Here is a 121,896-nt window from a genome sequence, read left to right as displayed (position 1 = left end):
ATTGCAAGTGTCACTTTTTTTAAATTTTCTAAAATTATGTTTCATTTCTTTAGCCATTTCAAGACACTCAATTAAAATTGCAGATACAAAAGTGAGAACATGAAGTGAATTTGAAACAAAAATACTTGCATCACATATAGCTATAAATGGAAAATGCCAGAGTGGTCACAAAAAAATCCTCAATATGACAAAAACTGTTATTCAGGCATTCACTTTTGTTCCCAGACGGGTAGCAACACTTGAAAACAACAAGCCAAATAAGTCAGGCACGGCTTGCCTAGAGGATGAGCAGCTTGTCTTATTAGCGGCCTCATCATCTAAGCCAGCTAATTCATTAGCACGAGGTCGGAACTTGCCAAGGAGTTCCTGATTGGTTAATTAGCTTTCTGTCAAGTCCCATCATAATTGTGATTAATTTAAAAATGGTCACGTGACTATTATTCAAATATTGATTCTTAGCATTAACACTGGCATACAAACCAATTAATAGAAATGTCAATTAGTTCTTATAGGCAAAAATGTGTACATTTCTAAAGTATGAATATCACTAAAAACATTATATTTGTTGTATTTAATTTTCATTCATTATCCAATCTGTTTATCCTTACAAGCCAATTGCAGGGTCATATAAATTTTAAATTATAAAATGATCCCCAATATCAAAAAGGGCAAAAAATTATATTAATTTAGAATTAAAATGAATATTATTTGAAAAAAGTAGAGTATATCCAACACCAATTAGTGTCTACATAACTAATCCCTGGAGAGAGAAAAAACTACAATTTGTAATATCAAGTATAAACTTTAATTAATCACATTCAAAATGCAATTATACATTCTTTAATGAGGAAAAGCATATCAGAAAGTGATATACTTTATTTTGAATATTGTCTAACACTATGTAGCTAAGCGATTTTAGAATTTTTAAAGTTAATTTATACTCTCCCATTGTTTGTAGTATTACTATTTTAACACATAATTGGGACTCTTGACTGAAGAATTGATTTTTTGGAACAACCAACCTTAAATGATCACAGTCAAAATATTTTTAATTTCGAGTTTAAATTACTATTTAGCACCAAATACATTACCTTTGTTTGTACAAGTTAAGAATAATAGATATGATTTGAACCTGCTTTTTTTGGGCCTCATTTTAAAAGAAGTTGTAATTGAAAACATTATTCACACAAGTAATTAATTACCTTGCTGCTTGCATGATATATTTTTAAATGTAAAAAGTATATCAACAGGTGATAGACAATATTCAAAATGAACATTTTATAAAATGAAGCAACAATTTGCACAAAAAATGCCCAAGCCCAGTAGCTTTAAGTGTGTCTCAAAAGACATTTAGTGATGCGGGCAGTGCCAGTGTTGAATATAAGGTGGGTAGGGCCAGTGTTGAGTATATGGCATGTACTTGTGTCTGGTGTGCCTTGTTCTAACCACGTGTGGGTGCATCATGGTATGACCTGCAACATGAAAATGCCAGGCTGTAGAATGGATAAACAGTGGCCTTCTAGAAGGCAGTAGCCGTATCAGGCAGAACTCACCATTTGAAAGAGGGTCATGATTGCAGACATGCGCGTGAAACACAGCATCTCTGTAGTGATTTGGTGGTGCTTTGGCAACCATGGTTCCATGCCAGGGAAGATTAGGGTTCATTTCTGTTCTTACTGTCCTAACCACGAGTGGGTGCATCATGGTATGACCTGCAATATGAAGATACCAAGCTGTAGAATGGATGCACAGTTGCCGCCCAGCAGACAGTAGCTGTATTAGGCAGAATTTACCATTTGAATGAGGGTCATGATTACAGACATGCGCGTGAAACGCAACATCTCTGTAGTGATTTCCATGCCAGGGAAGATTAGGGTTCATTTCTGGTCTTACTGTGGAATACAAGAGAATAAAAAAATGTGAGGTCGCAATATTTATAGGGCGAGACTTCATTACCGGCTAAGGAGAGGCACATTTCAGTAAGATTTGAAGGGGAGTTAATGACTTGAGTAACTTGCAATGGTACCAAGAAATTTAGACTCCCAAATTAGCACAATTTAGCTGTTATTAACTGCTGTTTGGAAACTGGCAACATAAGGATAAAGAGGGAAGATATGTCTGATAGCAATGGCAGTAATGTGGAGAACACAGAATTAGGGCACCTGTAAGCATTTATGATTCCATAATCACTTGATTGGTATCTTTAAGCTGATAGGACTTTTGTTAATTCTACTGCTAAATATGTAAACACACAGACTGTCATCTATTGGAGGAACTTATGCAAAATATACCATTCCAAAGTGGGTAAGGATTTATCCCAGGAGTCTGGAAAGCAGCATCCCTTTGCCAATGTTGTGGCTCTGCATCAGCTTCCATGTTTAATATGTTGTTAAAGGAAGGAGACAAGATGATTCTTTTAGGCATCACTGCTGAACACAAGAGGAATAAAATCAAGCATGTTATTATTTCAACCATATTTTTCCAATTTTTAAATCATTGTAGGCGGCCTGGCGGCTGAGTGGTTAGCGCGTCGGCCTCACAGTGGGGGACCTGGGTTCAAATCCAGGTCAGTCCACTTGTGTGGAGTTTGCGTGTTCTCCCCTGGCCTGTGTGGGTTTTCTCTGGGTACTCCACTTTCCTCCCATATTCCAAAGACAGGCATGGTAAAGTGATTGCATACTCTAGGTTGTCAATAGGTATGAGTGTGAGCATGAATGGTTGTTTGTCTCATTGTGCCCTGCGATTGGCTCGCCAACAATTCGGGGTGTGCCCTGCCTCTGTCCCAAAGTCAGCTGGGATAGCCTCTAGCACCCCCAGCGACCCTAGTGAGGATAAAGTTCAGAAAATAAGAGGAGATGAGATGAATTCATTGTCTATTCCAATTCAAGCTGAGTTTGGGTGAGTAGAGAAGTACATTAACAGTACAAATCCCCCAAAAATGATTATTTTTATGAGTCATCATAGAGTTTTCATTACTCATACTCAAATGAAATATTGATCACACTTCTAAACGTTCCTCTTACCAGCCTGATTGGGATCTCTCTCTGGGGTTGGTGGTGGATGTGCGACAGTTATATTTTCTAGAAGAACAAAGCAGAGTGAGTAAACATGAATAAAAGCAGCCATATAGGCGATGCGTCCTCATCACCGCAAGCAGCAAGTGGCAGCTCCACGCCCCAGGCGTCTGCCACATGCAGAGACAGCAGCGTGCTTATCCGGCGGTGAGCTAGAGCGTTCCAGTGGACGCCGTCTTTGGCGCGATGCTTCAGGGAGAAGCGAAAGTGGAAGTGGAGGTCCAGCACGTCCAAATTGTAAGCGGCTGCAAGGGTTCCGCTGTAGAAATTGGCTTCGATTACGTCGTGACGAAGATGGGGAGCCTTGTGAGAGATCTGTTGGAACAGAGTGACAACAACACTGAATAAAACTCAAGGAACGCACTGTTTAAAAAATATATACATGTATAAATAATTTAATACATTATGAGGACTATGCTATACCTCAGGAACCAGGAATCCCCCCTTGATTCTCTCTCCTAGGGGCATGGTGATGTTCCATATGACTAAGCTTTCTTCTGGAAGAATCCCTTTGAGTTCCTCAAAGAATGTAATGAGGTTTTCCCTGTATGTGTTCAGCCATTTGTAATTGTACCTACAAGGAAGTGAAGCTAATGCTTAAGATTCCTCAATAGTTGTAAAATAATTGTAAAGAGTGGCAAAAGGACCATTTACATGATTGACAAATCATTTAACTACAAGTGATTGGATCATTTTTTTTTTCATTTTTGTGAACATATGATACACAACTTACCTTGAAATGTCCCACACACATGAGTTGACTATGACTAAATCTGGTTTCAACCCTTGTCGGAATTCCTCCAGGATACTTTTCATATAATCAGAGTATATACGCGTCACAAAGTAGAAGCGGACCAGGTGATGGTCAGACTGGTATTGCCGGACCTCGCGGTAATTTGTTCCATTGTGCATTGGGCTTAGGCAACCTCCTTCCACTAGAGTGTCCATTTCAAAACTCATCTCACCCTACAGAAAGACTCATGTAAGTAATGAACTGTAACTAGTACACCACTTATAATTCATCGTCACTTACCCTTGTTCTAAGCTGTCCTATACGAAGGTATCTATCATACTGTAAGAGCAGGACAAGGTCTTTGTAGACGGACCTCTGGACTGGTGATATAGAGAGTATATATGTATTACATAGAACAATTAAATAGGACAATAAGGTACAATATATAATAGTAGTCATCAAGTAGGCCTCTCTGCTTTTTCAGGGTTTTTTTATGATCAGATATCAACTCATTTTCACAGAAGATGGAACATTTGTAAAAACATTTGTAGAATACTTACTAGAGTCTCCCAGAACCACGATGTATTTGTTGTGAAACAGTTGGCTGGCGTGCAGATGGCTCACACTATTAATTTTATCCTACTCATAAAATACAAATATATATACATATAATTAGAAAGGGGGAAAAAACACTGTCTCTCAATAACTTATTTCTAACATCAATGCGTAAGCGGATCATTAGCGGGGACAAAACTTGCAGAATGGACCGTCAATAGTGAATGGAAGATTGTACCGTTAACTTGCTATTAGACAATGCATACGTACCATTGTTTAAGAGAAAAGCGAACTTCAGCGTCATTCAAAGTTTTCTGTTAGTCTATTTGCCTTTAGCTGCAATTCATAAAATAAGGATTTGTTGAGTTATCACCGCAAAAGCGGGCTTGATTAATCTGAGAATGTCAATTCTGCAGCACTGAAACTCCAACGCAGCTCATCTTGATAATTCAAAAAATCAACACCACAGGTTACCTGATTGGCTGAGAGGCGTTCATGGGTCACTGGGAAAAAATATCATCCACGCTCACACTCATACCAAGGGACAATTTATAGTGTCCAATCAGCCTATCATGCATGTTTTTGGAATGTGGGAGGAAACCGCAGTACCCGGAGGAAACCCACCCAGGCCCGGGGAGAGCATGCAAACTCCACACAGTTGGACCAATCTGGATTTGAATCCAAGTCCCCCACTGTGAGGCAGACACGCTAACCACTTATCCACCGGGCCGCCCCATAAAATATTATTAAAATATTAGGTGAAAAATTATTAGACAGCTAACGCCGTCATTTGCAGCCCATGGGTTAAGTACTCGCCTATACTGAGCACAATAACTCAATGCCATTAAATCTATTTAATATATAAAAACCAGTTATAATTTAAACCAATATTGTTGAACATTTTATAACATTTCATATATATTCATTTATAATTCTTAACTATAGCACATTTAACAACAGGAGCAATTTGCTTTTAGTTCATTACCCTTATATAAAAGGTAACAATAAAATAACGTTAAAATGTGGGCTTTTCAATAACATATGTCCACTGGCCTGAAGGAGTCTTTGACCACATTTGTCTATAAATTATTATCCTCCATGAATTTCCCCCTTTATAATTAGAGTCAGGTGCTAAAACACTCATTTCATAAACAAATCTGGGCACCACCACAGCATTTCTAGCTACTACTTATTTCCAACGGCCATCTATAGAATGACTTCAAAGTGTTAAAATAAGATAAACTAATGCAAATACAACAAGAGGACAGATACACACAGCATCCCTATGCAGGACAAGGTCATAGGCCTGGTTGTTAGTCAACCATTTTTTTAGGTTTAATTTTAATCCCATTTATGTTTGTTCCTCCTCCTCCTCCTCCTCTTCTTCTCCTTCTTCTTCTTCTCCTTCTTCTTCTTCTCCTTCCTCATGTTCTTCTTCCTCCTTGTCGTCATTGTCATCTTCAGTATCGTCAGTGTGGTGAAACTCCTTATAAATACCGCTCAGAGTTTTTGCAGCCTCCAGTGACACTTTCAGGAATCCAATCACCTCCTGATCTTCGTCCACACGCACGACTAAACAAAACAAGCAAGGAAATGTTCACTTGAGCACTTTGACAGCTAGAACCGTTGAAGAAACACCTACTGTCAATTTGCTGTTCAAAGACATCATTTCCCGTCAGTAGCAGCTCCTGCAGATCCAGAGAAGCATATCCAACATCCGCGCATTCTTCCGAGTCATCCATTGGCTCGCTGACAATTGTAAACTTCAACCTGAATGAAGATATAGAATGATAGAATAAAGCTACAGGAAGGAAATAAACAATGCTTTTTAGATTATATAGGAGACTTTACCAGCGTCTGTTGGGGTCATTGCTCTCCAACATTGCGTACAGATACTGTCTGAGTGGAGCTGACAGCGAACCATCCACGTAGATGACTTGTACGACAAGGGAAAGGCATGACCATTCAGCAAAAAAAGCAAACTTTGAAACCACGCCCCCTCTTGATTCTTCTCTGCTCTCACCTCGAGTGAAGTTGTAGTGAATCTCTTCACCCTTGGTGGGCTTGCGGAGGGACATGGGCGTTTCGGTAGTTTCCATGGGGACACCGAGCAGACGATATTCCACGTATACACGTTGAACCGAGTCATCCATGGCCACACAAGAGGAGGGTTCGAACGTCAAGGATAGGATCTCCACTCGAAGTTTATTGCCCTGAGTATTGTTTACAAATGAAGGGGAGAAATGGAATTTACCATACGGTGATTTAGACATGTAGGTCCAAAATAGATGTACCATTTTTGTCCTTCGATTGGATGGGATGATGAGGAAGTCGCTTGTTGAAGTATCTGAAGACTCTGAGCCTTTTTCACAGTAAATGAAAAAATAAAATATGTCTTATTATCCCTAGTTGTTTCAATGAAAACAAAAGACCAATCGATAAAATAAGTTTTACCACTTTTGCGTCCATTCTCTTTGTTCTCTTGCTCCATCTCTTCTACATCATCCACCGACATCACATCCACAGAAGGAATGCTCTAAAAAAAATCACAAAATAATGTATATCATTTCTTACATTATCATTTGAGAGATTTTTCAAGGATTCTTACAAGAATACCAGCCTCAGTAGCGGAGCTTTTTCTCGGTGATGACTCTCTGCAGGAGGTTTCTGAAGATCTAAAGAAATCAATGTAAGGTAGGAGTTGTGTTTTGTTGAAATGTCTATCTCAGTGTTTCCCAACCGTTTTTGAGCTGCAGGACACTTTTTGCATTGAAAAAAATCACAAGGCAAACCACCATCTGAAAATCTTATCATTCTATGTCACATATTGTAACGATTTAAAGTCGTTCTCATCAATATTCTATCAACGGGAATCAAATGAACCCCCAAAATTATTCCAAGATCTAATTTTTCACACCAATCTAATGTCATCAAAAGTTGATGTCTGCGAAAAACTTCCAGTTCGAGTGATGTAAAAATAAGTAGTGTACTATTTTTAATCTCATAATTTTATGACATTTTCTCCAAATATTACTTAAATTTCCTAATATTATGCATAATATTATACCATATATGAAAATAAGTAACGAAATGACTGTTTTATGATTTGAATCTTTTCATAGTACATATAATCTACAATTTAATGATCATCTTTCTACTTCAACCTCGTAATTGTTCAATTTGAATCTTGTAATATTACAATTTCTCTCTCGGAATATTACAATGTCTGACAGCCTGCACATAGTGGTTGGGAAGCACTGTTCTATACTATGTATTTATCCCATGTTTATTCCAAATAGCTGTAACTCACTTTGTTGGTGACTCAGTAGACCTAATGCGGGGTCCCTTGTTATAAAAACCAGCTGACCTCTCGTTGGAACTTTTGGGCTTGACTGTTTTTGTGTAGTGGGATGTCGGCTATAAAAAAAAGGATTCAGATGTAAGCATTATTCCGATAGCATGGCATAATTTTGTGCTTCTAAAACCTCACGCCAGTGTTTGCTTTCTTCTGTCTCTGTTTGGGCTCTCCTGGCACAAGTTGTTGTGGCTAGTGGGCAGTAAAGCATGTGAATAGACATTGGTTAATGCCAATGTGGGAAGAATGAGCAAATACCTTGACTCTCGGCTTCGCTATGGGCCTCTGTGACACTTTTGCTTCATCTCGCCTCCTCTCTCTGCTTCCCATTGCATCTGCCAATGGTTGAAACGGGTATTTCCATTTAATCAGCACTCTTATCGTCCCCCGTGGCCCTCCGGCTGGATCGCGCAGTACATAGTCGCCTAGAGAGGTAGAAATTTATTGACCCCAAAAGCAGAGTAATTATAATAAAGAAAAACATCATTTGGTTTCTGCAAAATTGTAGTCCTTCCAGCACCTGTGATGTCCTTTCCCGTTGCCAATGCTCTCAGCGGAATGGGTGTTTTAGCCAAGTAGGCTGGTGGGATTTGATCGTCGCTATCGTCGAACACGTACACCCAAAGACTGCTTGACCTGAACAAGTGAATGTATATTTTTAGCCAATGCCAAAAGCCACCTTTTCTCAGAAATGTTGTTTTCCCTGCATACCGCAGATAACGCAACACATCTGAAGTGACTGCCAATGGATAATTGGCAGTGTCATGGAATACCGGGTCCGTTCCCCGGACAGTTTTGGACACGTGCGGCTGCAAATCGTAGAGCCTGTAGGTCAGGTATGCATCTGGAAGTAACCCGGGCCATCGCCCGCTGAGGCCTTCGCAGTGCTCCAGTAACAGAAGCACCTCATTGGGCACTCCACTGCCATAGTCGTACAATTCCCGCTGCGGGTAAAAAACTGACAAATCAGAGACGGGTGGGTGTCGTATTGTCAAAGTGAAAAGATCATATTTACCGTGTGGTTCCCTTCGTGCCAACCCAGAGAGAAGTGAGTCGGCATCATCTTTGTTGCTGTAATTGCTTGGCTATCTCTCGCCATGTGCTCTTTGGGCTCAGCAGGTGGGAACAAGCGCACACAGAAATCCACAACGCCAACAATTTGCCCTTCAGAGCCTTGAAAAGAGACAGAAGTGTACAAATGTAAACTTTTGGGTGTTCACAGGACGTCATGGGTCACTTTTTTTAAGCTCTGTGTCCTCAGATAATACCAATCCTGCACCTGTGATGTTGACAGAGTCTTTTGTGCGTGTTCCTATCCTGTCCATGGCACCTACGAGGGACAAGTGGCCTCTTCCGTGGGTCACAAAACGGACACCCCCCAACGCCTGGTGGAGCTCTACTCTTATCCTTGAACCTTGGACCCGAAGCCTGGCGAAATCGTGGACTGACAAAGCGTAATGGGAGTTGAAGTCATACTTGGGTTGGCTTCCCGCAACCAGAGGAGTGGAATGAACTTCAAAGTCTAAAAGGCTGTAAGTACAGAAGGTCACTATGTCCTCCTCCTTGGCTCCTTGAAAATTGCCCATAATCTCAAGGCCACCTGGGGTAAAGGTGGCAGCCTAAAGTGAAAAAAAAGCAAATTCTGAACTCAAGATCCATAACTTGCAGCTCCCACTTAAACATTAATCCATTGATTATTTTACTTTAATGTGAAGTTCCAAGAGGGATTCACCAAGCCTCAGTGGAGTGCATGAAATGTCATCTTCAATGGCCTGGACTACTTCCTGGTCTCCTGCTGGCCACGTGTACTGTACTGGCATGGTCCTTTTGTGGTTCTTGGTACGATAAGCAAACGCCTTCAATTGGGCTTTATGACAGAAAACAGGAGCGTTAAAATCAATTTTCCATGAATGTAAAGCTTAAGCATGACATTTAATGGTTCATACCTTGTAAAGAGTTGATCTGGAGCGCTCTTTTGGATATAATTCTGTCTTTCTCTTCCAGTGACATCCTGACCTCTTTCCGTTCTAGTTCCACTCTTTTTTTGACAGTGTCCAACTCCCCCTTTAAGTAGAAATACATTTGGTTTAAAGGGAGAAACCATAGTGACTTTGTGAGATAGAGGTCGTGAAGGCACCTGCAGGTCTTTACTGATGTGGTGCTCCAGCAAAAGAAGTCTCCTGGTCTTCTGCAACTCCAACAAGGTCTCAGCATGCGATGCCTGGATATTTGCCAGCGTGGGGTCCACATTCCCGCCGTCAGGCCCAATGAAACGTAAACCCTCCCTGTTTTCTTGCTGCATTCGGAACGCCTTAAAGTAGAAAAGTATCAGTAAAGATCCTACGTTGAAGGAATAGAGATTTTCTTACGCACCTTAATTTGTATGAGTGTTTCACTGAGTTCTTCATCGGTCAAGTCAAACTCCTTGACAGTGAGAGAAAGAGCCAATGTATTGTTTTCAAAGAGGCAACACAATGTGTCAGTGTTGTGTTGTGTATTAACCTTAGTGACAGAATCCAGTCTGGTCTGCAGGCCTGATATCTGTCCTTTGTACTGGAGAACCTCTTCTTCCAGGTGGTGTAGTTTGGCTTAACAAAGAAATAATAGCTTAAACCCTTATAGGGCACCTATTTAGCTCATTAAATCTGCCATCGACAGCCGAAGACATCGAATAATTTTTGGACATTTAGCACCGTCAGTGGCATTGAAAGATGGGATTTCACTGCCAGTCCTCAGATTCTATCATTTTAACGGCATCCATTCAGTTAAATGGGATGAAATTAAATCAATCAATCAATCAGTATTAGAGTGCCATAAGAGTCAATCATTATTTGGATGATTTTATATCAGGATTTGATTATTTTAATTTGATTAATTTAGTTTTTATTCACATTTATTCATTCATTTACATAGTATGGGTACTGAAGATATTCTGAAACCAGTCACATGGATTTATATTTATGTACACAAAAAATAACAACAACAAAAATACTGTTAATTTAAAAAAACCTTCATAATTTAGACCTGGCATTCACATACATTGTCCTCACATTTGATTCATGTAAGACACAATGTGTGGCATATAAAGTTAACGTGTGTGGGCGCCAGATCTTAATGGGGTTAATTTCATTTTTTAAAGGACCAAACACATGTCCCCTCCACTATAAAGAAATAGTACATTGGGTTTATTTATTTATTTGTTTTCTGAACCGCTTTAGCCTCACTAGGGTGGGAGGGGGTGCTGGAGCCCATCCCAACTGACTCTGGGCCAGAGGCAGGGGACACCCTGAATGTTTTTGGGGAATGTGGCAGGAAACCGAAGTTCCTGGGAAAAACCTACGCAGGCCCGGAGAACATGCAAACTCCACATAAGTGACACGTGACCTAGATTTGAACCCAGAACCCCAGACCTGTGAAACCGACATGCTAACCACTCGCTCCACCGGGCCATGTCAGGTTTATTAATAAGGAGAAAATCTGTAACAGCTCACTTTACCATTGTGATGATCCTCCAGCATCTTCTTCTCTATTATGAGCATCTCCATCTCTGCTTGCAGTCTGCTTTTCTCCTCTCTCTCAGTTTGCAGCATTCTGGCCAGATCGTGGCTCTCCTCCTCGCAGACATCCTTCTCCGGATCCTCTTCCACGTCCTTGTGTTCTTCGATGTGGTTGTCACAGTGTTGGAAATTGGACAAAGTACTAGGATAGAGGAAGAAATACACTAGTAATGCAGATGAAGCATTATCAAGTGTGTTGAATATATTTTAATGTCTTACCTTTCAAGCAGGGTGTCGTAGTTTTCTTTTATCCGATCCCTCTCTCCCTCCAGCTCTTTTATGTGCTCTTGTAACTATAAGGGTGTAAAAGCCTCGTTATTGAATAGCTTTTCTAGTGAAATACTGGGTAACTCCAGACCTCGTCCAGGTTTTGTAATGGCAGGTTGGCGGTCGTATTCTGAGTCTCCAGTTTAAGTGCTCTGTCCCTTTCCTGCTTCAACTGATCACTCAGTTCTTCCACTTTCTCCAGAAGAAGAGTCTGACTTTCCCTCAGGGGCCTCTGACTCTGGAAAACACACAAAAAAAAGACAGCAAATGTTTAAATTACAAATGTTAGGGTGATGCATTCATCAAGTGTATGCATTTACCTCCTCTAGCTGGTTCTCATAGGCCTGAAAAGAGAAAAAGTGCAAATTGTTTGTATCATTACATGTTCCTTAACCTCCTCGGCCATTTCATCGCACCTGTTGTAGATCAGCAAACTTCTCCTGTGTGACCCTCAGACTGGCGCTTTTTTCCGATAGCTGCTTTTGTAGACTAATGGCATCCACATTTTCTCTTATGTGTGTCCTAGTGAGATAAATAAATGCCATTTTTTGCTATCCAATTTGTTGGAGATCTTCAATAAGGCAGGTCAGGGAGGTCGGCTAAGGTTCAATACTAAATTATAAGTTTGCTTCCATAAACTTCACAGCTAAATGTGTAGACCTGACCTTTGTAAATTCTTAATATCATCATGGTACAGCAGTCATCACCTGTGCCTTTCCGCCTGTTGCCTTTTCATCTCTCTAACAGTTCCCTCCATCTCTCTCTCTTTATCTCGGAGTGTGTCCCGTAGGCTCTGAGCGGTCAACTCGAGCTCCATCACCCTCATCTGCTCGCCCACACTGCTAGGGGAAAGGCAGATTAGCCAAAGATGAATGGAAATGAATGGGTCTTATGATCCTTCTCACTCACAATTTGTCAGTGACTCCTTTGGTGTCCTCCATTGTTGGACAGTAGCGGGGTGGTGCTGTGTGGGTCGCTCTTCGGGCTCCCCCATCTACTTCTGTACTTTTACCTTAATAGGAGGAGATAAAAAGGCAGTAGAGTCAAAAAGTGAGATTGTCTTAACATATTTACATTGTATTAAACCATGTGACCCATTGGGTCAATCAAGGATAATGAAGAGTGTACCTTTGCTGAACTTATAAGGAGTGCGAGCCCCCAGGTCCAAAATTTGTTGCTTGGCCAAGCTGAGTTTGTTGTGTAAAGCTGCTTTCTGGCTCTCTAGTGTGGCCACACGGGTTTCCAGCTCCTGTAGTGTGTCCTCCATGTCCTTTTCCTTGGCACTGCTGGAACTGGGGTAAGTCTGACGCAGACGTATAAGTCTGGTGGACATCCTTTATGAAAAAATGCAGAGATGTTTTTTTTTTCCATATATCAATGGAAACAATATATTCTTTGGAGGTTTTCAACACATTAACTCTTTCCGGGACAGTTGTCACCGCAATAAACAGCTATTAAAAAGTTGTCACTGAGGAACTTTAACCCTATAAAGGCAAAGTGGCCACATTTGGACATTGAAAAAGAACTATTAGCAATGTTATGTATTTAGTAATATTTAATTCATTCATTTTCGGAGCCATCTATCCTCACGATGGTCGCGCGGGGGGGTCGGGGGGAGCCTTTCCATGCTAACTAGGGCATTAGGTGAGGTACACCCTGAATTGTTTGCTAGCCAATCACAGGGGACAATGAGACAGAAAAAAAACTCCATGCTGAGACGTAGGAGCAATTTAGAGTGTTAAACCAGGCTATTACAAATGTTTCTGGGAAATGGGAGGAAAACAGGCCCGGCTAGACCATGAAAACCTCAAACCAGGGATTGGACCATTGATCTAAAAACTATGAAATGGATGTGCTCACCGCTATTCCACCGTGCTGTCCTGATTATTCGAATTTCTCTATGTTATTGGTATATAACTTTAAATGCATGTAGAAATTGTTGCAATGTTAATAAAAGCTAAATTAAGGAATTGAAAATGAATAAAAACATAAATATAGCCCCTAACACTTCCTCCAATGTATTGTACTCAGTAAACGCTCATATTTCAGCACCATGGACAGTGTCAGACGTCCACTCTTTTAACTACAAAACTAAATTCGCCCCTATTAGTCTAAACGGATTGGATATCTAGAATTGCCAAAGGCAGCTAATGAGTTAAATGAAAGAGGAAGTAAAAACAATCATAATTCCTGCATGAAAGGTTAATGTAAAAAACTTTGAAGATAATTCATCAGCTACTTTTCCTGCTGTTGTTCACAATTTCCCAGTTAAATAATGCAAAGAACTCAGAAAAATGTATAAAAAAAACCAATTAGATTGAACAATTTAATTGAAGACTCATTATTTGGTGCTTTTTGATTACAAAAAGATGAGATTTTTGATCACCTGCGCATCTTCTGTTCCTGTGCTCGCGAATGCTTTCTCAGAACGACATTCTCTTCTTGCACGTGGAGGCAAAGATCTTCCAGGTGCTCCCTGGGGATGCGAAATACCCTCTGTGGATCTGACAAGAATGTGCGTTAAAATATTATTTTTTAAATCAACAACAACAAGAAGTGGTCTCACCTTTTGTAATCATAATGTGATGCTTTTTCCATGGCCTCACTTCACTTAGGGCAGCTGTTCAAACAAGACTAAGACCTGTTAATATCTGCTGCAGTAATGGCATTTTTTCTTACCTTGGTTAACCTAAAAACAAACCTGGAAGTGTGGGCATAAGTCCACATCTCATGAGACCCACATCTCGGACTGGGAGATCCCCTGCAGTTTCATCCACCATTGGCGACATCACATCAGTGATACCCAATCAGCCAGTTTAAAGAAGCTTAATGGGGTATTAAAAGACAAAAATACACAGTAAAGTCAAGTAGAATAAATACAATCCATAACTAAATGCTAATAGATGCAGTGTTTGTGTCATGGAATTCATTTAAATGTAAAACACTCTTCTTAATCTAAAAAAACAACAACAAAGTGGATATTTGGGAAACTCACCCAACTTGGTGAACAATTCCAAGATGATTTTCCTCTTCTGTTTTATTCTGACGACGTTAGCATATTACGTTTGGACCATGTGCGTTTTTAATCCATCTTCATCTTGCTCTCATTGGCTCAGAGGAAACCTGGAGACCACCTCATCGGTCCATCTGCTTCTGAGGGTAATCCTGCCTGCCTCTACGCTAATCTGATTACATTTCTGTGCTCTCGGATCAGTTTAGTGGCAGCCAGGGGATGCATTTTTTCAAGTTGTGCTGGTCTTGGGTCTGTGTTCAAGGTGAGTTTCTTGCAAGAGTTTCAATGAAGCAAACACAGGAAATGGCTACATAGAAAAGGAGGCTGAAATGTTTTAGACTAAAAATCTGAAAAATACACACCAAAATAACATTCAGTGATAATCATTGGAAACAACATTATATTGTATTTTCTGGACTATAAATTGCGTGGCGTGCGATTAATACTAAAAAAAGTGCAATGTATATTTCTCTCTCTGAACACTAAAAGGCAGTTTTTATTTTAAAGGCTAGTTATTTAAATAAAAAATGACCATTTACCTTTTTTTTAAAAATCATTTTACTTCTTACTTTAACATGTTAGTTCTTAGTTTCTCATCAAAGAAATATTGCCCTTTTCATTTTACAATGTCATTTTTTTGTATTTTTTTGTTGTTGAAAGTATTGGTTGCACAAATGGCCAACAAAAGACTGTTAGTATTTAAAATAGTGAATTAAAATCAATTACTAGCTTTTTTTTTTAATTGTTTTGAAGAGAAAAGGCTTCAGCACCCCCTGCAGCCCTTGTGAAGTTAAGCGGTTCAGAAAATAAATGAATAAATATACTTACCAGTCGGAAACTTGTGACAATTGTTAACATGGTGCACCACCAAAGTGACAAATGGACGTATTGGAGTGGAAATCTCAATTCTAAATAGTGAGATAGATCACTATCGCCCTCTGGTAGTACAAAAGTAGACATCAATCTTTTTTCCCCAATACATTTTGTCATTCCTTCGAGCAAGGATTAGCATTTAATAAAATTGTAATACATTGCCTCATATTTTCAATTGTTGTGATTGTACACCTGGCCCAGCAGGTGGTTTCATTGGCACTTATTGGCACAAAATTTAAAACTTGCTGTTAAATGTAAATACTTAGATGCTCACTGGAAGGGTTAATTTATGTGATTGATGAAAACAGCTATTAAAATATAAGACACAATTAGTGATTCAATACAGGCTTTAATTTTTCAGTGTTTAGTATAAAAAAAATTGTCAGCACGATGGCTGGTTTCCACTCCCGTTGGTTATAATGACTTTGTTGTGTTTAATTCCCAAAGCTAAAGTACCAAAAATATTTACACACGCACTCAGGGGTGGAGAAAACAGTCAATTGACCCGCCCAGCGCTCTACCCTGTCAAAACAAAAGCCAGCAAGCTACCGAGCGCCTAGTTTGAAATGTTTCTTACTATCCTCTATAAAGTCATTCTTAGACATTTCCATTTATATATGATCTTCTTTACAATAAATAAGCACAGCCACATTCTGCTGCCTCCTATAGTTCTAAAAGACACACACACACACACCAAGGCCCAAAAAAAAAATGACAGAGAAACAAAAGTAGTGGAGAAGAAATTATAAGGAGGCTGGAGAGCTTTTGAGGGATGAGAGGAAGCGTTAATTCATACAACAAACGCGTCCTTATAGATCTGATATAAATATGTACAAAGTATTCCTGTAAAAGCATATTTCAAAAAACAAAAAAAAATAATGCCAAAGATGTCATAGCTTGAGAAGTCAATAACTTAAAAAAGTAAAAAAAAAGATACAGTATGAATGAAATAGCACCACAAGATGGCGGCTGTCGTCGCCTTAGAGTGTCGGATTAGGACGAGAAGAAAAAACAAATAAATTAGTGTCGGGCACGACTGTATTTACACCAGTTGATACACACATGGGTTGAATGTATGAAGACCCTTTCACACAAGGATGCGTGCACGCACACACACACACAAGCACACGGTCGTGGCAGTAAACTAGTTGCAGCACATGTGAGGCGGTCTTATGGGCACAATCGTTCGTTCAGTCTTTCTCCCGTCAGGAAAAAAAGGGGTCACGGCGTTGCATAGCTCTTGGGACAAAACAACATGGCCACCGCAAGCTACAGTATATCAGACGTTTGTGCGTAAAAGGAGGCAGGCGCGGTTTTCCTGGCAGCGAAAACAAACCAAAACCGGGCGAGCGGTGACGTCAGGCGGCCTTGGTTAGTGTTCAGTTGCCGACACGCCCTCCCGCTGGCCGCTGGCGGCGCCGTCTTTGAGGTGCTTCATGGCCCGTTCGAAGGCTCGCCGCACTGACTTTTGCAGGTGAGAGCGACCAGACTCCAGCAGCTTGATACGGTCCAGATTGCGGTCTACACCGAATGGAGACATCTTGGATTTAGGAAGCCATTGCCTGAATGATGATGACAGGGGTCAGAATCAAATGTGTATAAAAACATACAGTCTATTAAGCTCATCTTAGGTACACTGTAAAGAAATGTTTCATTTTTTTTGGATATGATATGTTTTTACAGAATGGTCCTACAATGGTCTATGTTGTTATGATTTAACTTTAAAGAGGAACTGAGTGACCAATTTCATTTGAAAGTCACTCACTATTGTCAAAAGAATAGCGTTTCTCGACTTGATGGATGACTTTACCCACAAAAATAGACAAATGTTGTTGTTTTTTTTGTTCCAATTGGGGAAAAAATAAATATGGATGTCTATTTCATCTTCTTATGAATGGATAAAAATATTTCTAAAGCATTTCTCTGGTGACTTGAATATATGTTAGCGTGTAATTCTTTTAGAAAAAGAAAACATTTTAAAATGTTTGTGATATAATACTACATTAATAATCATTTCAATATTTTCTACTTTAGTAAACAGTACGTTAAACTTTTTGTTATGCTTGTTACAAGTAACTAATATTGGACTCTTTTCAACACTATTGGCTATTCACAAGACTATAGTTAATTTTCATCTACACAATATTTGGCTAAATATTTTGCGGCTGATGGTGTCTAAAATTGGCCAGTTCTATATATACAAACTATTTGCATTTTTTTTAGATATAGACCATGTATATCGCCTACAATTTAATCATTATTTGCCGACATACAAATTTACCACACAATGAGTATTCATTCCAACTTGAGGACAACAGGATTCAGTCGTGTTTAAATAAAAATCAAGATGAAATTAAAGTTAAAACAACTAATGAATGAAAGACAATGAGCAGAAGTGCCGGCCATTTTGTTTCTCACCAGCTGCGCTTGCTGTCGAAGAAGTGGACGAGGAAGAGTTTCTCGGCGGACCTGAACTGCATCCGCTCGCCGGTTCGTAGCACGTCCAGCGGCGGGAGGGGAAGTTCCACCGCCCCGTGGTGGTACCGCCTCCTCCTCCTCGGTGCTCGAGGGTCCATGATCTGCACAAAAGCAAAACAACACCCCAAAACATTAACACGGCGAAACATGCGAGGCAGAAAGTCGAAAGTCCAAGTCTGGAGTCACATGCACGCAAAGAAACGCCGGGTGAGCCAAGAGTCACCAGCACGACTCCCGCCCGGCTGAGGGTGACCAATCACAAGCACGCACGATGGCACGGTGGTTGGTATGGTTATGGCAAGGGGGATCTGATGGGTAATGAGACAGGGCGAGCGGGCAGGTGGCTTGGCAAGTCACTCACCAGGGCGGGATAGGAGGGATATCCACTACACTTAGCCCAAACTAGCTTAAGAGGCTCCACAACAAAGGGGAAGATGGCCGAGGGCTTCCACGCCTCTACAGGAACAACACATGTCAATTACGAACCAATACAAAACACGCTCACAGGCGCACACAGACACACAATGATGCACAACTTTTTTTTTTTTTATCCAACCCACTAAGCATTAATATTGTAAATAAATGATTATTCTAGAGGGGAAACAATTAATCAGTTAATCACCTAATCGATTATCAAATTAATCCACAACTGTTAGTAGATGAGCTCATTCAAGACCACATTTGACTTAAATTTGCAGGAATTTAAAAGCCTCTCAACAGTAACTCCCCTGACTGTTGTAAACACCTGCCTTAAATGAGCAAAACAATGCTTGATCAAAAAACAGTAACTGAAATTAACAATTGTGTAATGAGTTCATTTTCTGCATAGCCAATTTGAAGTTGTTACCATACAAAAATAGATTGCAAAATGAGCAAATAACCAAAATTTCAATGTTATTATAATGCCTTTCATAGGAATTTGCCACATCCAATTCGGATGACATACAGGCAAGTCAGTTAGCTGACCTGCTACATTCCACTCATTACAGTCCCGGGCTGCCTTACATCTCTTCCTGTAATAAGTAACATCATTCAACATCTCAACAGCTAGAGGTAGGCAAAGCAGAGGGATGAAAGAGCTACGTGTTGTTTCAGAGAAGATGAGATGCCAACCCCTGGTGCATTCTATATAAAACTGCTTTTTTTAATGAAAAATAATAACGGTCATATTTAAAAGAAAAAAAAATTCTACAACGTAATACGTACAACAATATTTTTACCATCTGTGAAATACTCTGAGTGCAGATTTTAATTATTAAAAGGAGGTTTCGTTTCTATTAATCGTGGCCCAACTTGCTTATTTTGCAGGCTTCCATGAAATTGTCTTATTTCATTTTGATTTTGAATTTTAAAATGTTCCCTTCAAAAGGAGACAAAAAAAAAACCTACTCCGGACTAAAGGTAAATCTGTCTTGGCAAGGAAGAAAAAAATTATACCAATGGATGGAGGAGTCAAAATGAGAGACCAACGTAGTTGATGTTTTAGTAAGGAAAAGGGATGAGGACAAACAATTTGACTGATTACCTGACGACATATTGACAGCATGGCTGAGATCGCCATTCTCAGCGCAGGACGTTAGAGCACTTTTGTCATCCACCGTGTTGCGTCGGGGTGCCGCCGGTCGCCCTTTGCCGCTTTTCGAGGCCCCCGCAGTACTAAAAGTGGGGAAAATGTTTGGCTGATTGTTGTGTTGGATTCACAATGTATTTTCCATATCCACTGTAAACCTGATACACTATCCACTTTTCATTCACAATTGAGTGATATCCTATTCCAAGAATTTTTTTTTTTAAATGACTGGTCCTCCGGTATAATGGATGCAAAGTACAAACGATAAAGTAGTTAAAGATGTTAACCTGGCGCCAGACAGGACACTGCCTCCCGAAGAGATACTGGACTCAGATGCGCAGCGGCGTCGAGGTTCTAGTAATCGAGGCAGCGAGGTTTCCTCCTCCTCTTCCTCAACCACAAAACCATTGGTAATCCCTGCCAGGATGAACAAGAGGAAGATGATTCAGAAAAGTACATTAAGGCAAAACAAATGTATAAAAAATCCCCAAATCAAATACATTGGCTGCAGCAATTGAAGCGAGCGAATAATTCAACATTTATTTACTGCAAAACCTGCCAGTTCAAATGGAATGGAAGTAAGGAAGTCGTTTGAAATTGTCAACAGAAAGAGACATTTAAATCTCTATCTTGATCAATTGCACTGAAGGAGTTAAGCACCTGCACTGAATGTAAATATGCTCTTAGTCATTTGTCCCTTTGTTGGCCATGGGTCGTATTTCATTCATGTATTTTCCCTTCTGGACGTGCCAACCACTCAACCACCATATCAGCACAGACTGTATTCCAATTTATGAATTTGAAATGTTAGGTATATTGCTGACAAATAACATATATTAAAATTAAATAAGTACAGGCATAGCTCTGCTTACGAATGCCTCTAGGTACACATTTTTTTATATGGAAATGAGATAAGAAAAGAATCCCCAATCTCTTGCCCCCATCTGGCTGACAAACATGGGTATTACGTCCCCCATAATAGTGTTCCTGGAAGGAACCCTTTTCGTAAACATATTGATATTTGTTCCACTTCTCTGCAATAATTCCATCCTATGAAAACACACCTGTTCCCAGACGCTTGATGGGCGACTCCTCATCGTCGTCACCGTCGACACTGCTACTCCTCGGCCGCTTCTTGGGCAGCAAGAGGGTCTCCAGTCGAGGGATGACCACTGAAAGGAAGGTTTTGGTGCCCAACGGCGAGGGCGGGGACTGCGAGGGGGCGGCGGAAACCTCCTTGGCTTTGGGTGGGTTCTGCGGGCTGACGCTCTTGGATGTGCACAATAGGACATTGTTCTGTTCCTCGGCTTCGTCGCCATTGGGGAGGTGCCCATTGAGCTTAGGGCAAGTTACTGAGGTAGCTGAGGTGCAAGTGATGTCGCCTGGCTTGGTGAGGGTGTGCTCCACCGGCTTCAAGGATGGTGGTCCCAAGTCAGGTGGTGGCGACGGCACATCTGATTGCATCAATTCCAGCGGCGCTTCTAACGTCGGAGGAGTGGAAGCGTTCACCTCCAGAGCTGGGACAGACTCCGAAGGTTCAGGAGGGGGTCTCTCTCCGGCCGGTTCTGTCGGCAGTAGAGATTTTTTGAGGCCCATCTCACTTCGGACCTCCATGATGGACTTCTTGAGGAGCTTGAGCCTCTTGCTACGAGACGGACTGTTCTTCATGGCCGTGCTGAGGTCCAGCTTTTCCAGGAGTTCCTTTAACTGATCCTCCAGTGGCGTCAGGCGACGGTAGGAGGGGGTCAGCAGATGGTCCACTGGGGGAGAGAAAAACAAAGCCATCAGTACAAATACTCTAGTCTTATACACTGCTACATTCAAGTATTTCAGTTATCCCCTAGGTTTATATCATGTTAGAGTCTCAATAAAAGGGGCGGAGCAAGCCAATAAAGTAGTTCCTGGAGAATGACTGACCTTCCTCCCAAGTGAAGGGGGAAGGCACCTCCACTTTGGGGGCGTCAGCAAGCAACAGGCCGCTAGGGAAGTCGAAGCCAATCCTTTCAATCTCCTTGCGGGCACGGCGCAAGATTACTCCTCCATGGTCCTGCATCCTCTGGGCCACCTTGTAGAAGAAAGTCTCCTTGGCGTTGTACTTCATGCAGTTGGCAATGACCAGATCAAAGTCAGCCTCAAAGTCATCCAGGTTGCGGTAGGCATGGTTGTCGATGCGTGACCTCATGGTGGAGAAGTCCATTGGATGCTCGATGTGGTCCATGTAGTCTGGGACCTTAGTGAGAAGAAAATGATTGGTTTCAAATGGCCGGGAAAACAGTCAGGCCTTGAAGAAATTGCCAAAAATATGACAATTACAATTGGTTGATAACAATCCCTTTATGTCAAATTAATCAGACTGATTTGTTTAAAGCCATCTCAACTAGCACCGGTCACTTTTGTGTTCTGACTGACCTCCTTGGGGCTGACAGGCTGGGCAAAGACATTGTAGTGGTCCTTCTGCTGCAGCTGGCTAAGCACAGCCCTCAGCAAGATGTTGAAGGGCGTTAACTGCACCTCTAGCGCCGATTGCTGCAGCTTCATCTGGTGAAACAGGCTGGCATGAATAACTATCTTTTAATCTTGAATTTGCTCTGAATACACCTGGATGCCAGCTATACAGAATGTAGAATGTATGGAGGTGGTTGTTATGTTGGAACTGGTAACAACTCCATAGATCTTTTCCAATATATGTATATATAATCAGCACCTTTGTCTTACCATAGAGTTTCTCAGCATTTTGCAATGATATTGAACAGGCTATATCCCCCATCTCTAGCATTGGCGCTACTACCTACCTCCTCCCTCTTGAGCTTCTCTCTCTTCCTGATGAGCTCCAGCAGCAATCGCGCTCGCTCCAGGTCATGTCTGAGTCGGTGCCACTCCTTTAGCTGCTCTTTAAGCTCTTTGTTGGTCTCCGCGCGTTCCTAAAGAAACAATTGTTGACCAAAAATATAAAACACAATCGACAATAATGTGCAGAGAGCTGATTGGTTGGTAGCCCCCTCACCGTTGACGAGGATTTAGGGGTTTGAGGTGGATTGGCCTGCAGGCGACGAATGAGTGGCACATTGTTCCTGGATTGCCGCTTTAGCACCCAGTAGCTGAGAACACGTTCCACAAATGGACGTTTCCTCTGGACTGCCACTTGGTTCAGGATCGTGTCCAAACTGAAATGGAAGTTTTAAAACATATTTTGGTGGTAATTCTGACTTAACACAATCTGTCAACCACTTTTTATATTTTATAATTGTACTTGCAATATATTATTGTAATCATAACGAAGTACCGGAATCCAAGGAATCAATATCATATCGTCATCAAATCGGTCACCCGAAACCTTTGTAAAAATGTCCCTACAAAGATTTTGGTCTACCTGGAGGCTGTGATACTGGGTCCAGAGCTGCCGGGGCCCCCTGGCTCAGGTTGGGGTTCGGGCGGGGGCTCCGCCCGCTTGCTGCGCTTCTTGTACCAAGCCTTGGCACGAGCCCTGCCGCGCCGTTCCGTGCGTTTGTGGCAGGCGCCGTTCTTGGGGTGGTGCTCCTTATAAACGTTGAGTGGGCGTCGGTCGCAGCCGTCTGGCGTGTGGCTGCAGCAGTATGCCGTTTTCTTGACAGAGAAGGTGCCCGGGGGTGTCTCTTCTTTGATGGGTTCCATTTTCATAAAGAGGCCTGCCTTCTGAGCACAGCTGACATGAAAGGCGGCATAGCAGTTCACGCGGTCACACTGGATGCAGGCGCCCACCCCTTTCTCCTTACAGAGGTAGCACGTTAACTTCCAGCGGGCAGGTGGGATGTTGCAGACGCCGTCAATGGGCTCAATAAACACAGTGTCTGAAAAGCCCACCTCAGGTACCCACAGGGCGCAGGCCACGTGGCCCCATCGACCGTCGTCCGTCTTCTTGAGGGCGCCTCCGCGGTTGGGGCAGAAAACACAGTCAGCAGGCCGCGCCGGGCGTTGTAGACAATGTCGGCATAGCCACTGGCCCTCGGGGATGTAGGGGACGCCATAGCACTCCTGGTGCACGGCGATGTTGCAGGAGTCACAGAAGAGGATGACGTTGCTGTCGGCGCCGTCGCCGTCCATGCACACGCAACACACGGCGTCCTCGTCCACCAGCGACTGCGCTTCGCTCTGACCCTGAGTGGTAGCATACGACTCCTTCTCGAAGCGGTCCATGAGGAACTCGAACAGGTTACTGGACACTTGGCTGATGCCCTCGCTCCGGCGCTTCTCGTTGAGCAGCTCCAGCCAGGCGTAGTCCTCCTCGTCCATGTCGTACTCCACTTCCTCATCCAGGTCCTCCTCTGCCCGCTCTGTATATGTATAGTATGCAGCTGGCCTCTTGGGTACCACAGGCAAATTGTACTCCACTGTCCTCACATTAGGTTCCAGCAGGGCGGCGGGGGTGTGCGCGGTGCCTTGCGGGGGCGCCAGTGCAGCGTTCTTCTTGCGCTGGCTGTTTTTGAGGCGCACCGAGCGCACCAAGACCTGCTGGGGCTTCTCGCTGTTCTCCTTATTGCTGTTACACTCCAGGATCTCCTGCGCTGTCGGGTCGTCGTCGGTGATGACGTCCAGCTTGTCGAAGATGCTCAGCCGGTGCACGCGGCCGTCCACTTCCAGCTCCACCATACGTTGGGCCTGCGCGTATGTCAACGTCTCCCGGTTGGGTGACGGCTTGATCGGTGACGATTCCCTTTTTAGCGCCGCCGGGCGCTGGTAGCGGGCTTTTTTCTTCATGCTGCCAGATGCTGAAAAACGGAAGTGGGAAAAAACTGGTGAATGTGTTGGCTCATTATGAGATTTCAATACGGAAAAAATGGTTATTACATCTAAGAGACACTTGCACCTGTTTAAATCTCTGATATAGACATTGTGGAAAAATATCTTTCACCTTCTACCCTAAAAATGTTCTCTAGCGATATGGCCTTACAATTTGGTCATTATATTTTAAGGAAATTTACAATGAAGATGTATGGAAACAAAAATAATGAACAATAACTGCCTATTCACTTCATGGTGATGTGGTGCTAAACTGAAGAGGAGAACGCCCCAATTCCCATGAATATTTTCCACATTACTTTTTAACATTAGCTTGAAAAAACAAGACGTGGCCCATCTAGTCTAGGCTGAAACCACAATATAGCGTGTGCATGTTGTTGGTAACAGGTTAACTTAATTGGGACATAATGTCCATTGTGGAACTGGAGACCTGAGATGTGTCAATGAGGAAGGCCAACAGGCAAAGAATAGGGGGAGGGGGTCGTCATAGGAACTGTTGTTCGGCTGCTTTCAACACAGAGTGCAGTGGCTCTGACTCCTGGAGGACAAGTATCATAAATTCCAACCCCTGGCCTTTCCTGGGTGGAACAGGAAACTCTGGCTAAAGCCACAACTTCAACTCCTTTCTTTGCAGTCTTTTTTTTTTAAAACCTACATATTACATTCACTTCTCTCGGTCCGATTTGTTTGTGTATTTGTACACTTCAGTGTGTTACATCGTTGGGTTTCGACACCTGAAAGCACCACACGACGTGTCGCAAAAAGATTTTGTGTCAAAACTCAGAAATACAAGCTAGCCAAAAGAGAGAGAAATACATGCCAAATTTTGGAATAGGGTTTGTTAAGATATGGGTAGAGCTGCTTAAATGATAGTTTCCACTGTGCTGGCATAATACCGACATTGGATCGGCAATACTTGCTCAGTAGCCCTAATTTGATTAAACAGGGGGAGAGAGAATGCAATTTATTAATTTATTGTGATCAACAAAATAAAATTGCACCAATTTATAGATTGAACGGCGACTCATAAACACTATCATTGATTGCAACATCTTATTTCCACATATCTATAAACAAGAAACAAGCCACCAGCCGGATGTGACTCAAGTTATCCATCAATATTTCTTTAATAAACGTATATTTTTGCAACATGGTGTAAGCTATTCTGTCAGAGCTGCGCCATTTTTTTCATAATATTTATATTTTCAACTACCAACTGTGAGGTCTACTACCACACACATAATACCTCTGTTTGCGTGTTAGGTAACAAAACTTGTCAGACTTGCAGTTCTCTCCCTAACTGTTCGGCCTGAAGGCGTTTTTACACTAGCGACAGAGCAGTGTGAAAAAGTCCAGAGGTGGTGGCGGGAAAAATGACGGCAACGCAAAGCAGTGAATTGGCTGTAAAGAGAGGACACTCCAATTCCAAGAACACAAGAATGTCTTGACTTTTTGTCATTTTAAGGAGGTAAGGGGAGATTATAGCAGCCATAAAAGGGGGCAAATTAGTTTTAGTGGGAACATGACGAGTTTGTCATTCAAAAATTAGATGACGGGGACCTTCTGCCACTCATAATTAATATTTTGGTTGATTTATTCCCACAGACTAGCATCTGAGTATTGTTCTGTGCTGGTTTATGTGTTGAAGAAATTAGCATTTCCTTAAAAGATGTACAACTTCTATAAGACATGTTTATTTCCTGTCTAATGTTAAAAAAATATAAACAATGTTTGATGTTTTATTTTTTTTCCTGTTTCCATCTTATGATTTGCATCATCTTAAAAGAGATACATAAACAGTACTATCTCACACTATAAAGTACATTGATTAAAGGATGTATTGATGACTGCCTTTTATGTAGTTGTGCGAACAACTTTTATGCTTTTTTAGTGTTGCCATACAATAACCTCCCATATTTTGACCACAATTGAGATGGAATTGATGGCCTAGGAGTTCTTTAAAAAGGTGTTAACATCTCTTTTAGTAAGCTTACATTTGTTGAATAGTTAAAGCAAAAAACAACAACATTTTTTTGGAATTCAAGTTTGTGGATTTCAGCCATGGAGCGGGACCGCCATAAACAAATTATCGGATACATCACTAAGATGATTACAAGTTTACTGGGTCATGAGTCTGCTTCCTCACTTGGCATCTTGAGTGTTGTGAAGGCAGTAACAACAAATTCTAATCTTAATACTTCAAATATGGCCATAATAACCCTCACAATTCCCATACCCATGTATTCACAACAAGCACTCACTTCCAACAAGTTGCAGGACTACATTTATTAACAAGCCTGCTGTCTCTCCAAATGCTATCAGCATTTTTTTTCCTTTTTATAACGCAATGTATAGTAGAAATATTAGATGATTGTGTTTCTTCAAAGAAATATCTTGCATGCAGTAAGCTACTAGAATATGTGAGTAAAGAGGGAGGCGTTAACGCATTGCCCGGATGAATGAAAGGAGGCGGGGAGCTCGGCACCTCCATGCCGACCCCAGCGAGTCGATTCGGGCAGCGGGTCGCCCCCACCCCCGATCGACTATGGACAAGCAACTGCTCCCAGAAGCAGCTAAGATACGGCGTTTTGTGACGAAATGCTCCATACGAACGGTGTTTCAATAAAGCCTAACCAGGAGGTGCTTGTTTTTTGCTTTTGTTATGCAAAAGGGAAGGTGCAACGATTTGGATAAACGTCTAAAAACACAGTTCACATCACGAGCATTTTTAAAGGAACAGAGGGGGAGGAAATATGGCGACTAACACAACAAGAAAACCCACGGGGGCTTTAAAAAAGTTGTCCTTTCCTAGCAGCCTTGGGTTCTTTTGTTGTGGTAACCACAAATGTTAAGAGTCAGGGTGCTGTTTTGAAGGGAGGTACGCGGGGGGAAAAGGGCCAAACCTACCTTGGATTTCTCAAGAATTCAGCTTTTGGAGAAGCGGAGGAATATGCAATAGCAATGGCGGCGGCGGTGAGGCCTGCGGAGACCAAGCGGTGGATAGGTTAAGTTAACATCCAACCGTTGCTTGGTGGTGATCCAAACGAGGCACGATTGAGGGCGCCGAGGATCCAGGGCGACCGAAGGCCCTGATCGGGGGGCTACAAATTCGATAGCGGTGCTGCCGATCGCTCTCGGTCGCTGCAGTACTCGGGCTGAGCCGACTAGCTGAGCTGCTTCTCTTCCCCCAACAACAATGCGGCTGTGAGTCCCGTGCGTCATGACGTCACGCGTACGAATCCAAACCAGGAAGCGCACTGACTGAGTCAGTTCGACAATGTAAACCTGTATAGGCCCGACTTTTAATTAAATCACTTTTTTTTCATCCAGATGATAAATAGATCATCAGAATTTATAATACAACTCCCAGCCTTTAAACAATTTCCATTGCAGGTTGGGTTTGTCAATTTTGTATTTTTTTCATAAATGATTTTAAAAACAAAATCACATTACACAGTAACAACATATTATTGTGTGAATGTTTGCACTTTATAAACACAATTTAATCACCCATTATATTTATGACATCAGTGCCCTTTTTAGGAAACCCAACATAATGTCTCTGTTCCTGTCAGGGAACAAAATTGTGAGCAATTGAGAGAGTCTTCAATGAACGGAATTTAAATCTGCAAAAGACCAGAGATGCTTGCAAACTCTGCAAAGGAATGACAGGATTTGATCTAAGACTTTTAAAACTGTCAATGGAATCCACGTCTACTATGCAGGCGATATTAAAAAAATATTAAAACAATGTCATTTTACAGATAATAATAAAACTTGCGGCATTAATCAGTCTTGGTCTGGTCTCCGCTCTGCTGTGATCCCGAGATGGACGATTCTTCTTTGGAAAGCAGGTTATTTTTGCGGAGGTGACAGGCCTCCTGGTAAGGGGGGCTGATGGGCGGCTGGGTAGGCGGCGTGTACTGGTACTCCTTTCCTGCTTCCAGCTGAAGAAATGAAACAAAATTCAATTTGAATAGGAACTAACAGATTATTTTAATGAAGTTTAATTTTACCTGCAGAGGGTAGGTTCTATCTGAGTCAAAAGCACTCAGGTCTCCGCATGCCAGGAAAGGCACGATGATCCGGTTCGGGCCTTCTAACTGGTTGAAATCGACATCTGTTTAAAAAACAACAACAATGGAGCGTTTTTAATTTAAAGGCATTTTTTAAAAGTCAGTTCTAGATCTATTCCAAACTTAATATTTAGGGCTTTTATTCAGTTCTTTCAATCCGATTTTATTTTAAATATCTAAATATTACATCTATTTTTTTTCTTTTCCCCCTTTTATCTTCCCTGTAAATAAACAGATTTTTAAAAATGCAATATTTACTCTTTTGTCTTTTTAAATAAAAAACAAAAGGTTAAAACATGATCGATTTAATATATGCCTTTTTTTCCTAATCACATTTTTTAAATATATTTTGAAAATCCCTTATAAAAGAATAATTATTATTAAGATGCTCAAAGAGGAAATTTGTACTCATTTTAATGTCCAAAAACGATCCGAAAAGCTGGCATTCATAAATTGATTAATTTTGGCAACCTATAATTGGAAGACAAAATGGCAAAAGGCGTACAAAAAATGAGTTGGACACCGCTTCAATAGAGCCACACATATCAGTATATCTATTTTTGTATATATCAAAATGACCTACCATAGGAGTGATCCAGGAGAGGGTTGGACATGTTGGGCACGTAACCTTCTGGAGGATGGTAGTTCTGACACACCACAAAGGCTTCTGCAAGCAGAGAGAACATGTATTCAATTATAGATTAAAACAGATGCATATATATCTTGGAAAAAGTTGACAAAGGTGGCAACTAACCAATGCTGGAGTTGCGGCTGCTACGAGGCTTGGCGCATGTCACACCGCTGAAAAAGATCTTAAGCTGCGAGTACAGCAGCGTCACATCTTTGCCCCGGAAAATCTGACAAAAAGAAGGAAGAAAATCATGTTACTTAAATATGTACATTAATATATTTTATAGAGTAAAGTGATCTTAATTTGGCGTTGTCTTTTTGCTATAGTGCAAAGCTTGGCTTGATCTATCAACATGGCTGCAAATAGATAAGAACAAGCTGAATTCATGCACACTTGAGCTTCTAGGAGAATGTACTATAGATAGAGAAAAAAAAAGTACAAAACATTACAACTTAAAAGATCCGAAGGTTGTGTGCTTTTGTTTTCACAGAAAGACAGAGAGACTGGGACTTGATTGATTACTCAAAATGCCCTCAAAGAGCTGACAAAATGGAAAACTCATCTGTGAAAACAGCTGAAAGTCAATGAGTCAACAGTAGATGGATATTAGCTTACTAACCTTGGCCACAAATGTTCCACCTGGTTTAAGTACATGAGTAGTGATATTCAGCGCCTGAGGTAAAACAAACAAAACTAGTTCAAATCACCAAACTCAGTCCTCTTTCTTGCTTCAAACAAACCCTAGTTAGTGACTTACAGCTAGTAGAAGCTGAGCCTGGATGTATTCGTCCACATCATGGAGGCCCGTAACTATGACAGCAAAAAAAATAAAAATAAATAACACGTGAACAATGCATAATTTGTGGCAATGGCGGTGGACGTAGCTGAGGGTCTCACCATCAGGCGCGCCGTCACACACCACCAAGTCGGCCGGGTGACCCTCAAAGTGGCGCACAATCTCCTCGGCTGTCGACACCTAAAACACCAGGGGAAGATGATGTCATTTCAGTCATGTGACCCTTGTGAGTTTATCACGTGATCAAAAATAACACTAAATGCATAGAAACACATTCACTATTTGAATTGTTATTATATTTGTTAAGATCTTGACAAACCATATACAGTACATATAGTTTAAATGGCACCTTGGTGATATCTCCTTGAATCTGAGTGACTCCTGGAAGAGGAGCCATTGCCTGCAGGTCCACTGCCACAATCTTCACCTCTTCGCCACTCTCAGACTTATCGCCACGGCATCTTAACAACAAACCGCATTCAATGACAACCTAAGCCAATGTTCAAGGGTGACCAACATTCTCTATCAATTCACAATGAGAGTCAAACTCTGCCTACCTGAGTTTCCGACTGAGAACTTGACTCCAACTGCCAGGAGCAGCACAGAGATCCACAGCTCTGTTCACTCCTAACATCGGGAAAAACATTGCAACAGAAATAAGAAAATTATGACATTTTAGATAGGACATAATCTAGCCTGGACCAAAAAACTTAACAAAATGCTATTTTCTTCATATATGTATTTATATTTTGCATCTATAAAAAAAATGTAAAAAAAATATGGACTTCCAAATGGCAGGTTTCCTAATATCTTATTTTAAATTAGGAAGAAGCACTTTAATCTATATTCCGGAACACTGATCCTCACTGGTGACCTGGTGGGGCGAGTGTTCTCCAGGCACTCCGGTTTCCTCCCACATTGCAAAAATATGCACGATAGGCTGATTGGACACTCTAAATTGCCCCTACATATGGGTGTGAGTGTGCATGGGTGTCTCCTTGTGCCTTGTGATTGGCTGGCCACCAATTCGGGGTGTGCCCACCTCTGGCCAGGAGACAGCTGGGATCATCTCAAGCACCCCCACAAACCAAATTATATTAAAGCAGTTCAGAAAAGGAGAGAGCGACTGATCCTCCCAAGAGTCGCGGGGGTGCCTGAGCCAATCCTAGCAAACTGTGAACAGCAGGTGGAGGACACCCTGAATTGGTTGCCAGCCAATCACAGTGCACAATGAGACAACCACCTCTACTCATACAATTAAGTGTTGAACCGGCCTTTCCAGGCATGTTTTGGAGATGTGGGAGGTAAATTGAAGACTGAATATCAACCAAATGTGTGAAAGTGTGCAGAACACTACATAATGAAGGCCAACTAAAGCCCATTTAGTTAGGAAAATACCATATACATATACATCCATACAACCATATACATAACATATTACCAGCAAACAAGTTGAATTCCTCGTCCAGCTGTAGTAGCTTGAAAGCGCTTCTCGCTCTCCATCCTTCTTCTTTGGCCAGGCGGTAGTAAATATCACGTTTGTCTTTGGATGAGCGACCCATTATGACCAGATCTGATGAACAACAATTAAGACGCTTAACGGTGTTATGATTTCATTCGGTATATAACATTCTACTTCCAAAGTGGACATAAAGCAGTACAATTCGACTCGATACGATACAACAGCCAATACAACGATTTAGTATTTTGTTTTTGAATGTAGTTTTGTCTTTCAAAAATTTTCTGTTATCAATAAACACATTAAAACCTACCCAGACGTATATAATACAGCAATGCTAGTTTGCATATTACACTTCTATTCCTCTAAACACATTTCGAAAAATGTTACTTACAAAAACCACAATGGCATTAGTTCTCCTGTATAGGTGTCCCACACGAGCCTGTTCAAAAAGGACAAAGTAGCAACGATATCGCCTAGCTAAAATTCATCATTTTTATATTTATAAACCCAGAAACAAAATACAAGCAGATTAGACTATCTGTCCGAAATTGAAAGTATGTGACCTAAATTGAAATGTAAAAAAATTACAAGACATACTATAACATTCTCCTCCTGTAGTAACTCACTATGACCACGTGGTGACACTGCATTGTGGAGTTGCTGCACAATCAATCGATTTGTGGCTGTCAAGCGGCAAATTTCCACTTTTAAGGTTTAATTTATTGTGTAAAAATTGTTTCATAAAAAAATATGCATATTATTTTAAAGTGTACCACTCCTTATATTGAACGTGGGAAGAACAATAAACTGATTGGTCTGTGAACTGTCCAGGTTGATGTGTCAAAATATCAAAGAGAAAACGAAAATGTGATTACTTTTTATACAAAAGATTTAATTGTAAAAAAATGAATGTTTAAAACAACAACATTGCACATAAAACAGAAAGTAATTTCAAAAATCCAAAAGACAGCCAGGTCAGCAAGAGTAAAAAAAAAATTAAAAAAAATCAGTGTAACTTGAAACTCTTTTAGAAAAGTAAAAAGAGTATAAATAAAGAATGTGGAATATTCTCTCTTTAAATACAACAAATGTACAAAATAGAAATGCATAAAAAAAGCAAATACATACAGTAAATACACAAGTTTATCTTTGCATTGACTGTGCATGAACATCTGAGAATTGCTACAAAATTAAAAAATTTAAAAAGCCCTGAGAACTCCAGCCTCCACTTCCTGGCTATAATGCTATCAGAGACTTTCCTGGGATGAACCTTCTTGTGTGACACTTCCATCCTCTTCTTCCTCATTGGTGCTACTATTATACGTCACCCATGGGTGCAGGAAGATTTGCTCAAGGGTTGGACGGTCGCATGGCTCCAGGCTAAGGCACCAGTCAATTAGCTGCTGGCAATCTGTTACAAGACAAGAGCAAAGTCTATGAATGGCATAACTAGAAAATAAAAACTAACAATCTTTTGCCTTCAAAAAAAAAAAAAACATCAAATATTTGCAAATATAGTCTTTGATGCTTAAACCCACATTTTTTTTATTTTTTACATTTACGTCCCTAATAGCTCAGTACAACTTCTCAATGTGACACTTTGTGTAGTGGTGGTAAATACCTCCAGAAACATTTGGGCTGAAGCATAGTCGCCTACTGACGATGTCATGATCATGCTCAAAGGGGATGTCACCGCAGACCATGTCGTACAGAAGTATCCCCAAAGACCACACGGTGGCAGAGCGGCCATGGTAGCGACGCAGACGTATCCACTCCGGAGGACTGTACACACGAGTACCTAGACACAAAATAAGCATTTATTTGTATGAACAATTTCTAAACATAACTATAGCAAGCTCACCATCAAAGTCAGTGTAAATCCCATCTCGCAGCAGGGCACCCGATCCAAAGTCGATGAGTTTGATCTGGCCGGTGCGCAAATCCACCACTATGTTCTCGTCCTTGATGTCACGGTGGACGACACCGCATGCGTAGCAATGGCGCACTGCCTCTAGCACTTGGCGAAAGAAGCCACGCGCCACTGCCTCATCAAGCGCCCCACGCTCCGTGATGTAGTCAAACAAATCCTGGCCTGACTCAGGACGCTCCAGCACCATCAACCAGCCATCGACAAGTTCCTGCCAGTCCAGAAGTCGCGCTACACCACTGAACGCTTCTCCCACTTTCTTCAGAAGGACGATCTCCAGCGGAACCACATTGCCACACTGGCAGATTTATAGGGGTCACAAATAAAATAATTAAAATTAAAAGATAAAAAGCATTCTACAAATCAGTCACAGCTGCTTGGGTTCATGCTTATATTTCTGGCAAAAAGAAATGTGCAATATGCTAGAAGATTTATGGTCATTTGAAAGCACCAAAACCAATGAAATTACATATATTAAACTTCAATAAACGTGTGCTTATATTTCTGTAAAAAAACAAATGTTGCTAAATACGACTAGATGATTTACGGTAATTTGCAAGCATTGAAACTAATGAACAGGCATTCTTTAAACTTCATTACACTTACCAAAGTGCCCCACTCAACCACTCTGTCTCTGGCAACGTGTTTCACTGCCACCTGCAATAATGCAACAAAATAAAAACAAAAGTTAAAAATGACGGCATCCGAAATGTGTGTTAACCATTGTCAATGTTTGTATAATTTGCTCCTTTATGATCTTGGCAGCAGGCCCCACCGGAAACAACCGAGCCTTCAAGATAAAAGCAAAACGTCGTATAGTGACGACACCACTACCCTTTTCCAGCCACGACTTGTAATTCTTTTTTAAAACTTGTAGAAAACATGACATGACCATAAGCAGGCCACCATTAATAGTGAGTTTTGGAGACGCGGCGATGTTGTTATTGTAATCCGGAAATGTTGTCGCTAGCCGCCTCGTGTATCATCGAATCCCACGTGCTCCGCATCAAAACAAAAGCAGCACCTACCGGCACGCCGTCTGCCACGCGGACGGCCGAGTAGACTGTCCCGAATCCGCCGCTTCCAAGCACCGTGTCCAGTCGGTACACTTTCTCGAACGGTGGCACGTCCTCTTTAACTGAGGAATACATAAAATTACAAAAAACAACTTTTAATACATAATTAGTGGCTAACAAATTTGAGAAAATACGGACACACAACAATGTATGCGTCCAGAAAAAGCATTTCAAAGCAAATTGTATATTAGTATTAACACGGCGAAGGAGAAATGTTATGTTACCTTGTTTTACCGGCGTCAGGTCCACGCTACACGCCGCCGAGCTCAGTGTGGAGAGCATCATAATTCCTCGTCCTCTCTCCAAACCATGTGCAACAAATCAAACTCTCCTTTTATAAGAGGCAAAAGACTCGCGTAGTAGTTAAATAAAAGCAAGTTATTATTTATAATTCGTGTAAAGCGCGCCACCAGTGTAACCACGGCGACCCGCAAGGGTGGAGGACTTTCAAAATTATCAATGCATTGTTTACAACCAAAATATCCCTCCGCTACAACACGCGCGCGGGACATCAATACTCATGACTATTTCTTACATGAAAATGTGATGTAAAAAGATAAAACAACGAGGAAAAATATGATTATTGTCTTGGTTGTTTTTAATCCAAACTGACTCTTAGTCGACAGTGAGTAATTTAAACGGAGCAACCGAACTACTTTTCTGGACTAGGATAAACGGAGGGATGGCGGAGGCAAGTGATGGGTTTCGTCCGGACATTTAAAAAATGTACTGTCCATATCGAAACTGAAACCAATCAATAAAATGAACATAAAACAAGCAATTGGATTAACCATAAAGAAAAAGTGTGGTTTATTTAAAAAAACTACAACAATACGACTTTTAATACGGTAATTGTAAATAAAGCAGACGATAATTTGGCAGACCACAGGGCCAATTGCGTTTGGTGATGTAGCATGGATTGACCAATGACGTTGCTTTTCTTACAGCAGTGTGACGTTTGACCAATCACAGGCATCTACTTGGACTCGCGCACTCTGAATACGAAAATAATGGAACATGGGTAGCGGGTTTAATCCTGCTAAACAAATCTCACGTTGTAGGAAGTATCTGATTGAACATTTAATCTCCTAACAGACTGTCCTAATGGATACAAATGATCTGTAATTTAATCAAATCACGTTATAAATATGTTATTAGAGAGATGACGACACTCCTCTCTTAGTATTTCGCTCGTTCGTTGCTTTAAAACAGCGGCTGAGACTTACTTGATTTAATGCACTTGTGCCCAAACTTTAAAAGGAAAAATATAGGTGCATTGGTCCTCAAAGCAAATTAAATGTCCAAATGATCCCTTAAATCTTGATAAAATTATTATCATATATTACTGGATTTGTAGGTGACAGACTAGCCTTTGAAAGCTGGATAATCGTTGATTGACTTTCAGCACCCCACAAAATGACCGAATGAAAAAAGGCATTGAATATGTCATAAAGCTTGCTTTGAAAGCGAATCGTCATAAATAGCAACATTAAAAATCGAACGTCCCTGGGTGGGCTCGAACCACCAACCTTTCGGTTAACAGCCGAACGCGCTAACCGATTGCGCCACAGAGACATACAGATATTAGCCAGATATTTGTTTCATGTATTTTAATTAACGTTCATTTCATGATCATTTGATGCTTGGCCTGTCAATTGCTATGGATTTGAAAATTAACAGAATTTGAATTTACGTACTACTTTGTTAGCTGTTCCTATACTGATGTTTGAATATCTCATCACCTTTGTTACGTATTTAATGTATACTTTTACTCATCTATAAGTCGTTTGACTTTACTCAATGAATGTATCTTTTTTGTATTATAACTCAAATCATTTATGTGTTCACACTTTTATTCTAATGCCTAATCTTTGTAGCTGCTTTTTAACACAGTGTTCCTTTGCTCGACAAATTCAACCTTGTACTTTAGGACTCATAATTATTCGTTTGGCGGCCCAGTGCAGTGAATGGTTAGTAGCACGTCGGCCTCAAAACTTTGGGGTCCTGTGCTCAAATCCAGGACAGTCAACCTGTGTGGAGTTTGCATGTTCTCCCCAGAGCTGTGTGGGTTTTCTTTAGGTGCTCTGGTTTCCTCCCACATTTCAAAAACATGCATGTAGGCTGATTGGACACTCTAAATTGCCCCTTGGTTGTCCATCTCCATCGGTTCAGGGTCACCCCCATGTCTAGCCCGAAGTGAACTGGGATGGGCTCCAACACCCTCCGTGACCCTGGTGAAGATAAAGCGCTTCAGTAAATGAATGAATAAACGGATGAATTAATTGTTTGGAGTTCTGGTTATCTCAAGCTTGAGATAAGGATGGAGCATGGCACATAATGATTAAAAGAGGTTTTCCCATACTAAGAAAAAAAGCTAAAATAAACACATTTTTAGATCTATATAAAATGGAATGTTCTGGGCTTTTGATTTAGTTCTTTGAATCCGATTTTAAAAACAATATCTAAATATTATATCTAAAATGGTCCGGCCCACATGAAATTGAGTTGACGTTAATGCGGCCCGCGAACTAACCCGAGTCTGATGCCCTTGCCCTAAGTGAAAGGACATGTTGTCAGAGCGGCGACAATGTGACCTGATTGTGTTGTAAATGTGACTCTGCTCAGTTGTTGACTTCTATGTTTAGCCACTCTATTTTCAAATGGAGTCTCCTGTCAGAGTAAAGCCACTCTTCTCTGGCCCCTCAACAGCATATCGACGAGCCATCCACGTAGCTCGATCCTTTTGCGGATATCTCAATGGCGTTAAACGAGAGTGAATTCGATGGCAACAACCGGTGCATCAATTCTGGCGGCGATCACCTAACAGTGGTGGTGGAGGACATTCGTTTTTTTGAGAAGAAGGCACTGCTTGTCAAGAGCTGTGACTACTTTGGTGCCCTCTATCGCTCCGGGATGAGGGAGTGTCACCAGGAAGAGATCCGACTCCAGTGCTTGCGTGCTCGCGGTTTCTGTATCGCCTTGGCTGTTATGCGGGGTGAAGTGCCTGGTTTAGATGCTGACAACATAGTAGAGGCCATCGAGTGCGCTGCTTTCCTCCAAGCGATGCCACTCACCAGGCACTTGGTGGAGCTCGTAGACTCAGACAACTGCTTCCTGATGTTCCACACCGCAGCAACTTTTGGCCTCCAGGAGCTATACTACGCTGCAGCGCTGTACATTCGGAATATGTACGCAGACATGGAGGCGGAAGTTAAACAGATTTTACCGTCCGAGCTTGTTTCCTTTGTGGAATCGCTGAACCCAAGTGTTTTCATGGCCGTTGGCGCCCACGTCACCTGTGTAACGACTGAAAGCGTGCATGCTGCTTCCAGGACTGTCTGCTACTTGGATGAAACCGTGAACATATGGAAAACTTTGACTGACCTCCCCCTTCAGGCAAGTACATCCATGGCGGGTGTGACCGTCCTGGACAACAAACTTTACATTGTTGGTGGTGTCCGTGGTATCCACCAAGGTGTAGTTGATGCCAGCTTCTGCTACGATGTTAACAAGAACATCTGGACAGAATTGGCTGGTCCAGCCCAGCTACGGTTCAACCTCAGTCTAATAGGACACGATGCCCACCTCTACGCAATTGGAGGTGAGTTTGAGGGTACAGTGATGTCGTCTGTGGAAATACTGAATGTTCAGACTGGGAGGTGGAAGTTTGCCGCGCAACTGCCACGGCCAGCGGCGGGCATTGCATGCGCCAAAGCTACTGGAAGGATTTTTGTGTGCTTGTGGAAACCGTTGGAAACCACCGAGATCTTCGAGTATATCCCAAGTAAGGACAAATGGCGTCTGGTCACCAGTCTTATACGACGCCAGAGCTACGGCCACAGTATGGTGGGCCACAGGGACGATCTGTACGTGATGCGCAATGGGCCATCTGATGACTTCCTGCGGTGTATGATGGACTGTTATAACCTGAGCACAGGCCAGTGGACCGCTCTCCCCGGACACTTTGACAACAGCAAGGGCTCTCTCTTCACAGCGGTAGTTCGAAGCGACTCAGTCTTCACACTCAACAGGAGTGCCACACTGGAGTACGTCATCCATGCAAAGAACTGGAAACCCCGACGCCAGATGAAAGGTTTCCCCCGCAGTGGATCAGTGTGGACTTTCTTACTCAGGTTGCCTGTACAGAATCCAGAATAAACGTTCAGCTATCCAAAGTAACTAATACCCCTTTTCCACTCGATGGGAAAAGCTGGATGTGACACATAACTGGCCAGCAGATGACATCTGGAGTTCTGGAATCCTCGGGCCTGGACAGCTTTGTCTTCTAACTTGTTGTAAAAGGTAGAGAACGCCATGGCCTGGTCACTTGTCTCATCCACGGAGCACTACTCTTCTTCAAGGGAAGAACTAAATATTGTTGATAATAATGCATAGTGGCAGCCTGGCGGCTTGAGTGGTTAGCGCGTTGGTTGGCCTCACTGCTCTGTTCATTGTTTTCTCTGTGTTCTTCTTGTTTGTCCCAGCTGACTTGCCGTTCTGTGGGTGCAGATGCACGTCATTGAGAACTTGTTCCTGTTTTGTCTATTTAAAGCCCACATGTTTTGGCAATGTCGGATCATTTGATTTGTTTGTACCTTGCCATGACATCCCATGCTCCCTGTTCAATGTTCTATCTTCCTCATTTCCCCCATGTCTTCCTGTCAGGTTTGATTTTGTGATTTCATTCCTAAGTTGTGGTTATTTTCAAAAGATCCAGCCTAAGTTATCAAAGTTTTTGTTGAAGTACTACTTCCCTCTCTTGGCCTGCTTCCCTGCAATTGGGTCCTACTCTGTGTTTCCTTGCCTCCACATCGACAAAAAGAAGTAACGCATGGTAGGCCTATTGGACATAGATAATCAATATATAGTAATGATACATAAATAATTACTAAATAGTAATAGATAAACAAGTGGTTCACATAATAAATAAGTAGTATAAGTAGTAGTAATACGTCTTTATAAAGTCCTAGGTGCAGAACTCGTGTTGAGCATGCAGTACACATGGAGCAAATTTACTTCCAATTTCAAATTTAATCTGTGTAATTGCATAATTTTGAGTACAAGAGTAATAAGAGATATCCACAATGTAGTGAAGCTGCAATATTCGAGGGATTACTGTATATATATGCATATATGTATATATGTATATATATATTTATATACTACAAAAAGTTCAATAAAAATTCAAATAAGCCTTGTGGCCCATCCCTCCACACTCACCTTTTACAGGAAAAGTGGACTTCAGTCTGTCTGTTAAACATAAACTTGCCTGTTTGCCTGCATTGAACTTGGTACAACAAGCAAGATGAGTCTTACTTTTTCAAACTTTATCCATCAAATAATATTTTACCTGGTGTCAATCTAAATCCTACGAATCAGTGACATCTGGTCATTGCAACTTTAGCCAAGGACAAGCAGTAGCCGTAAGTTTTTAGTCTTTCATCGCAAACTCAAAGCTTTACCAAATACTTTTTTCCCCTAACAAGATCTTTTAGTCTTGAAAATATTTACACCACCCATTCACGAGACTATTTTCCTTCTATCAAAAAGAAAAGTTATTTTTGTAAGACACTTCTTAATTCTAGTATTGTTTTCAAAATTTGCCTTGGTCCTGTGGCAGGTCATTATGTCATTTGGGCATTGCAACGTCAAGCTGTCGGTTACTCCATGCAGAGGGCTAGTGGACGAGAAGTTGGTCATTTTGGTCCAGAGTACGCTTCCTGGAGCCAGGCTTACTCTCCGTGCCTTCCACCGCTGTGACGACGGACATGAATGGGAGGCGTTCGCTCACTACCTGACCAATGCTACAGGCTGCCTTGACAGTATGTCGGACCATTTGACGTTTTTTTTCAATTTATAGGAAGATACAAGTCATTTGAAAGAAATTAAGGGACCATTAGAATATTGCTAGTTCATTCATTCATTTTGCATACAGCTTATCCTCACAAGGGTCGCAGGGTTGCTGGAGGCTATTCCAGCCTACTGGGGGCAGTAAGTGGAGAAGATCCTTAAATGGTTGCCAGCCAATCCCAAGGCACAAGACGAACAACCATTCACACACAAACACATAATAACAGCTATGGATAATTTTGAGTGCTAAACCGGTCCACCATGGATGTTTTTGGGTTGCGGGAGGAAACCGGAGTACCTGGAAAAACCCCAAGCAGGCACATTTATGCGCTAATGGTTCCAGGTACGTTTTACAGAAAACTTACTGTCTTTCAGTATCTGAAGAACCCAGCCTGGGAGGCACATACTATGGGGTGGAGCCGATGGGTCTTCTTTGGAGCATTAGACCAGTTCTTGGCAGCAAACCTGGACTCAGGTACTCTACCACCTGCAAGACCAAAATTTAAACACACGTTCACATAAACATACTTAAAACTTCCAATGTCAGAGTAGATATAGAGCTCTGGTTCTCTGGAAATTTGTGTTTCCTTCCACCATTACTTTTGCACAAAACCATTATATAGCAAAATAATGGAACAAATTGTGATTTGACAAGCAAAGTGAAAAGGCCTAACCATGAGTGTCATCACTAGGATGAGGAAGATGAATGTGGAGACCCCTATGGAGTTTACAATCTCCGTCTATCAGGACCACCTAACGGAATTCAAGGAGAAGGCTGTTTTGGCATCCCAACTAGTGGAGCGCTGGTACATGGCACCTGGCGTCCTAAGGACCCCCATCATGGAACACGGACTCACGGCGACCCTCTTCCTGCCCTCAGGTATTCACCCCACGCTCAAATCTCTTAAACTCTGAATGCTGCTTTCGAGGTGTTACTTAATGGTCGAAAAATGGATGACCACCATTTCCTGAATAAAACAAATATGACGTCCTTTCCATGTAAAAGAGGTGCTATTAACCTTGAGGAAATGACTAAGAAAAATCCCCTTTTTAGAAGCCTCTCAATCCTGAAACCCAACATAATGTCCCAGTTGATTGATCGTTAAACTTGTTTCATAATTGAATTGTCATTGCATACGTAGCTCAGTACACTATGTTGATGTTAGTATGAACAAAATCAAATGGGGGTAAAAATAGGTCCTGGACCATTCCCTGCTATCTTGGACCTGTGGGGTGGCGGAGGCCAGCTGGTGGAGTACCGAGCATCTCTGTTGGCCTCACATGGCTTTGCCTCGCTTGCTCTTGACTACATAACTCCAAAGATCAGTGTGGAGACTGGAAAGCCAGTGGACAACACTTATTTTGAGGTGAGGTCTTGTCCATGTCCTGATTGTTTTCTTGGTGGTGGTTCGAAAACATTTCTTAAATCTAAAATTCTTGTTGTAGCATGGTGGTAGTATTATTATAGTAAATCCGTGAAAGAATACATGTTTTGGTCCTGGTCCATACCATACAGACATACACCTAGTCCTTATTATTATTATATCACATTCTATGCACACAGAATGCCTTCACATTCCTGCAGCAGCACCCTAGGGTGATGGGCGAGCGCGTGGCCATGTTGGGTCTCTCTTTTGGAGTCAGTTTCACCCTCAAGATGGCCGCTTACTCCCACGTCCTAAAGGTCAGGTGACCTTTAGTCTCATGGATGAGCATTGGATGAGCATATATGTGTGTGTACGTTTTACAGCCTAAGTGTGCAGTGTGCATCAGTGGAAGCCACGTGCAGCCCACGGAAGGAACTATGGCGGACATTTTATCTTACTTTGATCGGTATTACAGTCACCATTGGAATTTATGTCATTTTGTTAAGAAAATATTTTGTGATTATTAATATTATTTGTTTTTTTGGCCAATAAGAAATGGACACAAGGCTCAACTGAATGACAAGAACGAAGTCATCATGAGAAATTTGCTACTGCCTATCCCTGCTGACCCTGCCTACAAAGTCGATGTAAGTTCTTGGTAAATTTAATGGTCTTATTTATAGCATTGTTTCTAATCCAATGCCACCTGTTTTCTTATTCCTTATTTTCGCTGTGGTTCTGGTTCCTGCCCAAAACCTGAATCTATTGTGTTCTGATGCTATTTTTATTTCTTTCCTGAGCTGTTCTTTTCTTCTTTTGGTATATACCTTGGTTTTAGTTTCAATGTTTGTCACAGTTTATGGGCTTGTTCTGTTCCATTCCTGGTAATTATCCTGGTTTTCGTCCATGTCCTGATTCTTGACTTGACCCTCATCTTGTAGTGGTCGTCAACCAGGTGCCTTTCTTGGTCAGGGTCAATTTATATTTTTGAATGTGGTCTTAATCAATGCTTTGATACTGATATTGATCATGATTAAAGTTGGTGTCTTTGTCCTGATTCAGGTCTAGGCCATGTCCTCAATATAGTTCAACAGTTCCATGTTCTTGTCCATATCTTGATTCTGATGAAATTGTATTTTTGTAGCAATTTGGTGATTTTGTGTACATTTTTTTTGTTTAATAAGATGGGACGTGTGAAATGTCCTCTGTTGTTGGTTATGGGTGAGGATGACCAGAACTGGCCCGCGTGTGAGTCTGCAGCAGACGTAAGGAGAACAAGTTCAAGGATGGCATTCAAAATTGATAGTGTTGTTGTTAATATGGACAAACAACAACTCCATTTGTGTTACAGATGAAGGAGATGATGGAGCGTGCTGGAAACCTCCACCTGCTGACCATTCTGTCTTATCCTAATGCAGGACACTTGCTTGAGCCTCCCTACTCACCACACACCAGGGTCAGCTCATTCAGATCTGTAGGAACACGGGAAAAGGGTAAGTTCTCAGGAAAACTCAGCAATTGTACTCCATAGCCAGTTGTTGTCTTGTTACTGAAATCATATACTTTGGTTCATGCCCTTAAATGTTGTATAACATCAGAGTGATTTGTCCTGATTCAGGTCTTTATGTATTTTGTTTATGTATCTGTTTTGATCAATGCCTTTGACCATGTTCTTGTACATATACGTATATATTTCCTGGTAGTTGTTCTCATGTCCATTTCTTAGTTTATGTTCTAATTTATTTCTTAGTCCATTTCTCCGGCCCTGTTATTTTCTTTCTAAAACACTATCTTGGGCCATGTCTTATGCCTGCTCAAGATCCCCAATCTTGTCCTGGTCTGTCTTGACTCGAATCTCTATTGCAAGTTTCCAACCTTAAGTAGCCTGACACCTACGAAAGAAGACAGCAACATAACAGTCTCCCAATCTAGTTTGTGTTATGTATTTTATAAATTGGAAGTTATAATGGAGTTATGCTGTGTTTGCAGTCACAGCTCTGTGGGGAGGTGAGTGTGCAGCACATGCAGTGGCTCAGGAGGATGCCTGGAAAAAGACCTTGGAATTTCTACGCCACAATTTGTATGCCTGAAGACCGAACACAAACAATGTGTGTACTTGAGGCATTTAACTAAATTAAGTGGACTGTCCATGATAACCCCAAAAACCTACACATTGACCAATATGTACTTTTTAACTCACTGGAACAAAAACTGATCATTATGAGGTAATGTGCATTAGAACATTTTGTTGCAAAATAAATGCTTTCAGATTAAAGATAACACTGCATTTTTTTTCTTGAAAAAGAAGCAAAAATACATGCATTCAGTCTTTCATCTCTATCCAAAGATGAGAGATTTTACCACAAGGTAAAATCATTGCAACTTTTGGCTTTCAAATCATTCCATTGCAAATCTTACAACTAAATGAAATATTCACTATTGTTTTACATCCCCCACGAATTATCTTCTGTGGGTTTTCCATTGTGGGTATAATAAGGGGGTAAATAGCTAGGTGCCTACAGTACCACTCGAGATTTCCCAACTAGCCTTGTGCATGAAGTTGGATAAAAAGCAAAAGATCAAACACAATCAAAATAGTCCAACCAATTGTGATCCATGATAAACACTGCCTGAGAATGACATAACTGTGAAAAAAAAATAGTATTTAGTGAGAATATCACTTTCCTAAAAATAGTTAAGTCAATGAATATTCCCTGGGTCCATACTAGACACTTTTAATGCAAAAAAATTGACTTAGTCAGTGCCTGTGTTTTTAATACTTCTTACAATTACATTTGCATACAGGCATCAATCAACTGGTCTTTTAATTGGCCAAATAAGGATGAAGAGAGGAAAGTTTGGAAAACTTTTTTACCCCAGGAATTGGGAATAACTGGATAGTGTTTATACAGAAGCAAGAGAAGTAGCAAGTTAGAGTGCTGTTAAAAAGAACAAAAAAGTTAGTGTTCTGTACAATAAATGATATTTCTACTCATGGTAAACTGGTTAGTTCTAAATAAAATTACAAATTAAAAGATCTTAATCTTTCGAATTATTTATTTCTGCATATTATACTAGTAGTATACAAAGGAACAAATTTGAAAAAGTGAAGTATATTGAACACTTTTTTAAAGTTCTGTATTACATATAAACAAATATATTTTAATGATTCAAAGTGGCTTGATAAGCACACCATAGGGTCGAATGGCTTTCTCCACCAACTTTTGCTCCTCATACGCAGACATATCATCAGGGACAGGCAACAACCAATACGTGTCCCCATTGTGTTTTTGACGGTATACTGGGTTGACACGATTCTGCATCACCACAAGGTACGTCTTGCCTGTAGACTTGGACTGGAATGTTTCCGCGTAGTCTGCTGCATACTCCAGTTTTGGTGTTGAATACACACCACGACCATATTTTTGTCCAGGACCAGGCTGACAATCAAACAAATGTTTTATCAAACAAATGTTTTTAACTACTAATCCAAATAGGTTAATTCACCACAAAGAAAAATATATTGAACAAACAGGGAGAGGACTTTAAAGATACGTTTTTTTGTTCTTGAATTTCATTCATAGACATCAAAATTAATTTTGTTTAGCCTTTTATCTGTTTTTCTTTTCTCTATTTTTAAGTAAATGAAGTATCCGCCACATTGTCTTGCATTTATGGCGTTTCATCTTTATTATCTTGCAGTTTTGTGCATGTGGAGTCTAATTTATGCACATATAAGCCATACCCTGGACTCCGTCATTTTTTTTAGCAACAAATACGGCTTATATGTGAAAAAATACGGTATTTGTGCACAAAAACAAAATCATGGGTTCTCACACAATGTGTCTAAGAAGGTTAGCTAACCTTGTAATTGGTGACAATGATGGCTCTGGCTCCGTCATCGGAGGTGCCGTGATAGGAAACAGGCCACTCTCCATGTTTGGAGTACTTGGTGGTGCAATGGCCACGATTTCCCAGCCACGCGTTGCCATCCGGATATTTATCCCACACCTGTAAAGTTATAAAAGAATGTAGTCCAGAAGGTGTATTATAAGAGCCAGATTTTTTAAAAATAATAATAATTTTATCCAACTAATCCAAGTTTGATCCTCCCATTAACAAATGAAAGTGGAGGGATTTCATGTCTTTTGAAAGCAGCCCTCAGAAAAATAGGTTTGGAAACACAGTCACTACAGACTGCGTAATAAATATTCTGTATTCCACATCCTGTTACACTCAAAGACGGAAGCACACCCGAACGAGCATGCTTCGCTCAACTAAATTCCAAACCAAGCAGTTACAGAGGACAAACAGATTTAAAGAAACATTGACAAGTGTTTCTCTCAATCTCAAGTCACACATTGAGATGCATATATATACCTCAGACATGCACTCATACTGAGGTTGAGTGAAATCACCTTGAGAGCAAAACGCAGCCACCCGCAGGGTCGTTGGTAGACTTCTCCTCCTCGGAAGTAAGTACAACAGTCCTTTACCCCGCTGAAGTCGAAATCGTACGCTTTGTCGAAGAACTCCTCCTCGTCAATCACCAGGCCATTTCCGTCAGCACCGCTGCACCCAAAGAAAAATATTCTTAAAAATATTTTCACTATGTTTCAGCCTCTCATTCAATGCTAGTCAATCATCACTCATAACTGATAGAAAAAGTTTGTATTTCCCACTGAAAATGAATACTTATAAGTGGATGCCAGGCCCTTATAGTCCAAAAATGTAACATTGTGGTCTTTGACAACCAAAAATGTGATGTCCAAACATGTGGACACGAGGTCAAATGATCTTAAACTGATAACAAAGCATTGTTGTTGCATTGTTTTTGTTTAAATAACCATTTTGATGACTGTCATGGTATTGGGTATATACCATTTTTGAGGTGACCAATTTGCATTTTTATACAGAAATACAACTTTGGGAATTTCAATCTTGTGTAGGGCTCACAGATTAGTGCAGAACCATCTATAAAAATGTAATCTCTATAATTTAAAAATGATTGTTGGTACAGTAGAGTTCCTGAAGCAACATTTTAAAATGTGAAAAAATGACTTGGATATGATTTTTTTCTATTTCCAAGTCCACTTTCTGCACAATCCTGGGTTTGCACACCTTATAAGAAATGTACTCTTCTTTAACAAAAGAAATCAAAAATCATAGGCCTCCTGACTCTGAAAAGCCATCATCTCACCTTTGTGTTGACCACCATTTACCAATCATCTCATCCCTTTACTATTGACAAAAATACACAAAGATTCTCTCTAAATTCCCTCCAGTCTTCAATTGGGAAAGCGTTGATATAATCAGAACATTTGTCTCCAACTATTATATCATATCTTTACTGCCAGCCATCTTTTTGGGGTAGAGTTTCAGCCCTATTGACAATGGCTTTTAATGTATTTAAAATTTTGTGTTTATATTTGGTCCACAGTTGTAGTACTAACCTGTGGCCCATGGCTGCAGATACAAAGCCAAACACGGACATGGGACGCGCAGACACCAGTTGCAGGCCACTGCCCGACCCTTGAGCCTGGCAGGATGTAACTTGAGTGTTACATAGTGCAGACAGGGCCTCCAGGCGAACGTCACTGTTGATCATCTTGTTCTTGATCTCTGCTGAGAATTTTTAGGTCAGTCCTCATTAACAGTTGGACTTCTTGCATTAAAAGGAAATTTGTAGATTTTCAAAAACACACATCTGTTTGTTCAGATAATGAGCACTCATTAGCTCCATTAACAAAACCTGAAAGGGGCAGTGTGATTACGAGTGTGATTGGTTGTCTGTCTGTGTGTGTGTCTCTGCCCAATGACTAACTGGCAACCAGTTTAGGATGGAGTCACCTTTGGCCTGATTGAATGTTTTTCCTTGATTAAAGTCAATTACAATCTCAGTCAAGTTCTTACCATCAAAATATATATTTTCAATATGTGTCTTTTTTAATCGATGGATTCATTATTTGTCTGCCATGCTACTTTTCCTAACAAGGCTTAGTGGAGCCATCTCACTTGATTATGAGCAGAAATAGGGGATATATCATGAACTAAGATACAATCAACAATTCATTATATTATTATATATCAGAATACCTGGAGAAAATCTCACAGGCATGGAGTGAACATACTAATCCCACCTAGGAAGGTCAATTGATTATAATTAAAATACATTTAAAAAAATAAATATTGTCATTTTTCTATTTAAACAAAAAAAATTTAAAACTGTCACACCAGTTTCTAATATTTTTTTATTTTTTTTGTATGTATGTATATCTATATCCTGATCACACCAGCAGAGGACAGCAGCTACATATCTAATGCCCTCCAAAGGGTTGCAAATGTAACTCCTAGAAAATGTATTTATGTTCCCCATTTAAATATGACAAACTAAACAGAAAGAATATTTCATGTTAAATAACAAAACAAAATCAGTACAGAAGACATGTCATTATTATGCTTATTTGGTTTCAAGTATGATATATACATTGAATACAGCAGACATTTTCAATAAATATAATTGGAAGTATTATTATTATCAATATTTGTTAGTATGATTATTGTTATTCTTATTAGTAGTATTTTGATGATGATGATGATGATGATGATGATGAAGATGATGATGATTATTATATTAGATCATATCATGAGCTGGCATAACTAAATGAGTAACCATTGGATGTAAGCAAATTATAATCAATTTATATAGGGAAAACTAAAAAATGGTTATATGGCAATTCTGTTATCGAAGGTTCACTACCAGGTGGGTCCTCACTGCGTGTAGTTTGAATGTTCTCCCTGCTCTTGCGTGGGTTTTCTCCGGGTGCTCCAGTGTCAAAAGCGTGCATAGTAGGCTGGTTGAACAATTAAATTGCCCTTTGGTATGAGTGTGAGTGTGAATGGTTCTGAATGGTCTTCTCCCACCAATTCAGGGTGTCCCCCACCTGGTGCACATATCTGGGATAGGCTCCAGCACCCCTGGCCACCCTTGTGAGGATAAACAGTTCAGAAAATGAATGAATGACTTGGGAATATATATACATTGTATTCAAATTAGAACGTGGATGAATGAGGCGAAATGTCATTGTCCTCCCTCTGGGGGTCGCCAGTCACGGGGGATTTTCCTTTCAAGAAAACGTTATTTCAACCCACCTGTGCACGCGCGCGTCACTTTCAATGCTCGCGCCCACTCACGAGCCCATACCACCCCTTCAACGCGCAGTCCGGGTCCGTGGAGGTGTCCGAACCGACTTTAGTGACCTCATTTTTATTTGTTTGCTATAGCAAAGTCTTTCATTTGTGTGTGATTGTGAGGAGTGGCGACGGAAGAAATATACGTGGATAATAGCAGAAGATGCACTGGAAAGTCTCACAGGGGACAAGAGGTACGTAAACACTCATTCAACTATCTCACTTTCAGTTAATTCATCAGCATGCATAATCAAATCTCATTTCTCATTTCATTTTCTCAACCGCTTTACCCTCATTGGGGTTGCAGGGGGTGCTGGAGCCTATCCCAGCTGACTCCGGGCCAGAGGCAGGGGAAACCCTGGATCGGTGGACAACCATGCACGCTCACACTCATACCTAAGGGCAGTTAAGAGTGTCCAATCAGGCTATTATGCATGTTTTTGGAATGTGGGTGGAAGCCGGAGTACCAAGAGAAAACTCATGCAGGCACATGCAAATTCCACACGGGTGGACATGACCTGGATTTGAACCCAGATCCCCAGAGTGAGTGGCCAATTTATTAGACACACCTGTCCATCCATCTGGTCCGCAACGCAATTTCTAATTGGCCAATCACATGCATTTTGACTTGGAGACAGGGTCAAGATTTGCAGCATTTCAAACTGGGCATCAGTATAAGGAAGAACAAATGGTCGTTTCAATGACTTCAAACGTCGTATGGCTGTATGTCTGAGTATTTCAGAGACTGCCGATCTAGTGGAGTTCTCATGCATTGCTAGGGCTTGCAGAGAATGGCCCGACAAGACAATTTAAAAATGACTTGTTGATGTATCATTATAACCCTAAATGAATACAGTTACTAACCATGTCCATCACTTAATGACCACCTAATTCCATGTCATGAAACCCAAAACCTCTTAGATTCGGTTCTTGAACATGACAGAGCTGACTGTACTCAAATGCCCCCCCACATCAACAAATCTCAATCCAATGGAGCACCTTTGGAATGTGATAGAAAATATTTGCATCATTAAGATGTAGCCGACAAATCTGCATCTGTTGTGGGATCCTGCCATGTTAAAATTGACTAAAATTCTGCAAAATGTCTGCAGTAACTCCTTGAATCCATGTCACAAAGGAATAAAAATGTCTGAAGGTAAACAAGGGTCCATCTCTCGATAAGCAAAGTATACCTAATATAGTGGCCGACCAGTGTGGGTCTATTGTTTTTAATTTTAAGACTTTTCACTTGAAATCTTTTGATTGAAATTTGAAACACTATAAAATAATAGTATGGTTAGATTGTATGCTAGATTTGAATGGAAAAAATGCCATGTGCCACATATATACAGTAAGGACCAATAGAGCATGCCCTCTTTAAGTGGACAAATAGCCTATTTACTAACAGCATGCAGTAGTGGTCGAACTGGGCCACATTATTATGAATGAGTAAATAACCATTGCGGTCAATGGCCACAATTGGAAGAGTCAATTGCTTTATATTGGAAATTTTGCACCAGGTTTCCCAGTGCAGAAAGACAGCCTCCAGCTAAAAAAAACAAAAATATTACACTAGTCCAATAAAAAAAACACCCCAAATTCCAATTTCCTTTCAAGATAAGACATTTTCCTGATAAACTTCAAACTGTATTTTGATATTATAACCAGAAAGAAAAACAGTCGGAGACTTATTGTAGAGCAACACTCCCCAACCCTTTTCTCACCGCGGGCTGGTAAAGCTCCTTCAATTTTCCCGTGGGTAAAATACTTCTATTGAAATTCACGTTAAATCCACTTGTCACAAGGAGTTGATTTAAAATGATATATGCATCAAGTTCATTTTAATGTTACGTCATTTTCAATACAATTTGGTTAAATTTACCTACACACCTACAAATTACCTGTAGTGCACAGCTACATGCACTGTGAGGTGCTAAAATGCCAGATAAATTTAGACTGAAGTTGTTCCTGTGACAAAAAAGGTAGTAGCTAAACTTCAAGGTGTAGATTTGCAACTTTAATTGTTTTAACTAATCAAAACCATTCCTTCCAAAACTTCCAAATCTTATAAAAAGTAGCTCAAATTTGACCAATCGGCCCAAAGTATTTAATGCAGACATGCCCAAACAAAAAAGTAAACAAAAGGCTTTTTTTTTGCGTTTTTGCATGGTTTCCGTTTCAACTTGGCCTCATAATTATTCACTAAAATTCTTAGTTTTGATTCAAATGAAATTATTGTCACCCAAAAACTGATTTTCTCCCCCCTCTGTTTCAGGAAGTATGTGAAGCAGGTTCCACAAAATGTCCACCAAGAGAACCAGAACTTCAGAAGAACACAGAGCTTCCAGTTTTTAGGTGTGAGACCCCCATTCTAGATCCTCGCGGGGGAGGGGGCAGCTCCCATGGTCCCTCTGGCTTCGTGCCCACTGACTACGCTGAGATGGCCCGTAACAGGCATTTCTTCCTGTCTTTACTGATAATAAAGAGCTGCCTCTTGCTGGGTTCCACCGCCCCCTCCCCAAACACGGACCTTCAGCAGGAGTATGCGCACTCCATTCGCTTAGATGGGGACATCATCTTAGGTGGCCTGTTCCCAGTGCACGCCCGGGGTGAGCGAGGGCTGCCCTGCGGGGAACTGAAAAAGGAGAAGGGCATCCACCGTCTGGAGGCCATGTTGTTTGCCATTGACCTTGTCAACAAAGACCCCGAGCTTCTCCCCAATGTCACTCTGGGTGCGCGTGTCCTGGACACGTGTTCGCGAGACACTCACGCCCTAGAGCAGTCACTCACCTTCGTACAGGCTCTCATTGAAAGGGATGCGGGTGACGTACGCTGCACCAATGGACAGACGCCCATATTTGTCAAACCCGACAAGGTGGTGGGCGTCATTGGGGCAGCGGCCAGCTCTGTCTCCATCATGGTGGCCAACATCCTTCGCCTCTTCAAGGTAGGAACACTGTAAAAAAAAAAGTCAAACTTCTTGTTTGTCAGACCAATGATCTAGTTTCCAAATTGTCCCGAATATAAGACAGTGTTTTTTTGCATTAAAAGAGAAAGAAAAAGTGTTGTTTGTCTTATATTTGGGTTAGGGTTATTTTACATATTTAAATGTTGAGATTCAGTAATACCTTGACATATGAGTGCCCCGACATACAAGGAATTTGAGTAAAATCAACATACGAGCTCAGCCCTGGAACGCATTAAGCTCGTATCTCAAGGTATTAGTTTTATACGACATTTATGTGGCTGTTTTGATAGTGCATATGATTTGCACCTAACCAGTGAGGTAAAATATGGAAACTGGTGATGAGAGAGCTGATTCCCGAAAGCACCAATATGAGCATTATGACCTCTAGCACTTTTTAAACCATAACTTTATTTTCATTACTTTACTGCATGCATACTCTTGTTGGTTAGCAATGGTATGAAAATGTTTTCAAAAGAATACATAGACTTGTGGTGGAAAGTGGATAAATCACTAAACAATGCACACATTTTCATATATTTTTACTTTTAAATTATGAGTATGGTTCTCAATGAATAATATTTCAAAATATGAATTGTTTATGGCTGACTCTGTCCTGATCCCACCAGTAAGCCAATATATATATAGTATGTATCATATCCTACATATAGTGACATTATTGCATCCAAAATTAGCAGGAGTAGTTAGCAGGCTGGGTGTGGAAAATGACTCGATTCTGCTGATGTTTGCTCCCTAGCTTTCTTGAAAATGTGTTTGTTCCCCTCGAAAAAAAGTTAGTGTTGTTATAAGTGTCGCTAGCACTCATCGGGTGAAAATGAGTCGCAATGTTCACGCATCTTTGCAGTGTGAGAAGATCTGCTTCCCGCAATAAATTCTCATCTTCTCTCTGTTGGTATTGTGAACAAGGAAAAAGAATGCATAATCTTCAATGGATTGCTTTTTAAACACATTTTAATCACAAACATCTTTTCATGACTTTGATTTATGGCCCATGATTTGTATGACTTGAAAATTTTATGACTTAAGATGTTCCTGATATTTTTACTGTATGTACTCCTTGTAAAATGCTGTATAGAAATAATTTGATTGAATAATAGCCTTTTATAATAACAGGGCTTCTCAAACATTTTTAATTGAAAATCTTTAAGAAAAATATTTGTTCATTCAAGTGTTACCACCCAACAAATTGATCATCAATTATTTTCCTTTGACTTTATGCTCCAAAACTATTGAGATTGGTAAAAAAAAGACTAGGCATAACTGAGGAATGCTCAATATCAGCGTGTGAAACATTTCTCAGGGAGGTTGACAGGAAGCAGAGGCATGCCATGACTGAGTAATAAAGGAACACCCACCCCTAAAGGGTTCAGTTGCTCATAAGCAAGGATGTGATGATGAAATTCTAATTTTTATGAACAAATGCGTGGGAACATAGTCAAACAGTTAAAATCATTTCTCAATACACAGTTGGAAGGATTTTATGGATGTTCTCATCTACTCTCCATAATATCATAAAACAATTCAGAGAATCTGCATATATATATATATATATATATATATATATATATATATATATATATATATATATATATATATATATATATATGTATATGTATATGTATATGTATATGTATATGTATATGTATATGTATATGTATATGTATATGTATATGTATATGTATATGTATATGTATATGTATATGTATATGTATATGTATATGTATATGTATATGTATATGTATATGTATATGTATATGTATATGTATATGTATATGTATATGTATATGTATATGTATATGTATATGTATATGTATATGTATATGTATATATATATATATATATATATATATATATATATATATATATATATATATATATATATATATATATATATATATATATATATATATATATATATATATATATATATATATATATATATATATATATATATATATATATATATATATATATATATATATATATATATATATATATATATATATATATATATATATATATATATATATATATTCATTCATTTTCTGAATCGCTTAACCTTGCTCTAGTTGTGTTTTCATTCATTTATTTATTCAATTATCCTCACTAGGGTCACAGGGATGCTGGGATTGCCTCCAGCACCCCCGTGGCCCTAGTGAGGATAATTGGATAAATGAATGAATCAAAACACAACTAGAGCTTTTTTTTTCTCCTCAAATTGAGGGCAATTTGGAATAATTGATTCTACCTTCAAAACAAAATGTGTTTACCCTGAGATATTAACATCAACATACAAAAGAAGTAATTATGAAGCCATTCATTTGTTGGAGAATACATATTAAGGAATAGGAGAAATTCATTATTTCATTTAACTTTGTTTGCGACATATAACAGAAAATACATTGTGGCATTCAAAGTGTAAAATAACTTGAGTTTGAGGCAAATGTTTCCATTTAGAAAGAATTATTGCTCAAAGTAAATGCAATTGAGCAGTCAGCTGTCACATTAATGATATAACAAAGCGTAAAGGAAGTGATTTAAGCCAACTGTCTTGGACACAAGCTCCGATGGACATGAAATAACACAAACTTTTTTAACATCTATTTTGTTTGACAGTTGTATTTTGTTTAGAATTTTCTACTTGAATGCCTGAATGACTCATTGTTTGACCACAGACGCCAATCGGTTGCAATGAATTACAGATCCAATTACACTTATTGGCTGCATTGATACATTCCTTACCCTTCATGCACACCCCTTAACACTGGCGACTTATCTGCTCCTCTAGCAGCGTTGCATAACACATTAAGTTTAATGTCAGCGTATTTTTTATTTTTAAACGAGATCGCTCTTTTGCACAAATGCTTATTTCAAAGAGTGCTCGAATGTGTAAGCCTTTGAAGGGAAGCAATGGTTAACTTTTTTTTTATTTTCTGAATCGCTTATCCTTACAAAGGTTGTGGGGGTGCTGGAGCCTATCCCAGCTAACTTCGGGCCAGAGGCGGGTCGGGCACCCTGAATTGGTGGCCAGCCAATTGCAAGGCACAAGGAGACGGACAACCTTTTATGCTCAAACTCATACCAAGATGAGTCCTTCAACCAGCTTACCCTGCATGTTTTGGGGACATGGGAGGAATTCGGAATACCCCGAGAAAACCCACGCAAGCCTGGGAGAACAAGCAAACTCCACACAGTGAAGACAGACCAGGGATTGAACTCTCGACCCCAGAACTGTGAGGCTGATGCGCCAACCACTGGACCGCCCAGTTCAATTTTCAGGTCATAAAAATTGGAAGTGAAAAAAGTTTGTGTATTGGGTTTATCCATCATTTGGGTTTCTTATTGTTGTTCTTTCACATCTACATATTGCGTTGTGTTTTGTAAGCACACTTCACGCTTGATTTGCTTGCCGCCTTCGCCGCCCACATATGTTGCGGCCGTCACATCTCAGCGTGTCATTCTTCACTGTGGCCGCGGGGTGGGTGGAAAGGTTTCCCCTCGATGCCCGCGCCTTCATCCCTGTTGTGTAGAGTTCTGACATTAGCTTATCGCAAACGCTAACTGAGACGGTTGCCTCTCGTAACTCAGTCCGTCCCGGCGGTTGAATCACGGGAGCGACGACGGCCGGGTGTCAGCAGGCGCCTGTCAGTTGCCATCATGTCCCATCCTCCTGCAGCTTAACCCTAAAATGTCAGAGTGACTCACATCGACTTGTCATGGAACATGCCGCCTCTGTGATGATGTCATTGAACTCTCAGCATCCTCCTGCTATGATGTCATCACCACATAAGATGTAGGCTAAAAAGCCAACTGTACAAGGATGTGGAAGATGGTTAAAAAGTCAGTCAATACGACTGGTGGTGGAACAACTGTAGCCTAGTAGGCTCAGTCTCTTGCTCGAGCCAGCAAAAATACTTGCTAAAAGTAATTGAATTAAATTGAATACTTATATTGTCATTATACAAGTATAATGAAATTTAAAGCTTCACCATAAAGTGCACAAATAAATAATCAATTAAAAAAATTATAAATAGACAGTAAAGAAATCATCAATAAATAAGTCATAAATAAATGCATAGTCAACATGAATAAGTGGTAACATAAATAAGTACTAAAAATGACTGAAGTGGTCAGCAGTCTATGGTGTTTTAGTGCAAGTACCCGAGTCTTGATTAGATCCTCCCAGGTGCAGAACTCGAGTTGAGTATGCAGTAGTTTACAATAGCACTGCAAAGTGACTGAAAACTCAATACATAATGGGTATGAAATGATTTAGAAAGTATGTCAAGTTATTGCTTGTCTCCCCCAGATTCCCCAGATCAGCTACGCGTCAACAGCCCCAGAGCTGAGTGACAACACTCGCTACGACTTCTTCTCGCGTGTGGTTCCTCCAGACTCATACCAGGCTCAGGCTATGATGGACATTGTCACAGCAATGGGTTGGAACTACGTCTCCACTCTGGCCTCCGAGGGCAACTACGGGGAAAGCGGTGTAGAGGCCTTTGTGCAAATCTCCAGAGAGTCGGGTAAGAACACAATGCTCAATACTTTTTAGCCATCTGTATTGTCTTGTTAACACTATTTTCTTATTTTTTTATGTTTTTGAGTGTATCTGCCAATAGCCTTATCGCACATCATTTTCAAAATGCGAGACATGATTTTATGTAGTGAAAAAAGCATGTCATGTATAAATCTTGCCTAATTCCATTTGAGAATTCTGGCATATTGGTAGTAGTTTGTTTTACCAGGTTTCTGTAGCATATGTTGTGAATAAATGTGTTCAGCATTTGCAAGTTACCTGTACTGGTGCAATTTTAGTTGTGAGCTGAGAAAAACTGAAAAAAAATGTATACCAATCTTAAGTCACAAATTTTGGGTGCGGCTTATAGTCAAATAAATACGATGTTAACTGGCCTCTTTTGGTTAGCACTAATGGTGGGTAGGATCTGCTTGCTGAGGTCGTCGTTTACATTTTGTGCGTCAGCCTCAAACCTTTTGAATTCAACAGCATTGTGACAAATCATTGTAATTTCTACCCTTTCATGTCTACAAAACAATAGGCACTTGCTGTCTTGCAGTGTGAGAAGCAGCCCCATGGTATTTGGATAATGGTCCTAAAGTCAAAATCAGTCTTTCAGTTGTTTTCCATCTTGCAGTTGTTAAAACTCATGAGGTCTTTAGTTGTCCTATAGCATTATAGGTCTTGGGATTATCTAGCAGTTTGGTCGTCTTTTGGTCTTTTGCCATTCACTATTAATGTACTGAGTCTCACCTTTTAGTTTAAAAAAATATATTTTATGTAATCTCACTTCAAAAGTGGTTCATTCCGAGGTGAACGGAGCCGATTGGTACAAAATTCTGTAAAGATCAACCTTCATATGTGACCCATATGGAAGTTAAAGTCTGCCGAGAGTCCCCGCAGAAATGGATACCATCACTGAGATGTCAGTCCTCACCCGACGAGCATATCACCATGGTGACAACTGGCCAGGTCTCCAGGAAAACCCGCTGTGACCTCCTCTCAAGCCTTTAGCACAGCTTGGTGACAGCCGGCAGATGGATGTAGCAACCCGGGGTGGCAATCTTAATAGCTGGCACGGATGTCATTATACTATGATCAACTGAAATAATGTGTAGTATACACTGGTTTCTAGCTGATGACAGTATACATGCAAATGTGCAATTGGAACACAACAGCGTGTAAATATGGAAACGTGATTATTCATTAATTAATTTTCCGAACCACTTATCCTCACTAGGGTTGTGGGAGGTGGTGGAGCCTATCCTAGCTAATTATGGGCACCAGGCAGGGGACACCCTAAATCGGTGGCCAGCCAATCACAGAGCACAAGAAGACGGACAAACATTCACGCTCGCACTAATGCCTAGAAGGAATTTAGTGTGCGACCAGCCAACCCGGCATGCTTTCGGATATGGGAGGAAACTGGAGTACCCGGAGAAAACCCACGCAACCCCAAGGAAAACATGCAAGCTCCACCCTCAACCTCAAAACTGTGAGGCTGACGCACTAACCAGGGATGGGCAAACCGGTCCTTGAGGGCCGCTGTGGGTGTAGGTTTTTGTTCCAACCGATATAGCACTGACTGTTTAACCAATGAGATTTCTGCAGAAAACAAGAAGCACCTGTCTGCAATCCACTGATTGCACTTGTAGGATACCAGATTGGTGAAAAGGTGCCCTCTCAATGGGTTGGAATGAAAACTTGCACCCAATGTGGGCCTTTGTGGAATAGTTTGCCCACACCCGTAAAGTGATTAGCAATATTCTGTTTTGAATCAGACAAAATGAACATTGTTTTATATTTAGGGATAGTTACTTGCCATGCAGGAATATCTCTAACATGGATTTGTTGTTATGGTAATCAGAAATTGGTTATGAAGTGAAACTGTGCAGAAGTTAATCAATAAAGCCCGACTCAGCAGGATGTCTATGCTTCTAATTGAAGCTTCTTCAAGCAATGGCGCTTAGAAGCCAATTGGTTTACACATGGTTCAAAGATACCTAGTGGTTTAGAAATCTAAGGGGTGTCAACACTGTTGAGAATTCTAGGGTTGTTTGAGGAAATTATATTTATGTGCTTGTGTTAGAATGTAAACAAAATGCAACACATGTTTTGGAATAATTACTCATATTTATTAACAAATAAGAGTTTTCATCCAGTCTTTACTTTAAAAGATTTTCAGTTTTTGGGGAAAATATTTTGCCAGCTTTTGAAATTATTCTTTCACAGTCTGTTCACAAAATGTGAGTTGGCAGGCGATCGCTGTTGCATTATGCTGCTGCTTTTTTCTGTACTCTGTACAAAGCGAGGCTTCACACGTCATCACTTCATCATAATTTAAGAATTATTTTAAGTATCAAGTCTATTTTTAGACTGACAACATGGATTACACATGGAGTATGTTACCTACAGTCATTCTGAGGAGGCTACCCAAAGGTTTGATCCCAGTTTCTGACTGCAGTTGGTAAATGGATGAATGGATTCTGATAACGTCAAAAAATAGTGGTTGAGGTTACTGTGTCTGTATATTTGCTCCGAATGTTTTATTTCAATGAAATTGCACATGGACATTGTTGGTCAAAATAATGTATTAGTTGACTGATTTGCTCATGGTGGCCTCTAGAACTGCATCTGTCAAAAACTTTGCAGTGACTTCATTGCTACATTTCAGTTGTAAACTCCCTCATTCTTTGATGCCTAACAATGCGCTTTAGAAAGTGATGTCACAGAGAAACAATGATGGTTGTCACTTAGTCTTCTTTGAGGAGCTAGTGAGTTCGAGCCATTACATGATGACAACAACAAAAACAACAAGACAACAATGTACATTACGTCAGTCTTTCAGCCTGACCTCATCACGTCACACTTGGCTCGGCCAGCAGCAAAAAGCCCGACATGAATCAGACGGGTAGGTGTTGCCATAATTTGAAATATTAAATGCATGTGCACAATGTCAAGAGATGCAAAACCAATAGTGCATTTAGTAACTTATGATAATATTAGGCAAATTTGACCATTTGTTGGCAGTAAACCATTCAAATTAATATGGATATAGTTGCAATGCGCCTGAAAGTAAAGAAACTGGAAAAAAAAAACAGTCTCAACGTCCATAGCTTGATGTTTTTTTCAAAATTATACGACAAAGGAGGAGGTCTAGTTTTACTTTGAGAGACACCCTAGTTGTCTTAAACATTCTCTAACATTTTGTATGTCTAGCTAATATTAATGATCATTAGTATGGTTTTAAAAATACTTGAAATTGACAAATATACCCCACAAAATCTGTAGATCATTAACATATTTCCACTCTTTGTCCATGCAGATGACTTAAAGATGTACAAAGGGGTGACACTGGGTGGAGTGCATACCGTGGAGGATGTACTTGGCGAGGGTACCTTTGGTGTGGTGGTCAAATGTCGCAATACAGAGACAGACACTATGGTGGCCATCAAGGTTTTTAAGAACAAACAGAACTCTGTCAATGATGCCAAGGAAGAGATCTCTATCCTGAAGCAATTGTGGAGTCTGGATCCTGATAAGTGCAACATTGTCCGATGGGACGGCTTTTTCTTCCACAAGGAGAACATCTGCCTGAATTTTGAACTCTTGGATCAGAACCTGAGGGAGTTCATGCAAAATCACAGTGCACTCTCAGTCGAACAACTGAGGCCCGTTGTCCACCAATTGGCTACGGCACTCTCTCACATGAGCAAGATGGGGCTCGTCCACGCTGATATCAAACCTGAGAACATCATGGTGGTGGATCGCCATCTCCAGCCTCTCAAAGTCAAGCTTGCCGACTTCGGCTTGGCCAAAAATGTGTTGGACATTGCACCAGGAGATTGTGTGCAGACATTGTGGTACCGAGCACCCGAAGTCATTCTGGGGATTCCATTCAACGAGACAGTGGACGTGTGGTCGTTGGGACTGGTTGCCGTGGAGCTTGCCACGGGCCAGCCGTTATATCCCGGGAGGACAGAGTACGAAATTTTGAACTTTGTCACCAACACTCAGGGACAGCCGGCGGATTCCGTGCTGGACCGCGGAAAGGAAGTGAGCCAATATTTCCACAAAGAGTGCAATGGGGTACAGAGGTGGAGGCTCAAATCACCCGAGCAGTTTGCCAAGGACACAGGATGTCAGCCCAAAGGTGGGCGATCACTCATACTCACCTCCCTGGATGAGTTGAAACTGGTTATGGTGGATGTCGTAGGACAAAAACGTACCGAGCAGCTCTTTGTCCGCCTTGTGAAAAAGATGTTGGACCTGGATCCTAATCTGAGAGTCAACTCCCAGAAGGTTCTGCTGCACCCATTTTTTCATTGCTGCCTTTCTTGCAGTTGCCAGTCTGACAACTCCACGGACATAGTGTCTGATGCAGAGACCCAAGTAAACCCACGAGGGCAATCATCCGTGAGACACTCCTTTCTTCCCGAAACACCCCTGACCCAAAATGATCTAGCCTCGTCGGAGGATTTGAGGGACAATCCGGTTGGGTCTAAAACACATGAAAAAAAGGGGTCTTGCCTGGGAAGGTTGTCCAAAAAGATTGTAGCAGCCTTACGGAAGATCACTTCAGTTTTTACAAAGATCAAACTCTTTAACAACACGAACATTTCCTAACCATAAATTGTCATTTAGCAGAGTAATATTACAACAAAAACACAAATATGGCTTAGTGGCTTTTGGTGAAGTTATAGTTTCTGCAGGTAGTGGACAAATGTGGCCAACTGACATGCATGATCACAATAACTATAAGTTTGGGTCCCACTGGGAGGTCTTCGCTGTTAGTTGTCTGACAATCTTGAAGATTTTATGCCACCTGAGTCCATGTTTTTTTTTTAACCCGACAGTCTCACATGTGGTCTCAAGAATGGAAAGTTATTTTTACATGCCTTTGTCGGCCATTGTTTAGTCGTGTCTCTTGTTCATTTTGCCGAACAGTGGTGATGTAGTTCATTCGTTGATAACATACAGCTTGCATTTTTAGGGATTTGCCTTTATACTGCAGAGACATTGGATAAGTCTACAATTTTTATTTATGTAAGAATGAATCTAGGTCGGATTTGAAAAATCAGTTCATACTTCATGAAAAAAAACAGGTTTCCATTAGAACTGTTGACTAGGAAACTATAATTGGCTCGTGCGAACATAGCTTTAGATCCCTGCTTCATGATTATTACCAATTGTCAATGAATTATTGATTCATTTTTTTGCAGGTAGCTTTTGATCATTGACAGTTTGAATGATTGTCTATGTGACTGATTGCCAGTATTTCCATAAACGCATTTGTTGGGCTACAACAAGCGCAATATGTGGGGGCAAAAATGAATAAATTAAATAAAAAGAATGAGCAAAGACTTTTTCCAGGCACTGTATAAAGAAGCTGGTGACAGTAAATGGTTGGATTTCAGTTGATGAATATAAATGCCCAGCACTGAATTAATCCCTACCTATATATAAGCCTGCATGCCTTTAATGTAAGGAAGTGCAGTGAGAACAGTGTTTAAATAATGACAAGGCACGATAGGATTTTAATGAGCCACGACGTGAAAATATATTTTTTTGAAAGTGTTAAGCAAAATGAAGATGGAGAATGAGAAATCACTTGAACTCAGTGCTGTCATGTCATATTTGCACCTGAAGATTCAGAAGCGAGCCCGACGTCCCCGAGGGAGGGAAACTGATAAGGAAATCCTAAAAGTAGAAGGATTTTCTTTAAACTCCACAGCAAAAGAGAGCAAATGAAGGGTGGGGGATGGTACAGAGCAGGCAATTTACAATTGAGCTCTCTCATCTTTCTTTACAGAAAAGGAAAAAGTCAGTTAATCTTCTAAAGGAATATTCAACATTCCTCCACTAGTTCCTGCAAAACAATGCCATTTTTTTAACATATACCACACAAAATGCTTACGTTAACAATAAAAAGTATTTTCTCAGTCTTGTTTGGTATTGTGACAGTCAAAATTCTTTATATATTTGGATCTCGGTAAAGAATGTCCACCTTTAGTTAAGAATTTAGCTGCCTTTTCTTTTCAGAGCATGTATTGGCTCTCTGTAAGACAAAGCTCTCAAGAGTTAGAAGAACTTGTTAAGACCATGACAATGACATGATGTAACTTTTCAATTAGTCCAAGCGGATGTTTTCCTAGCATGGACCAAAATGGTACATGCTGAGAACGTTAAAAGGCAGGCCTTTCAATTGATGTATGACTTCAGACACTGGAATTTATCATCACGTAGCAGTGAAGGACACCAATCGTTTCTGTTTTGTTGATGCAGCAGGAGCTTGAAAAGTTTCCCAGGTAACGGCAGCACCATTGCCTTGACATGGCAAAGCGCAGAACAAGTCAAGTGTAGTCTATTCATACAGCTCTGAATCACCAAAACATCTTAAAGGGCTTTACAACATATGTTTGACATTGAAATATAAAATAATTATATATATTTTTTCAATTCATTCGCAACATAAGTGGACCAGTCTCAATCAAAGTGACCAAGCCTTGCGAAATTACAACTTGGACACAAGAAGTAGTTGTTGAAATAAAGGTTGGAATTTCATAGTATTTTCAATACTACATTGACTTAATTGTTCCATTTATGACAGAGCTTGTTGCTTTTTTCCAATTTTCTTGTTTTTAAACTATGAACCATACATATTTCATAGTTTGGCTGGGCCTGTGAGTTCTACTTAAATGCTTCTTATGTCAGAATTTTTTCATTGTGATACCCAAACCACTTAAAATGTTGTTTTTCAGGTTATAGTTATCCCCAAAACTGTCAATATGTTACTTTAAAGTCTGTTGTTCTGTTTTACTGTCACTACAATTCATAAAAAAAAGCCCCCAAAATTGTGACTTATACTCGAGTGCGACTTATACTCAGAAAATATGTATTAAAGTACTAGAGTTAATCCATCGCAGTGGCAGTAAAATATTACATTAACACCACGAAAGATTAGCTCGGATATAAGTTTGTGTAAGTCAAATTTGCTTTGAATTTTTAACATGCAAAATTTAGATATGTAGTGTATATTTTCATTGCAATACAAATTACACATGCATCATAAAACCGATTGAATATTCGTAACCACATTTAATGCTGGCAGTTGCAAAAATACATCCTTTTCAAAGTTTGTGCTTAGCCATGATAACAAAGCTGACTTGTCTTCTTATTGATGATGAAGCAGAAGGGTTTTATCTTTTTTTTTTCTTATTAACGACAAACAAACAGGACGAGATGTTAAATCTTCTTGTTGACGATTAAGTGAGAAAGCAAGTGCAAAATGCCGATTGGTGCGTTTTGCCGCTTGAAAGCTGAGAAGTTAAGAAGGTTGAGACTCAGCCAGTTTCCAAATGAGATTCTTTTTTCCGCTACTTTGTTCCTGCTATTTTGTTCCTTTGAGAATCAGCGGTAGGCGAACAAAGACGTTTCTCAGAGCCAATTAGCTCGGAACGGTCACCGCTCCGATTTACCCCAGACTTGACATATGCCGCTGGTCTTCATGTGCTCTTTCACGCTTGATTTTCTTTCATGTCCTCAAAAAGTTGTTTTGGTTTCACATGTCTTTGTTAAATTAGAAGTTGCTTCTGAGTTTAGGACTCAAATCTACATTTTAATGTGTTTACTGCAAAATAAAGATGGAAATATCAATCTACTATTTTAAATTTCAAAGTAATCTTAAAGTCTAGTTTCATTTTATCTTATTTGTCTATTTTTTTTTTAATTTTGATAGTAGATCACTTAAACCACTAAATTTCTTTGCTCTTTTCAAAAGAAAATTCTACAGTGCCATTGAATTATATGATTTGAAATTATTCTATATCACAAATTTTACACATGATTTTTTTTAACAACGAGGACATTTAGGCTTTGTTTTCACATAGTGAACATAACCTTTGGTTCCTCATATGAATTTGATTGAATCCTAAGACTTTAAAAGTACTTTTGTCTTCAAGTGTGAGCCTCTGATGTGTTTAGGGAACGTGAAGAAAGTGAAGTAGTATTTTCCGCTTTGTATAAACCTGTGTATTTGTGTGTTCTACTGCATCAGGTGACGTGTGCATCGCTCAGTCACTGAAGATTCCCCGTGAGCCCAAACCAGGCGAGTTTGACAAGATGCTCCTACGTCTGCTAGAGACGCCCAACGCCCGTGCCGTCATCACCTTCGCCAATGAGGACGATATACGGTATGACTCCCCGCCACACATGTGCAGTCACACACACTTTAAAATTAGTCACACTCTTCTAAAATCAGATGTGTTTCAGTGCATAGTGCTATTTTATCATATTTGACCTGTGAACGACTATTTAAAAAAGACTTGAAAATATGAGGTATTTATTAAAATATAACTAAAAATAAATGTATTTATTCTATTTACATCTTTTCATCAAAAGTTGTTTGTAGCCGTTAACTCTATTCATCAATATATAAATAGTAAATGGTAATAAATAATATGGCATAATTCTTTCCAGAAGTGATATTGTTACTTCAACTCCTGCCTATCATGCTAATTTCAAACAAATTACAGGCGGCTACAAACGTATTAATGTTTGGGCGATGTTTGAATTTGTAAGATTTCATATTTTTAATTCATTTCCTTTCCCGAGTCAAAATTTTCCAATTGAGATGTTTTGTTACCTAAATATTTCACATTCACAGTTCATAAGTAGAGGTTTTACTGTATTCTTTATTTAGTTTGATTTGTGTTACAGTTTAATTTTTGTCATACTTTGATTCACTTGAAAAAAATATCCCCAAAAGTGACGTCTGATTAGCTGTCCGTCTCTGTACCCACTAGTCGCATCCTGGGCGCGGCTAAGCGAAACAACCTTACGGGTCACTTCCTATGGGTGGGCTCCGACAGCTGGGGCTCCAAAATCTCACCGGTACTGCACCAGGAGGTCGTGGCCGAGGGTGCCGTCACCATCCTGCCTAAGCGGGCATCTGTCGATGGTTAGGACCAAAACTACTAAATACCACGAAAAATCTGAAAAGAACGGTCACCCCGGTGATGACACTCCCATTTTATTTTCATCACAGCGTTTGATCGATACTTCAAGAGCCGCTCACTGGCCAACAATCGGCGAAACGTTTGGTTCGCCGAATTCTGGGAGGAAAATTTTGCCTGCAAATTGGGGACGCATGGCAAAAGAACAGGAGCACCCAAAAAGTGTACAGGTGAGTGAACACATCAGTTGATCCCTCACATGGCCTTAGGGAATACAATTGTCAACAATGGGGCAAAAAATTCTGAATGAAATGTTTTTAAAATTTCCAAATACATACAAAACATTGGAAAGGTACACTTGGAAAAAAAAGAAAATAAACATTAACAGAAAAAAAGGAATAAAGAAATACATTGGCAAATAAAATAATTTAGTGGTCATTTTGACTGTTATATACTGTATTTTCCCGACTATATGGCGCCCTTAAAAGTCTTCAATTTTCTCCAAAATAGACAGGGCGCCTTATAATCCACTGTGCTTTATATATGGAAAAAAATAAAATGTGTCATTCATTGAGGGTGCGCCTTATAATGCAGTGCGCCTTATAGTCGTGAAAATACGGTAATTGTGGTATTTCAATGTATAGTATGGTGAAAATAGCATTAAAAAACATGATTTGCCTTGAAACATGCAAAAAGAGGCCCACTAATTATGCGATCAATTAGTTACTATCATATTTAAATTGCTCTGTTTTTGAATTCCATCTCTTCAATTTCATTATCTTACTTTTGCTGCCTTTTGATGGAATTTGTTTAGGCTTCTTGTGCTTGAATTGTGCGGGGTGGAGAAAAATTGTCCGTCAACTTTCTTCCAACAGGCCTGGAGAAAGTGGGTCGCGACTCTGCATATGAGCAGGAGGGAAAAGTCCAGTTTGTGATGGACGCCGTGTACGCCATGGCGCATGCTCTGGACCGTCTTCAGCGGCAGCTTTGTGCCGGCCACCCGGGTCTCTGTCCACGGATGGCTAACGTTGATGGCAAGGAGCTGCTGGCGCACATTCGTGCTGTCAATTTCAATGGTAAGACACCAGTACACATTATTTTCCGGAGAATAGCCTTATGTTCGTAGAATCTACCATGTCAGCAAATCCCCAAAGTTGTTAAGGCTGATCGAAGGTCTTGCGCTGATTGTTATAGTATCAGCCTTGATACCTGCGCAATGTGTATCTCATGCTATTATTGCACCCAGAGAGAAAGCAACACATTTGTACTCCCATGAATATGGAGGTGAAAATTGTCAATCAGTGGGCGGCTTATACGCGAGAAATTGTAAAAATCCAATGATTTTTTTAACCAATTTTAAAACTGCGGCTTATACGCAGGGGCGACTTATATGCGGGTAAATACGGTGTTCAATTTTTATAAGTGTTTTTCTATAGCCAATAATCAAAACATTCAAACAGCACATTTAAGGCTTCCCCAGCATTGCATGGCTGGCGAGGGTTCGTCAAAGCGTTGAAGCGAACTAGAGCGAACGTTCCTCTTCTGTGTCACTAGACTGGGCGCGCTACTTACCCATCATGCTTTGCAAACAAACTAACAGAGGGACGCCTGACGCTAATGGGTAATTGCTACTTCATCCATGCTGCTCGCCCATGTGTTTATTTCTAGAGAGGCATGTAGGGGTGTGCTCCAGTTGACCGCTAATGTTCGCACATTAGTTTGCGGTCGAGTTCCACGATGTGATTGTTTTGGACAGCTAACCGGGAGGCGGTAAAACGAAGAATCGTCTTTTTTTTCCTGTTGACCAGGGACAAGAAATCCAAGCATAAATGCATACATTTGAGCACGTTGCTAAGGAAGCAGGAAACGCCCACTAATGTTCAAATTTTTGGCCAAGATTGTTTTTGGGGAGTTTGTGAAAGAAATGAGAATATTTCTCATTTTTTACCTTCGCAATGCAGGAATATTATATCATATATCGTACCACTTAGTTTTTAAATACAGTGCAAATAAAGATGTCAAATTTGCGACATAGACGCTCTTTAATGTATTATTTATTGTCCCTTTATTAAATAAATCAAACTCAAATTACTGCAGCTTATTTAGCGAAATTGTATTTATATTTATTTTTTTACTCTTGCTCAGTGCAAAAGATTGTTTTTCCACTTGGTAAGTATCCCACCCTGCAGCTCCCTTGAGAGCATCCTCTCAGCATTTTAATGGCAAAAGCTCAAGTTTATTTTTTGACCTTATGGTTGACCAGAATGCTTGACAATGTTGTGTATGAATGAATTATTGTGCTCCGATGTTTAATGCAACATCCAATGTACATGACCTGACATAGACCACAGGTTGAACACATTAAAGTTCACCCACGCTGCGCGTATGACTTTAACATTAACAAAGGCACCTTCGAGGTCAATGGAGTAGGCTTTGAGTTATTTATAAATTAAATGAGGTTTTCCATTTTGCCTTTTAGCAATGCCCAGTTTGCATCTCAACTGCTTTGTCTTCCCACATATTTTGCCTTGTATTTGTGAGAAAATCTGCTTGTGTTTGCTTGTTACTGCTCAACAATACCAGTCACTTGACTTCCTTGATCTCCATGACCTTCCCTGATTTTGGTGTATGTAATGCCAACTGCACTTTTGATTTAAAGCAATGTTGAGGTCTTTATGGCCAAATTTGTTGAGGAGGAGCAAAATGCCTTTTCTGTATGTAAATGTCCAAGTGTGTGCCTGCCTTGGAACTCATGTGCATCCAACATATATCAGCTATGGTAGATTGGGAGTTTTCATTCATTCATTCATTTTCTGAACTGCTTATCCTTTTTTTTGGTGTGCATGCACACAAGACACTGATGACTTTGCCCTTTCCAGCTTGGTCTTTGTAGGCCTCTGAGTTCAAAGATGTCGTGTTTTCCATTTCCTATCGCTCACGTTCACTGCTTTAAAATACTGTTCTTTTTTGGTCATCTGTTCTAATTAACTCCCTGTCACGACAGGAAGTGCTGGCACACCGGTGATGTTCAATGAGAATGGAGACGCTCCCGGCCGCTATGATATTTTCCAGTACCAGATCAGTGAGAACTCGGGGCCAGAATATAAGGTCATCGGGCAGTGGACCAATCAACTGCATCTCAATGTAAGATCTGTCTTTTTTTTAATCACCATTATCCAGTTATTCAATATATTTTTGGGAGCAAAATAATTTTAAATTTGAACATTGTCTCTCTCTTTACAAAATCCTGTGATATGGCAAAAATTCATTCATTTTCTTAACTGCTTATCCTCACAAGAATTGCAAAGGGTGCTGGAGGCTATCCCAGTTGACTTCAAACAGGAGGTGGGGGACACCCTAAATCGTGAAGAAGGACAACCATTCACACTCACACTCATACCTAGGGGCCATTTAGAGCGTCCCATCAGCCTACCATGCATGTTTTGGGAATGAGGGAGGAAACCGTAGTACCTGGAGAAAACCCACACAGGCCAGGGAAAAACATGCAAATTCCACACAGATGGAGTGACCTGGATTTGAACCCTGGCCCCCTAGAACTGAAGCCAACACACGAAACACTCATTCACTGGGCTGCCGATATTGCAAAAATGCACTATAAAATTAGCTGTGAAGTCAACAGGGGACAAATTCATTCACACAATTGAGTTTTCATAAGACATCTTGACAGGGTGGGATCTCTTGTATGGCTTAGTAGTAACATTGTCGCTCCCCCGACAGATATCTGCGCTGAAGTTTGACTCAGTGGGCAGTGTCTCAACCCCTGCTTCGTCGTGCAGCGTGCCATGTGGGCCAGGCGAGCGCAAGAAAATCGTGAAGGGCGTTCCGTGCTGCTGGCACTGTGAGCGCTGCGAGGGCTACCATTTCCTTGCTAGCCAGTTCTCCTGCCAGCTTTGCCCATACGAACAGCGGCCCAACTGGAACAGTAGCAGTTGTCAGCCAATCCCAGTCATTCAGCTGGAGTGGTACTCGCCCTGGGCACTGGTGCCCGTCCTCATTGCCGTGCTGGGTATCTCCGCCACTGCCTTCGTGATGGCTACCTTCATACGTTACAATGACACACCCATTGTACGGGCGTCTGGGCGGGAGATGAGCTACGTGCTCCTGACGGGCATCTTTTTGTGCTACGTGGCCACCTTCCCGATGATGGCCCCTCCAGGTGTCGCCGTGTGCTCCCTGCGCCGGGTTTTCCTGGGTCTTGGCTTGTGCTTCAGTTACGCGGCTCTGCTTACCAAAACAAACCGCATCCACCGTATCTTCGCCCAGGGCAAGACGGCAGTGGCTGCACCTCGTTTCATCTCACCCACCTCGCAACTGGTTATCACATTTTCCTTGGTGGGTGTGCAGCTGGTAGGAGTCCTGGCGTGGTTCGCGGCCGAGCCGCCGCACGCCCTGGTGGACTACAGCGAGCAGCGTACGGCCGACCCCCAGCATGCAAGGGGGGTGCTCAAGTGTGACATTTCGGACCTGGCACTCATCTGCTCACTGGGCTACAGCATTCTGCTGATGGTCACGTGCACAGTGTATGCCATCAAGACACGAGGCGTCCCGGAGACGTTCAATGAGGCCAAACCCATCGGCTTTACCATGTACACGACCTGCATCATCTGGCTCGCCTTCATACCCATTTTCTTCGGCACAGCGCAGTCGGCTGAGCGGGTGAGTGTAGTAAAGTGTAAGTAAAGAAAAACCTTTAATGGAACATAATAATATTTAAGATGAAAAATGATTTGAAAAGACTCAGTGGGTGAAAAAAGTGATTCAAACTAACTCAGTATGAAGAAAGAAAATTTCTCAAAACTTTCATTGCTGGTGTATTTATTCATCTAGACATTGATACAGCTGCCTATACCTCCAGTGATTGATCCAGATAGTATTCCACATATCTGGGGATTCATCCATTATTCATTCATCTAGTGAATGTTCCATCTTGTGATACATGTACCAAGTGATCCATCCATTCATCCACACATTTTGTGATCCATAAATCCATGCATTCACCCATTCAAACATCCATTTATCGTCTGTTACTGTGGATGTTCCAGCATTACACTCAACATTTACCCATTAGTGGATGCAACACTTGACCTTCATCCATCAATCGACCTGGCCTGTGCATGTAGTATTCAGTAATTAATTCATCCATCCACTCAGTTATCCAGTGATACATTTGTCAAATGTAAAGGCATAAGGTCCTAACATGACCCGTTACACGCCCCCTTTCACAGATGTACATCCAAACGGCCACACTGACCGTGTCCCTTAGCCTGAGTGCCTCTGTGTCGCTGGGAATGCTCTACGTGCCGAAGGTCTACATCATCATCTTCCACCCGGAGCAGAACGTTCCCAAGCGCAAACGCAGCTTCAAAGCCGTCGTTACCGCGGCCACAATGACCAATAAACTGTCACAGTTGGCAGCTGAACGACCCAATGGAGAAGTGAAGACCGAGCTGTTTCAAGGCGTTGAGGCAGGAGGTTAGTATGAGTTCTCATCTGGTATCAATTACTTCTTATTTTAGGAAAATAAATACAAAAAGATTGTTTTAAGAACAGAATGTTCAGAGTGGACTCGGCGTAGTTAATGTTCTTCTCAATAGCAACAGTTTCACATTGCAGTTTTACAGCCATCATTTGCTTGAAGTTGTTTCATGCCTTTTTTCTTTCTGCAGTCTTACCAACAAAAACCACCTACGTCAGCTACACCAACCACGACATCTGAACCAAACTCAAATAAAATTAATGGGACCATCTCCAGAATACGGAAAGTTACCATAACTTAAGTTTACTGTGAAAAGCAAAAACAAACGAGTAAAAATCCAGTGGAGTCACAAGAGAAATATGTCTGCGAAGATTAAAAAAGGGGAATGACTTTTGGAGACCAATCGTATTTGATGTTATGGTCATTGTGAGTGGAAAAATTGTGTTATTAGATCTTGGAATCTTGTCCTACTTTTTCTCTGTATGTTCTGATGAGTCTGTTGCTGTTGTGGAACATGTACAAATGGAAATGAAGTGAAGCATGCTGAGTTTTCTACAAATGATTTCTATTTCTGATTAAAAGGGAAAATACAACATTTGTTTCTGACTTCGATTCAACCACCCTAAAGTGAACCAGTTTCTCACTCCAAGCACGGACAGAGCAATCAACATTATGTTCCCCAGCCTCGCGCATCTAAGGAAAGTATTCATGTAATGATGTGATCTTGTCTACAAATGATCGAAATTTAATAATAAGCAAGCTCTGCAGAAGCATGACAACCATCCTGATTCTTTGACTCAGGCATGTTGGAGGATGAAGACCTAGAAAACAGACTGGATATGTCCCCTTGAGGCCTGCACCTCTGATTTAAATCAAGCCGGCAAGGTGGTCGACTGAAGTCGCTCGTAGAAACTGAGGAACATGAGACGATCAACATTGAAACCGTAGGAATTGAAATGCAAATACAATTTTCTGTTAAGGCAGAGTGTTATCGTAACAAACGGCAAGAGTTGTTGTCCCTGTATAATACTTCAGAATGAGATGTGTCCTCCTCATAAAAAGTGATCAAATCAGTGTCAGCAGCACAATTGCGGTGAAGGTTGATATTCCTCTTCACCATCCAGGGAGTGATCAATTTCTTCCTTCAATGGTCCTAACAGTAATCAATCCACCCATTGTGCTTTCAGGGACTTATCATCCCTCAGTTGACGGATCAAGTTTTCCATTTATCAGTGAATTATCAGTGTGGTATATCACCGTCTAGCCAGTCACACACATTTTCCTGTGAACAGCATTATCGGATAGCTATTCGGTCCTCATGCCATCAAATGATCTACTCCCCAAGTGATCCACCCAGCAAGAATTCTAGACAGAGATCCACTTCAGTTTAAAGATAATGACTATACATCCCAACAGCGAGAGCAGCAAGCAGCTGGGGTTGACCTTAAACAGCCAGCGGGAGGTTGTGTGTGCTGCGGGTCCCATTACAGATGAGGAGGAGTGACCAATCTATACGGTCGATTTTGGTGGTGGAACAGGAGCGCCAGATCAATACACTCTCCCAGCGCGAGCTCTCAATGCTTGTAATGAATATTTCTGCATCTCCTGGCAGCATTGATGAAGCTTTGCTTCTTCCTGACTTGATTTCCCCTGACTCGGCTCCCATTGCTCGTACCGGGGGAAAAAAAGCTCTTGCAGCCATGGAAGTGAAACCACATTCTAGACACAAGAAAGTTGTAAGTGAAGAAGTGCAGAGTTAATGGTTATCTTGGTTGAGATGTTCTTTCTTAAAGATATTGTCAAGTGAACTCAGAGCTAAATGCATCAAACAGTAGCTGTTTGAGTTTGACTTATATCATAAGCGACAGCACATATTAATGGCCATTCATATTCATCTTAACATGAACATATATATGGAAATATGTAAGATTGTAGCCGAGAGCTAATTCCCATCTTTAGTCCCTTGTCCAAGTGGAAGGTAAAGATGACACATACACACACACACACACACACACACACACACACACACACACACACACACACACACACACACACACACACACACACACACACATACACACAGACAGACACACACACACACACAAATAGCACAGTTTTAGACAAGGGAACTACACAGTCACCTCTAGAGCCAGCCCTTGTTGTTGATATGTTGGATTTTTTTTTACAAAATCTTGCAGTGGAGGAGGAGCTTTATGATGGAAGATTTTGTAAACTAAGGTGGAATCTTCATATTTAACAGTATTGTCTGAGTTCAGGTGTACGTGTTTTTGTAAAAAGTTGCTGTAACGTGTTTTTGAAAATAGTTGCTGAACACAAGTAGGAATGAGAACTTTGTAGTACACAGGTATGGAGATAATAGCCCTTAAATGTTTTCAAAAGACCCTAAAAGATCTAATTTAAATGTGTTCAAAGATTCCATCATTTTGTCGGCGCTTAAAACTTTTCGTATCAGATGTTCTGAAGGAAAAGACTAAATATTTTCTTTGTTAATGTCGCAACGACAAGAACACTAAGGTTTATGACTTGAGATACCACAACGCCACATTGGATCAGGCTTCACCCAGCATTTGGGGATTCGTTGCATTCTTAATTTTATGGCACTATCTAAAATTTAAAAGCTGAGTTGCTGCTTATTGAGGGACAGGATGTTCTCAGTCAAAGTGAATTAGCTGACAGTTATCAGCAAAACTGCAAACTATGAATAACCAAGCCTTGGTGGCATTATATATCTCTATCATCTCCAAAGGTGATATGACATGTTTTATATTATGAAAAAAATCACTTTCTTATTTCAGCATTGTATTGCCACTTGGAATTATTCAACTTCTATACCATTCATCCTTTATGTATACACACATGTTTCACTATACCATATAGGTCTATCTTTTTTTGTACTTATCAGGTGGTAACAATGTGTGTGGGAGCTATCTTGGGAGAGCTCTCAGCTTGTGTGTGACTATTCTTAATTGGGCCATGGGCTCGGGCCTCAGGAGGGCTTCAGGCTTCAGACATGGTGGCTGTCTGTCTCACAGTTCAGCGGACTCCTAGTGCGAGAAGAAAGGGGCCCCTTTCACACATTTCAGTCTATTTTTAGACACATTTTCTTTACACACATACACCTGTATATACTCTATGCATACAGTGGTTCCTTTCCTGCGCAACTGATGACATACAAATGCTGTTCTGTTCAATTATTTAGTGTGTGTGGGGGTTTGTTTTTGTGAGCACGTGTTTAAAACTGAACTGTGTAAAAAACTGACACATAAAATTAACAGAGTGGCTCTTGTTTGATTTGAAAAAAAAAACATATTTAAGATTTTTTTGCATGAAAAAAAGGGAGAGGTCGAAAGAGTATAATTGTAATATTTTTGATGAAAAAATCTTTTTTTTTTAATTTGTTGAAAAATAAATCAATATAATGGATTTGCTGGTTAATAGTGGAGAAAAAAAAACAATAAAGAGCAAATTTACAAGAAATGTGCAACATTGTTTTAAGCAGCAATTTGAAATGCCAGAAGTGTTTCAGTCAATCAGATGCGAATATCTCAGCCCGCATCGCTCGTGACGTCAGATGATGCCAAATGTAACCAATGTTTCTCACGCTATTTTAATGGCAATGCTGTTTGCCATACTTTGATTTGTGTGGCCATCTGCCGCTTGTGGTCTGTTGCTCTACAGCTGTTCTACCACTCAGTTGTGTAGTGTAACGTAATTGTTTTATGCACAGATTCTATTTGGAAAAATGACAAAAAATGGAAAAGGCAGTTTTAATAAAGCTTGTAGCTGGACCATTGTAAATACATTACAAGGAAGGCAACGTGCAGAAGGAAAAGTGATCTAGAATGGAAAAAAGGTGCCACCAGAAAAGATATTGTATCTTTACTCAGTGGTTTACATGGTCATTTATACACAAATATTACTGTTTTTTTTTCAAGGCAAAAGGAAAATGTTTTCCAAGAAGGAATTACAACAGTGTTGATTTATATCTCATCAAATATTCTATGGGTGTTTCCCCAAAATGTATGAAGAGAGAGGGAAAAGGTACTTATGTGGGCGTTTTCTCCAGAAAATTGACTTATTTCTTTACTTTAAATAAATGGGTGTGTGTTTATATGCATGTGTGTATGAGAGAGGGGAGAAAGAGAGAGCACATGGGTGTGTGAAATAAGCAGATGGTGACACAGTCTGTTCCCAAGAAAGTTTTCAAACGTTCCATCATTTTGGAACGAAGCAATGATTAGGAGGATGTCTGAGGCCAGAAACTTCTTCTATCACATTCTTTTTTTCTTGTTTTTTCCTATTATAAACATCTTTTTTTGTTAGTACATTTTTGGTGTCCGTACATTTATCTTGTCTGCCATCTTTTACAATCATTTCATTCTTACGCCTTCTCTTGTCACCCCTTGTCTATTTTTCCTTTTACATTGTTTGCCTTAGCATATTTATATATTTTTATATATATATATATATATATATATATATATATATATATATATATATATATATATATATATATATATATATATATATATATATATATATATATATATATATATATATATATATATATATATATATATATATATATATATATATATATATATATATATATATATATATATATATATATATATATATATATATATATATATATATATATATATATATATATATATATATATATATATATATATATATATATATATCAAATTTTACCACATTCTTTGTGAATCAGAAAAAATAACCCCTGTCAAAGAATTTTTATTGTTTGACTGTCCAAACATGGCTTTATTTCTTTCCGTGGCTACTTGCTAGTCCAGTCCTCACAAGAGCCGTGGGGGGGTGCTGGAGCCTATCCCAGCTAAATACAGCCACCAGGCGGGGGTCACCCTAAATCGGTGGTCAGCCAATTGTAGGGCACAAGGAGACGGACATCCATTCACGCTCACACTTGGAGCAATTTCGAGTGTTCAGCTTGCCTACCCTGCATATTTTTAGAATGTGGGAGGAAACCGGGTTCCCCAGAGAAAACCCACACAAGTCCGGGTAAAACATGCAAACTCCCCACAGTGAGGATTGAATGGTGTGAATGGTCTTTTGTCTTATTTTGCCTTGCGATTGGCTGGTAACTGATTCAGGGTGATCCCCGCCTACTACCGAAGTTGACTAGGGTAGGCTCTGGCACCCTCGCCATCCTCATGAGGATAAGTGGCTGAGAAAATGAATGAATTGTAGTCCATGGAAAGGTATTAGTTAACTCTGGGTCACTAATGTCTTGATTTTATAGTACTTAGAAGTCCCCCTTTTTGATTTTGGCTGTTTTTCTACATATTTTGGGTCATTTCAAGGTATAGCCTTTATTATTAATTAATTATCTTGTGCTATCAGTTTTACTATCATACTATTATAATTATTATTATTATTTTTGCTGTGTTCTTTTTATTTCTGCCTTTTTTATTATTGAGTTGCCATTATGAAGATGCTTGTGCCTCGCAAACACCCGGGAACTTTTCATGCCAGCTTGACAAATGTGTTCAATTTACAGATATTGTGTCAAATTTGTCTGGTGGCTGGGAGTGGGCGGTGGCTGCTTGCAAAGCATCGTGATGCAAATGCAGATCTTCCCACGCTAATACTGCTTAACAGGTGCAGGGGGAAAAAAAACAAAACATGGAGAAAAAAATTATAAAAAGTGAAATACTGCTGTGTTTGGTCTCTTTGATTATTGGCTTTATATTATATATTATTATATTATATTGTTATATTGTGGCACCTTTCAGATAAGTATCCTTATTATGCGTGGTATAACAATATAAAAGGTGCAATTGTCAATTTGTCTTATTTTTAGGGTCCGTCACAATGCCACTTATTTTGTTTGTCTTCTTTTTTTAGGAAGGTTAGAATTCAGTTACTAGAAAATTCCATCTCAATAACATGAATTCTCCTTAGAAATATGTAGTAAATTTTGAAGGAATGAGCAACATTAACTGTTTTCTACTCATAAAAATGCAAGATATTGTCAATCTTTTTAGGAACAGCTCCAAATTAGCAGTTTGTCACCATTTTAGAGAAGTGCAACATCAATAGTTTATTTCGTGGATAACAGCCATCACTTTTTGTCTTTCTGGTGGTAAGAGCCTCAAACTCAAACTGTTCAAAGTGATAAAGGACCAATCATCACATTTCTAAGGATGCTATTGTTTTCTTTAATCACAGTTGTGTGACAACTTGACAGTTTCCGCCACTGTCCAATACGACCATTTTCGTCAACGTCTTATTATGTTTGCCATCATTATTATTAAGGGCGCCTGCCAAACAGCTGATGATTTTATATATATCTTTACAGCAGCCAGCTATGTAATTTTTCTGCCTTTATATTTTGCCACCATCTATTTTATCTTAAACTTTGTTAAACTGACCTGTTTTGAGTGTTATATCTTCTCTTGACAGTCAGGAAAGTGAAAAATTGCAATAATGTATAACTGGGGAATAAACAGATCTCATTAGCCTGAAAAATAATAAATCTTGTTGTCATGTTTTTGTTGCTGTTTATTAGTCAGCCTTGTCAAATGTACCTTTGCACATTGGGAAGTGTGTTGAGTTCCTGCAAAGGACATCTGGGTGGATATAGGAGCCTCATTTAATCCACAATGACAGATTTGGAACGGTGGCATTCTTCTTCTTCTTCCTACAGTAAATCTTTCTGTTTGTCAACATGCAAGTTAGGTTGGAAAAAGGCTTGAATTATTCTTTGATGTTTAGAAAATGAATGTCTTCAAACACTCATTTGTTTTGGATGTTTATGTCCTATTAAACACATAGATTAGGTCTATTTGCACTTGTCCTCTGCTTGATTGAAGGAGAATGTTGTTTACTTAGTGGGTGTTTGACGTAAACTTGCCAAAAATGGGGATTTGAAACTATATATATTTTTTTGACATTCTAATTTAGAGAGAACAATTCAAAAGCCAGGATGATTACTATTTTTTTAATGAAATACGATACATATACTACTATACTATTTTTTGAAAGAAGCTTTTTGGGGGGAAAGTAACAGAGAACCTTGAGGGACGACTGAGGTGATGAAATTTATATTGCAGTACCCCAAAAATAGATGTTGTTTAATAATAAACAAGGTAGAATGCTTGATGCACCCTTATTACAGCAGTCTATTACTTTCCCTTTTCCCCACATTAAGAAATATTTTAATGACTAAGCATACAAAGGTTGAATAATTGACTAATCATTATCCTTTTATTGGGAATTCATATGTTGCAATGGACGGCACTGAATGTCCAATCCATTTTGACTTGGAGGCTGGCAGTAAATTATCAAATTATTTAACTTGAATTTTTAACACTCAAGTCAGATTATGACTTTTACTTTATCATTACAAGACATCCAGAATGTAATTTTGGGACTTATTGCTTTTTGATTCTCTTCATTTAGCATTGATTTACATTCAATTAACTTACAAATGTTGCTAGGGCTATTTATACATTGTATACACCAACAATTGCTTTTATTCTAGGTTCTTTAATGATTAGAAATAGTAATTTATAAAGGGGAAAAGGTGTCAACCTTTGAATAGTCTTCAATAGGGAGTGAACACATAGTCTCCGAATTGTTCACAAAAATCTGAGAGTTCCTTATTGTTATTGTTTTTCTCCTCGCAATAAACTGGCTACACTGAATAGTCTCTGATGTAAAACGCTGCTCTTTCGTCGATCTTTCTCTCCTACCATGTTGGTTTTCCTCAGGGAAATGTTGAGGAGTGTCTCATCAGATGTAAAACTTTGCTGATGCAGTCACCGATCATTCCAGGGACTCAGATTCCAGCACTATCAATTATTAATCATGTTGGAATTAGAGACTGTCGTCAGACTTTTTATTTTTTTTTAGGGATTACGAATAGAAATAAAGGAGCAGCCTTCTGACTGACAGACAGAAAAAAAATCACCAGTGCTTTTATTTTTTTGCACCTTGAGGCCTTGACACTGCATGCACTTGCAGTTGATGCAAGCGCGTACATCCCACCTCTGTGCTCTAGTTATATACGCACCACTTGTCATATCAAGACCTGGCTTGTGTCAGCCCGCGGCTTTACGCTTGTCACTAGGCTGAGGAACACAATTTAGCATCAAGAAAGCAGTAAAGTGTGCAGCCTTTTTTTCACCTGGATAAAAAAACTGAATTTCCCTCCCCCTCCCCTTTGTGTCTGAACCAATTGTGTCGTGCGTACGCTTCAAATGATTAACTATTCTTCCTCAGAAGGGTCACGGGGGTGCTGGAGCCCATCCCAACCAACTGGCGGGCACTCAATCGCAGAGCACAAGGAGACAAAAAAAACTATTGATGGTCAGATTCATACCTGCGGACAATTTAAAGTGTTCAATAAGCCTAACATGCATGCTTTTGGGATGTTGGAGGAGACCTGAGTACCCAGAGAAAACCCCTCTAACCCTGGGGAGAACATGCAAACTCTATACATGAAGGACCGAACCCCCCTGGGATTCAACCCACAATCTCAGAACTGTGAGGCGTGCTCACCACTCTATCACCGGGCCAGTGGAGGAGGAGCTTTGTGAGGGAAATTTTGTAAACAAACCATTCCATTAGCATATTTAACATTGTTGTCCCATTTAAGGCGTTTGTGTTTTTTTCTTTCCTATATTGTCAGAGGGCAGCCCGTTGGTGCGAGCGGTTAGCGCCCCGGGCCTCACAGCTCTGGGATTCTGGGTTCAAATCCAGGTCACGTCCACCTGTGTGCGGTTTGCATGTTCTCCCGGGCCTGCGTGGGTTTCCTCCGCGCAATCTGGTTTCCTCCCACATTCCAAAAACATGCATGGTAGGCTGATTGGACACTCTAAATTGCCCCTAGGTATGGGTGTGAGTGTGCATGGTTGTCCGTCTCCTTGTTCCCTGCGAATGGCTGGCCATCAATTCAGAGTGTCCCCCGCCTCTGGCCCGGACTCAGCTGGGATAGGCTCCAGCACCCCCCCCCCAAACTTAGTGATAATAAAGCAGTTCAAAAAATGAGATATATAAATATATATTTATAATCACGATCGACCACGTTTTTTTGCGTAACTACAGTGTACGTCTCTGCATGTAAGCAGTAAAAGGTTCTGTATGATGAAAATACTGCTTCTTCCTCTGTCTCTTGTCCAGCACACTATAGTAGACAACTGATTCCCCTGCCCAAAATGGAACCGATTTTAAATGATGTTTTTTCTCCTTCACGTCACCTCTGCATTTTATTGGCGACATTCTTCATGGTGGCCCAGCAGGCACTGCTGGGCGAGAGTTGCTGCTGCGATGGGATAAAGTCATTAATGCTGTCTGCTGATTGACGATGAGCTCTCACTAACCCACCGATGCGCTCCATCACCCCCTTCAGAAAGTGTTGCGGTGTTTGGAAGCATAATGAAACACTTATGTCTTGCAGTTATGGCTTTGTAAACTCTCCAACATTCATTACCACGAAAATGACAGGACAATTTAAAATAAAATCTGGTTTTGCCGATGAGAAGATACAAAAGATGACATTTTCTTTTATATATATATATATATATATATATATATATATATATATATATATATATATATATATATATATATATATATATATATATATATATATATATATATATATATATATATATATATATATATATATATATATATATATATATATATATATATATATATATATATATATATATATATATATATATATATATATATATATATATATATATATATATATATATATATATATATATATATATATATATATATATATATAGAGAGAGAGAGAGAGAGAGAGAGAGAGAGAGAGAGGGGGGGGGGGCTGTTTTTTGCGCATGAGTTTTTCAGCAGCTTCCGCATATGATTGCACATGCGCAAACATCTCTGAAGACTGCCTGTTTGTTTGAAAACAAAGCAGGGGAAACAAGCTTTAAAGGTCAGTTTTATCATTAAAATATTTTAACACATTCAAACGATCCGCGTTTTACGTATAGTGCATAGCAAATATTGTCAATCATGTCTTTATTTTGTCCACAGATGAGAAAGCATGCATGCTAAAGTTAGCGCCAAACTTCATCCAAAATGTGCTTTCCATTTTGCTGAGAAAATGTTGTTGTTAAAAGCAAACGGATCTAAATGTTTTTCGTGGTTCAAGAATCACAATAAAAGCCACAGGAAGTAATAGAACCACTTTGTGCGTCTTTTGAGTGTCACGGCTAACTGAATAACATAAAACCTATTGCTAACTGTATGTTATAGCTGGCAGTTAAGAACAACATTTCCCCATGACTGTGCTGTGGGGAATCCTCTGACAAAAATTAATATTCTGAAGGGAAAATTCTAACCCTTACTCTAAATTCTAACCCTAACCCTAAATTATAACCCTAACCCTACATTCTAACCCCAACACTACATCCTAACCCTACATTCTAACCCTACATCCTAACCCTACATCCTAACCCTACATCCTAACCCTACATCCTAACCCTACATCCTAACCCTACATCCTAACCCTACATTCTAACCCTACATTCTAACCCTACATTCTAACCCTACACTCTAACCCTACACTCTAACCCTAAATTCTAACCCTACTTACTATATACTCTTACTATAACCCTAACCCTACATTCTAACCCTAAATTCTAACCCTACACTCTAACCCTAACCCTACATTCTAACTCTTACTCTAACCCTAACCCTACATTCTAACTCTTACTCTAACCCTAACCCTACATTCTAACTCTTACTCCAACCCTAACCATACAATTGTAATCCTAACCTTAAATTCTAAACATAACCATAAATTGTAACCCTAACCCTAACCATACATTCCAACCCTACCCATGCATTGTAATCCTAACCCAAACCATACATTCTAACCCTCACCCTAAATAGAAACCCTAAATTCAAACCTGATATACTAACCCAGTGGTTCTTAATCTTGTTGGAGCTACCAAACCGAACCCTACTTAGGTGTAAAATATAATATGATTTTTTTTTCTTTGAATTCCACTCAGCATGATATTTATCATTTAGTAGCCGTTTTAGATTATGTGGACAACAGATGTCCCGCTCTCCACCAATCAGCCAATTATGAGATCAGGTATTTGCTACATAAACCAGGTTTGCTACAATTTATCGTCTACTAACGGAGCAAAAGAAACTTCCGAATATCAAATATATGCATTGGAAATAACTCCAATTGATGTAAATAACTTGAAAATAATTGACGAGTTGTACGCCTTCACCTGGACAGGTGGTCTTGATTCAACTTTAAATTCATTCAGTTAGTCAATGAGGTACTTGTGGAAAAACAAGTGTTAGCCTTAATCAAATTTATCAATCTAAAATGAATGAATCACGCAACTCTAGCTTGTTGTCTTTGTGATTTTCCTTTTTTCGTGGCAAACTGAGCGGAGAGAGTGACTCTTAGCATCCGGAAGGTCAAAGGTCAGGAACAACGCTGCCAGCGCACCAATGACTCCTTCCTTCTCTTAATTCAGCCTCTCGGCTATTCTCCCGCACTGCAAAGCACCAATGTTTATCCCATTAATTCATTTCTCTGCCCTGGCTTTTCCGCTCAAGTGAGTCAGCGTGGTGTCGGCCTCGCAGGCTGTTCCTGCCGCACGCCCCTCAACTTGAGTGACTGTGACAGGTTGCCACTCGCTACCTGCCGGGACCACTTTTCCGGGTTATTCTCCAAATTTCTCTGACACACCCCCACTTCCCTGTGATGTTCTTCTCAACCTCTTTCCTTTAAAGACGCTTCTGTAATGCCAAGACGCCTGGAAAAAAAGGCTTGTCTGTTTTCATTCGCAGTGGTTCAGGTGATGAAAATCTCTAAAGGTTGAATGGAGGCAAACCCTTTTTGTTTGTTGAAGATTTTTTTTTACCAACCTCTGCCCTCCAAGAAACTGCTCTGCTTATGTTATGTGATCTCTGGTAATCGGCTGATATTTGGATATTTGACAGATATCAGTATCGGCCTTTTTAAAATTCGACTGGCCGATATGATCAATTATAAAACTAGGTTATTTTGGCTCTAATCCACCTGCTCTTCTCTCTTTTTGCTTGGCTCAAAAATAATGAGCAGCTGCTCTTTAAGTTGAGGGCTTTGATGTTGTTGCGACTACTATTATGCATTTCGCATTACGCTTGATTGGTAATAAACACACACCAGCAACAATGCAAATTTAAGCCCGTAACCTTCTGTTGCCTTGCTGCCATCCAAATAATGTTTAATTTAATTGTACATTTAATTGTACATATATGTGTATATATGTATATACGTATGTGTGTGTGTGTGTATATATATATATATATATATATATATATATATATATATATATATATATATATATATATATATATATATATATATATATATATATATATATATATATATATATATATATATATGTATATATATACATGCATACATATATATATATATATATATATATATACATTTACACATATGAGTGTGATTTTTGACATTTTAAATCTTGAAAGCTGTACACAAAACATCAATTAAACATGAGACATGATGTAGATTAGAAGATTCTATGTTTGTGTGTGCTGTAATGATAATAATATAAGAAATATTTCTCTTCACATGATGAAGTTGTTGTCGTTTTATCTTTTAGTTTGATACCGCAACCATGCCTGTCTTCATAATGCTGAAAAAGCCTTTGACAGGCATCCAACCAGACATCATTCCAATCTCCCAGATCAGCTCAGGCAAAAACCATGGCCACCGCTCGGTCGAAGTGAGTTCTTCGCTCTCAAATGTCGTGTTCTCACAAATATAACACCTCAATGTATTACACAAACCCAAAGAATATCGAGTTTATTCTAAAACATGGCTCCTTTTTTTCATTTAGGGCAGAGTGGTACACAAAGGACCTCTTGTGTCGTCACCAAATTACCACTTCATCCTGAAGGCTGTCATTGAAGGTACAAAAATGGAATTTATCTTCGACATCGTCTTGAAATACAGCAATTCCTCGTTTCTCAGGGTTAATAGGTTACAAGATCTGCTGCAATAGGTGCATAACTGCAATGTAGGGGCACTGTTTTTATGTTTTTTATTTTTATATTATTTGAACTTTTAAACCCTCCCTGTACTGAAGGTAGAGACTGCATGCTAGTGGCCATTGAACTACTCTCAAATTGTGCCCCTCCCCACCATTTCATTGTTGTGTTAGTGTTCCTACACTATAAATGTTTCCAATATATTTGGCAGCTCCAATCAGTGATTTGGCGATACCCCGATAATTGTGGCGAGACATTACTGTAAGTTTTTTTTTCATTTTTCTCTTCAGAAGACAACTCCAAGCCCGAGGAGAGATCGTCCATCAATATCATCATGATGGGCATGCTGGCCAAAGAGTTCTCTGACGCTGTCAAAGTATGGGTACGTGTAGTTCACAGCTCAGCAAAGTACGGCTTGCAAGTCATATCTGGCTCTTTTGATAAGTGCATCTCTGAAAATTATGTATGAAACTGGCTTGTCTAACATGAATTCAGCAACTAGGTCATTCAATTGATTCATAGTTTGTTTATACAGGCAATTGGAAGGTTCATAGTGCTTTTTTTTACCGACCTAGGTTTTCCCAGACCGATGCACTCTAACCTATTTCAGTGGCTTTCTCTCTCCACCTGGAATTTGTAGCTAATGAAAAAATGTCTTGTAAATTGTAGTATTTCTATTGTGACCACTTTTGACACTACTTTTCAAACTACTATTTAAGTTATTCAAGGCTTCTCCCATTACCCTTCAATTATTGACAATGATTTCAAAATATAGTGTCTTTTTAATTGGCATCAATGGTGACTGATGTAACAAAGTCAATATCCAAGCATGTTATCACCCTTTTAGCCGATTGCTCATTCTTTTATGTACACGTGCCCGCGGCTAAATGAGACTTGACTGTTTGCGGCAGCTTATCAGCGATGCCTTGTTCTGGAGTGTTCCGTCAAACCTTTCAGAGTATCACATCTGCCACTTCAATCTACCCTCCTGCAGCGAAAGGAGGAAGCGTGTTTATCTCCCTGCGATCGTTTGCTTTTAATCCACACAATCCTTTCTCTATTTTGTGCTTCACATCAGGACCTTGTGGTGGCCTCAGGCTTCACGGTGGGCAAATCTCCTACGGCGCGCCAAGACAAACGGCACGTGTGCAACCTGATGCTGTCGGGCGACAAAGCCATAATTCACGTGAGGACTTTAATTATGTCGATTATTCACGTCGCCGTTGGTGTTCGAAATGGCATCAAGCATTACCAACAAGGAGATTGAGGAGGATCACAGAGCTGTTTTACTGCAGCTATTATTAACGACACAATAATCCAATTAACAGTGATTGCCCTAATTAGCCTTCAAAAAACAGTCTTTAACTCTCAAATCTTTAATTCATCATTGTTTTTAATAGTAGTTAGTATTGAATCCAAAATATAAGTGGCTCTTAAAGTATCAAAGCACAAAGTATATTTGAGGAAAGAAAGAATTGACTCATTTATACTATATTTAATAATATAGTAATACATAAATACCAGAAAGTGGATACATGAATTGATGAGCAATGCTGAGGTCTTGGCCATGAATGAAGAATAAACAATTTACAGTGTTTTATAAAATAAGGAATAATACAAATAGATGACAATAAAAAAAATAAAACAAAATGGTACAGATGAAAGCAGATGTCAGAAAAATAATACAAAACATTTCAAAATAAATTGTCAATATTTCAAAGTGATATGAATGCCACGAATAAACACAATGTTTTGTAAGTATTTTAAACTCATACATAATAATATCAGAAAAAAAATATATAAAAATTTGATTTTGATTTGACCAAAATATGAACATTTAAGATAATTTGACAAAATTCTAGATTTTTAGACAAAGCCAAACACTGGATGGAAAATAGACATATTTAAAAAATAACCTATATTCAAAATGCTGATATATTGCACAGAGATGAAAAAAAAGCTCTATTTTACAAAAAAAGAAAAAAATTAGACTGAATTGAAAAATTAGTTGTTAAAAAATATTTTCCAAAAACTACAGAATTATGAGATAAAACAAGATGCATAAATAGACACATTAACTCACACACTATTGCTTAGAAAGACTAACTTAAACATAGCATGTACTTTTTGATCACCAGCTTCTTGTCATGATAGTACTGTGAAATTGAGCTATAACAAATACCACCAACTTTTGTGCTTCAGGTTTTTCGGCATTCCCCCTGTGACCTCCCACCTCCAAGCAGAGCCGAAATGAAAAAACATTCGCTTTCTCCTATGGTAAGAAAGACCAAATTCTTACAAGGAAAATTATTCATTAATAAGTGACTTAAGCCATCATTTCAAGGAGGGAACACAAATTGAATGTGCCGTGGGCAACATTTTACTAGAAAACTTAAATGTAATGAATCCCTGCACCATAATGGTGTTATTATATTACAATGGTGCTTTTCCCCACAGGTTCTAACTACTCCTAAGTACACATACACCAAACTCAGTGACTTAGTAGAAGGACAGCTCTTCAATGTGTACGGCGTGGTGTTGTTCTTCAAACCGCCCTTCAAGAGTCGCGGCACAGGTCTGTATTTTAATTTGTGTTTCAATCGTGTATCATTGGTGAAACCATGATTTCAGAATTGAAATGAATGTTATCATCCTGCTCGGTAAATGTAGTGTATTGTAGTTGTATTTAATAAAGAATACATTATGTATATTATACCATCATGATCAAAGCAACTTATAGTGTAAATAGGCCTCGGGGGAGGGGGGGGAATGAAATAACTTATCGAAAAAAAGTCAATTGGTTACGTTTTAAAAGCATATTGGCAGCTCTTACAGGTGAATATTGGTACTACATGTTCAGTGTATAATAAATCAACTTAGGTTATTGAAGTGTATCTCAAATAGTGGGACATGAAAATACCTGGGAGCATCTGACTTAGAAAAACATAACTTTTTTTTACTAGAATAAAGTGAAATTGCACATTCACTCGGTGGATGGAAGTGGCGCGTTCACTGTCAGTGTTGGTTATTTTAATAATGATACAATATTATAAGGAGTTTACATAGAATTTTAAACCAAAACTATAGTATTTACAGTAATGGTAGAGAATTGCGGGGCACATTTTTTTTTTATTCTTCCTGGCGTGAGGGTGCAACAGATAATAAATGAGAAGCATTGGGTTATTGTAAATTTTAATGTCTTACACAATTCCCATTTTTTTATTGACTGAGTGACAGAGATTCAAACTAGGTGTGGAAGAGTCATACGGATAATGAAATTAATATGACTAGATATTTTTATTATTTAACCAGACTAATTATATTCTTTATTGACAATTGATTCGTGTGTTACAGAAGTTAAAATAATCGTACAAGATAAATGATTACTTTTAAACATAAATGTATTTCTTGAAAAAATATGTGAAAGGTAATGAAGTGGCATTTAGAAATAACATCATACACATCTGAGAGAAAATCTGTACGGATATCAGCAATGAAGATGCTTTTTAAAATCTGACTCAAACAGATGTTTGCCTGGATGTAAATCATCATCGCCTGTGAAGTGGTGAGGCTTTGGGGGTACGCTGTTATGGCAAGATGTATTTGCAATCTAATTATGAACGTGTGTGTGTGTGTGTTAACAAGCCGCTCGCTTGGCATTCACAGATCCTGCTCCTCTTTCTCACACAGTAAAAATAATCTTATCTCATAAACCCGGCTGAGTTTTCCCCCCGCGGTGACTTTAATCAGGTTTTTTGTTCACATTAGGGCAAATGAAGTTCAGTCTTTGTAAACTATTTGATGGCCTTGGAATATCTGAGTAATTTGTGTTTTGACATATGAAGGAAGGGACACTTGTTGGCAATAGTCATTCATGTTTGGCAATAGTCATTCATGTTTATTCATCATGACTTCGGTATTAATGTAATCCGTTCCATTGCCTTGAATTTTCATCCAAATCCAAACAGTATCAAAGGCGGGCTGGCATTATCTTAAGTGAAGTATAATTTTGTGTTTATGTCTGTTATGGACTTCATGCAAATGTGAGGAATATCTGAAAAGGCAAAAAAGTTGCAAACCCTAAAAAAATTGAAATAAAGGCCTTCAAATGTGTGAAAATTCATTGGATTCACTGATTTGTTGCCCCAACAACAGCAAAGACAAGGATCTAAGATTGAGGGATTTTTTAAATTCTGCTTTTTTCAACCCCAATATACTATCCCTTCCCTTTGTGAACAATACTTTCTTGTTGGTGTTACAAAGCAACAAAACAACCCCATCTTACCAAACCCATTCTATCTTCTTTCCAGATATTTCCTCCAGTCTGAGGATCATTGATCAGTCTGGGCAAAAGATCCGCTGCACCCTTTTCTCTAATAAAATGGAAACACACCCTCAAATCTACCAGGCCGGCGACATTGTACGCTTACACAGAGTCAAGGTGATACATCGTTTTTTTTTTGATTCATTGAAAGCCTAATTGCTCATTTCCATTTAACCAAAATTTCTATCCCCAGGCTCAATCTTTTAATGGTTACCTATCACTGATAAACACCTTTGGCTTTTCTGCATTGACCTTTGACGGGACTATGGATACTGACAAGGAGCCTCGAACCTCTAGCAAAACTTTTCATTATACTGAGGAGGACCGCCGTACGGTGACAGAGTTGCGCACCTGGGCAGCAGGCCAGAATCTGGTATCCCAAGATCTTGGCATCCGTCTTGCTAACGCCCAACCCAAAATGTATTTCAACCTTACGTGCCAGCTGCTTGCCAAAGCACCTATTGACGTCACCTGCAGTCTACTCAGGGTAAGTACTCTGGGTTTTTTTGTTTCATTTTTAAATGGCTTGCAAAGGTTAATCATATTCCTTTATGAATGTTTAGCAGTTTTTTTGTATGTACACTGTAATAATCCACAAGAAGGTTTTGTTAGAGTTGTGTTTAAAAGGCTTGGTCATTTCTGAACATCTTCCACTGTGAAACTATGCTGAAATTCTGCCTTGTATTTGAACCCCGACCCTTAGAGTTGGGACGTTCTAGTAATCAGGGCCATCAAATGTAATAAAACAGAAAAGATGTGTAAGGTCAGAACGTGGTGCTTGGACGTTTGGTCATTGGTCTTTTGGTCGCCGGTCTTTTAGTCGCCGTTAGGGTTCGGGTTGTCAAATTTACTTAGATATTAAACCATAACCCTAACCCTAACGGCGACCAACGGCGACCAAAAGACCGGCGACCAAAAGACCAGCGACCAAACGTCAAGTCACGCTAAACATAATTGGAAAGCTGTCTCAACGGTCGTTCTCCTTGCAAGTATAAATTCCAGAAGGCTATCTTTTCCTCTTTATTTGTGCCTGAATTTGGCTGAAATTCCCAAACTCGACAAAATTGTGTCGGGTTATGAATATACTCATCGAACTTTTGACTTTTATTTCTTTATTTATTTTACTGATTTCTCTTTCCTTCTAAATTTTAAATGTAATTTTCTTGGTATCATTTGGTATTAATGAATACACTTATCACTAACGATGAGGCAAATCTGTAGGTTTCACATAACTATTGTAAACAAATCAAAATGCTAATGAGGATTATCAGTGTTTGTCCCCCCCTCCCCCTCCCTAGTATACCTACTGTGATATAGGAATCAAATTGTGATTTTGTCTCCATATTGTTCTTTGAGTAAAAAAAACTAAACACAAAATGGGTTGGAAATTCCACTTCCATAGTATGTGACGCTGCATTTTCATCATTGAAGTTAATAGATAAAGTCAAATATTTTTTTTACCTTTCAGTGGTCACCACTAAAATTTGACCATGCCTGGAGCCCTACTGTGGGTGCTGATTTTTTAAAAATTTTTAAACGGCTGATATTTCTTTCCGGACTTTTTCTACGTCGTCATAATTCTGTCATCTGTCATAACATACCTCAATGATTGTTTTGGTTTCTTTTTTGCAGGTGTGGGATGGCACGCAGTGTCCTCACGCTCTGCTAAAGGTAACGGTAGATGCCAACATCATTGAAGGCATAACCTCCTTCTCCGAGGAACGTGAGAAGCTCATCGCTAACGTGCTGGTGTTTGACAACCATGTACAGTCCACAGAGCATCTCAAGGTTAGAATTCTAAGAGTTCAACCTCCGGTTACTCAGATGTATGATTATGTGTAGTCGTAAAAGAGATACATTTTTACACAATTCAAAATATTTGTAAAAAGGGTTTCATAACATGTCAATGATATTCCTAGCTGAAAATACCTCAAAGATTGAGAAGTGAAACACTCATTTACAGGAATAGAAAAAAATATATATACACAAGTAGAGGAAAAAAAGACCTAAAAACTGCTCATTGACGTTTCCCATTCGTGCATGTGTAGCATGCGTGAGTGGTAATAAGTGTGGTAGCGTGTCAATATTTGTTAAGATCTCGGAAGTGTAAATGACTTGCTCGATGTTGCAAAGTCACATTCACAATAGAGACACATGAAAATAGTTTATTCTAATACCGCTGCTGTGTTAAACCGCTCGTACCTGGGATTATATCTACAATTGGTTTTGACCTAGATTCAATCAATTCAGTGTCTACTTTGTGGCATCCCTTTTCCTCCTCCTCCCTCCATCACACCAAAGTTGGAAGTGCAAATTACCAAATGTTTTTCAACAGCTCAATCTTCTCAAAAGAAGCGTACAGATTTCATGATTTGTAATTTATTCAAGCAATTTCCAAATTTCAATTAGATATCAACCATTGGTGTGGGAACTAACAGTTACAAGTCGGATGGATCATTCATTCAGTCTTAAGAATATTAGACAGATGAATCAATTCTTAAAATATTTTTTAGTTACAGGCCAGGTTTTAGTATTTATTTGCCCTATTCTGCTAACCAACAATATCATATCAATTCCTGTCAGATGAGTATAGATTTGAAAATGTCCACTGCATTATCCTGAGACCTGTTCCCAAAGAATGGGGATCTTTCTCTTATCTGACTCACATTGGCCCTTCGGCTTTCATTCATTATCTCCTGTTTAGCACTCATGCTTGATTGGAGCGTACTTTGTGTTTCTGTGTCATTGAATGCTTTTGGGCTAACATTGTTTTTCCCAAGTATTTCCGCTAAGATAAAGTGGTACACCCCCTCTTGTTTTTTGTGTTGCAAGTGCAGTTTAAGATAAATGAGATTTTATGTTCAGCCTCCCAGTGCAATTATTAGCCGGACAATAAAAACAGCCAACAATAATGAGGTGACACCAAATGCTACGAACCGCCTGTGTTGAGGTTAATGGCATCATGAAGTTACTACATGTTTGAAAACCATTATGAAGCTGCTGGAGACTCTAATTAATGCATTCAAAGCAAAAAAAAAAATGCTATTGACGAGTTTATTCATTAATAGCAGTGAACGTTTCAATTGGAAAAGAACGAAATTAAACTTAATGGCAATGATGTTTGGTTTAACCTTTATTATGCAAATCCCATATATGTAAGGATCATTCCATTGGAGTATATATTATTCTCCAGGATTGCCATTTCTGGAGATCACATATTAGAAGCATTCACTCTATACTGGTTGGTCCACAGGATTTGTCGGCAATTGTAAGTTCACGTTTAGTCACGGTTAAATATGAAAATGGTTTGTTGGCCTCAAGCAAGGCATTTTTCCGTCCAGCTCATCCCACCGTCCCTAAACTCTTCCCCGGGGTGCTAATCTGCTCATTATAAGTAAGCGTGGTCCCCACTGAACCTTCTTTATTGGCCTTAAATCTCAGAACCAGCCTAGGTAAAGCACTTAACATGCTGCCCCGTTGTTGGGTTGTCATGGAGATGCTCCGGTGACACTGCAACACCCCCATACTCTTTTTTAAAAAGATGTTCTTAATCCCTCACAGGCGGGAAGGGGAAATATGCAACAAAAAAGTAGGACATACATAACACATTTTACTGCATATTACAGCAGAAGAAAGATGGTTGGAATGGAAGTCATTTTTGATCAAGTGCATTCCCGAAAAAAAATTCTTTAAGATTTTTTTAAAAATCAGAAGTGCATTTTTCTAATGTGTAATTGCAAAGAAAATGTCAAAAGGCCACTATTTCTAGGAAGTAGTCAACATTTCTGTGAATAGCTATTTTTGAATGCCAGAAGTGTTTAACCCAATCAAATTTGAGTATTTTAGATAGTGCTTTATCCTCACAAGAGTTACGGGGGGTGCTGGAGCCTATCCCAGGTGACGTTCACACTCATACCTAAAGGCAATTTAGAGTGTCTAATCAGCCTACCATGTATGTTTTTGGAATGTGGGAAAAAACTGGAGTACCCGGGGAAAACCCACCCAGGCAAACTCCACACAGGTGGATCGATTTGAGATTTGAGCCAGAAAGGCTAACCACTCGAGCCACTGGGCCCTTTCCCTGCAGTAATGTTCATAAATAATAAACATTGAATCATTCATACAATCTAAAAATATTTTATCTGAAATAAGAGGCTACAATAAAAGTGAATTAAAATGTAAACATCTTAAACTCATCTTCATTGACTGTCAATATAGTTTGGTTTTAGGGGGAATATAGTATCAATAGTTTCTTAGTTATGTGGAATGTTTATCAAGTTTGTCACCGTGGTAGGAATGTGCAATAGATTTTTAAGGCAAGTGTTATGTTTGTTTTATTTTAATTATTATTTTGAGGACATTTTCCTTGGATGCGCTTGTCGTTTTCTGACAGGTGTTCTCAGACATTTCCTAAGCACTCTTAATACGCCCAACTCAGCGTGTGCATGCTGGAAGCTGACAATCAAATACATTCAGTCTATATTTGTCTTCCCCCTCTGTATTTAGTTTCTGTGTGTGCCTCCTGAGGAAACAAAAAAAAAGCTTTTCTGGTGCTTTTCTCTCTATCACTAGCTGCCTAAACACTTGAGCTCTCCAGAGATGGCTCGGGAAACACACGCACACACAAAAATGGATTAGCAAACTAAAATTGTGTCTTCACATCCCAACTGTCTTGGCTGTGATAGTGATGAAGGTACCGAATTCTGCTCCCCTTCACTGCTTTCTAGGCTTTGAAACGCCCACGTTTTTTTTATGGGGGTTACGGCATTAACAGCAGTATTCAGGCTTTTGTCCCTTTGGGCGACAAGGCCGGCCTCCAGCCTTGATGTGGGGAACATACATGACGCTTGGTTGAAGATGACTCACTTTTTCTCTTATTCTGCTGCTCTTCGGCTCTGATGCAATTACACTTCCAAGTTTGTGCCTCACTTGAGCATGTTAAGCAAAAAGCCGAAGAATGGCAAAGACAGTGTTTTATTCTTTCTGACAGCCAACATGATGCTTTAAATCTTCACAATGATGATGGGGAGGAGGAAGACATGTTTCTGTCATCTTCATCTTTTCGTGACAAATATTTGAAGGGGGGGAAGCAAGTGCTCTCCGGGCATCTGACTCACTCGGCACGATGCTCTGTTTGATGCAACAGTGCAGTCTGCTGGGGGCCGTAATAACAGCAGAAGGAAGTGATGAGCTTTCCGCTGTAGTACATCAATTTACACAACTGATTGCACTTTTCAAAGTGGGACATTTTCAAACAAGAAAACCAACCTTTGAATTGACAACATACTGTAAAGTGCAAAATGTTGGAGTTGAAAAGGAGACTATTTTTACATTGTCGTCTTATAAAAGAAACGTCTATTTTTACTCTTTAAAAAAACTGAACGAGAGAAACAGTATTTAACTAAGATAAGACGTCCATTTGTGCCTTTTTTCATTTTCTGTGAATTGAAATGAGTTTTTCAGTAGTAGACGTCCAATCCATGCGAATTAAAATAGAATGGCAACCAATGAGTTGAATATCCGAAAACGGAGACAAAATTATTAATTTTCCCCAATATGACAAGAGGTTAACTTTGCACTCCCCTAAAAAAAATGAGTGAAAAGTATTTTTATTTCACTTTCTTCAAAAGAGGAATTAGTCAGTGTTCATTTTAATTAAAATAAAAAAGAAAATCTATTATTGATCACCTTCGTGAAACAAAGTCACGCTAATAATTCACTCTTCAAAGTACAATGACCCAATTATTTTAAACTGAAATCTGTGTAGAAACAAGGCAGATGTTTCAATTTCTTACTAAAGAAAAGTAAAATATTAACATTTTCTGAAAAGAAAACAAACTTGTAAGTAGCAATCTCCTAATTAGAATAGGAGCTTCTTAATGATTAAGAAGATGAGTTTGAACTACACTATTAAAAATGAAAGTAAAGTGAGTAAACATTCCTATAAATGACCGTATATTTTTCTTGGATGTCTTCCCCTAGCCCGGAGACTTCTTGAGAATATTCAACGTGCGAGCAGTCCCTGGTTCCATCAAGCATCCCAGGCTAAACAGCAACCAGGTGGAACAGAGCCACCATCTTTCCTTCCACCTGCACGGCGGTACGACGTACGGCAGGGGCATACGCGTTCTGCCCGACAACTGCCCGGACGTTCAAGAGCTCAGAAGGTGAATTTTCTAAATCCCTGACAGTAGTTGACTATAATTCCTATGAAGAGCCGAGTCGATGATCCGTAGATGGAGACAATCTTTGCTGACTTTCTGCATTCTATGCAGGATAATGGATGTTGTCCACGAATCCATAGAGGTAAACGAGCCTGAAATCAACGACTCCGTTTTGTGGCACGCATGGAACACGCCTCCACAATCTCCGAATATGGGTAATGAACACATTTATTTAAATTTAAATATTAAATTTGTTTTTTAAATCAATAATATGATTGGCCAAAAGCTAAACATTGTCAGTGTATGAGTAATTTTGCAGATGTCAATTCTCTGGACTGAGCAACCACCATAAATGCTCTTTTATTTTTTTTTGTTCCTTCTCCTTTTAGTGAACGAGGTTTCAGTGGGCTTCAAAACAGGTATCAAACTAATCTTTTTATTTTAATTAGTTATTGGAGTTTTATTTGTCTGGGTGAATTAGGTGGTGTATTGAGGAATAGAAATATTACTCAAAAAGTCTATAGCAGCTCTAAAAAAATGATTTGGTGGCCAGCCAAAGGGCACAAGGAGACAAACAATCATTCACATCCACACTCGTACCTATGGGCACTTTAGTGTCCAATCAGCCTACCATACATGTCTTTGGAATGTGGGAGTAAACTGGAGTACCCGGAGAAAACCCAGGCAGCCCCAGCGAGAACATGCAAACTCCACACAGGTAGACTGACCTGGATTTGAACCCAGATCTCCCTTTGTAAGGCTGACACACTAACCACTTGCGTACACAAAATAGATGAATAAAATGCTTGTAAACACATTTTTAAGGAAAAATTAATTTTGTAGAAAACAAACTATTGCTCATTTGATTTTTTTTAATAAGCAAACACTAATAGATAAAAATAACTCGAGATTAAACTAAAGACTTAGCCCTCATTAACATGAATATGTTCATTAATATGTGCTGTCCCTCATTAAAAAATAAAAAATCCAACACAAAACACTTGGAGACACACACTTTATTTACATATTTTTCGGTTTCTGTCTGTGTTTGCATGACCATCCAGAAAGAACGTGTGATCATGGACTCAAGCTTGTGTCCCTAAGCCAACTGAAGGTTGCCAAGCCAGGTGGTTACCATCATGTCAAAGCGCAGCTACAATCCTATGAACCAGCGAGACTGCACCGAGCGCTCAAACTTTTCTGCAGCAAGTGCAAATCTATGTATGAAAAACTACTGTGTATCATTTCAATCATTGGATCATTTCAATTCAAGTCATTTGTTTGCATGAAGTCATTTCAAAACAAGTCTTAAAACTCCTACTCGTGTCGTACTGTAGGCAGGACGTCCCCGACAACAGGCTTGTGACAAACGTGTTTTCCGACGCTTCAAAGGATCCAAGTCCTCTCTCTAAACCGCCGCCGTGGTCCCTCTCCGGAAAGGTTCACTTGCCAGGGTTCCTTCAGCCGGGTGGAGACAGTCGCACGCTTAACGTCCACCTATCTGCACAACTTGTGTCCGAGGGAAGGACCAAAGAGCTCATTTTTCTCACAGGTAAATGATGTCAAATGTCACAAAACGTGCAGGGAGACAGATTCGTAGTTGCGCTGCCATTTAAAGAAAACAAGAAAATGGTCGTCTGTCAGTGTCAGGCTGTGTCCAGACATGGTAGACCGATCGCTAGTACTATTTCTGCAGTAGACTCAGCATTTCTATTGTTTTTCAGGTTGCACGCCAGATGAAGCTTGTCACTTAGCCGCCACGTACGCCAACGTGATTCCCGTCAGGCCGTTGCCTGGCGATCAGCTAGATTTTCTTGACCTGAGGGTGCCGTTCCTTTTCCGAGGCAGCAAGCGGTACTACGGGTCAGTGGTTCCTACATGACATCACTCCCGTTACATCCTCACAGGAAATTGTCATACGGTGAACTGACAGGGTTCTTTCTCTGTTTTTCTACGGGTATCAGATGTAAGCAGTGTTCTAAAGGAGCTGTTGTCAGAGAACCAAAAACAAATGGAGACGAAGCCTTAGATGAGGAGAAAATCGCTGAAGGTCAAATTGCTATCTTTACAACACTAACCGACACTCTCTTTTTGTAGATTTACACTTTTGATCAAAACAGTTGCATTTATCAATCCTCCATATGTCCCAATTAGTTTTTAACCTATTGTAATTGTCCCAATACTATCACATTTTCTTCACTTTTTACAGTAAGCTGATGTCCCAACATGTTCCTATGTCTTCTGTCATATATAGTATTTGGCATTCACCTCCTGAAGTTTGTGATGCTACTGACGTTCCACCTGCAAGATGCCAGTGGCCTGCTGAAGGTCTTCCTGTTGAGAGAGGCGGTGAGTTTAAACAGATGGGGACATTGGAGGCATCGTCGCAACTCGCAACGTGTCCGTTAACCATTGTGTCTTTTGATCAGGAGGAATTCTTCAATGTGTCTGCGGAAGAGGCCGCGACCCAACAGGAAGCTCAAGACCGAATCACTCAAACGTTGAATGCCTTTTGCCCAGCAGAGGGCAGACCAAGCCAACGGCCATGGCTAGACCTTTGTTTGGCAGCATACAGAACCAATGCGGACAATCAACATCAAGACTACTATCAGATTACAAACACAAGCACACGTGAACTATGACCCAACATCGTTCAATGTGTATGACCTGTACATTTTGGGGTATGAGAATGTTGAAAGTTCCTTTTTAAAAACATTCCAGATTTTTCTACTTGTACAATAACAACTGATTAGGAATTGGGGTTTTTTATGTGTGTGGTTTATTATACCCTGGATAATTCATTTTTACAAATGTCAGATTCAACAATGTTTTGATATGATAGTCACATGTACAGTAAATAAAGGAATTATGACTATAGCAACAATTGTATTGAAATTAGAATGAAAACCAATCGGAAGTAACACTGATCTCAATTAACACCCCCCACCACCACCACCACTACTGAACCTCACCCTCTGTAGTCCGCCCCCAATGTGCCCCTCCATTTCACCAGTCTTTTCCATCTCGCCACACCGATCTGCGAGCGCCTCTAACCGGCTGCGCCTGCTGACATCCCCCGCCTCCGGTTCACTTATTTCATAGGTGCAAATTTAATAACGGATACCATGAACTTTTTTCAATTGATGATTTAAGACAACTCTCCTGAAATAAAGTTAACATGGATCGCGCGTCGTGGGACTCGCAACGCCGGTTTTGGCTTTAACGGAACCACGCCATGGTGCCCCTCCTAACCCGGCTGATATGCGTGTGGATCTGCGCCGAGGTCGTGGCCACATATTCGGCTCCACACAATCCACGATCTCGGGATGTCCTCGAATCCGTACCAGAGGCGTCCAAAGCCACTGTGGTCCTTCTATCAACCCCAGTGCGTCCTCCTGTTGGACAACCGGCTTTACGCGAGGATGTGGCGGTGCCCAAGAAGCCGAGAAGTAAGCGACTCCGCCGGCGAGCTGCCGCCGTTGCCTCGCCTTCCATCATGGCACAGGAGCAAGATCCTGAAGTTCTCGGGACCACCAATGCTAGTGACTACGACGACTACCAGCGGCTGGGGTCGACTGATGCTCCGCCGTTCGATCCGGGAACCCCGCGGAGCAAAGTGAAGCGGGTGATGAACCCCTTTTACCCCCTGGATGCTGCGGCTTGCGGGGCCTACGCTTTGTTGGTAGCCGCCTTGGTGGTGGTTTGTGTGGGCGTGCTGGGCAACGTGTCGCTGATGTGCATGGTGTGTCACAACTACTACATGAGGAGCATCTCCAACTCGCTACTGGCTAACATGGCCCTGTGGGACTTTATGGTGCTTTTCTTGTGCCTGCCGCTGGTCCTCTTCCACGCCCTCACTGACAACTGGATGTTGGGGGAAACTGCATGCAGGCTCGTCCCCTACCTGGAGGTGAGCACCTCGCCTGGCTAATTTTAAGGGAGAACAAATGCAGTTATTTCATCTCATCTCATCTAATTTTCTGAACCGCTTTCTCCTCATTAGTGGGGGGTGCTGGAGCCAATCCCAGCCGTCTCCGGGCCAGAGGCGGGGACACCCTGAATTGGTGGTCAACCGAATGCAGGGTACAAGGAGACTGCCAACTATGCACACTCACACCCATACCCAGGGGCAATTTAGAAGGTCCAATCAGCTTAACCATGCATGATTTTTGGAATGTGGGAGGAAACCGGAGTACCCGGAGGAAACTCACGAGGCCCAGGGAGAACATGTAAATTCCACACAGATGGATGTGACCTGGATTTGAACCAAGGACCCTAGAGCTGTGAGGATCTGACACACCTGTGCACAAGACTACCACTGTGTTTTGTGTTTAACATGATTTTATAAAGCCTACCAGAGGCAGTCAAAGGAAAACAAATGATTTACATACTTCAGATAATTAATGGTAGGATGCATTTCTGCATTCAGTGTAATATATGACATTTTTCAAAATTCCCAAGGCAAAATATTTTTTTGCGATCATTATTCTGACTTTTCTTGATCACAAAACCACTAAATTTGGCTAGGATGCTCCTCTTTTCTTTTAGTGGGATGTTAATCCCCCCTGTTAAACAAGCATTAAGGCAACAATATTATTGTGGCCATTGCAACATGGCAGACAGCATTAAAGCAGATTTCCCTGATTAATCTGATCAACATGAGGATAAGTAAAGCGCACACCTGCTATCATGTGATGCGCTTCTGGCCATTCACAACACAGATAACAATTAATGAGAAGCGCACAGAAAACAATCCACTCAGATGTTTTTTTTTTGTCTTTGTCTTTCAAACCATTCTTAAGTTTTAAATATTTGTTTTATTATGCAACATGTCCTGTTGAGATGAACATTTAAGACTATTTATTTTTATATATGTAACACATTTTGTGGATTTTTGTCCTTTGTCTGATGTGTGATCCTCTTCCCCAGGTGGCATCTCTTGGGGTGACGACATTCACTCTGTGCGCACTATGCATCGATCGCTTCCGAGCTGCCGCTAATGTGCGTTCATATTACGAGATGACGGACAACTGGGCGTCCACCACTGCCAAACTGGCCGTCATCTGGGTGGGCGCCCTGCTGCTCGCTCTACCCGAACTTCTCATCCGCCAGCTGGTGACAGAAGAAACCGACACCTCCGACGACGGCGTCAGGGCGGTGTTTGAACGCTGCGTAGTGCGAGTGTCCACCCACCTGCCGGACACACTTTACGTACTGGGTCTAACGTACGGTGGCGCTCGCCTGTGGTGGTTTTTCGGCTGCTACTTTTGCCTCCCCACGCTATTCACCATATTCTGCTCGCTAGCCACCGCACACAAGATTCGTAGAGCCGAACGGTCGGAAGCGCCCACTCGCGGCACCAAGAAGCAGATACGACTGGAGAGCCAAATGAACTGCACAGTGGTGGCGCTTGCCATCCTCTATGGCTTCTGTCTCATTCCCGAGAATGTGTGCAATGTGATTGTGGCCTACATGGCAGCGGGGGTCCCGCCTAGGACACTGGACATCCTGCATCTGCTGAGCCAGCTATTATTGTTCTGCAAGTCGGCCGCCGCCCCTCTGCTGGTCCTATGCTTGTGCGAGCCTTTTCGACGGGCGTTCTTAGACTGCTGCTGCTGTTGCTGCCGAGAGTGTGCCAGTCCAAGCCCTGGGTCCAACGCGAATGCTGGTGGTGACACCAACAATGCGCTGGAATTAACGAACTGTGATGCCACCCCCAATGATGGGGAGACGTCCACCACCTATGCAACTGTGGGGACACACTGCTGAGAGACATATAGGTTCACCTTGATAGATCATACAATTTTTCCTTGATGTCATTTGACAAAAATAGTTTGTTTACACGTGAAACAGAAAGCATCCATTTCTCTAGTTGATAACGTTGCCATATGTCAGGACTTGGAAACTGGTAGTTAAACGCGGGCATAAAGTCAGAAGTCACGTATCGTAGCAGTCAGTCATTTTACAAGTCACTACTGTGGATATGCAATCGCCAAAAGAGCAATTTTGACCTGTTTCACTCAAGCAAATTTACTTGCAGCTATATAAATGATATTCATTAACTAAAATTGTCCCTTTGTGTTTGTTTATATTTGTGGTTTATCTAATTACAACCAGACACAAAGGAGTTAAAGGGGAGAGACAGAACAAAGTAGAGAATAGGAATAAACACTACATGAAAATAGGCAGTTTGACAGATGTATGACACATAGTAGTCATAACTTTCAATTATGGAGCAGATTACCAGTGAAGAAGTTGGACTCCAGCCATTGACCAGACTGATCCAAAAGGTATTCACACCACTTCACTTTAACCACATTTTTTGTTTTGTTTACAGCCTTATTCCAAATGGATTTGCGGACACACCGGCTTGATCTTCTTAGTTATGTATTTTTTTATTTATATTTTGGGTAGGGTGAGGGGTGCCAGGTCACCTCGTCACTGCTTGGACCATTTTTTAACTCCACCCAGCTGGCAGTGTGAATACAAGGCCCACTATTGTCCTTATGGCCCGCCCGCCCGCCACCGTGTGAACGAGCCCACAGAGCTCTGACACTGATGTATTGTGTTCCTTCTGGATGGCAAACAAGCACCAAAATATCCCAAACAAGCATTAGTTGGCATTGAAATTGCAGCACTCCATGTACAAAATGTCTGTGCTGTGACTCACATAGAACACATTCACATGTTGAAAAGTTATTGTTATCATGTTACTTGGTTAATCATTATTTAATGGCATAAAATTCCATTGAGAGCCATTGTTGTGACTTTGGCAAGCCTGTGTAGTTCGTGTTTGAGTCTTTGTGGTTCTGGCTTGTGTCCCCCACCCCTGCTCCAGCAATTAGACAGGCCCCATTTATTGGTTTCAATGAGGTGCCAGCGACAGCACTTGTTGCTCATACATTGCCATAACCACATGGAGGTCCTAGTAAGTACAGTGGGTTGTGGTCTGAGAGAGGGTTCACAGCTATGGGGCCCTGGGTTCATATCAAGGTCAGTCCATCTGTGTGGGTTTTCTCCAGGTACTCCGGTTTCCTCCCACATTCCGAAAACATAGATGGTAGGCTGATTGGACATGTTAAATTGCCCTTAGGTATGAGTTTGACAATGAATGGTTGTCCATCTCCTGCGATCGGCTTGCCACCCTAGTGAGGATAAAGCGGTTCAGAAAAAAAAAGAGTGCCAAAACGAGCTATGCACCACAAGCTCAGTTTTTCCATTATTATTATTATTATCATTATTCTTATTGTTGTTGTTTTTATTCCACATATGTACTTGAACTTCATGGGTGCTAATAATGGCGAGGCTGATATTAAGCTTTGAAGAGAACGTTCCTGTTGTTTTCACAATACATAATTTTAATAAGCCCCAGCACCGCTCACAATGCCCCTCCCGCCATGACAAGCGGTTCAGAAAATGAATGAACGAATATATATATATGAAATAATGTCACAATAAACCCAACATGTAATGTCCTTAAACATTGGCAACTGAAAATGATTAAAGGGGTATAATGGGTAAAGATATATTAGGCTGTTTCTAAACCAGCAACTTGTTGCCATATTTGATTCCCAAACCAGCATCCTGTCAAAATACTTGCACATGTACATGTCAAAGCTGCAATATTGCAAAATCTGCCTCTTCTTTGAACAACATAATCAAACACCTTCCCCCTGACCCACCCTGCTCCCCCTCCAGTGCTGCATCGAGGCGTAAATCAGTTTTTGTGCGAAATATCTGTGGGAAATTTTCCGACGGTCCAATTAGCACATGAAAGAAACTTGCAAGGAACAATGGTCACTAGTGTATTGGCTAGTCCTTTGCTTGTGTTCTTCTGGATTCATGATGGTGCCACCCCTCTCTAATGGTACAAGTGGTTAATGATGGGGGTTGGGAGGTAAATTCCCTTAGTGGCGCATCACTTTGGGCAGCTGGTGACCTAGAAAGCTTACCGCCAAAGAAGAATGGGGACAATTAAGCTCTTCTAGAGCCCCAACGACCCCATCATCTTCTCAGAAGAGATTACCCACAATTGATAGATTTAAATAACACGGCTTTTAATGGAGGCATTCATGAAATAAATATTGTAGTCAATGCATAAGATGTTCTCTGATAAACAAAAGTTTGACTGTTGTGGACTTTTAGGTTTGCTAACTATTTAAATAAGAACAAGAGAGAAAAAGTCAAGTGTTCTGTGGAATGTCATCTTCATGCTCTTGAACAAAGACTGTGTTTCATGACAGTTCATACATTCTATAAAGCAAACCCTTTGTTTTTGTCTGCGGTTACCCCACCATCTTTTGGGAGAAAAAAAATCTAACAAGTTGCATAAGAAAGGAAGCGTTCATTTACTCTTTGATAAAAGCTTATACAAACATAAGAAGTTACTGCTGGGATGAAGCTCTGTTTCCCGCTAGTGGACAAAAATCTCCATTACAAGCTCTGGTTTCTTCTAGCAGAACTTTGACAGACAAATAAATATACTGTGGCCAACGTGTCATTCATGCTCAGAATACATTTCATTTTCTGAATGCCCTATGTGAGTAAATATGTGCTGTGTTGTAAAGTTTTGTATTGCTTAAAAAGGGAAATTGCAATCATTAATAAGTGGAGCAATTGGCCGAGATTGAGTGTTTACTACCTCTATCAAAAGGCCCTGCCGTTGGTACAGTGGTTTTTCACCTGACCCCGCGAGGGATAGATTCCCTTTGTTGGCAAGGATTATCGGTGAGGATGTTAGTCTGTCTCTGTGTGCCACACAACTGACTGGTGAGCAGTTTAGGGTGTAGTCTGTAGTTTTAACACTAATGTATACCAAACAAAACCAGAAAATATATTATAATAAATAAATATTGCCTGATAGCTAGACACCGAACACAGGTTGTTGCATTTTTTTTAATGATTGTACTGGCAGAGGGTGTGGTTCTTTGACTGTTTTTGGCTCGGTGTCTAACGTGTTCCCCACCCTTGGCATAATGTGAACATACAAAGAGATAATAGTGGGAAGTTATCAAAGGATGCATTCTTTAGCCTGCACATAAATCAGTGGTGTCAGTGAACATTAAGGTTTTACAACTAAGAGACAGGCTTTTTGTTCATTCATACAGAATAAAATGTTTTTATTTGGGGTCATCATAAAACAGAAATCGAGTTTCTTACCTCTTATACAGAGATTAGATTACATCATTGTTCAGATTTTGAGATCAAACTCATGTACAATTAAGTGCCTTTTTGATAGGATAGAACATTGCTGCACATACAACATAATTATCCTTAACAACCATACTAGCTATAAAACAAAGCCCAAGTTCAAAACCATACATAAATATTTTTTAAATAGGCTTCAAAATAAAACACTGGACACATAAATTATTAAAATTTGAGCAACATAGAGACCCATTTAGGATCCAGAGAAGTAAGAGAGGCCAGATCAAGTGAATTTGCAAAATAAGCAGAAACTAAAAAAAAAGTATTATCCCAACAGATGTTGGACCCAAAGCGTAGCAGCGACAATCAGGATGAAGTGAGGCTCTACGACTGGAAGACACGACCTTGAGTGACTTCCGGCATAGAAGTTGTCATGGATGGCATTCAGAATCTTGGGGGAATAGCACGGCAACTCATTGTAGCACATGCAGTCAAAATGCTGACGGAACCAGTCCACGTCATCTTGGGACAAACCACCGCCGCCGACTGTAAGCGGGCCAAGACGGTGCCTTCGCTCGATGCGGTAGCGGCGCGGGTCCAGGTGGAGGTAGACGTTCTCGTCCCAGCGTTTACGCACGCAGCGGCCACGACTCTGGCATAGTGCTTCACTGCACAGCCTGGTCGCCGTGGTGACGTTAAGGATGTACGGGTTCATCACGTTCTGCAAGTGGCGACGGGCATCAAAGCACGAGTCCTGCGAGAGCAAACAAAATGGTGTCAACTCAAGGTAAAGGATTGTAAGAATGGTTGCTTTTCAACTTGCTGCCTTGCTATCTGTGTTAATCTGTGAGTCATGTGGCATGAGCTGTGTGGCCTTGAGGTTTAATTTATTTATATCTCCCAAACAGTCCCATTAAGTCCCACCTTCCTCCACCAATCAAGAGAATGAGACTGTCCAATCTTCCTTAGTGAGAACTAACTGTATCTGTTATTTTTTTGTAGTAGTAAACATAACATTTAAGGTTCTTAAATCAAGGGTCACTAACTCTGGTCCTCAATGGCACTTATCCAGTCTGTTTTCCATATCTCCTCTTATCTGGCTTCTGGGAAATAATGGTGAATTGGTCCTTTGATTCAGGTGAGTTTGAGGAGGGGAAACATGGGAAAACAGGGCATGCCCTCAAGAACTGGAGTTGGTGAGCCATCTTAGATAATAGTGATTACAACTAATTCGGGTCAAAAAAATCTCACTGGAACTTTTTTTACCCGTCTGTGCTCAGATCCTGTTTGCTTTCCATTTGCAGGAAATAACATGGTTAGCTAAGTGCATCGAAAAGGGTTATAAATCTAAGGTATTGTCACCGAGTGAATCACAACCACACCTGACGCCCACCTTTTGAGGTAGATTCATCCACACTTCTGAAACTAATCCAATATTTGCTTTGTAGACATCCGATAGGAAACATTATTCAACGTAATACCTCGCTTTCTGGGACGTCCATGTCTCCCCAGGAAACCACGCCAGCGGCGCCTAGAGCGGCCGCCTCACCGATGGTGTTCACCAAGTCCATCTAACAAGGAAATAAAAACCAATGAAATGGGATAGCCAACCAACATTTTTAGCAACACACCAACCTCTGACATGTATATGTCTGTGCTGTCCTTGTAGACAGGACGAATGTAGGGATAAACAGGAATGGAATACGAGTGGTTTGCGAGCGTTGACACCCGGACTGCTTCGGCCAGACGATGGCGCACAAATTGTCGTGCTTGAACCGAGTCTCTCAGGGCCAACTCCAGGTAGATAGACGGGTAGAGGGCAGTGGATTCGCCCCAGAGCCACAACAGCTCATCGTTGCGCTCCTTCTCAATTTCGGGACACTCGCCACTGAACTCTGTCATGTCCTGTTTGTAAGTAGGGGAAGAAGTTACTGATTTCATGCCTTTGCCATGACAAATCCTTGCACAATGATACAATCTTTTTTAATATTACAATGTGACACAAAGTTATTTTTAATTCGTCAATAAGATACAATTTCGACCTTTGTTAAGCAATTCATTTCAATCCAAGTGGATGCATTCTTAAATTTCCACTAAATTTAGCATTACTATTGTTTTTAAATACTAGCAATATGATTTTCATCACAATTTGATCCTTCTACTATATTTATAGACAATTGTGATTTTTGTATATGATCAAATTGGACAAAAGCATAGATGTATCAAATAATTACAAAATCTTTATTTGACACTAAAGTAAAAAAAATGTTTTAGTTTTGAACATATAACTTTTGTGCAAATAATCCTTTGTCCACACCTGCTTTAATTCCAAGTATGAATTGGTGCATTAAAAAAAAAAAAATTAAGTTATTCAAGTTAGAACCATCTATTGTTTACTTTGACCAAAAATACCAGAGTTCTCAGATCAATTTTGACTCCACATAAGAATTGTGCAATGCATCACAGAATCAACTTTTTAAAACCACTTACTAAAACTACTTACATATGAAAAGTACTGTCCTTACCTGGTTGTAGTCATAGTTGTAGCAGTCGGGATAAAGATAGTAACCCCACAGCCGTTTGGGCCTCAAACGTTTCCCAATAAGCAGTGAACGCAAAAAGTAGCGCTTGGCAGCACGCTCAAACAACATCTTGGCCCGGTCCTCTGCTTGATCATCGGTCAAGCTGGCATTCCTGGCCTTAACCCTGTCGATGGAGATTTCCCTATAGATGTCTTTGCTGCCCCAGTTGCGAATCCACTGTGGGCGCCACTCCTCCAAGTCCAGAACAGCCAGACCCGGATAGTCATCCGGGATGTAGAAGTCAATATCGTCCTCAGCCAGCTCGCGGTGCTCTTTGAGGTCCACTAACTGGGGCAAGCCCTCGTCCACAAATTCACCAGTGTCTTCGTCCACGTACGGGACGATCCCAAAGCGGTCGGTGTAGAAGATGGAGACACTCTGGTTGGTGGCGGATTTGAGGGTGCTGCTCACCAGGTGGAAGTGCGACAGGTCGAGCGGTAGACCGAAGCGACTCTCGCACAACTCGGTGGGTGCGTTCCACGTGAACAAGAACGGGTGGTTGGGCTTGAGGGGCGGAGATGTCCATGGAGAAGCACCACAGGAGCCCAGGAAACAACACATTGCGAGCACAACAGCCAAATTTGGCTGCATTGTCAAGCTGTACAAAAATAACACATTTTAGTTCTTGAAAGCCTCTAGGTTGCCTTTTTAATCAATTATTTTTTGCCCAACTGGATAACAATTTCCTATACAAAGTTCGACTTGTACATTACCTTAGAAATGACTAATGTTTTTGAGGAAGGATTCTTGCCCCATCTATTTTTAATAACTTTTAATAAAAGATATGTCCCAGAAAACCCCAAATTGTGTAAATAAATCTTAAAAATAAACATCCAAGGCCAGAATTGATTAGCAGATTAGTAGTTACTTTCCATAGTGAAATTCCTTTCATTTTTTTTAATTGGTTATTTATTTATTAGTTATTGTGATTATTCATGAACCATTAATTTGTGTTTGTTGTTATATTGTGCACTTTAAGGTGAGGCTTTAAATCTCATTCTACTTCTATAATGACAATAAAAGCATTCCATATAATTCAATTGTATTCATTGATTCTAAAGGGAGAAAAACATGAGTTGAATGACTGACTTGTAAAAGCAAGTTTTTCTATTCACCACTTTAATTGTAACCATTACTCACTAATGAATATTGAGTAATTGGTGCCACACACAAAGAAAAAAAATAGCCCATGGATGTTCCATAAGTCGGCACTTTTGTTGTACATGTCTGAACATAAGAGCTCACATTTATTTCATACTTTTTGCCTCTGGCAGTGTATGACAGTTAGTCGTAGAAATCCTCCCATGTGTATTGCCCAACAAAGACACAATAAATGTGAGCCCTGTGGAATAAAAAGTAGCTATCCAAGTTGAGTTAGCGGAAAAACACTTAAGTATTGCAATCAATGCTTGAGTGACTTCAAAGCGGAAGTCGTAAATATGCAATGCAGTATTTTTTTTCCTGCGGGCTAAACAAGACTATACATGGCGGAATTACTAATGAATTTTTAAATTAAAAAGCAATGTATTTTTAGTTATTTTCCATTTTAGTGTACTTGCACAAAACTTTAGTTTCTTGTAAAACTTATTTAGTGGGAAAACACTTTGTGGAGTAGCACCACCAATTTTGTTATACACAGCTGTGTGTGACAACAATAAAGGATTTTGATTTGATTTAATTTGCGCACTTGATCATAGTCACACATTATTTTTGAATGCCAATTTTTGAGAGCTTTTTTCTCTCATTTTAGACAAGTTAGATTTGACTGAATTTCATCAAAAATAAGAGCTTATGACTTAAATTGGCAACACACTGATTTCTTTTGTTTTTTTTATTAATTCAAAACATTTTAATACCCTTAATATTTGAGCACTCCATCATCTAAATTTTAAAATGGATTTTGCTCAAGTTTTAATTGCTTTGATTGAGCTTTTGGCGCTATTCAGAGGCATTTCAATTAAATCATCACTTAATCTTTGTTATTTGGGTATAATGCTTAATTGCAATTAGATTTCTTTTACAATGTTGAGATTTATTAAAAGATTTTCACATTAGAAATAGCCCAATACAATAGTTACACTATTGCTGATGAAAACATTTATGAATTTGTCAATTTTTTTCTCCCACAAGCCAACTTTTTCTTTTTAAATTGTTTTCCCTTCCCAATGTTAAAATGTCCAATAAACTTCAAAGCATTATTCTATTCTGTTCAATTTTATTCCATTTTTGCCGGATGTTTATCAAACAATATCCAATTATTTTTACTGGATGGCATTTTGATTAAAATGAACCCTTTTATTGTACCCCAAAATAGAACTTTTATTGCTCTACACTTGTAATTGAATGCGAATCAGACTGCTGTCCGAATCTCATTTTAAATTATGGAACGATATTTCCGACCATTCTATGGCAATAAACATTCATGCTATGAGGCAATTGCATATCTTGACATTTTAGGGGTGTTTACAAGGTCATGGGATAGGCCCCGTAACAGGAGCGATCAGGTCTCTAGGCAGATAACCAACCCCCCAGACCCCCACTCTTAAGTTAACGTCAGCTAATTAACCATTCTGGACTTAATCAAAGAAGTCATTACCAACCTGCTGTTGGTCTCACGCAGAGAATCTCACAGGCTTGGAAGTCCTCACTGAGTGAACAGTTGCACTTCAAGACAGTTCTTAGTTCTTTGGCTAGAATGTCCTTGACGCGCTCCCCCTCAAAAAAATGAGACGAGATCAAGCCTTCCTCGAGCTCTGCGGGAGGAGGATGTTGAAAAGATGAGCTCCCACAGGACACAAATTGTGTGGACACATCAACACGTTTGTCCGGACACGTTAGGAATGTTAGGAAAGTTTGGTCAATACCAGTAAGAAACAGGAAGTGGGGAGAAAAAAAGAGGAAAATAAACATCTCTATTCAATTTTAAAGAAGAAAGAAAAGGGGAAAGAACACTAATTTCCAAATAAAAGTCTGTCAAAAATCAGAATTAGAAGTAAAGATATATTCAATTTATTTTAGTTTCAAATGTATATCTACAATTTCTGAAAATTCAACATTTTAAACAATTTTAGAAAAATTATGAATTTATTTTAATTTCAAGTGGCCATTATGAGTATTCTTAGACTACTCAAAATTCAGCATTTAAAACTTTTTTCATTCATCCTCCATACCATTTATACCATCTAGTATGCACTAAAATGGGCATGTCTGTCATAAAAGGAACTCTTAAAAGATCCCCAAATGTCAGGCATCAACAGACAAGAAATTAATCAAGGAGCTTTAGGTTCAGTTATCAATGACATTTTCAACATTATACGGGTTAATCAAAAATCAAGGGCAAATAATATTTGTATCAGAATTATCATTCAAACAAAAGCATAAAACCCTCAACATATCTCCTTACCTCCACTGCAGCAGGCTCAGCTGTTGTGCATCTGACTGATTGAGGACTTTAATGTTTATAAGACTGTTAAGCTTTTTCTAACTCAAGCTTTGTGATAACACAAATTGTATATAAAGACATAAAAAACGGTACTATTTAAGCATTGTGGCATCATTGGTCATCAACACTAAAAATAACAATCTGTGCTCACACTCTCATTAATGCATGTCATTGCTTTTAATAACTTTTCTTATCTTGCCTATGTATGTGTCCAAATTGTGAGCAGGTGGGAGAATGGTGATTGGTTGACTCGGCCTGATTGCCATTAAAATATTGGTCAGAACAACAATGAGAAAATCATGGCTGTGGGGGGCCTTTCCAATCTTTCTTTTCAACTTTGTTTTATTCCAACAGGTGGGTTTGATATGTTTTTTAGTTGCACATTTCTCCGCGCACCACCAAAAAGACTCAAGAAACGTAACAATTGTTTTGAAGCAGACATTCTGTGGTCATTTTTGCAAATTGTTGCCCAATTTCAAGAGGAAAGTACCATCAATAAAGTAATCATGAATTGATAGACAAAACGTTTCGAGGAGACATATCCAAAAAGAAACAAGAAGTCTTTCTTTGTGGTTTGAAATAGCCATTTTATGTCATCTGTCAATGGCAATTGCCTCCTAGTGATGTTTCTAGAGAATTTTGTCACTGTAGAGAGTGTTGGATGAAATAAAATAAAAACTGAAAGACATGGCTGTCATGAGATTCATCCCTTTGGTTTGTTTGCTAAATAATTTGAAAACATTGAAAGTGTTTGCCAAGTATATAAAAGTGACCAAAAAGAGAACAGATAACTACATTCCTTTTTAAAATCATGCACATAAAATATTTGTTTCTATACAAACCAAAATATTAACAAACTTTGATTTACAAGTGATTTGCCAATAGCTCAAATTACCAGTTTATCGAATCAATTTCCATGGAAATGCCACATGAACCCTTGAAAAAAAACTATAATTTTCTTAGAACTATTTAATGAAGGAAATACTAGAAAATTTATTGCATGAACATAAAAAATAAACCATATTGGGTGTTCAAACCTTTTTTGCTGAACAGCTATTTTTTGAAGGTGGCAACCATCCCTTACATCACATCTCAGCTCCCAATACGCAGGTTCTTGTCACCATGACAACAACCCAGTCATTGTTATGAAAAACAAAAAAAGATGAAAAAGCACCGTGCTTTGGACTGTGCATAAAGAAAATGCATTGGTTGACTGTGGTATTAAAATGGGAAAATGTGGTTCCTAAGGACATGCAGGTCATTATTTTGTTGACCAATAGGGAGAAATTTCGAATAAAATGTAGACATGCAGTAATTGTACTTAGACGCACAGTGACGCTGTTTAACAGCTCAAGTTCTACATCAAAATTTACTACACTGATTCAATAAGGGCATCATTCATTCTTACAGAATAAAATGCTTTTATTTGGGGACAGAGAGTCATAAAACAGAAATAAAGTACTACAGAAATTAGAAAACATCATTGCAGTTCAGCTTTTAGAAGTTGTTATGGATGACATTCAGAATCTTGGGAGAAAAGCATGGCAACTCATTGTAGCACATGCAGTCAAAATGGCGACGGAACCAGTCCACGTCATCTTGGGACAAGCCACCGCCGCTGACTGTAAGCGGGCCAAGGCGGTGCCGTTGCTCGATGCGGTAGCGGCGCGGGTCCAGGTGGAGGTAGACGTTCTCGTCCCAACGCTTACGCACGCAGCGGCCACGACTCTGGCATAGTGCTTCACTGCACAGCCTGGTCGCCGTGGTGACGTTGAGGATGTACGGGTTCATCACGTTCTCCAAGTGGCGACGAGCGTCAAAGCAAGAGTCCTGCGAGGGCAAGGAAATGGTGTCAATTCAAGTTATAGGATGGTTAGTCGTTCAACTTGCTGCCTTGCTTTCTGTGTTAATCTGTTCGGCATTTGGCGTGACTGAGGTTTGCTTGTATACATATTTATTTATTCATAACAGCCAAAGAGTCCCATGAAGTCCACCTTTCTCTGCCAACCAAGAGAATGAGATGGTCCAATCTTCCATAGTCAGAAATACCTGCGTCTTTTTTTTCTCTTTTGTTCCAGTAAACATATTTAAAGCTCTTAAATCAAGGGTCACCAACTCTGGTCCTCCAGGGCACTAACCCAGTCTGTTTTCCATATCTCCTCTTATCTGGCTTCTGGAAAAGACACTGAATTGGTCTTTTAATTCAGGTGTGTGAGGAGGGGAAACAAGGAAAACAGGGTGTGCCCTTGAGAACCGGAGTTGGTGAGCAATCTTATATAAGTGATTACAACCAATTTTGGATTGAAAAGGCTCACTGTTTTGACCTTAACCTGCTCACATCCTGTTAGTTTTCCATTTGCAGAAAAAAAAGCCAAGAAAAATGTGTTTGATGGTTTGCTAAGTGCATCGAAAAAGGTCATAAATCTAAGGTAATGTCACTTTGAGTGAATCACAACTGCACCAAACACCCACCTGTGGAGGTAGATTCGCCCACACTTTTGAACCTAATACAATATTTGCTTTGTTGACATCGAGAGGAAACGTTACACAACTTCATACCTCACTTTCAGGGACGTCCATGTCTCCCCAGGAAACCACGCCAGCGGCGCCTAGAGCGGCCGCCTCACCGATGGTGTTCACCAAGTCCATCTAACAATGAAATAAAACCAATGAAATGGAATGGCCAACCAACATTTTTGGCAACGCACTAACCTCTGACATGTATATGTCTGTGGTGTCCTTGTAGACGGGACGAATGTAGGGATAAACAGGAATGGAATACGAGGGCTTTGCAAGCGTCGACACCCGGACTGCTTCGGCCAGACGATGGCGCACAAATTGTCGTGCTTGAACCGAGTCTCTCAGGGCCAACTCCAGGTAGATAGACGGGTAGAGGGCAGTGGATTCACCCCAGAGCCACAACAGCTCATCGTTGCGCTCCTTCTCAATTTCGGGACACTCGCCGCTGAACTCTGTCATGTCCTGTTTGTAAGTAGGGGAAGAAGTTACTGATTTCATACCATTGCCCTGAAAAAAAACCTTTGCACAATGATAATCTTTTTGATATTGCAGGGTAATACAATGTTGCTTTTAATACAATCTTGACCTTTGTTAAGCAGTTCATATTTCAATCCAGATAGACGCATTGTTACATTTATACTAAATTCACCATTAATAGTGTTTTTGGATATTAGATAAATACTAGGGTTGTGTATTGACTCATTTCTGGTGACATAATTCTCATCACAATTTGATCCTTTATACTATATTTTTAAGACAATTATTGTGATTTTTGTATATCACCTTGGGAAAAAAATGATCAAAATGGACTTAAAAGCACAGATATAGTTTTTCTAATACTTTATTTGGCATTGTAGTAAAAAAAAAAAGTTTTTTTGGGGCTATTTCAGTGCATATCATCTTTTGTCCCAACCTGCTTAAATTCCAATTATGAAAGAATGCATTAAAACGCAAAACTTATTCAAGTTAGAACTTTGCAAAAATGCTGAAGTAGAAGTAGAGCCATCTATTGTTTACTTCAACCAAAATTACAGTTTTCAGATGGATTTTTAAAATCAATACGAGAATTGTGCAATGTAATATCACAGAATGAAGCATTTAAAACTACCTTTAGCACATTCTGAATGTACTTTCCTTACCTGGTTGTAGTCGTAGTTATAGCAGTCAGGGTAAAGGTAGTAACCCCACAGCCGTTTGGGCCTCAAGCGTTTCCCAATAAGCAGTGAACGCAAAAAGTAGCGCTTGGCAGCACTCTCGAACAACATCTTGGCCCGGTCCTCTGCCTGCTCATCTGTCAAGCTGGGATTTCTGGCCTTAACCCTGTCGATGGAGATTTCCCTATAGATGTCTTTGCTGCCCCAGTTGCGAATCCACTGGGGGCGCCACTCCTCCAAGTCCAGAACAGCCAGACCCGGATAGTCATCCGGGATGTAGAAGTCAATATCGTCTTCAGCCAGCTCACGGTGCTCTTTGAGGTCCACCAACTGGGGCAAGCCCTCGTCCACAAATTCACCAGTGTCTTCGTCCACGTACGGGACGATCCCAAAGCGGTCGGTGTAGAAGATGGAGACACTCTGGTTGGTGGCGGATTTGAGGGTGCTGCTCACCAGGTGGAAGTGCGACAGGTCGAGCGGTAGACCGAAGCGACTCTCGCATAACTCGGTGGGTGCGTTCCACGTGAACAAGAATGGGTGGTTGGGCTTGATAGGCGGAGATGTCCATGGAGAAGCACCACAGGAGCCCAGGAAACAACACATTGCGAGCACAACAGCCAAATTTGGCTGCATTGTCAAGCTGCACAAAAATAACACATTTTAATTCTTGAAAGCCTCTAGGTTGCCTTTTTAATCAATTACTTTTTGTCCAACTGGATAACAATTTCCTATACAAAGTTAGACTTGTACATTACCTTAGAAATGATTAACATATTTGTGGAAGGATTCTTGCCCCATCTATTTTGAAATACTTTAAATACAAATGTTCCAAGTACAATTTATAGCTTTAAATCTCATTCTACTCGTATAATGACAATAAAAGCATTCCATTTAATTCAATTGTATTCATTGATTCTAAGGCAAAAAAACACGAGTCAAATGACTGACTTGTAAAAGCAAGTTTTTCTATTCACCAATTGTAATTGTAACCATTACCCACTCAAATGAATATTGAGTAATTGGTGCAACATAAAGAAAAAGATTAGGCCACGGATGTTCCATGTCTGACATAAGACTTTAGTGTTTTTTACAAGGTCATGGCATAGGCCCCGTAACAGGAGTGGTCATTTCTCTAGGTAGATAACCAGACCCCCAAGCCCTAATTCTTAAATTAACTTCAACTAATTAATCAATCTGGACTTAATCAAAGAAGTCATTACTAACCTGCTGTTGGGCTCACGCAGAGAATCTCACAGGCTTGGAAGTCCTCACTGAGTGAATACTTGCGTCAAGACAGTTGTTCGTTCTTAAACTAGAATGTCCTTGATGCTCTCCCCCTCAGAAAAGTGATACAAGATCAAGCCTTCTTCGTACTCTGCGGGAGGAGGATGTTGAAAAGAGGAGCTCCCACAGGATACAAATTGTGGATACATCAACACATTTGTCCGATCACATTAGGAATGTGAGGAAAGTTTGGTCAGGTTTTTTTTTTCCATTCATTTATTCATCCTCCATACCATTTATCCCATTTAACAGACACTTTAATGGGCCTGTCTGTCATTAAAAGCCCCCCCCCCCCCCCCCCCCCCCCCAAAGATCCCCAAAAGCCAGGCATCAACAGACAGTTCAGTTATCAATGACATTTTCAACATTATACAGATTAATGAAAATCAAAGACAAAGAATATTAATGCTTAATAATTAGTCATTCAAACAAACGATCAAAATTCTCAACATATCTTCTTACCTCAGGCTTAGCTGTTGTGGATATGACTGACTGAGGACTTGGATGTTTATAAGGCTGATAAGCTTTTTTGAACTCAAGCTTTGTGATAACACAAATAGTAATATAAAGACATACAAAAACTATACTAATTTAGCATCGTGACATCCATCATTGGTCATCGACACCAAACATAACGATTTGTGCTCACAATCACAATAATGCATGTCATTGCTTTTCATAACTTTTCTTATCTTGCCTCTGTGTGTGTGTCCAAATTGTGAGCAGGTGGGAGAATGGTGATTGGTTGACTCGCCCTGATTGCCATCAAATTATTGGTCAGAACAACAACGAGGAAATCATGGCTGTGGGGCGTTTTTCCGATCTTTTCTTTTCAACTTTGTCTTATTCCAACAGGCAGGTTCATCATGTTTTTTAGTTGCACTTGGGTTTCTCAGAGCATCTCCAAAACCTGGTCATTGTTATGAAAAACAATGTAACAGCATGAAAGAGCACATTGCTTTTAGACTGTGCATACAGAACATGCATTGTTTGACTGTGGTATCAAAATGATGGTAAAATGTGGTTCCTAAGAACATGCAAAACTGCATGCAGGTCATTATTTTGTTGACCAATAGGAGGTAATCTCATATAATGTGTGGTCATGCAATAAGTGTACTTAGACTCACGGTAGCGCTGTTTAACAACTCAAGTTCTACATCAAAATTTACTATATACACTGATTCAATGGGGGCATCAAATTTTACTATCATGTGACCTAAAGGTGATGCATTTTGTAAACCGCAATCTACATATTTACCACCCCTGTTCTACTTTTGTCTAAATTAACAATTAAAATGGTCTCTCCTTGCCACAGGCGCATTGTTGGAATGCTCAATGTGTGTCAATGACATTTACGACAATAACGATTGGGGTCGTATGTTCTTATGCTGTTTATTTCATCTTGCTAAGCACATTTATTTCCCACTTCAGACTTTGATAACCTGGATGCCAGTGGGTGGCATAAGATTCGGCGTGCATTCTTGCCTGGCGTAGCACTGACACGTGAAGTTTTGGGCCCAGGCATCCAGGTTTTGGGCAGAAGGGAGTCCCACTGCCATATACTTCCTGTCTGCCCGCAAGATGCTGAAGCGGCTGGCATCCAGGTGAAGATAGACAGAAGAACTGGAATAACGCCGCACGCAACGGCCACGCCCTTGACACAAGGCCTGGCTGCACAACATGGCCGCTGCTGTCACGTTGACCAGGTACGGGTTGAGTGTGGACGTTAGGTAGTTGGACAGTGACTCGCAGGAAGCCTGGATGAGGCCCAGAGAGAAAAGTAGAGAAGTTACATTGAATGCAATTTGAGATTCATCATGAAATTTGACCTGAAAGCCTCATTTGACACATTTTCCAGGTCAGGGATGTGAAACTCATTTATTGTCGTAGTGTCGATTTCATCTAGGGGTCATTATGTCTTCCAAATAGCCTTCATCATAAAAAAAAAAAAATGGAACTCATCTTTTACTTTTTCGGGCCATATACAATGATGCAGCGGACCAGATTTGGCCCGCGGGGCCACCACTTTGACACCAGGGTTCTAGTTCACGTCACAGTAGTGACAGATGACTAGCTTGTTGCCACATAAAGACAACAAAACAACCGATCACCAGTCTATAAGACCAGGGCACATCTGGATGAACAACAGACTGGTCACCAATCGGCACCCGCGGCCTCTAAACTTCTAGCCAGGGGTGTATATTAGGGAGGTGACCACCAGTTGAAAGCTGCCCATCATAGACTACTTGATGGACAATTGCCGAGATAAATGGTGGTGCAGTTGCCTCTCAAATTACTCAGAATAAAAGTTGTGTTTTTCAGCAATTAAAAACAGGAAGAGATGGTCTAGACCAGGGGATCCCATAAGGTACTATAGGTAGATCGCACAACAATTACATTTTAATCCCTCCTCTAATGTTGATTTCCTTAGTTCGGCTCTTATGAATTTGGTTGTGTCCACAGTAAGATTTAGTTTGAATTGCTAAAGCTCCCATACATGTTGATAGAGTGTAATGCGACGTATGTCATTATTTAATTGCTGAGCTTAGTCAGTGGCCTGTCAAAAAGATAGATCGTTGAAAGTTGACTTCTTGAAACGTGGATAGAAAAGGAGCAAAAAAGTTGGAATACCCGTGCTCTAGACTGTAGACTAGACGAGTGCAGCACTTCTGCATGATTGCATCTGAGGTTTTTCATTTTGTTTTGTCTTACGTATTGCGAAGGATAAATATCTCAGTCATTTTTGTTTAGTCAAGCTGGTTGTCAAGTGGTTGTTTCTTGTTGTTGTTATTTTTTTTAAATGATGGTTACCTTATTATTGTAGTCTTTCCTTCCACCCCACATGACCACACCAGCAGCCCCCAGGGCGGCTGACTCACCAACTGTGCTCACCAGGTCCGTCTGGAAAGTCAGTCAAATACTACTGTTACTAACTACCATCTAAACCAGAAAGTTAAAGCATTACCAGAATATTGCCGTAGATAACAAGCTGTGTCAAAGTATTTAAAGCATTGAGACTTACCGGTGTCTCAAAATATTGATTCTGGCCTCGATATAGGGGTCTAGAGTAGACATAGGTAGGCACTACAGACGACCGCTTGGTTAGCGCCGCCATCTTCAGGGCTTCGCGGACGCGATACCGCACGTAGAGTGCCGCCTGGGGGGAGTTTTTCAAGGCTGGGTGCAGGTATATTGATGGGAATAGTGCAGTGCTGTGCTCCCAGAGCCACATTAGATCCTGGTTCTGCTTTCGGCTTTTAGTCGAGCACCGTCCTGTATAATTGGGCCGGTCCCAGTCATAGTTGTGGCAAATGGGGAATAAGTAGAACCCCCAGTGACGACTTGGACGCTCCTTCACTCCGAGCTCAATGGTCTTCTCCATAAAGTTTCTCCCCGCCCTCTGGAACTGATCCGCAGCTTGCAGGGAAATCTTCTTTAGGGATGAGAATGGGGAGTCATGCAAAGCATTGGCGATTGACAGCTTTTGATAGACCCGCTTGGATCCCCAGTTATGGGTCCAGAGAGGGCGCCAGGACTCCCAGTCGATGACAGCGAGGCCAGGGGTTTCATCCTCAGCAATGTAACGGTCAATTTGTTGCCTCGCTTTGAGCAGGTGTGCCGTCAGGTTGCCGCTTTGTGGAACACCACCCGCTCGGCAAATACGCCTCACTGGATCGATCTTGGGGTAGAAGCCTAGGCGGCTTTCGTAGAAAATGGTGAGGAACTGACCTGGAACTGCGGCTGGCGTGGTCACTGCCTGGAAGTATTGATGACCAAAGGGAGATTCATGAAGCGATTAAACAGTGTAGTTGGGCAGGTATATACTTGAAAAGTTCTAGAAATAATCAAATTTGTGAGATGTGAAGATGGAACAGTTGCGATTTGCCATGAAATGTAGACAAAATATTAGACATAATTTTATGAAAAAGCTATTTTTTTATTAACTGTATTTTGAAAGAGAGTGAATTTGGGGATTTTTCTAAACGTTCTGTAGTCTACCTGGAAGGCTTCAGTGTCCAGTGGAATGTCCAGCCGCTGGCATGTTGTGGTGGGGGCGTTCCACACGGTGATAAAGGGGTGCCTGGGGATCAGGGGAGGTTCGCTGGGTGGCAAGGTGGCTGCCAGAGGTGTGAAGCTCAGGATTATGTAGGACAGGTATTGAAGGAACATTTTGATTTACCAAGCTGAGTGAAGAAGACAACAATTTTACGTCCTCACATTTGCATGTGGGATGCTGAATATAAACAGTTACACAAAAATGCCTTTGGATATATATAATTTTTTTTGATAGATCCGCTTGGATGGCATTACAAGTTCTATAAGTCATTTCCCTTTATTGTATGCATGTAAAAATAGTATAAAACTATACTTTGATCCCATTTTGGAACAAATACAACGTGAAAGCAAGTACAAAAGTCCTTATAAATGACCCCAGTCAATCAGATTTTTTTTTTAAAAAGCTGTGCTATAAAACTATTAATATTTTGAATAAATCGCCCATCATAATATGTGATTGATTTGGCCGATGCTGAAATGAATTCATACCTGCGTCTCTCCGTTGCATCAATTATGAAGTTTAGTCTGCTTTTCTGTTGCCTTTCTTGAAAATCAGGAAACACTAGGCCACTTAGTCATCTAGCCCCAAGTTTGTTTGTTTTTATCAGTTATCGTCCATCTGGTGTTGGTTTAGAATATCTTCCTCTTTTCTTCAACCTAGCCACAACAAGACTGGACACTTGGTACCATTTACATTAAATATGATGACACTTTTTTGTAGATAAAAAACATTTTTAGGTATAATTGCAGACATAGTTTATTTGCAGTGCATTTACATTCATGTGCTGCACGTTATACTCCACAAACATGACATTATAAAAACATAAACAGTTATTGTTGCAGTTGATTCGTCACCACTAGAGATAAAAACCTGTTTAAGATAAAACATCCATGACAATCAAGTGCTATATGTTAAACCAGACAGTTTTTTTTGCTTGTTTTTTAAAGGTTGTTGCTAGCATTTGAGATACAGAAGAAAACTTACTGTACTTCTGATAAGAAAGTTTTATGTTAGTTATTGGGATTTTTTAAAATTCTCCTTTATTTCTGGCAGTTTACAATGAACTACACAACCATGGACCCTAAATTCGCAGTTATGCACAGGACTCATTGAATAGTTTCCTATACAATAATGGATCATGTTTGTTGACTATATTAACTTGGATCTGGAAGATGAATGACTGAATGAAGGAGGAAACAATAAAAACTTAAGAAAACAAGAATAATGGGTATAATAAAAATATATATTTTTTAAATCTAACTAATGGGAAATAATCAGTTGAATATTCTTTTAATATATTGCACTATATTCTCGTTAGTCTTCACGACAGAGCAAGTTACAATCAATATTTCACCTCGTTCATTACTGCGTAAATACAGAAAAGCATTTTATATCCAGTTTGTTTCTTTGGTAAAAAGACAACAATTTCATGCCTATCTAATCAAAGAACATTAATAAACCTTGAGGGGTACACTGACAGGTTCACATATACTTTTTTTTTTTTACAATTTTTGGAAGAGAGGAAGTCAAACACCACAAAAAAGTATCAAGTCATGACTTGAGTTCAACTATGTGCCTATTTCGACGCCCTTTTCAGTGTTTTTTTGCAGCTACATTGACATTAGATATTTATTATATCTACTATATCTATTTTATATATATATATATATATATATATATATATATATATATATATATATATATATATATATATATATATATATATATATATATATATATATATATATATATATATATATATATATATATATATATATATATATATATATATATATATATATATATATATATATATATATATATATATATATATATATATATATATATATATATATATATATATATATATATATATATATATATATATATATATATATATATATATATACATATACATATATATATATATATATATATGAATACATAGTTTTTTGTAAATGTCAAGGTAAAATTAAGAATAGAAATGATGAGAGAGAGATGTTTTGACTGATAGATGTTTTCAGTTTTGTGTGCTTCAAAACCGTTTGCACCACCATCAAATGAATGAAGCTTACATTTTCAAAGATACAAACGTCTATGAGCTAACTCGCCAGTGGGCTCAGTATGCAAGTATTGACAGGAAAGTAAGTACTTCTAACGATACCTCTAATGTAGTACCCCTACTTATAAATGCTCCAACTTACAAATCTTTCAGGTTACGAAATGCTTTCATATGTAAATTATTGTCCCCAAATATGATCATTTGTCCAAGTTATGAAACACCAAAAGAGGTATAGCATATAAATATAACAAGGGATTTCTGCAATGCATGCCATAGTCAGTGTTCACTTTCTGCAGCCACCATGCAAGCCATAATCACTAGTTCTACCCCTTCTTCCAGCAACACCCACACTAGATAATCAGTATAATGATCTGCACAACACTTTAAAGCCAGGGTGGACACCCATCAGCCTTGGCGCCCTCGAATGCACCACGAGGAGCACCACGTGGCCACCTGGCACCTGAGCCAGGCCAAGTCCTTCAGCATTTTTAGGTATGAACTGAGGGGCTTTTTCAATTTCATTAGTTCGGTGTGCTGTCATCATTTTAATGGGTTAATAAATAGTTTTCTAATATATTCCTCTGTTTTTGCATGCATTCATACTTTTGCATACATATTTCATTCAAAATTAGTATCATTTATAATTTTTAAAGGGTTTTTAGTGAACAGTATTAAAGTTGGTGGAACGAGTGAGTGTGCATGGTTTTCTGTCTCATTGTGCCCTGCGATTGGCAGGCCACTGATACAGGGTGTCCCCCACCTCTCAACTGCGATAGGCTCCAGCACCCCCCGTCACCCCAATGAGGATAATGTGGTTCAGAGAATGAGATGAGACATCCGAAGGAAAAGAAGCTTTCTGCAAATGTTTGATTCTCTCAATAAGTTTGGTTCAATCTTCAATGTACTTTGGAGTTAATGTGAACATGATTACATTCTTATGAGCTGTGTCTTGATCTACTAATGTTAGCATGTTAGCATCACTGTTAACATCGCAAGTGTCTCGAGTGATTCTCGAAAGTTCAACAGGAGTATAAAGAGGCTCAAAAGACCATAGGAGCCGAGGGTGGGCATTGCACCGCTACGACCTTCGACAGCCCTTCCATTCTGCTCATCTTCCCACTCATTCCTCATTCGCTCCTTCTGGTTGTCATCCTCGCCACCTCCAGGTGGTCCATCATCATCTTCCTGCACTTTGTTGGCGCTATCGCAATGTTCCCCCTGGTGGCCCTCATAGCAATGGCAACGGAATTCTTTGCCAAGCAATCGAAGGTCTCGAGGGGAGTGCCACCCACTTACAGTGAAGTCTCCGTCGCCCCCAGCAGGGCGAATGCTGTAGGTAGCGGCATTAAGGTGGAGGTAGTGGCGTGCCTCTGGGTCACGGCGAACGCAGCGTCCGTTGTTCTGGCAGAGGAAGTCGCTGCAAAACTCGGCAGCCCGTGTTACGTTGGTGATGTACTGACCCAGACGGTGTTTCAGGAACCAGTGGAC

General features: G+C 40.1%; 16 protein-coding genes and 1 non-coding gene across 28 annotated transcripts in view; 6 read left to right on the top strand and 11 right to left on the bottom strand.

Annotated features, from left to right (window-relative positions):
* Nucleotides 1-793: 793 nt before the first annotated feature.
* On the bottom strand, nucleotides 794-4,877 carry LOC144215658 (PC-esterase domain-containing protein 1A-like). 4 transcript variants are annotated; one of them, XM_077744727.1, is made up of 12 exons: nucleotides 4,837-4,877; nucleotides 4,633-4,698; nucleotides 4,368-4,446; nucleotides 4,108-4,187; nucleotides 3,808-4,040; nucleotides 3,498-3,648; nucleotides 3,149-3,389; nucleotides 3,024-3,080; nucleotides 2,292-2,369; nucleotides 1,794-1,892; nucleotides 1,554-1,712; nucleotides 794-1,472 (listed from the first exon to the last, which is right to left on the bottom strand). In XM_077744727.1, exons 2-12 carry the CDS (start codon nucleotides 4,633-4,635, stop codon nucleotides 1,351-1,353), a joined length of 1,302 nt encoding a protein of 433 aa, XP_077600853.1. In that variant the 5' UTR covers nucleotides 4,636-4,698; nucleotides 4,837-4,877; the 3' UTR covers nucleotides 794-1,350. The 4 variants fall into 4 exon arrangements, with proteins under 4 accessions (XP_077600853.1, XP_077600850.1, XP_077600852.1 ...); XM_077744724.1 differs by having other exon boundaries at nucleotides 795-1,472; nucleotides 2,292-2,429; XM_077744726.1 differs by having other exon boundaries at nucleotides 795-1,472; nucleotides 2,292-2,426.
* Nucleotides 4,878-5,486: 609 nt separating this feature from the next.
* Nucleotides 5,487-14,714, bottom strand: LOC144215469 (protein fantom-like). 2 transcript variants are annotated; one of them, XM_077744421.1, is made up of 31 exons: nucleotides 14,537-14,714; nucleotides 14,243-14,366; nucleotides 14,108-14,161; nucleotides 13,928-14,045; nucleotides 12,670-12,875; nucleotides 12,451-12,553; nucleotides 12,249-12,383; nucleotides 11,958-12,063; nucleotides 11,862-11,885; nucleotides 11,633-11,779; nucleotides 11,494-11,567; nucleotides 11,214-11,416; nucleotides 10,220-10,305; nucleotides 10,091-10,141; nucleotides 9,855-10,028; nucleotides 9,664-9,781; nucleotides 9,421-9,584; nucleotides 8,997-9,336; nucleotides 8,733-8,890; nucleotides 8,429-8,661; nucleotides 8,238-8,353; nucleotides 7,976-8,142; nucleotides 7,853-7,909; nucleotides 7,673-7,779; nucleotides 6,971-7,037; nucleotides 6,817-6,898; nucleotides 6,657-6,724; nucleotides 6,386-6,575; nucleotides 6,214-6,298; nucleotides 6,005-6,132; nucleotides 5,487-5,934 (listed from the first exon to the last, which is right to left on the bottom strand). In XM_077744421.1, exons 2-31 carry the CDS (start codon nucleotides 14,328-14,330, stop codon nucleotides 5,714-5,716), a joined length of 3,870 nt encoding a protein of 1,289 aa, XP_077600547.1. In that variant the 5' UTR covers nucleotides 14,331-14,366; nucleotides 14,537-14,714; the 3' UTR covers nucleotides 5,487-5,713. The 2 variants fall into 2 exon arrangements, with proteins under 2 accessions (XP_077600547.1, XP_077600548.1); XM_077744422.1 differs by having other exon boundaries at nucleotides 12,249-12,380.
* A 1,042-nt stretch (nucleotides 14,715-15,756) lies between these two features.
* On the bottom strand, nucleotides 15,757-27,459 carry LOC144215470 (bromodomain-containing protein 1-like). 2 transcript variants are annotated; one of them, XM_077744423.1, is made up of 12 exons: nucleotides 27,159-27,459; nucleotides 22,846-24,220; nucleotides 22,480-22,639; nucleotides 22,268-22,396; nucleotides 21,885-22,013; nucleotides 21,393-21,705; nucleotides 20,540-21,235; nucleotides 19,763-19,892; nucleotides 19,431-19,561; nucleotides 18,267-18,361; nucleotides 17,846-18,006; nucleotides 15,757-16,989 (listed from the first exon to the last, which is right to left on the bottom strand). In XM_077744423.1, the coding sequence occupies exons 2-12, from the start codon at nucleotides 24,207-24,209 to the stop codon at nucleotides 16,800-16,802; spliced, it is 3,498 nt and encodes a 1,165-aa protein (XP_077600549.1). In that variant the 5' UTR covers nucleotides 24,210-24,220; nucleotides 27,159-27,459; the 3' UTR covers nucleotides 15,757-16,799. The 2 variants fall into 2 exon arrangements, with proteins under 2 accessions (XP_077600549.1, XP_077600550.1); XM_077744424.1 differs by lacking the exon at nucleotides 18,267-18,361 and having other exon boundaries at nucleotides 16,820-16,989; nucleotides 27,159-27,458.
* Nucleotides 27,460-27,645: 186 nt separating this feature from the next.
* On the bottom strand, nucleotides 27,646-31,752 carry LOC144215472 (tRNA (cytidine(32)/guanosine(34)-2'-O)-methyltransferase-like). Of its 2 annotated transcripts, none has more exons than XM_077744426.1 (11): nucleotides 31,608-31,752; nucleotides 31,196-31,327; nucleotides 30,312-30,381; nucleotides 30,104-30,215; nucleotides 29,856-29,934; nucleotides 29,716-29,768; nucleotides 29,578-29,631; nucleotides 29,082-29,184; nucleotides 28,911-28,994; nucleotides 28,268-28,371; nucleotides 27,646-28,198 (listed from the first exon to the last, which is right to left on the bottom strand). In XM_077744426.1, the coding sequence occupies exons 2-11, from the start codon at nucleotides 31,314-31,316 to the stop codon at nucleotides 28,037-28,039; spliced, it is 942 nt and encodes a 313-aa protein (XP_077600552.1). In that variant the 5' UTR covers nucleotides 31,317-31,327; nucleotides 31,608-31,752; the 3' UTR covers nucleotides 27,646-28,036. The 2 variants fall into 2 exon arrangements, with proteins under 2 accessions (XP_077600552.1, XP_077600551.1); XM_077744425.1 differs by having other exon boundaries at nucleotides 31,527-31,622.
* A 335-nt stretch (nucleotides 31,753-32,087) lies between these two features.
* LOC144215952 (serine/threonine-protein kinase pim-3-like) lies at nucleotides 32,088-35,643 on the bottom strand. Of its 3 annotated transcripts, none has more exons than XM_077745182.1 (7): nucleotides 35,446-35,643; nucleotides 34,444-34,550; nucleotides 34,172-34,281; nucleotides 33,750-33,800; nucleotides 33,078-33,441; nucleotides 32,838-33,014; nucleotides 32,088-32,627 (listed from the first exon to the last, which is right to left on the bottom strand). In XM_077745182.1, exons 2-7 carry the CDS (start codon nucleotides 34,502-34,504, stop codon nucleotides 32,464-32,466), a joined length of 927 nt encoding a protein of 308 aa, XP_077601308.1. In that variant the 5' UTR covers nucleotides 34,505-34,550; nucleotides 35,446-35,643; the 3' UTR covers nucleotides 32,088-32,463. The 3 variants fall into 3 exon arrangements, with proteins under 3 accessions (XP_077601308.1, XP_077601310.1, XP_077601311.1); XM_077745184.1 differs by having other exon boundaries at nucleotides 34,444-34,519; XM_077745185.1 differs by having other exon boundaries at nucleotides 34,444-34,515.
* Nucleotides 35,644-35,720: 77 nt separating this feature from the next.
* trnan-guu (transfer RNA asparagine (anticodon GUU)) lies at nucleotides 35,721-35,794 on the bottom strand. The gene has a single exon. It is a non-coding gene; the product is annotated as a tRNA-Asn (tRNA).
* A 1,182-nt stretch (nucleotides 35,795-36,976) lies between these two features.
* On the top strand, nucleotides 36,977-38,491 carry LOC144180889 (kelch repeat and BTB domain-containing protein 13-like). Its single transcript, XM_077709042.1, has one exon. It carries the CDS (start codon nucleotides 36,977-36,979, stop codon nucleotides 38,375-38,377), a length of 1,401 nt encoding a protein of 466 aa, XP_077565168.1. The 3' UTR covers nucleotides 38,378-38,491.
* A 252-nt stretch (nucleotides 38,492-38,743) lies between these two features.
* On the top strand, nucleotides 38,744-43,716 carry LOC144215475 (peroxisomal succinyl-coenzyme A thioesterase-like). 2 transcript variants are annotated; one of them, XM_077744430.1, is made up of 11 exons: nucleotides 38,744-39,053; nucleotides 39,840-40,041; nucleotides 40,445-40,544; nucleotides 40,762-40,949; nucleotides 41,267-41,436; nucleotides 41,634-41,753; nucleotides 41,820-41,902; nucleotides 41,990-42,083; nucleotides 42,621-42,701; nucleotides 42,788-42,929; nucleotides 43,426-43,716. In XM_077744430.1, exons 1-11 carry the CDS (start codon nucleotides 39,051-39,053, stop codon nucleotides 43,524-43,526), a joined length of 1,284 nt encoding a protein of 427 aa, XP_077600556.1. In that variant the 5' UTR covers nucleotides 38,744-39,050; the 3' UTR covers nucleotides 43,527-43,716. The 2 variants fall into 2 exon arrangements, with proteins under 2 accessions (XP_077600556.1, XP_077600557.1); XM_077744431.1 differs by lacking the exon at nucleotides 38,744-39,053 and adding an exon at nucleotides 39,449-39,642.
* A 439-nt stretch (nucleotides 43,717-44,155) lies between these two features.
* On the bottom strand, nucleotides 44,156-47,137 carry LOC144215476 (uncharacterized). Its single transcript, XM_077744432.1, has 4 exons — nucleotides 46,890-47,137; nucleotides 45,855-46,008; nucleotides 45,301-45,447; nucleotides 44,156-44,876 (listed from the first exon to the last, which is right to left on the bottom strand). Exons 1-4 carry the CDS (start codon nucleotides 47,042-47,044, stop codon nucleotides 44,607-44,609), a joined length of 726 nt encoding a protein of 241 aa, XP_077600558.1. The 5' UTR covers nucleotides 47,045-47,137; the 3' UTR covers nucleotides 44,156-44,606.
* A 1,538-nt stretch (nucleotides 47,138-48,675) lies between these two features.
* Nucleotides 48,676-71,176, top strand: LOC144215473 (metabotropic glutamate receptor 8-like). The gene is made up of 11 exons (XM_077744427.1): nucleotides 48,676-48,821; nucleotides 50,903-51,574; nucleotides 55,923-56,139; nucleotides 64,189-64,324; nucleotides 64,937-65,091; nucleotides 65,179-65,316; nucleotides 65,962-66,162; nucleotides 68,091-68,230; nucleotides 68,825-69,763; nucleotides 70,333-70,579; nucleotides 70,774-71,176. The coding sequence occupies exons 2-11, from the start codon at nucleotides 51,068-51,070 to the stop codon at nucleotides 70,821-70,823; spliced, it is 2,730 nt and encodes a 909-aa protein (XP_077600553.1). The 5' UTR covers nucleotides 48,676-48,821; nucleotides 50,903-51,067; the 3' UTR covers nucleotides 70,824-71,176.
* Nucleotides 58,829-61,493, top strand: LOC144215474 (homeodomain-interacting protein kinase 1-like). The gene is made up of 2 exons (XM_077744429.1): nucleotides 58,829-59,043; nucleotides 59,458-61,493. Exons 1-2 carry the CDS (start codon nucleotides 59,031-59,033, stop codon nucleotides 60,756-60,758), a joined length of 1,314 nt encoding a protein of 437 aa, XP_077600555.1. The 5' UTR covers nucleotides 58,829-59,030; the 3' UTR covers nucleotides 60,759-61,493.
* Nucleotides 71,177-80,450: 9,274 nt separating the features above from the next.
* LOC144215587 (protection of telomeres protein 1-like) lies at nucleotides 80,451-97,031 on the top strand. The gene is made up of 19 exons (XM_077744624.1): nucleotides 80,451-80,571; nucleotides 83,285-83,407; nucleotides 83,522-83,594; nucleotides 83,963-84,054; nucleotides 84,751-84,858; nucleotides 85,875-85,949; nucleotides 86,130-86,247; nucleotides 87,983-88,113; nucleotides 88,190-88,483; nucleotides 89,629-89,784; nucleotides 93,979-94,163; nucleotides 94,272-94,375; nucleotides 94,550-94,579; nucleotides 95,225-95,381; nucleotides 95,498-95,712; nucleotides 95,885-96,023; nucleotides 96,125-96,210; nucleotides 96,415-96,509; nucleotides 96,590-97,031. The coding sequence occupies exons 2-19, from the start codon at nucleotides 83,300-83,302 to the stop codon at nucleotides 96,800-96,802; spliced, it is 2,379 nt and encodes a 792-aa protein (XP_077600750.1). The 5' UTR covers nucleotides 80,451-80,571; nucleotides 83,285-83,299; the 3' UTR covers nucleotides 96,803-97,031.
* Nucleotides 97,032-97,175: 144 nt separating this feature from the next.
* On the top strand, nucleotides 97,176-100,208 carry LOC144180922 (prosaposin receptor GPR37-like). The gene is made up of 2 exons (XM_077709078.1): nucleotides 97,176-98,070; nucleotides 99,090-100,208. The coding sequence occupies exons 1-2, from the start codon at nucleotides 97,396-97,398 to the stop codon at nucleotides 99,927-99,929; spliced, it is 1,515 nt and encodes a 504-aa protein (XP_077565204.1). The 5' UTR covers nucleotides 97,176-97,395; the 3' UTR covers nucleotides 99,930-100,208.
* Nucleotides 100,209-103,262: 3,054 nt separating this feature from the next.
* On the bottom strand, nucleotides 103,263-109,409 carry LOC144215970 (hyaluronidase-5-like). Of its 2 annotated transcripts, XM_077745201.1 has the most exons (6): nucleotides 109,293-109,409; nucleotides 108,490-108,642; nucleotides 105,833-106,487; nucleotides 104,943-105,212; nucleotides 104,789-104,878; nucleotides 103,263-104,061 (listed from the first exon to the last, which is right to left on the bottom strand). In XM_077745201.1, the coding sequence occupies exons 3-6, from the start codon at nucleotides 106,478-106,480 to the stop codon at nucleotides 103,633-103,635; spliced, it is 1,437 nt and encodes a 478-aa protein (XP_077601327.1). In that variant the 5' UTR covers nucleotides 106,481-106,487; nucleotides 108,490-108,642; nucleotides 109,293-109,409; the 3' UTR covers nucleotides 103,263-103,632. The 2 variants fall into 2 exon arrangements, with proteins under 2 accessions (XP_077601327.1, XP_077601328.1); XM_077745202.1 differs by lacking the exon at nucleotides 109,293-109,409 and having other exon boundaries at nucleotides 108,490-108,705.
* A 1,323-nt stretch (nucleotides 109,410-110,732) lies between these two features.
* Nucleotides 110,733-114,969, bottom strand: LOC144215876 (hyaluronidase-5-like). 2 transcript variants are annotated; one of them, XM_077745068.1, is made up of 6 exons: nucleotides 114,752-114,969; nucleotides 114,230-114,380; nucleotides 112,991-113,645; nucleotides 112,044-112,313; nucleotides 111,891-111,980; nucleotides 110,733-111,161 (listed from the first exon to the last, which is right to left on the bottom strand). In XM_077745068.1, exons 3-6 carry the CDS (start codon nucleotides 113,636-113,638, stop codon nucleotides 110,829-110,831), a joined length of 1,341 nt encoding a protein of 446 aa, XP_077601194.1. In that variant the 5' UTR covers nucleotides 113,639-113,645; nucleotides 114,230-114,380; nucleotides 114,752-114,969; the 3' UTR covers nucleotides 110,733-110,828. The 2 variants fall into 2 exon arrangements, with proteins under 2 accessions (XP_077601194.1, XP_077601195.1); XM_077745069.1 differs by having other exon boundaries at nucleotides 114,230-114,342.
* A 696-nt stretch (nucleotides 114,970-115,665) lies between these two features.
* Nucleotides 115,666-118,901, bottom strand: LOC144215694 (hyaluronidase PH-20-like). The gene is made up of 5 exons (XM_077744779.1): nucleotides 118,835-118,901; nucleotides 118,289-118,473; nucleotides 117,312-118,046; nucleotides 117,101-117,190; nucleotides 115,666-116,046 (listed from the first exon to the last, which is right to left on the bottom strand). The coding sequence occupies exons 2-5, from the start codon at nucleotides 118,457-118,459 to the stop codon at nucleotides 115,717-115,719; spliced, it is 1,326 nt and encodes a 441-aa protein (XP_077600905.1). The 5' UTR covers nucleotides 118,460-118,473; nucleotides 118,835-118,901; the 3' UTR covers nucleotides 115,666-115,716.
* A 1,402-nt stretch (nucleotides 118,902-120,303) lies between these two features.
* The window catches only part of LOC144215572 (hyaluronidase-4-like), a 9,454-nt gene continuing 7,861 nt past the window's right edge, over nucleotides 120,304-121,896 (bottom strand). Inside the window, exon 5 of the mRNA XM_077744602.1 lies at nucleotides 120,304-121,896. This exon is cut by the window's right edge and continues 15 nt beyond it. Within this exon, the coding sequence (XP_077600728.1) occupies nucleotides 121,372-121,896 (525 nt within the window). The 3' untranslated portion in view covers nucleotides 120,304-121,371.

This window comes from Stigmatopora nigra, chromosome 22 (assembly GCF_051989575.1).
Source record: "Stigmatopora nigra isolate UIUO_SnigA chromosome 22, RoL_Snig_1.1, whole genome shotgun sequence".
Classification (NCBI taxonomy): Eukaryota; Metazoa; Chordata; class Actinopteri; order Syngnathiformes; family Syngnathidae; genus Stigmatopora; species Stigmatopora nigra.
The sequence above is the reverse complement of the archived record's forward strand: the minus strand, read 5'-3'. Positions and strand labels throughout refer to the sequence as shown.

What these genes read in the sequence shown, in the direction of transcription:
- LOC144215658 (XM_077744724.1), bottom strand. An exon ending in TAGGACAGCTTAGAACAAGG is followed by an intron (nt 4,041 to 4,107) that starts GTAAGTGACGAT and finishes GTCTTTCTGTAG; the next exon opens with GGTGAGATGAGTTTTGAAAT. An exon ending in TGTGTGTGGGACATTTCAAG is followed by an intron (nt 3,649 to 3,807) that starts GTAAGTTGTGTA and finishes ACTTCCTTGTAG; the next exon opens with GTACAATTACAAATGGCTGA.
- LOC144215469 (XM_077744421.1), bottom strand. Translation starts at nt 14,330, where the DNA reads ATGTCGCCAATGGTGGATGAAACTGCAGGGGATCTCCCAGTCCGAGAT. An exon ending in CAACAGGCGGAAAGGCACAG is followed by an intron (nt 12,064 to 12,248) that starts GTGATGACTGCT and finishes TTATCTCACTAG; the next exon opens with GACACACATAAGAGAAAATG. An exon ending in GGCACGAAGGGAACCACACG is followed by an intron (nt 8,662 to 8,732) that starts GTAAATATGATC and finishes TTTTACCCGCAG; the next exon opens with CGGGAATTGTACGACTATGG.
- LOC144215470 (XM_077744423.1), bottom strand. Translation starts at nt 24,209, where the DNA reads ATGAAGAAAAAAGCCCGCTACCAGCGCCCGGCGGCGCTAAAAAGGGAA. An exon ending in CCCCTTCACTTGGGAGGAAG is followed by an intron (nt 21,236 to 21,392) that starts GTCAGTCATTCT and finishes TCTCTCCCCCAG; the next exon opens with TGGACCATCTGCTGACCCCC. An exon ending in TTCGACAGCAAGCGCAGCTG is followed by an intron (nt 16,990 to 17,845) that starts GTGAGAAACAAA and finishes ATCATCATTCAG; the next exon opens with GCAATGGCTTCCTAAATCCA.
- LOC144215472 (XM_077744426.1), bottom strand. Translation starts at nt 31,316, where the DNA reads ATGGGTCGCTCATCCAAAGACAAACGTGATATTTACTACCGCCTGGCC. An exon ending in TCTCCTGGATCACTCCTATG is followed by an intron (nt 28,372 to 28,910) that starts GTAGGTCATTTT and finishes TTTTTTAAACAG; the next exon opens with ATGTCGATTTCAACCAGTTA. An exon ending in ATAGAACCTACCCTCTGCAG is followed by an intron (nt 28,199 to 28,267) that starts GTAAAATTAAAC and finishes TCATTTCTTCAG; the next exon opens with CTGGAAGCAGGAAAGGAGTA.
- LOC144215952 (XM_077745182.1), bottom strand. Translation starts at nt 34,504, where the DNA reads ATGATGCTCTCCACACTGAGCTCGGCGGCGTGTAGCGTGGACCTGACG. An exon ending in GCGTGGCAGACGGCGTGCCG is followed by an intron (nt 33,801 to 34,171) that starts GTAGGTGCTGCT and finishes GCATTATTGCAG; the next exon opens with GTGGCAGTGAAACACGTTGC. An exon ending in CAGCCCAAATGTTTCTGGAG is followed by an intron (nt 32,628 to 32,837) that starts GTATTTACCACC and finishes GTCTTGTAACAG; the next exon opens with ATTGCCAGCAGCTAATTGAC.
- LOC144180889 (XM_077709042.1), top strand. Translation starts at nt 36,977, where the DNA reads ATGGCGTTAAACGAGAGTGAATTCGATGGCAACAACCGGTGCATCAAT.
- LOC144215475 (XM_077744430.1), top strand. An exon ending in TGGACAACACTTATTTTGAG is followed by an intron (nt 41,437 to 41,633) that starts GTGAGGTCTTGT and finishes CTATGCACACAG; the next exon opens with AATGCCTTCACATTCCTGCA. An exon ending in TGTAGGAACACGGGAAAAGG is followed by an intron (nt 42,930 to 43,425) that starts GTAAGTTCTCAG and finishes CTGTGTTTGCAG; the next exon opens with TCACAGCTCTGTGGGGAGGT.
- LOC144215476 (XM_077744432.1), bottom strand. Translation starts at nt 47,044, where the DNA reads ATGATCAACAGTGACGTTCGCCTGGAGGCCCTGTCTGCACTATGTAAC. An exon ending in TCTGCAGCCATGGGCCACAG is followed by an intron (nt 46,009 to 46,889) that starts GTTAGTACTACA and finishes CTTTGGGTGCAG; the next exon opens with CGGTGCTGACGGAAATGGCC. An exon ending in TCATTGTCACCAATTACAAG is followed by an intron (nt 44,877 to 45,300) that starts GTTAGCTAACCT and finishes TTTGATTGTCAG; the next exon opens with CCTGGTCCTGGACAAAAATA.
- LOC144215473 (XM_077744427.1), top strand. Translation starts at nt 51,068, where the DNA reads ATGGCCCGTAACAGGCATTTCTTCCTGTCTTTACTGATAATAAAGAGC. An exon ending in TAAGCGGGCATCTGTCGATG is followed by an intron (nt 65,092 to 65,178) that starts GTTAGGACCAAA and finishes TTTTCATCACAG; the next exon opens with CGTTTGATCGATACTTCAAG. An exon ending in CAGCGCAGTCGGCTGAGCGG is followed by an intron (nt 69,764 to 70,332) that starts GTGAGTGTAGTA and finishes CCCCTTTCACAG; the next exon opens with ATGTACATCCAAACGGCCAC.
- LOC144215587 (XM_077744624.1), top strand. Translation starts at nt 83,300, where the DNA reads ATGCCTGTCTTCATAATGCTGAAAAAGCCTTTGACAGGCATCCAACCA. An exon ending in CTGACGCTGTCAAAGTATGG is followed by an intron (nt 84,055 to 84,750) that starts GTACGTGTAGTT and finishes GCTTCACATCAG; the next exon opens with GACCTTGTGGTGGCCTCAGG. An exon ending in TGCAGCAAGTGCAAATCTAT is followed by an intron (nt 95,382 to 95,497) that starts GTATGAAAAACT and finishes GTCGTACTGTAG; the next exon opens with GCAGGACGTCCCCGACAACA.
- LOC144180922 (XM_077709078.1), top strand. Translation starts at nt 97,396, where the DNA reads ATGGTGCCCCTCCTAACCCGGCTGATATGCGTGTGGATCTGCGCCGAG. An exon ending in GGCTCGTCCCCTACCTGGAG is followed by an intron (nt 98,071 to 99,089) that starts GTGAGCACCTCG and finishes CCTCTTCCCCAG; the next exon opens with GTGGCATCTCTTGGGGTGAC.
- LOC144215970 (XM_077745201.1), bottom strand. Translation starts at nt 106,480, where the DNA reads ATGCAGCCAAATTTGGCTGTTGTGCTCGCAATGTGTTGTTTCCTGGGC. An exon ending in ACAACTATGACTACAACCAG is followed by an intron (nt 105,213 to 105,832) that starts GTAAGGACAGTA and finishes ACTTACAAACAG; the next exon opens with GACATGACAGAGTTCAGTGG. An exon ending in TGGACGTCCCAGAAAGCGAG is followed by an intron (nt 104,062 to 104,788) that starts GTATTACGTTGA and finishes TTGCTCTCGCAG; the next exon opens with GACTCGTGCTTTGATGCCCG.
- LOC144215876 (XM_077745068.1), bottom strand. Translation starts at nt 113,638, where the DNA reads ATGCAGCCAAATTTGGCTGTTGTGCTCGCAATGTGTTGTTTCCTGGGC. An exon ending in CAGACATATACATGTCAGAG is followed by an intron (nt 111,981 to 112,043) that starts GTTAGTGCGTTG and finishes TTTCATTGTTAG; the next exon opens with ATGGACTTGGTGAACACCAT. An exon ending in TGGACGTCCCTGAAAGTGAG is followed by an intron (nt 111,162 to 111,890) that starts GTATGAAGTTGT and finishes TTGCCCTCGCAG; the next exon opens with GACTCTTGCTTTGACGCTCG.
- LOC144215694 (XM_077744779.1), bottom strand. Translation starts at nt 118,459, where the DNA reads ATGTTCCTTCAATACCTGTCCTACATAATCCTGAGCTTCACACCTCTG. An exon ending in ATCAATATTTTGAGACACCG is followed by an intron (nt 117,191 to 117,311) that starts GTAAGTCTCAAT and finishes CTGACTTTCCAG; the next exon opens with ACGGACCTGGTGAGCACAGT. An exon ending in GGAAAGACTACAATAATAAG is followed by an intron (nt 116,047 to 117,100) that starts GTAACCATCATT and finishes GGCCTCATCCAG; the next exon opens with GCTTCCTGCGAGTCACTGTC.